At 43.3% G+C, this 121,896-nt stretch overlaps 1 protein-coding gene and 1 non-coding gene across 4 annotated transcripts; both read right to left on the bottom strand.

Moving 5' to 3' along the window:
- Positions 1 to 1,420: 1,420 nt before the first annotated feature.
- TBC1D8B (TBC1 domain family member 8B) lies at positions 1,421 to 105,080 on the bottom strand. 3 transcript variants are annotated; one of them, XM_056539590.1, is made up of 21 exons: positions 104,816 to 105,080; positions 74,324 to 74,434; positions 71,726 to 71,844; positions 68,765 to 68,990; positions 65,672 to 65,912; positions 50,983 to 51,142; positions 38,041 to 38,205; positions 36,460 to 36,600; positions 35,432 to 35,582; positions 34,071 to 34,285; positions 22,608 to 22,725; positions 21,840 to 22,125; positions 20,803 to 20,932; positions 19,505 to 19,603; positions 18,992 to 19,060; positions 17,714 to 17,957; positions 17,569 to 17,634; positions 17,349 to 17,429; positions 15,131 to 15,187; positions 10,775 to 10,872; positions 1,421 to 2,578 (listed from the first exon to the last, which is right to left on the bottom strand). In XM_056539590.1, exons 1-21 carry the CDS (start codon positions 104,940 to 104,942, stop codon positions 2,174 to 2,176), a joined length of 3,309 nt encoding a protein of 1,102 aa, XP_056395565.1. In that variant the 5' UTR covers positions 104,943 to 105,080; the 3' UTR covers positions 1,421 to 2,173. The 3 variants fall into 3 exon arrangements, with proteins under 3 accessions (XP_056395565.1, XP_056395564.1, XP_056395567.1); XM_056539589.1 differs by having other exon boundaries at positions 1,422 to 2,578; positions 50,983 to 51,190; positions 104,816 to 105,079; XM_056539592.1 differs by having other exon boundaries at positions 1,422 to 2,578; positions 50,983 to 51,190; positions 104,892 to 104,953.
- LOC130292240 (U2 spliceosomal RNA) lies at positions 8,346 to 8,534 on the bottom strand. The gene has a single exon (XR_008848145.1). It is a non-coding gene; the product is annotated as a U2 spliceosomal RNA (small nuclear RNA).
- Positions 105,081 to 121,896: the final 16,816 nt, after the last annotated feature.

Here is a 121,896-nt window from a genome sequence, read left to right as displayed (position 1 = left end):
AACATATCTCTAATATACTTTTATTATTTTTTTTTTCATTAAAAAGGTTTAATTTACATTTAAAAACCGGCTACTGAAAAAGGACTGATTTTGGAGTGGCAATCAGTCCTTTTTCAGTTAGGCTGCACTCGCTCCCTGCCTGTCAATCAGACAGGCGGGAGCGAGCGCATTGGCTCCCCGGCCACTGGCTGGGAGGCCACTCCTCCCACACATCGCCGCCTCGTTGCCGCCGCTGTCCCTGCACGACCGCTGCCGGACTCTGCAGTAACTGCAAGTGTAATGAGGGAACGGGATATGCGGGGAGGGGGGGGGGGGGGAGAGGGAATGGGCTAGCAAAAAAAAAAAATTGGATGATGGGAGCTACCCTTTAATTCTTTGTTTACAAAATCAATACAAACACAATTTAGTACATTAAAGCATAGGTGAACCATAACAGCTGAAGAACAATGGCATTATGAACAATCATGGACCAATCCATGTTAGTCTTGGTGACTGCACTTTTCCACCATGATGCCTTTCATTTAAAGAGAGTCTGGAGAGAGCAGTCAGAACATAAAAAAAAACCTTTTAGTTTAGTTTGCCTTTTTAATGTTTTTCTTTAAATTTGAGAATGATATATATGAGATTGATATATATATCTATATAAAAAAGGATCTCCCCGCAGCACACATCAGATTTCAAAAAATGCTAAAGTGTTTATTTGATTCCAAAAAAACAAGTGTTACAAAAGCAGCGACGTTTCAATCAGCTCCCCCAGTCATTATCAAGCAGTGATAATGAACTGCTTGATCGTGACTGGGTTAGCTGGTTGAAACAGCGCTGCTTTTGTAAGGGGGGATTCACACTACGATTTTACTGTACGGGAACAGGATATGGCTGGGGGGAGCGAAAACAGGACGTTCCCTTCTCTAATTCATTTCAATGAGCCGACCGGAGTCAAACGGTGACTCTGGGTGGCTCATTTTTGCCCCGTATCCGGCATACCACGGTTTTAGGTCCAGTCAGAAAATCGTATACGGGGCAAAAATGTGCAGACCAGAGTCATCATTTCACTCTGGTCGTCTCATTGAAATGAATTAGATATGGGCAGGGTCCACCTGCAATACAGGATTGCTTTTTTTTTTTTGCTCGCCCCAGCCGTATCTGGTTCCCGTACAGTAAAATCGTAGTGTGAATGCCCCCTAACACTTGTTTTTTTGGAATCAAATAAACACTTTTGCATTTTTTTTAAATCTGATATGTGCTGCGGGGAGATCCGTTTTGTATTCAAAGTTGGAGTTTGCTGGATCTGCACTCTAGAAGCCACTCTACACCATTTCATTTGGACTTTTTCAAATTGGTTGTGCTGCTTTTCTACATTTACATATTATACACACACACACACACATATATATATATATATATATATATATATATATATATATATAATTTTTTTTTTTTTAACTAAGAGCTAAATTGAAGAGAATGGGCAATAAGGACTGGCAGTGCTTGATGCATGCTTTACGTCTCACTGCGGTAATATTCATTTTTATTTTTTATAATTCTATGTGCAAAAGCTTTCTCCAAAATTTTGTTAATTTGAACATGAACAAGAAATGTTGATATGAATGGGAAAAGTTTCCAGCTATTTGAGAAGATGTCATTCCACTGGGAGGGGAGACTGAGCTGTGAGCATCATTTATTGTGTTATCTATTTATTTCAATGTAATCTTGTCTGCTAAAGGGGACACAGCTGGAAAGTGATCTATACAGGACAGGAAGTCTCAGCTTAGTTTTAGGCCTATTAATATTCACTGTGAACTCTCAATAAATGGCATAAGTGAATAAATTGCAAGGCTTAAAAACAGATTTGTAAAACGAACACAAATCACCTGGCTTAACATGTAAAATATTTAAAAGTAATACTACCAATGTAAGTACATGATCGAAGACCATTTATTTTACACATACAATAAGTCAGCAGTTGTGCTCACAACTGAAATGTGCATGTATACAGTGCAGCTGATGTGTGGGGTTTTCTCCTTTTTGACAAAAAAAAAATGCATTGTAGCCCTAAAACATATAAAAAGTGTAACTGTGTCCCATTACAAGAAAAAAAAAAAAAAAACTTTAAAAGGTAAAGTGGACATTTTATGTAGTGGTCTGTGAAGGGGAGATTAGAAGATGATGTTCCTTATACCCTCTTACTCGCATGCATTTGAGATGTCCGCGCAGCGTCTAGCTTGGCTTTGAAATCAGTAGGTTTTTCAAAAAACCTGACAAGTGAAGGTTCATTGAGTAGAGAGGCAAGAATCTGCTCAAATGCAAAGGACCATTCAGTGTCTTCTTTGGATGGGTGAGAAACCGTGTGTTCTGTGTCTTGTGGCGCACTGCTCCCCTGAGTGTTGTCAGTAAGCTCAGTGCCTCCCTCTGGTGGTAGAGTCTGGGTCTGAGAAGCAGTATTCTGTAGTTTCCTACCCACTTCTTCCATACGGAGGAGGAGACTGGTGACAGCCGCAATGGCACGATACAGTAATTCTTCTTCAGGATCCCCATGAAATAAGTTGTAAAGTGTCTTTGAAAACTGGATGAACTGGGTCTGATGAGATAAAGATTACAATAGGATAAGAGAACCTTTATGTTTTTATTTTATTTTTTTATTGCAGAGAGTTAAAAGGAATAATCCAATTACAATCTAACTGGTGGGGTCTGACCACTGGACTCTTCACCCAATATGAGAACAGAGGAAAATGGTGCCCTCAAAAAGAACAAAAAGGCTAATTTCCATTCTTAGGATCAGTGGGGGTCCATGGGGTCAGACCCCCACAGATTAGATCCTGTGGATAGGGAATAATATTTAATAATACTTTCCATTTATGCTCAACAAACATAATGAAATGTTCTTCACTAGTGCTTGAAAGCAGTCTGTGAGCCACCTGAAAAGTTATTGCAGCTTAAAATGTAGCTCTGCTAAAGGGGACATTTTTTTTTTTTAAACACACTTATCTTTATAAAGCCTTTCTGGCGCCTGTTTGTGCTGTATCTCATTCCAGCTAATTCAATACCAAGAAGTTGTTTTCATTGTCCGCCATGCCACAGTGGAGCTATACAGCCTGGTCACAATCAATGTTTTTATATTACTGAGCTCACATTACTAGTACTCTTGCACCACACCTATGAGGTTTAGATACTTTTTTCCCCATGCCCAACAAAAGATTCATGGCCTTGGGAAAATGGGAATGTGGCTTAAGATGCAACACCATCCTCCAAAAATGTGCCAGAATTTAACCACAGTTTAAATGAAAGTAGGGTCACCCACACTAACCTAAATATCCAGGTAGATAGTGCGGGTTACATTTCTAATGCTTCTTACAGGGTGAAAATCAATTCCCCTGTTATGGAGATCTTCATCAAGTTGCTAATATGGTAATTACTTCTTATGTGCATTGGAGGATGGCTGCTGCTGAATGTATAATGCATTTTCCCACCTGCTCCGTCGATAACCCTCAGCCAATAACCCGCCCCCACCATAAATATTCATCCCCTCTTCCTCAGGATGTCCATGAAGGGATTGGGGGTTGTCAGTGAAAGTGGGTGGGGTTATCAGCCAGATCCAGAAAGTATTTCACACACAGCAGCAACTGCCTCCATTGCACATAAGAAGAAAATACCATATTAGCAACAAGATGAATATCTCCTGAATGGCTGTACAGATTTTCACCCAGTAAGGGTACTTAGAAACAAGGTCACCTGCACATCTACCTGTATATTAATGTTCGTACAGGTGACCCTACTGTCAATTTCCCTTAAAAGTGTCCCTGTTCTAAGAAAAAGGAGATTGTTTTGTACTCCCCATAAAATCTCTCATTCTCATGGCCTTCATTGGGGGACACAGACCGTGGGTATATGCTGCTGTCCACTAGGAGGCTAATACTAGTCAAAAAAAGAAGTCTGCTCCTCCCAGCAGGATATACCCGCACAGAGCTAATAAGTTGTGTCACAAAGCAGTAGGAGAAGCCAAAGCCCAAAAGGAGAAAATGTCCGAAGGACATCAAAAGTAAGATCCGGCAGCAAACAACCTGACCAGGTAACTGTAAATGGGTGGGTGCTGTGTCCCACAATGAAGGCTACAAGAAAGAGATTTTATGGAGAGTTAAAAAAAATCTCCTTTTCTCAGGCGCCTTATTGGGGGACGCAGACCATGGGACGTCCCAAAGCAGACCCTGGGGTGGGAAAACCAACTGCCAGAGAAGGGAAGGTAAGGCCAGAGACTGAGCCATAACCATAACCGTAACCAGTTGCTTCCATAGGCTGGTTGCACAATATTAAAATCCTGTTACTCAGCCCCCCTCGACATGTTTCACTACTGCTGTAGCGTTATCAAGAGGCAGCGGGCATGCCCGCTGCCTCCTGATAACGCTACAGCAGTAATGAAACATGTCGAGGGGGGCTGAGTAACAGGATTTTAATATTGTGCAACCAGCCTATGGAAGCAACTGAGTGTGTACTGCAGACACACTCAGAACTTATACAACTATACTTACAGTAGATGGGAATTATCCCACTCAGTTAGAGATATTCATTGCACATTAGCAATAGGCTATTGCACTGATGTTTTAATTTTAGGAGCTAAGTTATCAATAAAGCTTTTGGGAATATTTTAAGTGTATGGGAAAAATGGGAACTATTGGATGACCCTGCGGGGAAATCTATTGGTAAACTTGACTTAATTAATTAACCCTCCATATACTGGTCTTAAAATTGGAAGAGCATAGCTAAGAGAGCGCAAGATCTTGCGACAAGGGACTACGCCCGTTGAAGACGTGCAAATTGGCCAGACTGGGCAACCAGGAAGACCAGCAGGCCCTCTACCCTACACTCCAAGCCCATCCTACACCGGAGGGAGAAGAAATGCAAACAGGCCGGAGGGGAGAGCAGAGCCATCAGGAACACCAGAGCCCCCGTCCAGAGAAACAGAGAATCCCAGATCCAGGAAGAACTGGAGGTACCCTGTAGTCCTAAACCAGGAGACATGGAGAAGCTCTACTTGGAGGGAACACTCCAGCTGACGAGCACCAAGGCCGAGGCAGGACATGGAGCGGCGAACAAAGACCACCTCTCGCAGGGAAAAGACAGAAGAGCGGGACCAGAACCTTGCCAAGGCCAGAGACAAAAAAACCCAGAAGGGTGGAAGCAAAAGTAAAACCACCCCGGAGAACGAGGCATGGAGAGGCCCCCTGGAAGAAACCCCAAGGCAAGAAGGGCCTGCAAGGCAGAAAACCGAGGGAGAGGGACCTGAACGAACTGGAGCCACAGGGAAAAATGAATTACCCTAGGGGAAAATAGCAGCCAAGATGAAAAGGCACCGCTACCCCTGAGGCCACTCTGCCACCTGGCACTTACAGACACAAGAAACCAGGGGACAGACAAGGCTGATCAAGCAGGGGATCCCAATGGTCAGAACGGACTGAATGACCGAGAGAGTAAAATCCCAGAATGTCCTGTCACAGAGAGGAAGACAGAGGGGACCCAGAGAAATGTCAACCCAGCTGAAACCACAAGGTGAGGTAGCAGAAGACATGACCAGGGCGCTAGAGGGCACCCCCCCAGCCTGGCAGCAAACACGGTTCAAATGTCACACTCCAGAAAAGGAGGAGTGACTTGACACAGCCAAGACTGTCGAGGAACCCCAGGGAGGCAAGGCAGCCCAAACAGAAGGGCAACCAGAGGAAGGCCTAGAGACACTCCAAGCTGAAAGAGCACTGGAGACTAAGAGCAGAAAACAACAGAGCATCTTTACATCCAGAAGGAAGCACAGGAACTGCCAGGATGGCTGCAAAGCAAGATGTACCCCAACAGGGAGAGAGGGCAGTGCAAGGAGCTGGAAAAGCCAGGGTATGGACCTGGCAAGAACCGACAGAACTCCACCCAGAGAAGAGGGGAAAAAACAGGAACTGCTCCAGCAGTACCAACACATGCCCAAGAGGGTCAATGGGAAAAATAGGGTGGTAACAGCCGGATGGTTGCAACTATGCCAATCTAGTAGAACTCTGCCAAAAAGGGGGAAAATGAGGGCAGGAACGAACAAAGAACCCCTCAAAAACCACGAAAGGCCAAAGGACAATGGCTGCAAAAGCAAAAGGCAGGAACTGTACAAGGACCACACAGTAGATATAGAATAGTAGACCCCCACTAAGCTCTCCAAAGCTGGGAGCGGAAGGGGTCAGCGAGAGTGCAGAACCAGCCACAGGGAAAAGTATAGAATACTGACAGCACTTTGCCTAGAAGAGGGGAAATGCAAATCCACCCCAAATCCAGGGGGGGTGGGGGGGGGGCGAGCCAAGATGACATGAGCAATGATAGGAATCCCATAGTAGGCAACAGTAGTGAGTAGCCAGACCACTAATACTCCCTTTTCATAGAAGGAAGAATGAGATGGATAAGATAGCAGGAGCAGAAGACCTACTAAGCACACCAACGCCTCCCCCAAGTAAACCCTGGACGAGACAGAGTCGGAACTAACCAAACCCTGACATGAGTGTACCACAGCAATTGCAAACAACTCCCCACATGAAAGAGGGAAGGAAACCACTGGACTGGCCAGAGTAGGCTCCCCGCCACGACCCCTCGAATAGGGGGGAGGAGGAAGTGCGCTGGGTAAACTACAGTAGGACACATGCAAATCACTGGCACTGGAAGGCCACAGATAACCCCCCATTTGTAGGGAGGAAAAGGGTGGATGCCAGCACCATCAAGCTCCCTAAGAATATGCAGGGTCGCCCACTGGTTCCCTCGCACTAGAAGCCCACACCACTTCAAATCAATGGGACATCACCCATGTAAGCGGATGTACCTGCAGAGACACAACGTCTCCCACCAGTAGAGGGGGTCCGGAATTCAGCTACAGATGTGGCGGAGTGCGCCCCCATGGACGTTGGGGAAAAATGGGTGCATGGACGGACACCCCCCGCAACACCCACATGCCGTGATGCGCCATGGCTGCAGCCGTGGGCGCGGCAGACATCACGTCCTCCATGGGCATCGCAGAGGTCCAAGAACAACAGGCAACTCTGACATAGCAGGGTACCAGAGCCGCAGACACCACAACCTCCATGGATGGAGTAGAGGGTCCATCGTACATAGGTCAACTCTCACCCACAGTGGAGTACCGGAATAGTAGCTGTGGCAGACATACCAACCTCTATGGATGGTGTAGAGGGTCCATTGTACATCGGTCAACTCTCACCCACAGTGGGAGTACCGGAATAGCAGCTGAAACAGACATCCCAACCTCTATGGATGGTGTAGAAGGTCCATTGTACATTAGTCAACTCACCCACAGTGGAGTACCGGAATAGTAGCTGCGGCAGACGGCACGTCCTCCATGGGCGGTGACCACGTCACAGAGAACCACCCACGAGGAGGCTGCAGAGAGTCCATTACCCACACAGGGGCACCCCTTCTGTCACTTCACACAGGAAGTACGGCAACGGGACTGTAGTAGCGGATGCGGCGGACTCTGTAAGGGTAGTAGGTGGTGAAGTGAACAGGCAGACCACTGCCAGGCTGAATGTTACTCCCTGAGGGAGGGCAAGGGCAGTGTGGCGAGCAATGCTCTTTACTAGAAAAGGTCGCACTGAACAAAAAGTGGCAAAATAAATAATAACATGAAAAATCTGTACATAAGTAGACAACGCTGGTTACTGTCCCGAAGACTGAACATAGTAACATAGTTCATAAGGTTGAAAAAAGACCAGAGTCCATCAAGTTCAACCTATAACCCTAATGAGTCCCTACTGAGTTGATCCAGGGGAAGGCAAAAATCCCTCATACTAGAGGCAAAAATTCAGTATAATCTTTGGATCAACATGCTGTCCCTAAATATCTAGTATACATAACCAGCAATGTTATTATTCTCCAAAAATGCATCCAGACCCCCTTTGAACTCTTTTACAGAGTTCACCATGACCACCTCCTCCGGGAGAGAATTCCACAGTCTCACTGCTCTTACAGTAAAGAACCCCCGTATGTGCTGGTGTAGAAACCTTCTTTCCTCTAGACGTAGAGGATGCCCCCTTGTTATAGATACAGTCCTGGGTATAAATAGATCATGGGAGAGATCTCTGTACTGCCCCCTGATATATTTATACATAGTTATTAGGTCGCCCCTTAGTCTTCTTATTTCTAAACTAAATAACCCTGGTTGCCCATCTTTGAACCCTCCCTAGCTCCACTATATCTTTCTTGTACACTGGTGCCCAGCACTGTACACATGACTCGAGGTCTGCAGCATATGTGAGCATAATGGTACAATGCACAAGGTCTTGTGTCACAATACTCTGACCAAAAGCCAAGGATTGCAATATGTGGGATGCACCGAACCAGCAGAACTGCCCTATCAGTCAAACGCCTAGGGCGACTGAAGCAAGCTTCAAAATGGCCCCCCGTTCCGAAAAATCCAATCAATTTATGGTTCTCCAATAGGGGACGTATAGGATAGTAACTGATAGGAACAGATACTACACTTGATCTTAGCCAAGAGGCCGAAAATCGACAAGAATGCCTTAAAGGCATACTAGGAAGGCATGGGACCTGAGGGAAAAAACTCCAAACTGCAAAACAGACAGGAGCAATAGGAAGGGCCAAAGAAAAAACTATAAAGCTGTAATAACTACTTTACGCCACTAGAGGGGAGCCTTACACTCTGATAGAGAACATTTATTTATTTATTTTTTTTTTACACTACTTTCCCCTCAGAGCGCACGGCTCTCCAGAAGAAATAACGCTATATAAAAAACACGCCGCCGATGCCGCCAAACGCCGGCCTAAAGTAAATGATGAAGTCGGGGGTGAAATTCACAGAGCACCCGTGGACCGCCTGGATGAGGAAATGGCCACATGAATGGAGCGCCGGCCGCCTGGAAAAATGGAGGTGCACTAGAAACCGCGTCTCTCTCCAGTAGCTGCTTCAGAAACCAGGCTGGGGACAAATGTATGCTGCAACCAGTCTCGTCCCCACTGCTGCACTGCCCAGCCATGTGGGAGCGAAGACACATTGCTAAAGAGGGTCCAGCCAACAAGGAAAAACATGCGTCCTGCTCACTGGAGCGGCAGGAGCAGGGGGAGGGGGGTGTTGCAGAGTAATTTTAGATAACCCCCCTGGCGTATACAACTATCCAGCCAGGATCGCGGCAGCTACACAGGGAGCGGAGACCCACTGCCCTAGAGATCCCGGGGCAGCAGACAGAGTCTCTGGTCAGAAGATAAGAAACACGCTGCCAGTACACTGAGCCTGGCTGCAAAACAAGTGCAGCAAGGGTTAGATTAACAGACCACCAGACTGTCCCCTTCACATTGCGCCAGAGGCCATGAGGGGACCGGCCCAGTACAGCCACGTGTAATGGCGGATAAGGAGCTGTGCACTCTAAGAAGGGGGACCCTTGGGATGAGCACAAGGGTGAGAAGGGGAGGGAGGGGGGGGGGGTGGTACAGGATGAAGTTCATACTCACCCACGGACTCCATCTTCCAATACTCACCCAGAGGTCTTCAGTCACCTAAGGCCATGCTGCATCATGCCAAGCTGCCATAGCGAGGCGGGAAGAGGCAAGTGGGGGAACCGGATCCAGGTGCTGTCAGGTGGCGAAAAGGGATTGACGGCCCATACTTCTATGCACCGTGCCCCTTTGTCGCATGTGGGTGATCAGGTAGCGCCAAGCTCCTGTCGCCCAACCAGGAAAAATAACAAAGGGAAAAAACTGTAACTAGACAACCCTAGCTAGACAATAACAAACAGAAAAGACCAGGTCTAGAGAGCGCTCCAGACCTGTGTCTGCCTCCTACTGACACTAAGCTAAAACTAATTAGCTCTGTGCATGTGGGTGGGTATATCCTGCTGGGAGGAGCAGACTTATTTTTGCCTAGTGTCAGCCTCCTAGTGGACAGCAGCATATACCCATGGTCTGTGTACCCCAATAAGGCAACTGAGAAAAAATTTGACACGACATAAAGGCACAGTAGATGTTTATTCAGTAGATGTCTCTGATGAGCTGACATCCCGAATCAATTCAGAAAAAGCAAGGAGAAGAATGTGGTTAAAGGGGTACTCCGGCGCTAAGACATCTTATCCCCTATCCAAAGGATAGGGGATAAGATGCCTGATTGCGGGGGTCCCTCCGCTGGGGACCCCCGTGACCTTCCACGCCGCACCCCGTTAGAATCAGTCCCCTGAGTGTGTTCGCTCCGGGTCTGATTACTGGGCGATCACGGGGACGGAGCATAGTGACGTCAGAGCTCCGCCCCGTGTGACATCACGCTCCGCCCCCTCAATGCAAGCCTATGGGAGGGTGTGTGACAGCTGTCACGCCCCTCCAAAAGACTTACATTGAGGGGGCGGAGCGTGACGTCACATGGGGCAGAGCCGTGAAATCACTATGCTCCGTCTTCGTGGTCGAGATGGACTCAGCCTGAGGACCTCCAGCGGTTCCGGAAGCCGCTAAAGGTGGGTGCTGCATGGTAGATCCCGGGGGTCCCTAGTAGCGGGACCCCGGCGATCTGACATCTTATCCCCTATCCTTTGGATAGGGGATAAGATGTCTAGGGGCGGAGTACCCCTTTAAGTGTTTCATCGATTTCTGTCCAGCCTCATATCCCCATTATAATAGGGCCATTTAATGAAGCTAGATGGAGATAACTGTAGGATAGAATTGCTGTGAGATGGATATAAGTTAAATTAATGGTAATGTCTAATTTGTTGTCTAAATTTATATTTTAAATATAATGCAAGCTGAAGTTTACCTGGTTCATCCGTGGTAGGTCTTTAATACTTTCTTCCTTATGCACCAGTTCATCTTGCCACTGTTTCAGATATGCCTGAATATCAATCTTCCCTCTACCTTTAAGATCAAAGCCATACTATTAGAAGTGATCCAAGTCCCCACACAATGATGAAACCTGTACTTGTCATGCAGCTCTAGCAGAAATGTGATATTCTCCGCCCAGGGACGTGCACACATATGGGTAAAAGGGGGCTGGAGCCCCTGCCCTTTTCCTCACCTGCCCCTCTAGTGCCCTCACAAAAGGAGCTACAGACTAAGGGTGATAGGTGCAGTAAAAAGGTCCGTTGCTGGGGAGATTTGTATGTGGTTTAATGGAGGCTGCTGTGCCCTCCCTGCAGCAAGGGGGCGCCACTCACCCTGTCATTATCTGCCATTTCTCTGCTTCTCTCCACATGGAGGAGACAGGAGCAAAGGAGGCAGAGAGAAGCCCTGCCCACAGCATGTCCGGACACAGACTTCAGCCTGTGCAGAGGGGGATGGTGCCTTACTTACTGTAAGTAACTGAAAATATAAGTGAGTGACTGTCAGTGTGTGTGTGTGTGTGTGTATAGATGTGTGTATATATGTGTGTGTGTGTATCTCTATGTATGTGCTTGTGCAGAGAGGGATGGCTGGGGCCTTAGTGTGACTGTATGTCAGTGTGAGGTGTATATATGTGTGTTTGTGTGTCTATCTCTATGTATATTCCTATATATGTGAGCAAGTGAATCTATGTGTGTGTATGTATATATGTGTGTGTGTATATGTGTATGTATGTGTGTATATATGAGCAAGTGAATCTATCTATCTATCTATCTATGTATGTGTGTGTATGTGTGTGTATATATATATATATATATATATATATATATATATATATATATGAGCAAGTGAATCTTTGTATGTGTATATATATATCTGTAAGTGATTGTATGTGTGTACCTGTATATATGATGTGCTTATTGGCTATATCTGTTTGTATATATTCCATGTTATATGTGTGTCTGTGTATTTATGTTTCTTAATGTATATTTGTACCTGTATATATGTGTCAAAGTGTCTCTTTGTATGTGTGTATATTACCTATGTACTGTATGTGTGTATATTACCTATGTACTGTATGTGTGTATATGACCTATGTACTGTATGTGTGTATATGACCTATGTACTGTATGTGTGTATATGACCTATGTACTGTATGTGTGTATATTACCTATGTACTGTATGTGCCTTTATGTTATGTGCTTGTATGTATTGTATGAAGCACATTATTAGGGAATTATTGGAGGAATATAAGCACAGTATATAGGGAATTTATGGAAGCACAGTATATATTACATTATATTGGAACATTATATTTTTATGTATGCTGGCACTGTGTATAGATCCTTAGGGTGCGTTCACAGGTGCCTATTTTTGCTGCAGATTTTGCTTCCCATTGACAATGGGAAGAGAAATCTGCTAAAGCAAATCTGCAGCAGAAAATACGCACGTGTTAACGCACCCTTAGTGGTGGCACAGTATAGTTTAATAATAGTGGCACGGTATATAGTTCATTAATGGTGGCACAGTATATAGTTCATTAATGGTGGCACAGTATATAGGGAATTAATAGATGAATGGTGGCACAGTATATAGTTCATTAATGGTGGCACAGTATATAGGGAATTAATAGATGAATGGTGGCACAGTATATAGTTCATTAATGGTGGCACAGTATATAGTTCATTAATGGTGGCACAGTATATAGTTCATTAATGGTGGCACAGTATATAGTTCATTAATGGTGGCACAGTATATAGTTCATTAATGGTGGCACAGTATATAGGGAATTAATAGATGAATGGTGGCATAGTATATAGTTCATAAAGGGGGGTACGGTATATATTTAAAGGCAAACTGGCAGGCTGTTTACTCGCACTAAACCCAATGCACTAGGTTACAGTGCAGTATACAAAAATTGGTCGTTCCATTTTCTAGGTATTGCCCCACATTGCTAGTATGCGAAGTCACTCTTGTGCGCAATGGAGGCGGAGATTCCCTGCCTCCATCCTGTATGCTGTGCTATGCCTGGCCGGCTTTGTATATTTGTAATTCTTTTTTTTGCCGACTTGTATATTGCAGCATGTAAGCATATATTAGTGTGGTGTCCATCTCTTCAGTGTAAGAACCAGGGCTGTGTGGAGATTCCTGCATAAGGTGGGTGATTGGTGATGGGTGCTGGGTGATTGGGGGATTGGGGATGGGGGCATTGGGGATGGGTGCTGGGTGATTGGGGATGGGTGATTGGGGATGGGTGCTGGGTGATTGGGGATGGGTGAGGCCGGGTACAGTGCACGTTCTCTCATATAGAGGTCAGACCGGGGCATATAGGGGGAGATTTATTAAAACCTTTGCAGAGGAAAATCCTTCTGCAAAACCATCTGATTAGTTGCTATGGGCGACTGCACCGCTCTTTCTCTGCACAGGTTTTGTATAAATCTCCTCTATAATACAGTATATTATAGGGCAGCTGTCACATGTTTTCTGGAAATAAGACTGACAGCACAGCCAAAGTGTATATACACATGGCGGACCTCAGAGAAACTGTTCTTGACTCGATTTTACAAAAACATCAACTTTTATGGGGGATAGGAATGTTGAGGAGGCCCGGCGGGAGTCCACTGTGTCCCTGGGCCGCAGCACATCTGCCCATTAAGTCTAGCAGACGTTTTTTAAATTATGAGAAGTGCCCTCTTTTTTACTTGAGCCCCTGCCCTTCAAAATGTCTGTGCACGTCCCTGTTCCCCCACTAAACTGATGAGACTGTACGGATCCTTACAGCAGAATATCCTGAAATTATGGAACAGTTTACTCATTTCTAGTTTCTAATACATGGCAAAACTTCCCAGCAAGCTACCACTTTAATGTATAAATAGGTACTGAAAACAGGAAATGTAAAATATGTGTAGCTCACTTAGGATAAAAGAAATAATGTGCTTGAGGTTAAAGGTGTTGCCTTCACCCAAAAGGCCTAATGTAATATGTAGAAATTATAAATATAAAATATTTATGTGAACCAGTCCTCAAAAGCACAGGGGAGAGAAAAAAGGAAAAGACTTGTGGAGATGGGATCCAAGAAATGGTCTTTATTAGATAAAAAGGATATATATGACCAATCGCCTAGCAGGGCCCTTGCTAAAGGCGAATGGAATATACTGGGTAAAAAATAGATATAATAAAAAATACAGAATATAGTAGGATTAAAATGAGATAAATATGATGGGTAAGTAGCACCAAAGAAAATTCATTAATTAAATATCTGCTGCATATATCAGGAGAAAACGTTCTCAGTAGGTGTACACTTATAGCTACTGAAGAAAAGGCCCGCGGCCTTGAAACGCGTCTAGCCCATTATCTGCACCTTATCCATAAGTGTATATCACTTCAAATAGACTGTATCTGCCATATTCCAATTGCAACAGCTGGATGCCCACGATTCCGGGACCACTGCTGCACGCGCGCTGTTAGCACCTTATTCATACGTGCAATCCGCACCACCTGTTACCTGCATCCTCTCACTGCCCCGGTCGGCAGAGTTACTCCTGGACATCATCCTCCCCAAGGCCGGACGCCTCCCGTGCCAGCCCAGGACACTCTGACCCCCGGAGATTCAGCCACTCACCCAGCATACCACCCAGGCGGGCATTGATATCCAGGGTGCCGGACTCAGCCGTGCCAGCCCGGACCTGAGGACTCCAAAGGAGGGTAAGTGGTGCTGTGCACCGAGACTTTACATCTTCATCGCTGACAGTGTTTGCCACATTGTCTGCATTACCTGTCCATGAATTTCCTATTGTAGCTATTGTCGCTACACTCACTACCATATACCGTTACTCCAGATACACCCAAACTAATTGTGACTTTTCATTCTGGACATTTCTTGTGGATTTTTCATTGAAATATCCCTATGAATTATATGGATTGAGAACGTTTTCTCCTGATATATGCAGCAGATATTTAATTAATGAATTTTCTTTGGTGCTACTTACCCATCATATTTATTTCATTTTAATCCTACTATATTCTGTATTTTTTATTGTATCTATTTTTTACCCAGTATATTCCATTCGCCTTTAGCAAGGGCCCTGCTAGGCGATTGGTCATATATATCCTTTTTATATAATAAAGACCATTTCTTGGATCCCATCTCCACTAGTCTTTTCCTTTTTCTCTCCCCTGTGCTTTTGAGGACTGGTTCACATAAATATTTTATATTTATAATTTCTACAAGGTACTGAAAACAGTAAGATGTACCAGAGCACAATGTTTTAATACCTAAAATTTTTAAAAATACCTTTTTCAGGACTCTTAGTTTTGTCTTCAGGACTGGAAAGTTCTATGGGAGATGTCACTGATAAAGAAAAAGGAGTTTATCAGCAGGAAGAAAATAAAATTTTAAAATATAGCTTCAGTCATCTTGGGAACCAGGACTGTATTTTTTTTTTTTATCAGTTGAGGCACAGGGGGCATTATTACCATCTGGAGGCCCAGGGAGAATTATTAATACATGGGGACATTATTAATATATGAGGTAACAGGGGGTATTATTACTATATGAGAGCCCAGGTGGCATTAGTACTAAATGAGGGCACACAGGACATTACTACTATATAAGAGCACAGATGGCAATATTACTATATAAGGGGCACTGGGATACATTACTACTATATAAGGGCATGATTACTATATGGGGCACAAGGAACATTATTACTACATGGGGGCACACAGGGCATTATTACTATATAAGAGCACAGATGGCAATATTACTATATAAGGGGCACTGGGATACATTACTACTATATAAGGGCATGATTACTATATGGGGCACAAGGAACATTATTCCTACATGGGGGCACACAGGGCATTATTACTATATAGAGGACAATTACTATAAGGGTTCACAGGGGTATATGATTACTATATCGGGGCACAATAACTATATGGGGACAATTATTATGTGGGGGCATGGAGGACATTAATATTATATAGGGGCAAATAGGGCACAATTACTATGAGGGCAAAGGGGGCATTATTACTATATGGGAGAACATGAAGAGATTTTCACTGCTGTATGGTGGCACAGAGGACATTATTTCTTTAAGGGGGCTCCGGTGGGGATGGTGGTGGGGGTTTCAGGCAAAACATGCATTGGGGCTCATGCCGCAGATTGTTTTAGATGCAAGCGATGCCCCTGTCTGTATAAAATGTGTGGCACCCTGCTAAAATGCACAATTGTGGACAGGAAAAAAAATTATCTGCCCTAATACAGCTTAAAAAACACTTTCACTGATGCCAATTGTGCTGAAAGGTTTTATTTAGATGCAAGGCACAGGATAAATAAAGCCTTCCTCCCAAACTGTGCTTTAAACACATATAGGCATACTGTATAGATGTCATGCTTTGAATCTTGAACAATGCAGTGTTCTTTTTAAAGACACCAGTTGCATTATATTAAATTGTCTTTTAATCTAACACATTATAAAATATCGACAAAGAAACTGTCCTTCCTATATGTAGGCCCTAGTAAAACCAATAATTTAAAAATAATAGGTTAGGGGTTCACAAGAACCAACATTTAAACATAGAACCAATAGGTGTGTGGAACCGACCAGTATGTGAAACCCCAAGGAGTAAAAACTGAATACGGTGTATGGTTAAAATGATTTTATTAATTAATTCATAGGGTATGCATAAAAAAAAATCAATCAATACATATAAATAGATGTTTTATTAAAAAATGTAAATATATAGATTAAAAGAAGGGGGTAGTGGGGTTAATAAGTCCTGTCTAGGAAACCAGATAAGTAAATTAATAGAATATAAGTATATAGTATAAAAACCTGACTCTACTGTATAAAGTGCTGGTGCTGTAGAAGTGCAAACACTGTGCATTTAAAACTAATTAACAAGTGCTAAATCAATCCATAAGTAAATAAAGTAAACTCATGTGATACATCCATATAACAAAAGAAATAGGTGACAGTGCAAATAGCATCAGATACCATCAAAGTAGCAGCAAAATAGCCACAAATATCGTGAGAATAGCAGCAAAAACAAAGAATAAGTAACTGTGCAAATAGCAATAGTGCCAGTGAGAGTAGCAGTCAGTATACAGATAGACAGTTCGTGCAAAGAAGACAGGACTCACCCCAGCCCCACACCACAACTTCTTTTAATCTATATATTTATGTTTTTTTAAATAAAACATCTATTTATACGTATTGATTGATTTTGTATGCATACCCTGTGACTTATTTAATAAAATAATTTTAACCATACAACGTATTCGGTTTTTACGCCTTGGGGTTTCACATACTGATGTGTTCCACACACCTATTGGTTCTACATTATAAAATGTGTTGACAGAAGAAAAAAATATGACAGCATGGGAAAGGCCAGAAGTGCTGCTTTTGTAGTTAGAAAACAAAACATGCATTAACCAAAAAAAAAAAATGGAGCACAACTATAATATGTACATTCTCTCTAGTACCTCAAAATTATTATTAATTTACCATGAAGTTGACTGAAATGCATCAATTCCTCTTTGGAAAGTTTGGCGTCCTCTGATGGGCTCATAGATACCACAGTAAAAGCTAACACAAATAAAATTAAATTAAAAAAATTAAAAACACCTTACTTTGAATACATTTATACAATACATTAAATACATTTTTTTAATGTGTGTATTTTATCAATCCACAGAATAGAGAAAACATGATTAGATCTACATGCCTGGTGGTATATGCATCTTAAAAAGTAGCTTGAGCCGGTCGGTAAAGCTGCCGTTGAACATGATATCTAGAACATGAAAGTTCAGTTAATCCCAATTTTAATTGTCCTCAAATACTCAATATTTGAAAAAAAATATCAATCTCACCAAATGCCAGTGCAAACTCTTTAAAATTGATGAGACCATCAGAATTTTCATCCAACAGACGGAAGGTCCACAATGCTAGTGAGTCTACGCTAGGAGAGTATGCCCAGGGGCTGAGAAGGTGGTACAGGGTCCGGAACTGCTGGCAGTCTATGTGATATTGTTCTAGATACGGCAGGCTTGGATCATGATGACTCAATATGCTGCTGTTATTCACACTCCAGTAACAAGATAAAAAGTGTTCCCTCTAGGGAAAAAAAAGGATATAGTTATTGTATTATAATAACAAATGACTCAAATGTAAGCAAAATAAAAGCAATTCCACGTTGCCTACTACAGTACCTGTACTACAGTACAGTACTACATGTATCTCCCAATAGATATATATAGTCTGTTGGAATCTAAACTGGATTACTACTAGAGATCCAATGTTAAGTGACAAGAAAATGTAGCTATGGTTAAAATAAACCAGAACAGTGTATTGATACTATGACTTAACAGCAGTAGGTCTATAGAGTATGAAAGTGATGTTCAACCTATGGCAATTCTGAATCTTGTATCATAAAGGTAAGTGAGTTTTAGTACAGCTGAAGAGCCACAGGTCGGGGCAAAAAGTTGTCTACATTTTATACATGTTAGAGTTCTAGCCATAAAAGGTTGTAGCATTGTTCACAGACCCTGTATGTAGACATTCCATTTTGTCTTACTGTATTCCCCCTGATGAGATGTGACAAAGATGTGACATATACCGGATGAGATGTGACAAAGTTTGTGCTAATATGTGTTGCATAGATTTCATAACAATATGTGTGCCTAGATATATCAAATTAAAGGCACCGGGTGGAACTCGAACATCTAGGTAGGCAGTGATACAAAAAGTAGCAGTAGCTGAACATTAGAATACTCTAGTACACACTAGATGAAAGCCAGCAGACCTGCCAATTTCGCAGAAAAAAACACACTATCTTATGTGCATGGGGTGTTCCAACACTCCCCAGTTAACAAAAGAGATAAGAAGGATGTGGCAAGTTCTATGCAAACATGCCTGGGCCTTCGTCCTCAAAGATAAGTCACCACCAGGGGTGTTTGGCAGATGCTTATTCCACTCACGGAGAACACGTGCACACTCAACAGAGCTAGGTGTGTGTATCTGGGGGATCTGGGGGAATAGCCGCTGGCAAACAGGACCCAAGGTGTATGACCACTTTTATAGAGTATACTATCGTCTGGAAAATATGTCAATTGAGTGTCAAAAGAGGACGTTCTAAAACTTTCCTTTACCTTAAATATATAATACAGTTCCTCTAGATCAACAGGGCTAAATTTTACTTCCTGTGAAACAACTCGAACCTGCAAAGAGAACATAAGACAAGGGTAATGTTAAGTGTATGCAATCCAGATCATGCAATGTGACAGGGCAGTCAATAAAGACGACGTAGGAATTATTAGATGTAATTTTATGAATTATTAATTACTCCTTGAATAACTTCTAACAACATAATTAGTACTTTCAAATACACAAAGTAAGTGGATGTGGGTAAGAGGAAAGCAGTAACACAGAAACCTTTGCAGCCAGTATTATTTACTATTTCTCTCAAATTAATATCTCATACCTAGCTGCAGGGCGACATATAGGCATGTCTTAGTGATTTTGCAGATACATATAACTTAATATGAGGGGTCCTGGTGATTTGCAACCCTGTTGGGTAACAGCTAGCAAATAATACAATTTAAATTTCATATTTTGCACAAAACATGAAATAGAGAAAACATTGCTGGTAGATTAGTACATACCACATTTTGCTTTGTTGTCATTTCTAAAGTCTGGATAACATACAGACGATTCCTAGTCCGCATGCTTTCCACATCTTCATACCGAATGGCTCCAAATCTCTGCAGGTTAGAAAAATACAGGGATTCTGCTAATCTGTAATATTAATCAGGATGAGGTGCACTTAAAAGGGTTTGTCCAGGCAAGAAGTTATTTTTTTATTTTATTATGTGGCCTTCGCTGCATGGAAAATAACAAAGAAAAGGGGTACTTAACCCATAGCCCATCCTTTCCTTCTCATCAACCTATTTAATTGTCTAAATATAATTAATTAGCTATAAAGAGCAGTTTCCCTCACTCTTTGTCATTGTGAGGGAATGACATAATCCAGCCATCCACTCTGTCTCTGTTCAAATCCCTATCTGAAAGCAGCCCCCACCCTCCTGAGAGACACAGACTATGTGGTTTCTGCCCTTCACTGATGAGCCATGTTTCTCTTTAGTGCTGAGAACTGGGAGTGTGTGCAGCTCTCAGACACTGAGCCTCTCTCTGCTGCTCAGAGCAGGAGGGTGGGGGCTGCTCTCAGAGAGTGAACTGGCTGGCAGAGCAGAGCTGCAGTGATTGCTGGGAAATGTAGGCAAAGGGAGGGAAAGACGGCAAAGAATATCAAGCAGCCAGAGAAGACAACATGAGCCACATGAGACATGTCTTGTTTTTTTCAAACCCTAATAAAATGATTAAATTGGAACAGTGGCCACAGGAGCCATGCATATCAGGCATGATTGTTTACAAGGGAACATATCCAGGTTTTGGAGCTTTTGTGTTAATATATTATTATTTTTGTCCCCTGGAGTACCCCTTTAACAGACTTGATCTCCCTCTCCCCTGCTTCAGTTCTCTTCTTACTTTCTTACTACCTTCAATAATGTGACATGCAGACAGGAATTGCCCACTCAGCACAGTAATTGGGCTGAGCTGGAGGTTGCTGTCTGCATATCACACCACATCACCAGAACTACTAATAAAATAAAGTCTAGGACAGCAGTTGGGATCAGGTCGGGTAAGTATAGTTCTTTGTTAGTTTCATTGCAGCCAAGGCCACACATTAGAAAACCCTTTCTGCCTAGACATGATCATACAATCTATTAAATATACATAATAGGAACACCTCCATAGATAAATAACTGTTCTATAGGCTCAAAATATCATATAAGACTACAGGCATATGTAAATATCAGTACACAATCAAATGTGGCTAAACTCCACAAAATATTTTCACAACTGCATGAATGGCGTAAGAAGGGACACAGTTATTGCATACCTCATTTGACTCCCTGATCAGTTCTGTGATTTCCACATTAGTGCTTTTCCTCTTCCTATCTGCTGCAGCAGAGGCTTGTTGTACACTTGAAGGAAGTGGGCTGTCTTTATTTGTGACATTGTCAAAAAAACTGCAAACAATCAATTACAGAAAAATCATTAAGAACCTTAACAAAACATAAACATAATAAAAAAATGTATCCAAAACTTCTGAAATACACAGCAGCTGCAGCAGCATGGAGGACATTATAGAGCAGTAGAAAAAAGATCAACGACTGGGGTGCAAACATTATAACACCTTCTAGATGCAGCAGCATTTAGGTGTGTTTGTGTCCCCCTCTGCAGCTGCTCCTTCATCCTCCACTCACTATAGATTTCTATGGCCAGCAACTGTAACCTGATTTTTCAGTGAAGGTAGTAAACAGTCTCTACCTCTTGTTTTAAGTAAAAAAAAACTGCACCTCAGCTGAATAAAAAACTCTCAGTTAATATTTAATTTTGTGCTCTTTTTCTGAAGGTTTTCTACCCTCCCAACTTGAATTTTACATTATTTTCTATGAATGACTCATAATCCTAAAAATTGTCAGCAATCGGAGCCCACTGATAATAGATTAAATGGAACATGATTGTACTTTTTAATGTTGAGTTATCTAACAAGTGGGTGTGTTAAAACAAGGTCCCCAAGGACTGACTTCCAGGGCCACACACTATAGAAGTGGAAAAGTCCCACATTACATCTTTGTATCATAGTCCACTATATAGACTATATGTAGTATATGTAAACAGTATTAGTTTTTATCCAAATGCATGTAGCAAGTGTTTCAGAAGCAGGACTGTATGATCCCTTATTTCACAAGACGGTATCACTTAACGGGGAAATCCACTGACTTCTAACTTGTCACATAAGATAAGGTCCTATAATGTGTTGGTCTATGAAACTGGGCTTCAAAATAAAAAATTCTGTAAAGCACCCAAAACCCTGATCAACTAGCCAAAGAGTTACTATAAATCCTTGACACAATTCTCTCGCACTCATACCGGTTGAGGATAGTGACAGCTTCAGCATCATCTTTGCAGCCCAGCAGCTTGTCAATATTAAAGTGCAGTACAGTTAATCCCAGCTGGAGGATGGCTTTGATCCCATCATAGAAAAAGCAGTCTACCACATTGACAGCACTTTCAAAAGGCAAGACGCTGATGAAGAGGGTGAGAAACCACGATAGGGATACCGAGGAAAAAAATGTCATGTCTGTCATGTGATCAGTCAATTGTGGCAAATAATCTTTGATGAGTTCTTCAAATACCGCTTGATCTACCAAGGCACCTGAAACATAAAGGAGATACCTGGTGATTCAATCAAATATTCTCAGATTATTTCAGTACCCACAATGAGAAAGTCTTGCTATATGGGAGCAATTATGCAAATACAGATGTACCTGGCAAGATATATACAAGGGAAGTGCATTGTATTCTTTTACAATAAGAGCACTTGAAACACTCACGTGCCAAGAGTTTTGTGAAAATAATAACACTAAAGAAAATTGATGCAGCTTGGCCCGAATTATTAATCTGTCAGAGACAAAAACTGTAGTGATTTACCTACAGCAACCAATCACAGCTCAGGTTTGATTTCTTAATCAGCTCCAGTAAAATGAATGATAAGCTGCAATTGGTTGCTGTGGGCATATCACTCCAGTTTTTGTCTCAGACAGATTGATGAATGTGGGCCATTTCAATCTATTTATTATCACATATACGATGAATTCTACATGAGAACATATTGAACATCAGTCACTCGCTGTTCACCTATAATTCTCCGGTTGAAGTAATCTGGCAGCATCCTTTCACACACAGCCACAAGCAGCCAAAAAGCCTCCTCTTCTTTGGCATAAAGGAGCAGAACTGAAGTAAGGATATTCATTGCCTGCAGAAATACAAGAAAGGACAAGAGAAATGTTTTAAAGAAGTGGGCTTTATCACTCCGTTCAATTGCCAAATACTGTATAACATTATTGGAATTGCCACTGCCGTCCTTAGCTGAAGGACTGTAAGAGGAATTGGTGACCATATGGGCAAAATTTTTTTGTCTGTCAGCTATTTTTCCAAAAAAAGAACAGGCTGCTGCCTGACATCTCTGGTGACAGCCTAACTCAAATGAAAATAAACAAAAGAGAATGCCGAAAGCCAACAACCAGATGCATCTTTACCCCAAGATGCTGTACGGAATGCTGCTTCCGAGCACAATTTCTGGATATAATTTAACTTGTATATGGTACTTTTTTAGCAGATTACTGCAGACTTCTTCCCTACATAGCAGTTGTCCCAGAGTAATAAGGGGGGAGCACCCTCCTCCCCCCTCATTCACTTGTATTGGCTTGTCTTGCAGACACAGGACAAAGCTGAGCAGATTTTCAGAGTAGAATACAGTCTCACGATGCAATTGATCTATGCAAAGTTTTTTTTTTTTAAAGAGATTTTTTATACTTACTGTAAAATCTCTTTCTCGGAGGATCCATTGGGGGGACACAGGAACTGTGGGTACATCCTGCTGCCACTAGGAGGCTGACACTAGGCATTAACAAAAAGAATCTGGACCCTCCTGGCAGGATATACCCTGTCCACTGACTCTGAGCTAATCAGTTTAGTCCCAAAGCAGTAGGAGGAACTGACAAACAACAACAGAGAGCCCGACAAAAAGGGCCAGACAAAATAAGCAACCGTACCAGCCCACCAACAGGAAATCTGCTCTCAGAGCACCAAAATAAAAATCAAGAGGTGGGTGCTGTGTCGACCAATGGATCCTCCGAGAAAGAGGTTTTACAGTAAGGATCTTTTCTCGATCGGTTCCATTGAGGGACAGAGAAACCTTGGCAACGCAACTGCCACCTGCAAAATTTTTCGCCCAAAACCAGCACCAGCAGAAGTATGCACCTGGTAGAACTTGGTGAACGTGTGTACAGGTGACAAAGTGGCCGCTTTACACACCTGCAGGGCCGAAGCCCTATTGAATACCACCCAAGAGGCCCCAACAGAGCGAGTGGAGTGAGCCGTAACCCGGAAAGGAAGAGCCTTCCCCTTAGCACGATAGGCCTCCGATATGGCAGACCAAATCCAACGGGATATAATCGCCTTAGAAGCTGGAAGCCCCTTGCGCCGGCCTTCTGGTATGACAAACAGCGAATCAGAACACCTGAAAGAAGAAGTGGCCGAAAGGTAAACACGCAGCGCTCTGACCACGTCCAAATTGTGGAGAAAGCGCTCCTTAGGGTGAGACGGAGCCGGACAGAAGGCGGGAATGACGATATCCTTGTTTAGATGAAAAGAGGAGACCACCTTCAGCATAAAAGAAGGTACCAGCCGAAGCACAGCCTTGTCCTGGTGAAGGACCAGAAAGGGGGGATGGCAGGAGAGAGACGCCAATTCAGACACCCACCGGATGGAAGTCACGGCAATGAGAAAGGATACCTTCCAAGAGAGGAAGAGGAGAGAGATCTCCTGAAGGAGTTCAAAAGGGGCTCCTTGCAAAGCACTGAAAACCAAATTCAGTTCCCAGGGCGGAGTGGGAGACCTGTAAGGAGGGGCCTCGTGTGCAGCACCCTGAAGGAAGGTGCGAACATGAGGATCAGAAGCCAGGGGGTGCTGAAAGAGAATGGAAAGCGCTGATACCTGTCCCTTGAGGGAACTAGGGGTCAAATGCGTTTCCAGCCCCAAGCAGGTTCGGCAAGGATAAAACAACGAGAGACAGAACGGGCTTCCCACCACTGAAAATAGGCACGCCAGGTCCTGTGATAAATCCTGGCAGAGGAAGGCTTACGCGCCCGAATCATGGTGCAAATGATCCGGAGAGAGAAACCGCGAGCCCTCAGCACTGCGGTTTCAATCGCCATGCTGTCAAACACAGAGGCAGAGAATTGGGGTGGAGGACTCTGAAAAAGAAGGTCGGGCCAATCGGGGAGCCGCACGAGAACGTCCGCCACAAGACGAACCACGAGCGCCGGGCCAATCTGGCGCTACTAGAATGGCCGAGATGCCTTCCGCCTTGAGCTTTCTCAGCACCCTGGGCAGGAGAGGAAATGGAGGGAAGAGTTAAGGAAAGGTGTACTGTGACCAGGGAACGATCAGCACGTCCACAGTTAGAGCCAGAGAATCGCAGGACTTTGCCACGAAGGCAGGCGTGACGCAAAAACGTCCACGTCCGGGGTCACCCAATGTTCGCAAATTGTTGGGGAGGAGCGACTCAGAAAGTCCGCCTGCCAATTGTCCACCCCCGGAATGAGGATCGCCTACATGGAGGAAACCCGGCGTTCCACCCAGACAAGAATCTTTGTCACCTCTGCCATTGCAGCGAGGCTGCGAGGGCCCCCCTGGCGATTGATATAAGCCACTGCCGTGGCATTGTCTGTTTGGATCCGAACTGGACGGCCCTAGAGAAACAACTCCCAGCGAAAAAGACAAAAGAAAAATGGCCCAAAGCTCCAGGACGTTGATGGGGAGACGAGCTTCCTGGGGAGACCAGTGGACCTGAACCGTCTGGTCATAAACCCCCCTAACCCTTCCCCCCAGATGAGGAGACTTGCATCGGTCGTTAAGACCTGCCAGCGCAGTGGGAGAAAAGAGCGTCCCTCCTGAAGGAGTGGAGAGCGGAGCCACCAAAAGGAGCGACCTGCGAGCCGTGGGGGGCAGACTGATCAAGCGGTGGAGGGACTGAGGAGACTTGTCCCACAGAGACAAGATAGCCCACTGAAGAGGGCAGCACCGGAACTGAGCAAAAAGAATGGCTTCTATGGCCACCACCATCCTGCCCAACACTTCCATACACAAAGGGATGGGCACCGGATCCGGCCTGTGCAATAGGCTGATCCCGGATAGAAGAGAACACCGCTTGTCCGGGTGGAGTAGAACCCGAGCCTTTTTGTTGAATCGAATCTCTAGGGAAACTAGAGACTGGGAAGGAGAAAGGTTGGATTTCTACCGGTCAACCACCCGAAACTGGACAGAGTCTGAAGAGTGATATGGAGACTCTCCGGATTTTGGGCCAAGGACAGAGCCTTGATCAACAGGTTGTCCAGATAAGGGAGTACCGACACCCCCCAAGAATGGAGGATGGCGACTACCACCACCAGGACCTTGGTAAAGACCCTGGGGGCCGCGACCAGACTGAAGGGCAGCGCCACAAACTGAAAGTGACCTGCCGGAATGGCAAACCGCTGAAAGCGTTTGTGTCCTCGGAAAATGTGGAGGTATGCTTCCTGTATGTTCACCAAACACAGGAATTCTCCCCTGGTCCATGGAGGCAACAACAGAACAGAGAGATTCCCTTCAGAAGTGCCGCAGGCTCAAATGTTGATTGAGGAGCTTCAGATCGGGAATCGGATGAACTGCGTCCCCTTTTTTGGGAATGAGGAACAGATTCTGATAGAAGCCCAAAACCGTTCCAGGGGCGGAACAGGCACAATGACCCCTTGTGGAAGGCCAGGGCCAGAGAGCAGGGAGGCCAGGACTGAAAAAAACAATCCCGGAGAAAAGAACCAAACTCGATTCGGTAGCCATCTGAAAAGATGTCCCAAACCCAGGAATCCTGGACCTGCGCCAACCAAACGTCCCAAAAAAGGGACAGGCGACCGCCCACCCGAGGAGAAGGCTCCCCTTCAGGTGGATTAAGGCTTGCGAGTACTTGATTTGGCATAAAAACGGCCAGAACGGCCATCCTACTTCCAGGAGGGGCGTGCTTTGAAGAAAGGAGCTTTCCGAGACTGGGAGGACGCAGGTTTGTCCTGGCGGCCTGAGCAAAAGGACCAAAATGAAGAGGGCTTGCGACGAGAATCGGTGCAACGCACCTTATTCTGAGGGAGAAAAGAGCTCTTACCGCCTGTAGCCTCGGAGATGATGTCATCCAGGCATTTATCAAAAAGACGGCCGCCAGTAAAGGGCATCTCGGTTAGGGATTTTTTGGAGGCCGTGTCGGCATTCCAAGCCTTCAACCACATGGAGCAAGGGAAGTCACCAATTTGCCAGAAGCAAAAGCTGCACAGCGTGCAGATAGCAAGGACGCTGAGCATAGATAATCGCCAGCGTTGGAGATCTGGAGACTTAAGTCAGCCAGATCATCAGCCGGATAGAACGCCTTGGTAAAGTTGAGAGGCCCAGGCCAAAAGGGCTTTGGATACCCAGGTCGTGGCAAACACCGGAAGGATGAGGGAGCCACCTCAATGGCGAACTTCGCCAAATTATCAATTCACTTGTCCACGGGGTCCTTGAAGGAAGCCGCATCAGCCAGGGGAAGAGTGGTTTATTTGGATAAGCAAGAGACTGGAGGGTCCACAGTAGGCGGGGCAGTCCATTTGGAGACCATGTCTTGGGTAAATGGAAACATAGCCTTCCGCTGTTTAGACCCTTGGAGGCGCTTCTCCAGGTGCTTCCAGATAGTCTCCAATAGGTCATCAAACTCCGTATGAGTATTGAAAACCTTGGGAGCACGGCAAGTGCTGCGGAAGGAAACTTCTGGAGCTGGGTCCGAAGTGTCCGGGTCCTGTAGGTGAAAAGTGTCCCTGACAGCTGACACCAAACTGTCCACCATGTCCGACATGGATGACAGTTCTTCAGATTACGAGTGCGGATCCGAGTCAGACTCCACCAGTTCCCCAGGAGACAGGGAATGAGCAGTGGAGGCTCTAGATCCAGGCGACACAGATCTGGCCTGGTGGGCCGGAGATCGGGAACAGCCCCTAGGGGAACGACCACGTGAGCAAGGATGCTGTCTAGAAGATGGAGATAGGGAGCGAGAGTGGTGCGGAGACGTCGCATCAGGAAAGTCAGAGTAAATGTCCCTGGGGCGTTTGTGAGAATGTCAGCAACCTGAGGAGGCTGAACAAGCTTCCCGGGAATGTGGACGCAAGGAGGAATGCTTTAAGGCAGTAGCCACCTCCTTGGAAACTTGCACCAGATCAGAGATAGTCTGGGATAGAGAGGACACCCTACCCGGGGGAGGGTCAGTGCACATGCGCTCGAGGGAGCTATCCTGGGCGGAAGGCACAGGAGGGCCGGGACGTGAAGTGGAGCAGGAAGAACAGGTAGACTCAGCTTGAACCACCTGGCATTTTAGTTTTACTGCCCGTGCAACAATAGTAAGTGACTGAGGCGGTGACCGCCCGTCTGCGAGGGAGTTCGGAGCTGGGGTCAGACATGGACGGAACAGAGAAGTCAGCCAACCCAGAGAAAAAAAAAAGGAACAAGCTCACCCTGGTTCCTGTGTCCTGTAGCAGCTGGAACAGCAGAGCAGGTTGGGGTTTCTTGCAGAGGAGAGGTCTCTCGCAGAGGTGGAGGTCCCCCAGGAACAGCAGCAGTGTAAGGAGCAGCGGTAGTGAGAGGGAACAGCAGCAGCTAGCAGGGAGCAGTGTGTAGGAACAGCAGCTGAAATCACTGTGGAGAGCAGCTGAGGAATAGCAAGAGCAGCGGTTGGGACTGAGGAAAACACATGAATTATCAGCCTTCCTCCTCCCGGGAGTATACATAGCCTCCCATAGGTAGATGATCAAGAGGGAGGAGACCTGCGACCCCCGCATTGGATAAGCGTATAACGCGTGAAAAAAAGTGTGCGGTACTACCCACCGGAGAAGCAGGGCCGAAGCCGCGGGCTAAACTTACAGATGCCTGCCGGCCACGGCCACCGCTCCCTGATACTGCGTGCTGCCGAGGTAATACAGAGACCGGTTGCGGTCTCTGAACTAAAAGTATGCGCAGCGGCAGGGACCAGAGCAGGGTCGCGAGTGCATAGAACTGTCGCACTGGAGAAGGAAGCACTGCATGTCAGGCCCAGGATGCTCTGTCCTGACAGCTGTAATAACAAGGAGGGAGATTGAGCTCCCAATCAGACTCCCTCAGTGAAAATAAAGAAAGAATGAAAAGGAAACTATAATAAATGATAAACCCCATCAAAAAGGAATCCCCAGCAGCACAAAGGTGTGTGTGAGGGGGGGGGGGAGGGAGGTGTGGGAGGGGCGGGGATACTTACTTAAGAAGATGTCCCTATCCTCACCTCTGAAGTCTTCAACCAGCCTGGTGCCACCTGCATCATACCATAACAAAGGAGAGAAAAAAAAGAATATCACTCGATAAGAACTATAAAATAATAAAAAGGAGACCAGGTCTGGAGAGCTCCAGACCTGTGTCTGCCTCCTACTGACACTAAGCTAAAAACTGATTAGCTCAGAGTCAGTGGGCGGGGTATATCCTGCCAGGAGGGGCCGGCTTCTTTTTGTGACTGCCTAGTGTCAGCCTCCTAGTAGCAGCAAGATATACCCACAGTTCCTGTGTCCCCCAATGGAGCCGATAAATTACAATTTTTTAAATTACTTTTGCCTATTTAAAATAATAACAGCATGAGTGAGTATTATTACTAAACCGACACCTGAAAGAAATTTAATTTTTAACTCCAAACAGATATGGCTCAAAATAAGCAGATATCCATCTGCTCAGCTCCTCTAGCTTTATATAATGCTGTTGGCAGATCTGACAGCATTTTAAAACTATCAATGACACAGAGAGAAAAGAAGAAGAAAAGAAAAGATATTACACAGCTGCTGTTGTCACCATTAGAGGAATTTTAAAGTTTACTGTATATTGTCACGGAACGTGTTAAAAAAATACAATGTGCAATAAGCCATTAAAGTAGGTTATTATAGGCAAAACACATGCCTGTGTAAAGCACTACACCACAGCCTTGTATGAGCCATGAGGGATGGTGGCCTTAAATCCCCTATTGGATGCAAGTGCAGGTGCTAGGCAGGAAAGGTTCGATTTATTTAGCCAAAACATAACGCGTTGCGAAGGTTTAGACCCTCTTCATCAGATGTACAGGCAGTGTATGACCATGGTTAAACAGAGCAGGTTTAAATGTGAAAAAAGGGTGCCAAAAAGCTGCTAGGCTCCACCCCCTAGTGGGCGTGGGGATTGTCTCACATACACAGAATCAAGCAAGGTTAAAAAATACATTAAAATAGCATAAAATCATACTACAGTAACGTCAATACTATAAATAATATCTATAGTTTAAAAAGAGAATGGTTATTGGATGATCCAAGAACGTTGGAAGTGTCAGAGTGTGTCTGTCGGCATTCCGCTGTCACTAGCGGAGCCGCCGGCAGTGTGCGAATGCGTGAACTCGGAAAGTTGATAATGATGACGGAAACCTAGTACAATGTAGCGGCACGGCGTGCGTGCCGCTAATAAATTGTGTCAGCTTATAGAGAATAAGTGCGCTGCAGGGCACATTAACAGTGTCCCGCAGTGACCTTACCAAGACGGCGTAAGTGATAAACTGAGGGGATTATAAGAAAAATAATGAGGTTGAAATGAAGGTGAAGACGTGTGTAGATGCCGATGTGAAACTGTGTATATATATATATATATATATATATATATATATATATATATATATAAAACCGCTGTCCGGGCATGCTGGGAATTATAGTTTTGCAACAGCTGGAGGGCCACAGTTTGAAGACCACTGACTTATAGTATTGACGTTACTGTAGTATGATTTTATGCTATTTTAATGTATTTTTTAACCTTGTTTGATTCTGTGTATGTGAGACAATCCCCACGCCCACTAGGGGTCGGAGCCTAGCGGCTTTTTGGCGCCCTTGTTTCACATTTAAACCTGCTCTGTTTAACCATGGTCATACACTGCTTGTACATCTGATGAAGAGGGTCTAAACCTTCGCAACGCGTTATGTTTTGGCTAAATAAATCGAACCTTTTATCACAAGAAGTTGCCTGAGTGGTGGATTGCGCTACAGAACCTGGTACCTTTCCTGCCTAGCACCTGCACTTGCATCTGATACCTCGGACAGGTTAACCTGTTCCACCATCACTTATAACTACACGCTTATTGCTGTTGTGTCTCTATACACAACAGTACAAGGTAAGCAAGATTACATACTTGTTTTACAGCCTCACCATATACATATATACCTTGTTCCAAACGTATTGCCCTATGAGGAGCTCTGCTCTATCTTTTTCTTCATAGAATACATTAAATCCACTATTGACTTTAATGGGAATTTCAGAGCCTAACTGCGCAGAAAAGAAGTGACATATTACTGTGTCCCATTCAAGTCAATATAAGCATTGTTTTTAGCAGTAATGCTGAAGCAGTGAGGGGGGCTCTCTATAATGAATATGTTGATTTAGGATGGGTGCAACTCAGTGCAATACATAATACTACCCAAAGAAACAGCTACCACTGAAAGTAGAATGCACACCACTAGAAAATCTCAATGCAATTACTTTTTTTATATTAGAATATACAAAACAAATGGGTCACGTTACAACTTTAAAACCATTAAACAGCCTCAGAGCAGGGCCATGACCGCCTGCTCTGAGTAAATGACCCCGTCCTACTGCTGATGAATATATACATACAGTGTAAGCTCCGTGTAACTGGTGGTAAGTATAGACAAAAGATAAATAAAAATGGCCAAGTCAGCACCACTAGAGTAGCAATACCTATATCATAATATGACAATGAGACAGTGGTGCCGTAATTCTGCCACACTATTATATGCAATACCACACATATACAGTCCACGGAGACCAGCGACACAGTGGTGAGGCAGAGAACAGGGTCAATAAGCCCCACACGTTCCGTCGTAAGCGACTTCCTCAGGGGTGTTGTAGTCACTGTGTGAAAAGACCTCTTTTATATCCTAGTGGTGGATAACAATTAGTGTAAGTACCTGACAGGTGCAGTCATAATCAAGCGTGTCCAGTATGGTGATGATGAGCTCCATACCAGAACTCCACACCATTAGCTTCCTGTTTGCAACCTGTTCCTGCCCGTATGGTTCCGGGAATCGGCACTGATGCATGACCTGTGTCGCGCCTCAAACCGCACGCACCACGTGAACACGCCAATCTAAGATGCTCGGATACAGCCCAATGTGCCGACCCGTATGTTTCAAAGTGGACCGTACTGATCACATGACCCCTGTCACGTGAAGCGCCTCTTACAACACGTGCCACGTGACCAAGCTATGCTGGAATACTTAGGGGTGAGATCGTATTCTAAGTGCATAAGCGCGCATGCGCCCTTCGGCAATCTCCGGCTCTGCCATTGAGATGTATTGAGGGGGCGTGTCGGCCGCCGCCTCGTGCGGGGGTCGACACCCGCTATCTCGGCGGAGAGCCGGGGCCCCGTACAGAGAGATCGCGGGGGGCCCCAGCGGTCGGACCCCCCGCGATCTCAAACTTATCCCCTATCCTTAGGATAGGGGATAAGTTTTTCACCACTGGACTACCCCTTTAAAGACAAATAGTTTGGTAAATAATCCTTACCATAGCTTATTAGCTAACTTATTATTTATTTTTGTTTATTTCTTATTTATTTTTTATTTATTATGTATTTATTTATATTTATTTTATTATTTATATATAATGTTATTTTTATCTTAAATTTTCATATTTTGTATTTGTTTTAATTTTACATTTATTGTTTATATATTCATTTATAGTTTATTAATTTTTAGTATCACTGTATATATCTATATTATTATTATTAGTTTTGCATTTTGTATTTTTATTATTATTTTATATTTTTTTTAAATATATATTTAAAAAAAATTTTTTCCCCCAAAACACTATTGGAATAGTTTGTTTGTTGTATCCCTAAACAAAAAAAAGTGATAAAAATATACACCATGTGACACTGTGTACTAAAAAAGTGAGAGCTTAGTGGAATCCCAAAAGGGCATAAACATACTCCCGAAAAGATAGGTGTTGGGGCAAAACAGTCATTCAAGTAATAGCACATGTCCCTATAAACGCTTGATATAGACCGCACCTGACAGGCACCCTCCGCGTCCACCACATGCAAACTTGACCACGTTAGACATATATCATGTACCAAATAATTAGTATTTTTATTATTACCAAATATAAATAGCAATAGCATACTCGTGCATGCAAAAGCATACCGCTTGGATCATTTAAACATGCATCTCTTGGGTCATTTGAATATACCTAAGTTCAAATAAATTTATATAACCTGAGATCCCTCTGAGGCAAAAGTCTATGTCTTACAACACATATCTCTCCACAATTGGATGTTAGTGTACATAATTATTCTTGCTCCTCGATGCTCCTCTATCTCATATGGGGTCAAATCTCCATTCTCGATTTTTGGCCCATAATAAACATTCCTCTCAACCCATATGGGATAGATAAAGCCCAGTGTCCGTTGTTTCCTCCCCCTGGCATTTATGTCCAACATACATCTTTACTTCCATTTGGTATCCAACCCATAGTCCGGTAGTACCTCTGGAACCAGATAAAAAATCCAAATCCGACATCCATTTCTTCTCCCAAGAATCATAATGAAATACACTGTTCCCCTTGTATTGGACATTTCACTGGACCCTTCTCCTACGTCTGTGGAATAATGCTGAATCAAACTCTGGATTTAAGATCGTCATGAGTCACGGCACATTGTGGCTCTAAAGAGAGCGCTTTTAAATGGTTTTAAAGTTGTAACTTGACCCATTTGTTTTGTATATTCTAATAAAGTAATTGCATTGAGATTTTCTAGTGTTTAGCAGTAATGCCACATGGTTTTTGATGAAGAAATCTACACAGTTTCAGAAGGTTACCTTTTAATACTGTATTTATTTACATGGTAATTTGAAGCTCTATGTGAAAAAGAAAAAAAAAGATGCAAACATACATTAATAAAAAATTTTTAAAAAAAGATCAGTACAGGATATAGAACCTATTTTGGATTAGAGAACAAAATACTGTTCAAAAGTGGACCTTTATTTTAGTATTTTTTATAGAAAGATATTCTCTAAGAAAAAAATGAAAAGGAAGTATAACATACATACTGTGAACAACATTACAAGGTACAGATCATGTGTCAACTAAAAAATACAATATATCTGATACCTATACATACAAAAATAATTATATAGACTACTCTAATGTCACTTTGTCACATTTAGTATTCTCCTCAGTGCCAAACACAGGAGCACTACAAAGTCATCCTGTCCTATCACTTCTGAATACATAGTATGTTGTTCACCATTGGCAGATCAGACAGAAGACTTGGCAGTCTCTGTATAAAACATCCTGTTTAAGCACAATTAGAATGCAAACAAGAAGCTGTAGGGGACACAGTGACAAATACCCATCATTATATAATAAAAAAATAAAATGTCTTCTGCACCAGGCCTGCAAACATCTACTATTCTTACAGCAAATAAATTGAAATCAGCTAACCTGACAATATCCAATTTTGGGATTTCTGTATGCATATGCAGTTAACACTCTCCTCAATGCAGAGATGCCGGTGTCACTCTGAAAGGCTGGATGCTCTGGCAATGATCTGCGCAAATCTCGTTCAATCTCATCAGTAGCCAATGTGCACGTACCTAGAGACTTTTCCACTATTTCAGTATAGTAGCCTGGGTTAGCCCCCATGTCATTAACGGCACCTAGCAAACATTAATAAAGGAGATAAACCATACAAATGAGAAGGATGTACAGGACCAGATTACTCTCAGATGAAGGAAAGATCTCAATGTGGAGCCATTAAACAGTCACTGGTTAGCTAAACATAACTCACATGCAAAGCTATTCCCTAGTATACTGTATATAACAATATTTTCATAGTAGCAGAAAATAGCAGCCTACATACTGCAGTTAGATTTTCAGGGCAACAGTGTGAAATTTGGATTCCCTGCTTGTAAAGAAAACTGTAATAGTAATATAAGTTAATAGCTGGTATGCTTCTCCCTACTGCATAGTCACATTAAGAATCCAATACTGAGGGTTTCTAGAATTAAAAACTAAATGGTTATGAGTTATTAACATCATGAAAAAAGTACTGAAACGTGCATTCGGGCTTCAGTTCATTACCAATTTGGTTTGCAGCATGGGTAAGTGTATTGTGGGTGTCCTAGAGACTGTAACATCATTATGATGACAGATTTAGGTATTGGGCTTGTTGCCATTTCCACATTGGGAGTGACCTTATTGGCATCCTGTTTTATGCATGTTATGATATAGCCTGAAACATTTGTGATTTGATATGATACTTTTCTTGCCCTTGTTGCAATATTAAAGGAGATATCCAGTGCTGAAAAACGTATCCCCTATCCTAAGGATAGGGGATAAGCTTCAGATCGCGGGTGTTCCGACCGTTGGGGCCCCCCACGATCTCCTGTACGGGGCCCCGGCTCGCTGGCCAGATAGCGGGTGTTGACCTCCGCACAAAGCCCCCTCAATACATCGCTATGGCAGAGCCGGAGATTGCCAAAGGCAGCACTCCAGCTCTGCCATAGAGTTGTATTGAGGGGGCGTGTCAGCCGCAACTTCAAGCAGGGGTCAACAGGCTCCCTTCCCGCGGGCTGCCGGGCCCCCAGTGGTCGGACCCCCCGCCATCTGAAACTTATCCCCTGTCCTTAGGATAGGGGATAAGTTTTCCAGCACTGGATATCTCCTTTAGTGCCTCTGCACTATATATGCATATCACATATGGTCACGTGTTGTCTTTTTCTTGATCTATTTCTGAATATTGGACGTATCCATTCGAGTGGTGGGTGACACAATTTGTGAAGTATACAATGGTTATGAGTTACCTGAGAAAAGGAGCCAGAGCTCTCCCCTTAATGTCTCAGGGATGCCTTTGACTACTAAGTTCCGAGTTCTTCTTGTACGAAACATAGAAACTCCACGGCCACATTCTGAGAAGAGGATATCCCAGTACTGCTCCTTCATTTTTTCTTTCAACTTAAGAAATTTAGATAATATTAGAGCTCAACCTATGCACAGCAACTAATTCATAGAGCTTTCAGAATAATATAGTGGGCATCTTTTCAGAAATTGATATTTAAAGTGACTGTCCTATCAGGATAATCCTTGCCCAAATGAACTTTATTGCATAGGGGGTGAGGTCCCTGCTCTGGCCCCCCTCTGTAATCCCAGTTGAGGGCTCTTGTTCCCACTTTGCATGACTCAGGCCTTCCATATACAAAGACTATAATTAAATATTAAATTTGCCCACAGCAGCCACTGCAATGAAAATGTATAGCTTGCTGCATATTCCACAGGCTTATTCAGTGGCTCACACATTAAAAAGGTTTTCAAGAGATAGAAAAACAGAGCTAATTTATCCTAGAAACAGCACCACCCTTGTCCTCCGGTTGTGTGTGGTATTACAATTTGGCTCCATGCACCTCAATGAAACTGAGCTGCAATACAACACACAACCTGCAGAGGTGGTGCAGTTTATGAAAGAAATCAGCTCTGTGTTTCTATACCTGGATAACCCCTTTAAATGATAGACCCAGTAAAGATATATGATTCTTCATGTATTATGGATGTTTAAGTGGTAACTGGATAAAAAGGACACAATAAAAATGCAAAAACAACAGGCTAAGGTAATGAAAAGGTGAGTTAAAGCAAACTCTTGTTAATACTCCCTTGCAAATGTTTCATGGAAATTTTATGAGATGACAGATGGTTGGCAATTCATTTTGGAGATGTTATATCCTTATGTATAAACAAGTACTGGTAATTCTTATTTTCTCCAATACAGCTGCCATTTACAAGTGTAGCTGCTCAGTAAACATAAGACATTAAATTGGGCTATTTACTTTATCCTTACCATTATTGGATCCAGCTTTTCAGCATCTTGAGGATGGAAAACAGTCATCAGTGCCTCTGTGCTTACAGTTTTACTAGAGCCCTTTGAATCTAACATAGGGTGTTGGTCCTGGACGTCTGCTGCACTGTCGTTGTAGCCAGTCTAAAAGATGGGGAAATAATTTCACAACAAAATGTAGGAAACATACTGTACATATTACTTGAGGTGCATGGTATGCCTAGTGAGTCATGGGTTGCCCTGTGGAGTTTAAGAATCATATAATATAGCACATTATATAGTATAAAGCAATGATTTAAGAAAACTAAATATTCATTTAAAAGGGGAAAACATCAGCTATAAAAAAAATAAAAAAAAACATAATTGATGCAGAGGTCTATAGCACTGCTTACCTGTCAGCCACAGTTTTGAAACCAACATAAATCGATTATTTTGGAAGAATCCTAACTCTGTACTTACAGTTTGTACTTCCTGATTGAGCAGTTGCTTAGCCATACAATTCCCAGAATTCAGTGCCTTCCCTCATCTCATCACAGTCCTCCCACCCAGTCTACTCCCCTCCCACAATGCTCCTGTCAGCTCCCCGTCCAGAGCTGTTGCAGAACATCTTATTTTACAGAAGACTATCGCACAGCGAGGTTGTAGCACATGCTATTTACTCCTGCTCTGCTGTAAACATGATACATCCTTCCCTAAATGGCCCATTAAAAATATATATGTGTGCATGGCTGCGAGATGGTGATGTAAGCTGGAGGGACTGATGATGTCACTCAATGGGCCGGGTTACAGCTCAGACAACAACATGCAGCCACAACTCCTGAAACAGTAGATAATGCATTGTCTTGGGAGATAGAGAAGCTGAGGAGCTGGAGTCAACATCACACTGAAAATTAAAGAGCTACACGATCCTGTAAAGGGTAAGGATATTTGGGTAACAAAGTTTTTTTACCCAAATATCCTTGGTAAAATGAGGGTGCATGTGAGTGCATGTGTATACCCGATACACTGTTTCTGACCCCGCAGAAGCCCCCAGGAAAGGCAGAGGGGCAGTCGCTGCCCGCTTCTCTCCCCTGTCTTTCCTGGGGTCTAGAGCCCTGCTGCCGCCACTTCTCTCCCCTTGGCTATCGGCGCTGCTGCCCCATCCCCACTGTCTGTCAATCAAGCATGGATAAGGATGAGAGTAGGAGCCAGGAGGTGTTCCAGCCTGTGGCACTTCAGAGGCTTGGGAACACCTCTTTGACTCTTTGAACCAGAGAATAAAAGCATTTTTCTATGTTAGAAAATAACAGATACTTGAAAGCTACCATATTTCCCCTTGCTCTAACAGTTATCTAATGTAAATTGCAGCTGACAGATTCCCATTTTTACCAAGTAAACTGTGCAATATACTACAATATTCTGGTAAAATAACTAGATGACGCTTCTTGCTTTTATACAACCAAATTACTTAACATTATATATATATATATATATATATATATATATATATATATATATATATATATATATATATATATATATATATATATATATATATATATATATATAATGGATTCTTTAGTAAAAAGAGTCTGAACAGCTTACCACAGTGTAAGCAACATGCTGGGGACTCGTCACGGTACATTTGGACTTTAGTCTAGCCACTAGGGAGTCAAAGTCTCGAACATCAGTGAAACGGAAAATATTCTTCCCCTTGGTGCTGATTGTCACAGCCCTTGTTAATGCATCAGACTTCTCTACACCAACAATCTGTAGATGAAAACATACAACTTCGTATAGTGAGATATGTACATACAAATTTTTAGATGATTGTATTTGACTAGAGATGAGCGAACTTACAGTAAATTTGATTCTTCACGAACTTCTCGGCTCGGCAGTTGATGACTTATCCTGCATAAATTAGTTCCGTTTTCCGGTGCTCCGGTGGGCTGGAAAAGGTGGATACAGTCCTAGGAGACTCTTTCCTAGGAATGTATCCACCTTTTCCAGCCCATCAGAGCACCTGAAGGCTGAACTAATTTACGCAGGAAAAGTCATCAACTGCCGAGCCGAGAAGTTTGTGACGAATCGAATTTACTGTAAGTTCGCTCCTATCTATATTTGACCTTAACCACTTAAGGACGCAGGGTTTTTCCGTTTTTGCATTAAAATTTTTTCCTCATCACCTTCTAAAAATCATAACTCTTTCAATTTTGCACCTAAAATTCCATATTATGGCTTATTTTTTTGCGTCACCAATTCTACTTTGCAGTGACATTAGTCATTTTACCAAAATATCTACGGCAAAGCGGAAAGAAGATTAATTGTGCAACAAAATTGAAGAAAAATGCAATTTTGTAACTTTTGGGGGCTTCCATTTCTACACAGTGCATTTTTATCTTTATTCTGTAGGTCCAATCAGTTAAAATGATACCCTACTTATATAGGTTTGATTTTGTATTACTTCTAAAAAAAAAAAAAATCATAACTACATCCAGGAAAATTTATATGTTTAAAATTGTCATCTTCTGACCCCTATAACTTTTTTACTTTTCCACATACGGGCCGATATGAGGGCTAATTTTTTTGCGCCGTGATCTGAAGTTTTTATCGGTACAATTTTTATATTGATCAGACTTTTTGATTGCTTATTATTCATTTTTTCATGACTTTTTTGGCGAATACGCCATTGACCATGCGGTTTAATTAATTATATATTCTTATAATTCGGACATTTTCGCATGCGCCGATACCACGTTTCTTTTTATTTACACAGATTTTATTTTTTTTTTATGGAAAAAGGGGGGGGGGGGGGGGGTGATTCTTACTTTTATTAGAGATGGGGTTAAATGATCTTTATTAACTTTTTTTTCACACAATTTCTTTGCAGTGTTATAGCCTCCCCTAGCGGCAATTACACTGAACATACCGATCTCATACACAGATCATTGCCGTGCATTGACACGGCAAAGATCAGTGTTATCGGCGGTCGATTGCTCAAGCCTGGATTTCAGGCTTGGAGCAATGAATCGCCGATCGGACCCGGCATAACGATCAGTGCCACACGCTATTAGCCCAGGGTCATTAGCCGCCGGGACCGACCCGGTATGACGTGGGGTCACGGCGTGACCCTGCATTATATACCGGGACTGGGCGCAGGGCGTACAGGTACGCCCTGCGTCCTTAAGAGGTTAAGGGTTTAGAGGTTAACAGTTATGGTGGTAAATGTTGGCACCCCTGGAATTTTTCAAAAAAAATTAAGTATTTCTCACAGAAAAGGATTGCAGTAACACATGTTTTTTTCCCTTTGTGTGTATTGGATCTAAAAACCAAAAAAGGGAGGAAAAAAAAGCAAATTGGACTTAATGTCACACTAAACTCCAAAAATGGGCTAGACAAAAATTACTGGCACCCTTAACTTAATATTTGGCTGCACACCCTTTGGAAAAATAACTGAAAGCCTATTAGGGATTGACCGATATCGTTTTTTTTAGGGCAGATACCGATAATCGGTGGAGGTTAGGGCCGATAGCCGATAACTTATACCGATATTCCGGTATAAGTTATCGGCTATTTATCACCCCTCGACACCGCTGCAAAGCATTGATTAAAAGCGGGCGCTTTAAATCAATGCACTGCAGTGGCTTTTGCGGGGCCATAGGCCGCCGCCATCACCACCCGCTTCTCTCCCCCTACCTGCCAGGGTGGCTCGGGCCATCCATCCTTCCTTCCTGTAGTGTCCGGCGGCATTTCGGGTGGAGGGTACACCGGTCCGGGCTGTCCTTCTCCGGGGGTCATCTTCTCCACTCCGGGCAGGCTCTGGCCTAGTACGATGCATAGACGCCGCTGCACAGTGATGCCTGTGCGCAGCGACGCACCTGACGTCGCGGCGTCTATGCAGCGTACTAGGCCGGAGCCTGCCCGGAGTGGAGAAGATGACCCCCGGAGAAGGACAGCCCGGACCGGTTCATCTTCCACCCGGAATGCCGCTGGACACTACAGGAAGGAAGGATGGCCCGGACCACCCCCATTACGGGTAAGTAAAAATTTTTTTTATTGACTAGGACGGTGGGGGAGGAGCCCGACCGGTATAGCGGTATGGGCAAAAATCCATACAGGTATACCGCCCAGCACTACGGGGGTGGGGGGGTTGGGATGGGGGCAGTCGCGGTGCGGTGGGTCGGGGGGGGCGATCGCGGTGGGGCAGTGTATTATCGGCTTATCGGCAAGGTAATTGCCGATAGCGATAATGCCCAAAATCGTGATTATCGGCCGATAATATCGGCCATACCGATAATCGGTCGATCCCTACTTCCTATAACCATCAATAAGCTTCTTACACTGGACCACTCTTTCTTTGCAAACTGCTCCAGGTCTTTCTTATTGGAAGGGTGCCTTTTTCCAACAGCAATTTTAAGATATCTTCACAGGTGTTCAATGGCATTTTTATCTGGACTCATTGCTGCCCACTTTAGAACTCTCCAGCGATTTGTTGCTATCCATTTCAAGGTGCTTTTTGACATATGTTTGGGGTAATTGTCCTGCTGGAAGACCCAAGATCTCGGACACAAACCCAGCTTTCTGACACTGAGCTGTACAGTGCGACCCAAAATCCGTTTAACCCCTTAAGGACTCAGGGTTTTTCCGTTTTTGCACTTTCGTTTTTTCCTCCTTACCTTTTAAAAATCCTAACCCTTTCAATTTTCCACCTAAAAATCCATATTATGGCTTATTTTTTGCGTCGCCAATTCTACTTTTCAGTGACAGTCATTTTACCCAAAAATGCACGGCGAAACGGAAAAAAAAATCATTGTGCGACAAAATCGAAAAAAAAACGCCATTTTGTAACTTTTGGGGGCTTTCGTTTCTACGCAGTGCATATTTCGGTAAAAATTACACCTTATTATTCTGTAGGTCCATACGGTTAAAATGATACCCTACTTATATAGGTTTGATTTTGTCGCACTTCTGGAAAAAATCATAACTACATGCAGGAAAATTTATACGTTTAAAAATGTCATCTTCTGACCCCTATAACTTTTTTATTTTTCCACGTATGGGGTGGTATGAGGACTCATTTTTTGCGCCGTGATCTGAAGTTTTTATCGGTATGATTTTTGTTTTGATCTGACTTTTTGATCACTTTTTATTCATTTTTTAATGATATAAAAAGTGACCAAAATACGCTTTTTTGGACTTTGGAATTTTTTTGCGCGTACGCCATTGACCGTACGGCTTAATTAATGATATATTTTTATAGTTCGGACATTTACGCACGCGGCGATACCACATATGTTTATTTTTTATTTTTTTTACACTGTTATTTTTTTTATGGGAAAACTTTTATTAGGGAAGGGGTTAAATGACCTTTATTAACACTTTTTTTTACATTTTTTTTGCAGTGTTATAGGTCCCATAGGGACCTATAACACTGCACACACTGATCTCTAATGCTGATCACTGGCGTGCATTAACACGCCTGTGATCAGCATTATCGGCGCTTGACTGCTCCTGCCTGGATCTCAGGCACGGAGCAGTCATCCGTCGATCGGACACCGGGGAGGCAGGTAAGAGCCCTCCCAGTGTCCGATCAGCTGTTCGGGATGCCGCGATTTCACCGCGGCGGTCCCGAACAGCCCGACTGAGCAGCCGGGTCACTTTCACTTTCACTTTAGAAGCGGCGGTCAGCTTTGACCGCCGCTTCTAAAGGGTTAATACCGCACATCGCCGCGATCGGCGATGTGTGGTATTAGCCGCGGGTCCCGGCCGTTGATTAGCGCCGGGACCGACGCGATATGATGCGGGATCGCGGCGCGATCCCGCTTCATATCGCGGGAGCCGGCGCAGGACGTAAATATACGTCCTGCGTCGTTAAGGGGTTAAAATCCTCATATTTCATGATGCCTTGCACACATTCAAGGCACCCAGTGCCAGAGACAGCAAAACAACCCCAAAACATCATTGAACCTCCACCATATTTCACTGTAGGTACTGTGTTCTTTTCTTTGTAGGCCAGGTAAACAGTAGAATGATGTGCTTTACCAAAAAGCTTTATCTTGGTCTCTTCTGTCCACAAGACATTTTCCCAGAAGGATTTTGGCTTACTCCTTTGTCGACGGATGGTTCGCGCTAACACTGATGCTCCCTGAGCCTCCAGGACAGCTTGAATATCTTTGGAACTTGTTTGCGGCTGCTTATCCACCATCCGGACTATCCTGCGTTGACACCTTTCATCAATTTTTCTCTTCTGTCTACGCCCATGGAGATTAGCTACAGTGCCATGGGTTGCAAACTTCTTAAAAATGTTGCGCAATGTGGACAAAGGCAAATCTAGATCTCTGGAGATGGGCTTGTAACCTTGAGATTGTTGATATTTTTCCACAATTTTGGTTATCAAGTTCTCAGACAGTTCTCTTCTCCTATTTCTGTTGTCTATGCTTAGTGTGGCACACAGACACCCAATGCAAAGACTAAGTGGACGTCTCTCCTTTTTATCTGCTTTCAGGTGTGATTTTTATATTGCCCACACCTGTTACTTGCCCCAGGTCAGTTTAAAGGAGCATCACAAGCTTGAAACAATCTTATTTTTCCACAATTATGAAAGGGTGCCAAAAATTTTGTCCAGACCATTTTTGGAGTTTGGTTTGACAGTATGTCCAATTTGCTTTTTTTTCTCCTTTTTAGGTTTAGTTCCAACACATACAAAGGGAATAAACATTTGTATAGCAAAACATGTGTTACTGCAATCCTTTTCTGTGAGAAATACTTCATTTTAAGGGGTTTAAATAAAATAAATTAAAAAAAAGCATTAAAAAAATTAACAAACATATTTGGTATTGCCATGTGCATAAATGTTTGAACTATCAAAATATAATGTAAATGATTCCGTTCGGTGAATGGCATAAACATAAAAAAATAATTTTAATCTTTTTGACCCACAGAATAAAGGAAACTTAATTTTTACCAAAAAGTGTACAGCGTAAACGAAATCCTCCAAAATGTGCAAAGTCAATTTTTTATGCTTACTGTAAAATCTTTCTCTGAGGATCCATTAGGGGACACAGAGACCGTGGTTATATGCTGCTGCCACTAGGCATACAAAAGAAAGTCGACCCCTCCTGGCAGGATATACCCCGCCTACTGGCCCTGAGCTAATCAGTTTAGTCCAAAAGCAGTAGGAGAGTACAGACAGAGAGAGAAACCAACAGGTGTCCGAGGGAACCAGACAAAAAAAAGGAACCGAAAACAACCCCTCGGACAGAAAACCGAACCATAGCAACAAACACAATGAGTGGGTGCTGTGTCCCCCAATGGATCCTCCGGAAAAGAGATTTTATGGTAAGCATAAAAAAATAAAAATAAAAATAAAAAAATCTACTTTTCTAGATCAGCTCCATTGGGAAAAATACCCAACTCAGAATCAGACAGAAGATTGAGCCACTGCCGCCTGCAACACTGACATAAACGTATGCACCTGGAAGAATTTAACGAAAGTGTGCAAAGAGGACCAGGTGGCCGCCTTACAGACTTGCAAAGCCGAAGCCCTATTGCCGAGTGCCCAAGAAGCCCCAACGGAACACGTGGAATGCGCAGTCACCCGAAAAGGTGATAGCTTTTCTTTACAATGGTACGATTCCGAGATGGCAGAATGGATCCACTGCGAAATGGTCGCCTTGGAAGCCGGAAGACCCTTGCGTCCACCCTCCAGAATGACAAAGAAGGAGTTACCCTGTCGAAAGGTGGAGGCTATGGAACGATAGTCTAGGCATTGCTCGAGCTGTCCGGATCTATGTAAGGAACACTCCTTAGCATTGGATGGAGCCGAACAAAATGAAGGAAGAACCATCTCCTCGTTCCTGTTAAAGGGGAAACCAGCTTGGGCAAGAAGGAGGGAGGCAGCCCAAAAAACAACTTATCCTGATGAAGGACCAAGAAGGGAGAGCGACAGGAGAGCCGCCAGCTCGGAGATCCTCCTAATGGAGGTAATTGCTATGAAAAAAGGTGACGTTCCACGAAAAAATGCGAAGAGAAGCGTCCCAGAGAGGTTCAAACTGAGCCTCCCTCAAAGCGCTAAGCACCAGGTTGAGATCCCAAGGAGGAGTGGGAGACCTGAAAGGCCACGGAAGGTGCAAACGTGGAAGCCAACGGTCGCTGAAACAGAATAGAAAGAGCCGACACTTGACCTTTAAGAGAGCTGAGTGTCAAGCTCTGATCCAGACCGGATTGCAAAAAAGCAAGGCGTGGAAAGGAAAAAATGACCGGGGAGGCGGACACCACCAAAAATAAGCCCGCCAAATGAGGTGGTAAATCTTAGCGGAGGAAGGCTTCCGAGCCTGAAGCATGGTGTGAATCACCCTGGAAGAAAACCACAAGCTTTCAAAACCACCATGCCTTCAAATGCAGGGATAGTAAACTGTGGTGCAGAGAGGACCCTGGGAGAGCAGATCGGGGCAAACTAGAAGACACAGTGGTACGTCGGCGACCAGCCGAATTACGTTGGTGACCAGCCAAATTAAGTAGGCCACAAGCCTAATTATGTCAGTGACCAGCCGAATTACGACAGCGTACCATGCGCGCCTGGGCCAGTCTAGAGCCACCAGAATGGAGGGAACATCCTCCGCCTTGAGTTTCCTCAGAACCCTGGGCAGGAGAGGGAGAGGCGGAAAGAGGTAAGGGAGACGGCAGGACGATCACGGGATAAGTGCGTCCACTGCCAGAGCCAGAGGGTCTTGCAACTTCACAACAAAGAAAGGAACTTGTTTGTTGTGGCGAGACGCAAAGGAGTCCACGTCCGGGGTCCCCCAAAGATCACTGATCTGCGCAAACGCCTCTGGATGGAGAGACCACACCCCCGGATCTGCGATGGCGCGGTTCAGAAAACCCGCTTCCCGATTCTCCACACCCGGAATGTGGATTGCGGAGTTGTCCGATAGGACACGAACCGGATGACCCTGTAGGAGGATCTCCCAGTGGAGGAGGCAAAGAAAGATGGCACGGAGCTCCAGAAGATTGATGGGAAGGTGAGCCTCCTGAGGGGGATCAGCGACCTTGGACCATCAGGTCTTGAAACACATCTCCCAAACCCTGGAGACTCGCATCGGTCGTGACAACCTACTAGTGGAGGGAAAGAAATGACCGCCTCTGGAGAAGGAGGGGAGAGTGGAGCCCCCACAGAAGAGACAGACGAATGGGGGGGGGGGGGGGGGGGGGGGAGGGCAGAAGAATCTGCCTTTCCAGAATAGACAGCGACTTGTCCCACCGGGCCATGATGGCCAGCTGGATAGGATGATAGCGCAACTGGTTGAAGGGGACCGTCTCCATGGCCACCACCATCCGGCCCATTACCTCCATGCAAAAGCGAATCGGAACAAGAGAAGGGCACTGTAGACGATGGACACCCTCCGCCAGGGAGCGCCTTTTGTCCAACGGAAGACAAACACGTGTGGCTGCCGTGTCAAAAAGGAGACCCAGAAAGACAAGAGATAGCAGGGACAGCGAAGCGAAGGAAACGCTGATGGGCGGGGAAAATGGGGATGTGCAGATAGGCATCCTGGATAGCCATTGAAGAAAGGAACTCCCCTTGATCAATGGACACCACCACGGAGTGGAGGGATTCAATGCGAAAATGACGTAGCCGCAAACGGCGGTTGAGTAGCTTGAGGTCCAAAATGGAGCAGGCAGAGCTCTCTTGTTCTTTCTTGGGGCAACAAAGAGATTCGAGTAGAACCCCAAAAAACGCTCCCCTGGAGGAACTGGAACAATCACTCCCTGAGTGAGAAGGGTTCTTAAAGCAACCTGAAAGGCCGCCGCCAAAGAAGGGGGGAATGAGGAGGTGGCGATCAGAAGAAACGATCCCGGGGAAGGGAAGCAAAATCTATCCGGTAACCATCGGATAGGACGTCCTGGACCCAGGAGTCCTGAACCTGCGCTAGCCAAACGTCCCGGTAAAGAGACAGACACCCTCCCACCCAAGAAGATGACAAGGGTGGGAGTGTCCCTTCAGGAGGAGGGAGGCTTACGGTTACCGGACTTGGTCGAGAAACCACCAGAACGGTTGTAAGAAAGGGCTTTCCGAGATAGGTAGTGCGCCTGACTGGGAGGGCAACCCGATGCAAAGGACCGAAAGGAAGCCGCCTTACGACGGGGATCGGATAGGCGAGGTGTGTTCTGCGGCAGCAGAAAACTTTTACCCCGAGTAGCGTCTGAAATAATTTCATCTAGGCGTTTCCCAAAGAGCCGAGAACCAGAGAAAGGTACCTTAGAGATTTATTTGAAGCAGCATCTGCATCCCACTCCTTCAGCCACATGGAGCGACAAATCGCAACCAAATTACCCGAGGCAAAGGCCGTGCATCCGGCCGACTCCAAGGCCTGAACAGAGGAAGTCTCCGGCCTGAGAAAGTTGGCGAGCGAGATCTGCCAAGTCCTCCCGAGGTGCGCCTGACAGGATGCCCAGCCGTAGCTGAGAAGCCCAAGCCGAAACTGCCTTGGCCACCCAAGCTGATGTGAAGGTGGGTTGCAAGGACAAACCGGCCGCTTCAAAGGCAAATTTCGCCAAGTTACAAATCCGGGGGAGTGGTCTCTCCATCCAGAGGCGTTTGCGCAGATCAGTGATCTTTGGGAGACCCCGGACGTGGACTCCTTTGCGTCTCGCCACAACAGACAGACTAGAAACTGGAGGATCAACTGCAGGTGGCGCCGTCCACTTGGAAACCAGATCGGGCAGAAAGGGAAACTGAGCTTGAATCTTCTTGGTTCCCTGGAATCGTTTGCCCGGATGCTTCCAAGCTGCATCCAACAAGGCGTCAAATTCAGCATGAGAACTGAAAGCCTTGGGGGAATGCCGGGAGTGGCGAAAAGAAACTTCCGGATCAGGATCCAAAGTTATTGGGTCCTCCAGATGAAATGTGTCCCTGATGGCTGACACCAAGCTGTCCACCATTTCAGACACGGCAGAGTGGTCCTCATGATCCGAGGTGGATTCCAACCAGTCATCCGCTACTTCCCCTGGAGAGTGGGAGTGTGCGTTGGTAGGTAGCCTTAGACTGAGGTGTGTTCGACCTAGAACAGGGAGTTGGGGACCTGGGATGGTCACTGGGGGAGCAGCCCCTAGAATGGGGGGCACTGCCAGCAAGCTGGGGAAAAGGAGCGAGATCTGCGGGAAGAATTTCTATCACGATTATGCAACTCTGGAGAAGAACCGGACAAAATCACTTTAGGAAGCTTGTGAGAGCGCTGGAAGCGGGGGTCAGGAGGAACATGGGACTCCCTGGGGGTCGTGCGCAGGGAAGACCACTCCAAAGCAGAGGCCACTTATTTGGAGACCTTAGCCCGATCGGAGATCGACTGAGAAAGGGAAGAAACCCACTCTGGGGGAGGGGCAGACACTGCGCGTTCCAGGGGAACATCCTGGGAGACAGACACAGGAGGGATGGAGCGCGGGGTGGAGCAGCCGGAACAGGTGGATTCAGTGGAATCACCGGCATTTTGGTCTTGCAGCCCACACAAGAGTAGTAGGTGACTAAGGCTGTGGCCGCCTGTCTTGGGGGAAGTCCGGGGTCGGACATAAGCGCTAGTAAGGAAGCAGTCAGCAAATAAATTAGAGCAATCTCACCCAGGTCCTGTGTCCCACAGCTGGAGCTGAGAAGCAGGCTGTAGCTGTCCTGTGTGAAGAGGCAGGCAGCCGCTGAGGTGAAAAGGCCCGCAGAGCAGGAAGGAGAGAAGCAGGCTGCACCGACCGGGGGGGTGGACTCCGCACCCAGATGGACCCCATTGGAGGAGGTGAGGGAGGAGAAAAGAAGCTGACCCCCCCAAAGCGCGCACACCAAGCTGATAGGAGAATCAGTGACCCCTGGTGCACATTCCGATAGACTATTGGCCGGCATCGACTTGCCTGAGTAGAGGGTGAAAATGAAAGTAAACTGAAGAGCCCAAAAAAGAACAGAGCCCAGCTGACAGGCAAGCTGGAGCAGAAAGAAAGCAAGCAGTGTCCCGACACTGCAATATAAAGACCGGAGCCCCTATCCCTGTCCCCATAATAATAAAGTTGAATAAAAAATTTATGAAAAATCCCCCTGGGGTCCCAGGTATAAGCAAGGAAGGAAGGGGGAGAGGGAGGGGCTGGGGGGTAGATGCTCACCCAGTGACCAGCCATAATGACCTAAGATGTCTTCAGCCAGATATTTGTCACCTGCGTCATGTCAGCAGGACGAGCAGGGAAGGTAGGGGGACCCAGACCCAAGGTGCAACCCCAGGCACTGGTGGGAAGGGGTTAACGGTGCATACTCTATGCCCCGAGCCCCTTAGCCGCATATGGGGGAACAGGTAGCGCCACGCTCCTGAACCCCACCTAAAAAACAAGAAATAAAAAGGAGAAAATAATCTACAACACTAACTGCCTCCTACTGACAATAACCTTTAAGAGGTTAAAGATCTACCAGTAGAATCAATAAATAATTGACCACAAATGTGGAGGAAAAAACAAAAAAGACATGGCACCACATTACATATTGATGTATGGCTTGTAAGCACAACTTACAAAAATGAATGGGGATCTTTGTACACATTTTGATCAAACTGTGTAGGCCCACATACCACACTTCACAGCAACCTCTTTCAACTGGTTCTGTGTGTTGATCACTGCTGCTGCATTACCAATGCCCACAGGGGAAGTAACCCAGCAATCCTGCAAAATCATTACTACCAGACTATGCACCCCGGGTCTGGGCCATGGCAGTAGGGTTGCTGTTGAGCTCCTGGGTTTCTCCTCTGCGGGTGCTTCTGTTGCAGTGGTGGTGGTCACTATGCAGTACTACATCAATTCGGTAGGACCCTCTTAAAGGAAGTTGCAGTGAAGTGGCACAAGGCCTTATGTAGTTTAATCCAAATGTGTTCTAAGAATCCTATGTTCAATTTTGTAGATTGTGCTGAGAAGTAATAGATCAATGTAGATCGCGTGAATGCGTAACATACGTCTATTGCTCTCAAAGGAGAGTAGGAAGAAAGCTGCTGCCAGTCTCCTTTAGTTGCAGCTTATCTAATTAGGAACAAAAATATTAAGAATACAAATCCAATATGCTTGATCTTTCTTTTTCCCAACATCTGCTATCAGAGGGAGACTGTGGGACCTCCATATATACTAGATAGCCACTGAGTTTGGCTGAAACATATCTAGTATGTGTGGCCTGCATTAGACAATTTGAGACCAGATGTGGGATAAAAAGTGCATTTTTAGGGTAGGGTCACAAGTTGTGAATCTGCAGCTTATTTTATGCTGTGGATGCGCCGATGGCAGTCACAAGAGCGAGCTCCTTGTTGTGGCAGGGTAGCTCTGTGGGTCTGCTCGTAGCAGCTGATTTCCCCCTGAAGACACAGTGCCAGCTCGTAGAAGATGCGCAGAGGGAAGGGAAATCTGCCGATATGAGTGGACACACAGGGCTACACAGCTGCAACAGGAAGTTCACTCTTGTGACTGCAGTCAGTGCATCCGCAGCTATGAAATACGCTGCGGATGTGCAACGTATGACTCTGCCCTGATCGTCCAAAATCAGGCAACTAAAGATATCTATGAAATAAGTGTTAGGCTGGTTTCACATCACGCTTTCTCCCATACGGGATCGCATACGGCAGGGGGGAGCTGAAACCTCGCGCTCCCGTATGCCTTTCTATGCGCTCCTGTATGTAATTCTTTTCAATAAGCCGGCCGGAGTGAAACATTCGGTCGGCTCATTTTTGCGCTGTATGCGCTTTTCCCCCGGACCTAAAACTGTGGTCAACCACGGTTTTAGGTCCGGTTGTCAAAGCGCATACTGCGCAAAAATTAGCCGATCGGATCGAATGTTTCACTCCGGCCTGCTCATTGAAAAGAATTACATACAGGAGCGCATAGAAAGACATACGGGAGTGCAAGGTTTCAGCTCCCCCCCTGCCGTATGCGCTCCCGTATGGGAGAAAACGTCATGTGAACCCAGCCTAACAACAAACAGCATTTACAAAGTGACCCAACATCAATACACAAATTATAAAATAATAAGGTTAATGGTGTCCCCCTAGGAAAAAAATCAACCAGTGCTAGAAAATTAAACAGATTTGTAAATCACTTCTATTTAAAATCTTAACCCTTCCAGTACTTAACCCTTCCAGTATCAGCTGCTGTATGCTCCAGAGGAAGTTGTGTAGTTCTTGTTAGTCTGACCATAGTGCTCTCTGCTGCCACCTCTGTCCATGTCAAGAGCTGTCCAGAGCAGGAGAGGTTTGCTATGGGTATTTGCTCCTGCTCTGGACAGTTCCTGACACAGACAGAGGTGGCAGCAGAGAGCACTGGTCAGACTGAAAAGAACTGCACAACTTTCTCTGGAGCATACAGCAGCTGATCAGTACTAGAAGGGTTTAGATTTCTAAATGCAAGTACATTAAAAATCTGTTTAACTTTTTGCCACCAGTTGACTTGAAAACATTTGCTTTCCACCAGAGTACTCCTTTAACCTAAACTCATAGAAGATTTTTAATTCAGCAAAGCAAACGCGTTTTACATTTTAATAAGCACTACCTCTCTTAATGGAATGACTGTGCTGTATAAACTACTATCATGGCTTGCAAAGCAAATGTAGTTCTCAGAAATGCACATCTTGCCCGGTGCATTGACATGGGTGAAGGGTATCCACAGGAAACATTCATGCACCTCTTTCAAAATTTCTTCTTTGGGCAATCTAAAGTAAGTAGTGAAATGTTCACTGTAAGCTCGACTCTCTAGACCCCTAAAAAGCAATTAAACAAAAATCAAAGTTTAATGAATGATCTCCACAATTGTTTACATAAACTTAAAGCATAACCGTATATTCAAAACATTTTAAAAAGGCAGCATGGTTTTGTTAACCCCTTAAGGACCAAAGTTTTTTTTTTAATTTTTGAACTTATGATTTTTAGAAGGTGAGGAGGAAAAAACTAAACGCTTTTAATTTTTCACTTACAGACCCATATGAGGGCTTGTTCCTTGAGACACTAATTTTACTTTATAATGACATTAATATTTCACCACAAAATCTACAGAAAAACCTGAAAAAATATATATTTGTGGGGCAAAATTGAACTTTTGGGGACTTTCGATTCTGTGCAGAACACTTTTTGGTAAAAATGACACCTTATCTTTGTTCTATAGGTCCATACGATTAAAATGATACCCAACTTATACAGGTTTGATTTTGTTTTACTTCTGTTAAAAATTATAACTTTATGCACGGAAATTAGTAGGTTTAAAAATGTTCTCTTCTGACCCCATATAACTTTTTTATTTTTCTGTATACGGGGAGGTTTAAGGGCAAATTATTTGCGCCATGATCTGTAGTTTTTATTGGTGCCATTTTGTTTTCATGGGATTTTTTGATCATTTTTTTTATACATTTTTTTGGATATACAAAGTGACCAAAAATTTTGGACCTTTTACGTACCGTATTTTTCGCCGTATAAGACGCACTTTTTCTTCCCCAAAACTGGGGGGAAAAAGTCGGTGCGTCTTATACGGCGAATACACACCTATCGCGGCGGTCCGTGCGGCCATCAACGGCCGGGACCCGCGGCTAATACAGGACATCACCGATCGCGGTGATGCCCTGTATTAACCCTTCAGACACGGCGATCAAAGCTGACCGCCGCGTCTGAAGGGAAAGTGACACTAACCCGGCTGTTCAGTCGGGCTGTTCGGGACCGCCGCAATTTCACCGCGGCGGTCCCGAACAGCCCGACTGAATAGCCGGGTTAGTGCTTACAGGACACCGGGAGGGACCTTACCTGCCTCCTTGGTGTCTGCTCCGTGCCGGGATCCCCTGTATGCCGGCGCTCTCCTTCCTCGTCATCACGTCGTCGCGTACGTACGTCGGCGTGCGTAACGACGTGATGGCGGCGACGGAGAGCGAGGATACCCGGCCGGCAGCAGAGACGTTCCGGAACGACGGGAACACGGTGACAGCGATGGAGCGACATTCAGGGCAGCGGTGACGGGTCCGGAGCGGCGGGGACACGTGAGTATTACCTCCTCCTGCAGTGGTCTTCAATCTGCGGACCTGCAGATGTTGTAAAACTACAACTCCCAGCATGCCCGGACAGCCAACGGCTGTCCGGGCATGCTGGGAGTTGAAGTTTTGCAACATCTGGAGGACCGCAGGTTGAAGACCACTATTGGGTTCAAAATCTTTATTTTTTAAGATTTTGCCCCTAAAAATTGGGTGCGTCTTATACGCCGGTGCGTCCTATAGGACGAAAAATACGGTATACACCATTGACCATGCGGTTTAATGAACATTATATTTTTATAGTTCGGACATTTAAACACGAAGGGATACCACATATGTTTATTGTTATGTTAATATATATTTTTATATGGAATTTGGGAAAAGGGGAGTGATTTAAACTTTTAATAAGGAAGGGGTTAACGTGTTTTTTTTTTTTGTTTTTTTTTTACACTTTATTAGTCCCCTTAGGGGACTTTTAGGAGGAATCATTAGATTCCTCATACAGATCATTATTATTCCTCATACAGATATTAAGAATCATTAGATTCCTCATACCGATAAATGTAGTTCTATAGAACTACATTGATCTGTGTCCTTTTCACTTGATTTATCAATGCAAGAGCCGGGACCAGAACAGTAGGAGAGGTAAGCCTTCCGGCTACCTCAGAAGTACATCAATTAAATCCCCCCCCCCACACACACACACATCACGCTGGGGGGGGGCGATCCACCCCACTGGACCACCAGTGACTGTTTAAATGTCCAAAGCTGGCAGCAGCGATCTAAAGGGTTTATAGCCAGCCACGGCGATTGCTGCGTGTCGGCTATTAACACCGGCCCTCAGCTACAAGAATCAACTGGGGTGCATACAGAGTTAACGGCACACGTTGTTCATGTACACGTCCTTGGTCGTTAACCAGTTAAGCTAACCCTTTAGAGTGGTGAAAAGGTGCTCTCACCTTTGTTATTAACCCCTTAAAGGGGTACTCTGCGGCCCCAGCATTCGAGAGCTAGGGCTCTGTGTAGCTAGTGCTCGTGTCATTGACCTCAGTGAGATTGACAGACACGCCCCCTCCATTCAGCTCTATAGGAAAGGTAAGGATGCACGAACGCTTCATCTCCACCTCTCACATAAAGATACATAGCCACGGCCTACACACCTCCAGCAAGGGGAGAGCCGCGGCATAGCCGGAGCCCCGTACAGTAGATCCAACACTTATAATATGCAACTGCAGATCCCCTTTTACCCTTTTAGATGCTGCGATAAAAGTTAATTGCAGTGTCTAAATGCGGGTCTAATGTTGCCGGTAGCTCAGCTGAGCTGATCGGGACATCCTCGGCAAAATTGCGGGTCCCAATCACTGTCCAACCGGTGCTCTGATGTCCCTGCCAGCCATGGCAGGCTATAGCAGTAGGGTACCGATAACACAAATCATTGCTGAGCCAAAGCTCAGCATTGAACAGTGTATGAAATCGCAAGATTTCAAGAGTTAATAAAAGTGAATTAACACCATCCCTAATAAAAGTTTGAATCACCCCCTTTTCCTAATTCCTAAATAAAATAATGCAATCAAAAATAAACAAACATATGTGGTACCGCCGCGTGCGTAAATGTCCGAACTATTAAAATATAATGTTATTTAAATTGCACATCGATCACGTATATGTAAAAAAAAATGACAAAGTCATGAATTGCGCATTTTTGGTCACTTCATATACCATCAAAAAAATTATAAAAAGCGATCAAAAAGCTCTGTATGTGGAAAAATTAAAAATCCCTATAAAGTTATAGGGACAATTTTCAGAATACTTATTTTGGTGCATGTAAAGTAAATTTTTCAAAGAAGTAAAATAAAAATAAAAACCTATATAAATTGGGTATCCCTGTAATCGCATGGACCTACAGAATAAATATAAGGTCTCATTTGTAGGTGTCATTTGCACTGTTTTTTACTTTTATTTTTCATTTCACCCCACAAATAATTTTTTTTGTTTTGTCGTAGATTTTGTCATAAAATAAAGAATATCATTACAAAGTACAATTAATGAAACAAAAAACAAGTCCTTATATGGGTCTATAGGTGCAAAATTTAAAGAGTTATGGTTTATAGAATGGGAGGAGAAAAAAACAAAAATTGGCCTGGTCTGGTTGTCCGGCAGAGGTGATATAGTGGTCTCCAAAGGAGACAAGGGGGAGGATCAATTGTGATCTGGTGGAAAAAAAGATTATGAAACTGAAGCCATGAATCAACTTGGTAACATTATGATTTATAATAAATAAAAAACTGATCCCACCATTAAAATCTATGAGTAAATTAAGGTCCAATCTCCACAAATATGTTGAAAACTTAGCCCTAACAGAAAGAACAGCAGAAAAACTCTTGCCATTAAACCCTAAAAAAAAAAAAAACGCATTGCTATCTTTTACTGAAAGTTAAAAAGGGAATTGTCCCACCACCCTGCCGTCAGATAGTATCGGGCATTGTTGCCCCAACACAATTTTTATCCAGTTATATTGACTGGCTGATAGCTCCCTTATAAAAGCTTACACCCACCTATCTCCGTGATACAGGAGATTTAATAACTTCACTCCGAGATCTTTATTGGCAGCAATTGGCCTCCATAGACGTTGAGAGCCTGTACACCCGCATCCCTCATGATGCGGGTGTACAGGCTTTCAGAGAGTTCTTGGAGTGCTCTAATAAATCAATTCACTTCATAAACTTCATACCGGACTCAGTCAGATTAGTATTAACAAACAATTGTTTCCAGTATGAGGGGAAATGGTATGCCCAAGCGCAAGGAACAGTGATGGGAACGCCAATTTCATGCACTTATGCAAATATCTTTCTAGCCATTCTGGAAAGAGTTTTGATTTTTACTAAGAAAATTCCCTTAATTTCCAAGATAAAATTGCTCTTACAATCTGTCGACGACATATTTATTGTTTGGGATGGTTCCCAGGAAAACTTCTCCCTTTTTGTCGACTACCTTAATAACAATAATGGCCCTCATTTACTATTCTAAACCCGACCTCTTTTGTCGGGTTTTTTTGTCGCATCTTTGTCTGCACCATGTCGCAGACATCGTGCGCCAGTCTGCGACACGATGCAACATTTTTTCCCGACGGACCCGATGTGGATTCTCCCAAACCCGAAAAAGGGGCGTAACCCGACATTTCTGAGCTTTCCCACGTATTTATAAAGGTTTCCAACCCGAATTTGTTGTATTGTTGTGGATTTTTTCCCGACAGCTCAGAGGAGTTGGAAACCAAAACCAACAAAACCCAGTGCGACAAACAGGATGCGACATAATAATAAATACCAGGGGAAAAAAGCAGTCGGGTAAGAAAGCAAGATAGACTTACAACCCGATTTTCTTAGTAAATGAGGGCCAATGGAGTCAATATGTGGTTCACTTTTCATTTTGGGGGGGTGGGGGGTATCCATTGGATTCCTTGATACCAAAAACAAAATTAAAAATAACACAATTCATACATCAGGATGGCAGTGAAGAAGCATTAAAAAGCTATAGAGAAAAAGTTTAAATATGTAAAATACAGATAAAAGCCACAAAAAGAGAGTAAAACTAACCCCAAAGTGTTCTTTAACTATATAAATAGCAAAAAGGTCAAAAATGAAAGTGTAGACCCTTTAAAAAATGATGAGGAAGAAATTATATACTGGATCAGGAAAATGCAAATATACTAGACAAATTCTTCTCCACTGTATTCACCAAGGAACATGAAAAGCCAGGTGAAATACGGTGTGATAAGGTAAACTCCCCAGTAAAGGTCACCTGTCTAACCCAAGAAGAAGTACAGTGCCTCCTACAAAAAAATCTAAATAGACAAAATCACCAGGTCCAGATGGCCTTCACCCCTGGGTTCTAAAGGAATTAAGTACTGTAATAGACAGACCCCTATTTTTAATATTCTATAGTAACAGGGACTGTTCCCCAGGACTGGCACAGGGCCAATGTGGTGCCAATATTTAAAAAGGGATCAAAAGGTGACTCTGGGAATTACAGACCTGTTTAACCTCCGTTGTATGTAAATTGTTTGAGGGTTTCCTAATAGATGGTATTTTGGAGTATATTGATAAAAATAAATGTATGACTCCATATCAGCATGGCTTTATGAGGGATCGGTCCTGTCAAACTAACCTGAACAGCTTTTATGAGGAGGTGAGCTCCAGACTGGACCAGGGTCAATCGTTGGATGTTGTATATCTGGATTTTTCCAAAGCATTTGATACAGTGCCACATAAAAGATTGGTGCATTAAATGAGAATGCTTGGGCTGGGGGAGAATGTGTACAAGTGGGTAAATAACTGGCTCAGTGATAGGAAACAGAGGGTAGTTATTAATGGTACTTATTCTGATTGGGTGACTGTTACTAGTGTGGTACCACAGGTGTCAGTCTTGGGTCCTGTTCTATTTAATATATTTATTAATGACCTTGAAGAGGGGTTGAATAGTAAAGTAGCAATCTTTGCAGATGATACTAAACTCTTTAAAGCGGTAAACACTATAGAGGACAGTGAACTGTTACAAAAGGATCTGGATAGGTTGGAGGTTTGGGCTGAAAAGTGTCAGATGAGGTTCAACACTGATAAATGTAAGGTAATGCACATGGGGAGGAAAAATCCGGGCTGGGATTATGTATTAAATGGGAGCACACTTCAGATGACTGATGTGGAAAAGTACTTGGTAGTCCTAGTTAACAGTAAATTTAGCTGTAGTGACCAGTGTCGGGCAGCTGCTGCCAAGACAAATAAAATCATGGGGTGCATCAAAAGGGGCATAGATGCCCACGACAAATCACTAGTCAGACCGCACATAGAATATTGTGTACAGTACTGGGCACCAGTGTACAAGAAATATATAGCTGGAGAGGGTTCAAAGACGGGCAACCAGAGTAATACGGGGAATGGGAGGGCTACAGTACCCAGAATTAGGGTTATTTAGTTTAGAAAAAAGAAGGCTTAGGGGAGACCTAATAACTTTGTATAAATATATAAGGGGGCAGTACAGAGATCTCTCCCATGATCTATTTATACCCAGGACTGTATAACAAGGGGGCATCCTCTACGTTTGGAGGAAAGAAGGTTTCTACTAGGGATCGACCGATATTGATTTTTTTAGGGCTGATACCGATAATCTGTGGCCTTTTTAGGCCGATAGCCGATAATTTATACCGATATTCTGGTATAAATTATTGGCTATTTCTCCACCGGCCCCGAAGAAGCCGCTGCAGATCATTGATTTAAAGCGGGCGCTTTAAATCAATGAATTGCAGCGGCTTTTGCTGGGCCAGAGACCGCCGCCGCCACCCGCTTCTCTCACCCTGCCTGTCCGGGGGTTCTCCCAACCACCACCCCACCGCACAGACCTCGGGAACAGGTCATTATAAAACCGGGGTTGGGGGAGGCAATGGGGAAGCGGCGGTGGGGGCGGCGTGCGATGCGGTGGAGGGGCGGTGCGGTGAATATCAAAATCATGAATATCGGCCGATAATATGGGCCAAACCGATAACCGGTGGATCCCTAGTTTCTACACCACCACAGATGGTGGTTATTTACTGTAAGAGCAGTGAGACTGTGGAATTCTCTCCCAGAGGAAGTGGTCATGGTGAACTCTGTAAGAGAGTTCAAAAGGGGTCTGGATGAATTTTTGGACAATAATAACATTGATGGTTATGTATACTAGATATTTGAGGACAGAATGTTGATCCAGAGATTTATTCTGTCATAATTGTAGTCAGGAAGGAATTTTTACCTCTAGTATGAGGGTTTTTTCCTTGGATCCACTCAGTAGGGACTCTTTAGGGTTATAGGTTGAACTAGATGGACTCTGGTCTTTTTTCAACCTTATGAACTATGTTACTAGGTTACAGAAAACCAATCTCTAAAAACTCCATTCTTCACTACAATTCATCCCATACCATAAATGTAAAAAACAGAATCCCAGTAAGCCAATTAATCAGATTAAAACAAATAAATACAGATCCTGAAGTTTACCACCAACAAGCACAAGAAATAGGAGACCAGTTAATTAATAGAAGCTACCCACCTGAAATCATATCCAAAGAAAACATTTCTAGGGAAACTTTGTTTAGACAAAAGAGAAAGGAACAAAACGATAGGACAGTAGTCACAATTTAAAACTGACCCATAAATAATATTGTTAAAAAAAGCTGTCTTTAAAAATTGGCCTATGTTACAACGTGATCCTGATATACAAAATATTTATTTTATGTTACTAAAACACTGATACTCTCTGTCCCTATATTTCTACTGAGCAAAATGCCTGAGGCATTGAAACGAGTCTAGATTTTAACTTGCATATATCTAATCCATCTCACTATAGCGCTATTGAATAATTTTCTTGCAACTGCTGTAAGTCCCTAGTTTCGGGACCACGCTATACTACGCGCGCACAGCGCTCAGTTCACACGAGGCACGCCGCACTTACCCTCACCGCTTCCACCGCATCGCCACCGCTGCTGCTCCACTTCTATTTTCTGCCACCACCGCTGTCTCCCCGGACCAACTCACGATCCACGGCACACCTGAAAGGCCGGTGCCATCCGTGCCAGCCGAGGACCAAAGGAGAAGGAGATCCGCACAGACATCGGGCATCGCCGGAGGTTGACAACTCCACATCAGCCCGTCCAGCCAGCTACCATAGACGGCGTCAGGAGCGGTGAGTGGTGCTGTGCACCAGACCTCGTATCCACTCAGTATACTAAGTGTTCTGAAGTGACAACTTGCTACATTGTATCACCAATGACTATTACTGAGATTGATACATCGGAACATTGTTGAACTGTGTTACTATCTAACTATTGGAAGCACAAAGACTATTGAACTTTCCAGTTATTGAACAGTACAGCACTTTGCTATTTTTAGCGCATTATTGAATATTCCATACATCACCTATTTTGTTGCAAGTTTTATCATTTTATTAATGTAATTTTTTATTTCTATTTTCACTGACTTCTGTGTCCCATGCTAGGACCCAGCATGGACAGAGAGTATCAGTGTTTTAGTAACATAAAATAAATATTTTGTATATCAGGATCACTCTTTTTTTTTTTCTTTCTTTTTTTCCTTTTCTGTCTATCTAATATACCCTGAGGACTGGTGTCTATCTAATATACCCTGAGGACTGGTTTCTAGTTGTTTTTCAACTTCATAATTTAATATTTGTTAGACCTTTGGGTGAAGGTAACGCCAGTTCACCTCGGGTATATTTATTACATGCTAAGTGAGTTACACAGTTTTTTAACCCTATGTTACAACGTGATGAGGAGTTAAAAACTATAACAGAAAAAAAACTGATTGTAAATTATAGAAAAAAAACACCTGGTGGTCTGAAGAAACACCTTACAGGCGTGAAATGGCTATAACCTCCTGCAGGTTTACGGGCTTTTAACCTGCACGTTGTGACACCTTGCTCCGAATAAAGGATAATCGTTTCACCGCCACTTAATCTCTCTAGTACCTAGATTAAATGTACAGAATGAACAGTACCTAGAACAGCACAGAATGAACAGTGCTTACATACAAAGTTGCCCTTTGGTGCACTGATCTCCACTGAGTGCAGCTGGTGTCTACTAGACGAGTGGGCATTGATATCAGCAGCAGTGCCGGACTCTTCTGTTTCTATATTTCATTTGGACTTTGCATTGCTTTGCTATTGGAGCCCAGAGCACGCATTATGTCTACCAACAGAACCGCACTCGGAATGGATTCAGACATGGAAACCAGCAGCATACCTGTGGATTATATCGTACAAGCAGGTAGGTCAGAGCCAGGAGCTTTCTTTACCTCATGTAACAACCAAGATGAATTGGCTGTCCTGACCACCAAATCACTGGAGCAGCGTATTACCACTCTGGCTGACAAAAGTCAGATTATTCTGGACAATTAATTCGTTAAAGTCCTATGTGGAAAGTGTCCGCGTGCCACTCGAGTTACGTGTGTACAAAGTGCTATCGCAATACACAGAGAACTTTAAGGAAGCCTGGGAGCGGGCACATTTAATACATGCTTCCAACTTACTTAACCCCTTCCCGCAAGATCAGGTACATGTATGTGGTGATTTCGGATGACTTCCCGCAAAACCACATACATGTACCTGAGTGCTCTGTTAGGCAGGGTCAGTCTGTAGAAAGTTTTTCAAAGTTCTTGTTATAAAAAATAAAATTAGTTAAAGGTGAAATTGGTGTTGCCGTTGTCACATTTCAGTGACACTTGTCAGTTTTTACATTTCACTTGCCTCACAGATCTTTTTCTAGTGTGCGATCAGTTAGGAGTTGAGACAACTAGTGGCATCGCCATCACCACCCTGTACCTTATCACTGTCCACCTGTGTTTGTTTTTCTCGGCTGACCTGATAAACCTCATGGTGGCCGAAACAAGTTCGTATGCGGAACAATTCATTGCATGCAATCCCAGCAAATATTATGCTAAGCCCCACAAATGGACCCCTACTGATGCCACAGAAATGTGCAAGTTTTGGGGACTTGTACTAAATATGGGCATTGCCAGAAAAAAAACACTATAAAGGTCCTACTGGGATACAGACATCCTATACCATACCCCTCTTTACCCCCTTGTTATGTCTAGGACTTGATTTGAAATTTTATTGAGATTCCTGCATTAAAATAATAATGATGAATGCCTACCCCCAAAGTGACCCTGCCTTTGATAGGCTATTTAAAATTTGGCCTATAATTACCCATAACTGTTCTAAATTTAGTCAAGTTTATACCCCAAAAAACGCATTTCAGTGGATAAATCTCTGGTCCATTTCAAGAGCAGGCTACGTTTCAGGTAGTACTTTCCCAATAAAAGGACTAGGTACAGAATAAAGTTCTACAAACTTTGCGAAAGTGAAACAGGCAATACTTTTAAGTTTAGGGTTTAAGAAGGAAAAGATATATCCATTCAGCTCCCAGAGTGTCCCCCTGTCCTTAAAACAAGTAGGAGGATAGTATGTGATTTAATCCATCCCTTACTGGACCACGGTTACCATGTGTATATTGACAATTTTTACAGTAGTGTCCCCCTTCTGAAGTTCCTTGCTGCCAGAAGTACATCTGCGTGTGGCACATCACAAAAAAAATCAAAAAGACCTACCTAAAACTTTTATTGCTACACCAGTGCCCAGAGGACAAAGTAGGGCTGTTTGTTCAGACACACTGATGTTGCTGAAATACAAGGACAAACGAGATGACCTAATGATGAGAACACTCCATGGTGACCAGTCAACCCCAGTCCCAATTCGAGGAACCACAGAGCATAACATCAAGCCTGTGTATATCCAGGATTATAATAAATTTATGGGAGCGGTGGACCTTTCTGATCAGGTCCAGCAGCCCTACAGCGCCTTAAAGGGGTACGCCGGTGCTAAGACATCTTATCCCCTATCCAAAGGATAGGGGATAAGATGCCTGATCGCGGGGGTCCCGCTGCTGGGGACCCCTGTGATGTTGCACACAGCACCCCGGTACAGTCAGTCCCCTGAGCAGGTTCGCTCTGGGTCTGATTACTGGCGATCACAGGGCCGGAGCATTGTGACGTCACGGCCCTGCCCCCCTTGTGATATCACGCTCCGCCCCTCAATGCAAGCCTATGGGAAGGAGCGTGACAGCTGTGACAATGCTCCGGCCCCGTGATCGCCAGTAATGAGACCCGAAGTGAACATGCTCCAAGGAATGATTGTACCGGGGTGCTGCGTGCAAGATCATGGGGGTCCCCAGCGGCGGGACCCCCGCGATCAGCCATCTTATCCCCTTTCCTTTGGATAGGGGATAAGATGTCATAGCGCCAGAGTACCCCTATAAGAAAATCTAAGGCAGGGTATAAAAAGGTGTCCGTGTACTTTACCCAAGTTGGTTTATATAATTCCTTTGTCCTTTATAGAAATGCTGGTCATGTAGGGACCACCTTAGAATTCCAGGAAACCGTGATTAAATCACTCATATTTGGGGACCAGGAAGAAGAGGCCACCAGTTCTTCCCAAATGGTGGTCTCAAGAATTGTTTGTGGACAGCATTTCCCTGGCATATTACCTCCCACAGAAAAGAAAATTAGACCCCAAAAACTTGCGTCTGCAATGCAAGAGGGATTCGAAAGGACACAACCTATATTGAAACGTGCCCCTCTAAACCAGGCCTCTTTATCGGCGAATGCTTTCGAGCTTACCATACAGCAACTGATTTGAAACATTTTAAAAATTAATTTCTCATGCTCCCTGTTTTTTTTTACATCTGCTTTTTCCCCATTTTACCATCTGACATTCCCTTCAAAGCCAAAAATAAAAATTCCCATTATATCCCTAGATGAATACTTTAATGGGTGAAATTTTTTTCAAGGAGGCACTCATGTTTTTGGATCTTTTCCTAAAAATAAAATAAAATAAATAAATAAATAAATAAACATTTAGCTCATATATCCCTTCATATATTATCTCAAAAAGTGTACAATAGAAAAATTGAGTAAATTACTTTAAAATGACACATGGGTGAAAAAAATATGAATTTTTCCTTTTTCCACCTTTTTGCATAAGTTTGCTCCAAAATCTGTGAGGTCAAAATACTCATGACACCCCTGGATGAATTCCTTAGGGGGTCTAGTTTTCAAAATGGGGTACATTATGGTGAATTTAGTTGTTCTGGCTAGTGTGCAATGGGGCCTGAGACATTCCCAAGCAAAATGGATGCTCTGAAATCCTCTGTGGGCTCCTATTGTTTTGGACCCTGCCATGTGTCCAGACTTCGAGTAAGGACCACAACGGGGATATTTCTGATCACAGAAGAAATGGGGTTATAAGTTTTGCAGTGCATTTTTTTATTTTCATGTGCACAGTACAAAATAAATTACTTTAAAGTGACACATTGGTGAAAAAAAAAATATGAATTTTTCCTTTTCTCCACCGGCTCTGCACCTTGAAAAAGGTACAATGGTAAATTAATATGTACATAAGAACTGCAACTTTATTGGGAAACTAACAATTTTCACCAGGCTCTGTTTTCACCATGCAAATTATATCTGACCTAAAGGATCACTATTGCAGAGTTCTGAGAAAAAAAAGCATTTAAAATGTGACTCAGATGTTTCACAAACCATAAAGCAGATGGCATACTGTAAAAAGACAATGCAGAAGTTCTGAGATGTTAAGGTGACATACCGTATAAGCCGGCAGTGTAAGGAAATATCTACAGAGCATTAATAAACTAGGGACTGGCACACAAGCAAAACAAATAACCAAATCCTTTCCAGTTGCTATAACAGAAGGGAAAACCCACTCTTACTCATATTAAGTAAACCAGCAAATACTGTAATACACATCTGCTAGTTGCACCAGGATATTGACTTTAGCAGATATATCTCTTGAAGCAGCACATTTTATTTGCATCAAAATCACACTAAAGTAAAGTGTGCACTGACTATTTACATGTAACTACAGAAACCTTATTTTTTTTTACCCTTAAATTGGTACTACTGTGAACTGAATTTATCCCCTAACCATAGTCCAACCGCTGGGATCCCCTGCAAACTTCTGTCATGACTATTTACCTGCCCCCGGCACACTGTGTGCAAGAGACAGCCCACTCAGCCTATCACTGACTGAGGCAGGACACAGCTGCAGTCAGCAATTGGCTGAGCAGGTTGTCACTTGCACTTGTGCTGGAAGGTGGGGGCCAGAGCACGCCAAGGACAGGTAAGTTAATGGGCCCTGTACAGAAGATTGAGGGGGTCCCAGCGGTCGGGCCCTCACCTCCGGCAAACGGGCCCTCTCCTCCGGATATGAGATAAGGGGTATTAAAAAGATATTCCAAGATTTTTGTCTTGTTTATCTTGTAAACTTCAATAAAATCTTTAATACAAAAAAAAAAAAAAAAAAAATTGCCCTACAGCACTGCCGGGTGTGGGTCCCGTGCATGAAAATAGAACAAAGCATTGCACGGAGGTAATAGAAGCATATTACACAGGATTATTACGGAGGCCCAGAGCAGGAACATCTTCGCTACCTAAACTCTATTAAGGTGGCTGCTCCAAGGTTCCCATTTCTGAATAATATTTAAAGGGGTTCTCCAGTTTAGGAATATCCGTTGGATACCGAGGAATGCTTCATTTGGAGTTGTGGTAAGTGGAATCGTCAGAAAGACTACCATCATCATCATCATCATCATCATCATCATCATCATCATCATCATCATCATCATCATCACTACCTATACATATCTACTACACTCCAGGGTTACATACTGACCAGCCAGCCAAGTATCCTTAGCACACTATTCCATACTATACTCAATCCTCCGCCTACCACAATATAACTTGGAATCATGGACTCAAGGGCTTAAGAAAAAAAATCCTGGAACATTCCTTTAACTACTATATAGTTTTCTTTTTCCAAATTAGGTTCACATTCCTGTACTGGGTCATTTAAATCTTTATTTTCTGATACAAAGCTAAAAATCACCTGGATACTTGTAGTGGCGCTCCTCGTATTCTTTTTTTTTTATTCCCTCTCTATCTTAAGTGTTTAGTGCTGAAGAGAAGAGGCTGATTCTAGTGATCTGAGTCTTATTAGCTGAGCTGCACAAAAACAGGAATCACCCTGCTGCATGTGTATCAGATGAAGGGGTTGAGCTACTGAGCATGTGTGAACACTGGAACTGAACACACGTGGTTGGGTATTTAAAAAACAAAAAAAAAAACACACCAGGGAGTGCCATAACAAGTATGAATTGCTAATATCTAACACAGAAGGTTTGATTTTTTCTAATAATTCCAATTGACAAATTGTAATGTTTCACAAAACGTGTTTAACGTAGACCTAATGTAGCATTGACTCTTGGGGCATCCCCTTTAAGAATGAATAGCTTAAAAAAAAAAAAATCAACTTGTCAATAATGCATTTTTGGAAGGTAAGCAGGCCAATGATAGGCTGCTGCAGTCACGTGTCATGTATGGCACTTCATTGATGAAGTCTAGAAGTATGACGCGAGTCCGCGGAACCATGAGTAAGTCAGCAATAAGGTGATTTATCTTTAACTAGCCTTATATAAGAAAACTTGCACATATAAAATGCACAAGGAAGAGTGAAACTGGTCTACACTAAAGTAAGATCAAGATGGAGATTGGAAGATTTACATAGTTGGTGAAAATATAAAAGTACAACAAATGAAGGGAACATAAGTCCAATGTTTACCTCTTTGTGATCTGCTGAGGATCATTTAATATTTGGTCATTTTCAAAGGTTTCTTTGTCGAAAAGTCTCCTAATAGCATAACTGGCAAGCTGCTCCATCAAAAGAAAAGTCTCATTTATGTGCAAGAGCATCGAAAAGTAGTGGTCTTCTCCTCGAGATAAGACCTGTATGCTCTCTGTTAGGAGAACCGTAGAAGTCTTTTCCAGCCTCGAGATCTCATCCCACGAGATGATGAGCTTAACTAGCATAAAAAAGGAAAAATATAGATAAACAAACATCCTACGTGGCATATACTAGTATCTATTTCAAAAGTTTTATTCAGAATGTGTTAATCTATCTACTTTCTGCTTAAGTGAAATAGATTATAAAGATTATTTTCAAATGATACATAAATCCTATCAGCTCCAAAATGAAATGGAAAGAAAAAAAATATTCACACTGAGCGTCACTTGAGAGGATAATCACCTGAGCTAAACAGTGGATTAGAACTACCGTATATACTTGAGTATAAGCAGAGTTTTTCTGCACTATTGTTCGTGGTGAAAACGCCCCCCTCGGCTTATATTCGAGTGAACTCTCCACCTGTCAATCTCTTCATCAGTGGTCTTCAACCTGCGGACCTCCAGATGTTGCAAAACTACAACTCCATAGAGTACCGTATATACCCGAGTATGTGATGATGAGGGGGGGGGGGAATGATGACAGGGGTCTGGATGATGACTAAGGCTGCAGTGGCCTTCAACCTGCGGACCTCCAGAGGTTTCAAAACTACATAACTCATAATCACTGCAATTTCACAATGTCTAAGTGTTTGTAATTCTCTTTTCCGAATAAACAAACTAATAAACCAATGACCCTGTTCAGTTCATGCTCTACACTTATAAAACTGCTGTATGAGAAAAATAATAATTCATTCAGATTATAGAATGGACATCTATACATTTTTTTTTTAATTAAGTTAAAAGTAGGCACATAATGCCTTATTAATATTAAAATCTTTCCAGCCGTAAATGCTATGGACACCTTCAAATGCATTTTTATTCTTACTTTGAACTTATTATAGTGCAAAAACACTTTATTCATAGGTCTTGATAAAAAAGGATGTTTAGTTCTCTTCTACAGCTTTTGCAGTGCCATGTTTACAGTCAAATGAGTCAGAAGAAGCCCGAAAGGCTCCATTTCCAGTACTTATAGCTTCTCTCTGAAGAAAAGTCTAAGCTGATTTTTGACCAGATCGAAGTTGACCAAAGTTAAACTTGGATCTAGTCAAATTAAGGTGATCTGCTGTGATCACCTGATGCAAGAACTGTCATTATGTAATGGCTCAAGGTATATCTGGGTGTAGTTTGAGCAGTTATTCTCACAGACTATATTTTCAGTGTTTTTAAATGTTTGTTAAAAAAAAAAAAAAAAAAAAAAAAAAAAAAACAGCATTCATTTTTTTTTTTTCATTTTTATGTCCCAAAGAGAAGCCTATGGGAAAAATGAAATAAAACAAAAAAGCCCTCAAAGCAGTGCACTTTAAATTGTCCTAAACTTTTGACCTGTTGAACAGACATGTTAAAAGTTTAGATTGCACTGGAACTCAGTTTTGGGAATCACTGCGATAGTTAGTTATACCCGGGTGAAGTGCACAGTAGCGCAATTCACTTCCTGGCCGGCTGTCCAATCCAACTGATGCAGTCCATTATAGTCTATGAAGCGCTACCATGCAATTTAACCAGTTATAACCAATGATTGTAGTGGGTCTCAGGGCTGAAACCTAGTGCAATGTAAACCATGTGGTTCCCGTGTGTTCCATTAATATGAAAGGTAGATCGTTTTAAAAGGCAAACAACATGTTGCAAAAAAAAATCCACTTTGTTTTTGCAGTGAACAGGCCTTTAAGTGGATCTGTCAGGAGACAAAGCTGTAAGGGCAGCATAGTATAGGGACATGTCTGCTCTGCTATTAGCCTAAACAGCACATGAAATAAGGAAAAATAAACCAAGCCCAGTTTATGTCCAATAAATAAAATAGAAAGAGGCTGCACACACCATTTCTTCTTTAAAGTGCTTTATTCCGTGCAACTTGGAGTACATTCAGTGGGTTCACATGAGGAGCAAAAACATATGTATCGCTCTACCTGCACATGATCTAGCTGCCAGATAATGCGCAGTTAGCACAAAACATATGTTGTTGCTCCTCATGTGCACCCGCTGAATGTACTCCAAGTTGCACGGAATAAAGCACTTTAAAGAAGAAATGGTGTGTGCAGCCTCTTTCTATTTTATCTATTGGAATTGTGCAATGTGTGGACTGTGTTAAGGCTAGAACACCTCCATTAAAAGTGCATATAAAAGGGTGGCTGACACCCTGCTCACACAACGCTTATGGCCTGGGGAACTAATAGTTAACACAGAAGTACCAGTTGCATTTTTCTCTTAAGGATTGTGCTTCAAGACCAGGGTAGCACTCCCCCCACCATCCTAAAATTGACAGTTTGCTGTGTATGTAAAAACACAGCATCCTGATGACATTCTGTATATAGAGGTTACCATAAAACACTAAAAGCTCAACATAATGCACATTGTCATCATGTTTAAACATTTGCTGGAAGACTAGGTCGCACATATAAATAAAGGTATACTTAAAGAGGTACGCCGGTGGAATTTTTTTTTTTTTATTAACTGATGTCAGAAAGTTAAACAGATTTCTAAATTACTTCTATTAAAAAATCTTTACCCTTCCACTACTTTTTACTTTTTGAATTTCTTTTTTGTCTTGTCCACAGTGCTTTCTGCTGACATATCTGTCCGTGTCAAGAACTATCCAGAGCAGCATAGGTTTGCTATGGGGATTTTCTCCTGCTCTGGACAGTTCTAGATACAGGCATCAGGTGTCAGCAGAGAGCACTGTGGCCAAGACAAAAAAGAAATTCAAAAAGAAAAGAATTTCCTCTGTAGCATAAAGCTGCTAAAAAAGTACTGGAAGGGTAAAGATTTTTTAATAGAAGTAATTTACAAATCTGTTTACCTTTCTGCCACCAGTTGATTAAAAAACAAAAACCTTTAAGTCTTTTTTTTTTAGCCACCTATCATCTTAGAAACTTACACTCAGAGCCTAGAAGGAACGAATAGAAACTTAAAAAGTTGGTGCTGAGATATAGCCAACCCTGGCAGGGAACTCTTCCTCTCCAGTAACTGCATGAGTAATAGGTCACCAGCTTCTCCTTGTCTGGCAGTCCAAAGCATTTCTCAAATTTTAAGAGACCTTCACGAAATTTTTCAGGATCCTCTTCTTTTACAAATGAGCTTCTTCCTTCTTCAGCAATGAGCCCCTTCAAGAGAAAATATTAAACAAGTTCAAATGACAAGAATCTACCGCAACCACTAAACAGGCCACCAAAACTGCAATTTGGCACTGCAGCCTCAGCACTCTTCAGGTATTGATGAATATATTTTTTATATATATATATACACATATACATACATATATATATATATATATATATATATATATATATATATATATATATATATATATATATATATATATATATATATATATATATAAAAGTGAAGTTGCAGCTTATTTTGAATTGATATAACTCCATGAACAAACTCTTGGGTGTGCTGGGAAGCCTAGTAGAAAGAAACCCCTAGCACTACTTTCACATAGGGGAGATCCATGTTTTCGTGACAGGTGAGGATCCCAGCCGTAAGACCCCCAATGATTAGATACTTACAACCTATCCTGTGAATAGGAAATAAATTGTAATCTTGGGATAATCCCTTTAGTATGTTAACCCGAGACACAATGCCACTGGGCCAATTTAGACAGGCTGATTGGAGACAGACAACGAGTGCCAATTTACTGATAGGCACTTGTTTACAGATCTTTCACAAGGCTTAATCAAACGTGCCGCACTGACTATTGTTCGTGCAGTTCATAAAATTCATCATTGTCGTTCACACATCACCTGTTTACGCATGGCAGTGTGCGGCTTACAACAAAATAAATAGTCACCCAAAAGATTCAATCAGCCAACGAGAAAGCATTTGATCTCTGGCCCTTTTACACAAGTGTATGATTGGGAATAAAATGTCAGAATAAATTACTGTTCTGATATTGTAAAAGTTAAAGAGTAGTGGTCCATGAAAACTAAAATGAAGCCGCAAAAATCAGGGTGCAGGAACTATGGGGGTAATATTAGTATATGTGGGCTCATATTTCACAAACACATTGTAGGAAGGTGACGTGAAATTGGTAACTAATGTAAAGGATTTGAGATTACAGTCCATCATTTTCTATGCAAATTATGAAATAAAAATATAAACTAAATGAGAATTCCAGCAAAATGCACAATCCGACATGTAATATTGGCGGCCTTGGATCCCATCAACCTGAAAGGTCTGATGTCATAAAAGTCCTCTGGTAAAAAACTCCTTCACTTAAAAGTGTATTTCATTAGTAAGAATGCCCATGTCAGAAAACAAAGAGTTAAATGGTAGCTAACCTTGCAACAATCTTTTCAGGAAAAGCTGGCATTTATGTACAAGAGGAGTAGAACTATTTCTGGCCATTACATAACATCTACGTCATTTTACACCAGTTTTCCTCTCTGCTGCATCTTTCATTTTCACTTGTTTCTAGCCAGTAGGTTGAGCATATACTATACAATGTCTCCCGTACACCGCACATACATAGAAAAGAACATTCCGCTCCCTTTCTATGGGCAGTGAACTGATAGTCCAACTGAATGGACCGTTTTTCAGATTTTATGGTTTTTGGTGGTGCGGATGAAGAAAAGGAGCCCAATAGGCTATAAAAAGAGGTATTTTTCTCGAATAAGATATATTACCAAATGTCTTATATTTGCTTACACTATTGACTTGCAGTTTGTTTAATGCTATTGACTATTAAAGGTTTTCTTTGCTTATCTTTAATTTACAGCAGTAAATACATTTTCACTGATTTTAACCCCTTAAGGACTCATTTTGGCCTTGAGGACACAGGAAATTAAAATTTTTCCATTTCCGCTTTTTCTTCCTCGCATTATAAGAGCCATAACTTTTTCATTTTCCCTCCTAAAGACCTACATGAGGGCTTGTTTTTTGCATGAGCAATTGTACTTTGTGATTACACCTTTTGTTGTACCATAAAATGTACGGTGAAACCAGAAAAAGCATTATTTGTGGGGGGGGGGGATTTTTAAAAAAACCGCAATTTTGCAACTTTTGGGGGGTTTTGTTTTTCCACAGTACACTTTATGGTAAAAATGAAACATTCTCTTTATTCTGTAGCTCAGTGCAATTTAAACGATACCCAATTCATGCAGTTTTTCTATAAATTGTACTTCTTTAATTAACTTTATTATATTATTTTAAGTTGTCCACTTCTGGCCCCTATAACTTTTTATTTTTATTTTTCCACATACGGGGATGTATGTTGGCTCACTTGTTTGCACCATGATGTCGTTTTTATTGGTACCATTCTTGTTTGGATGGGTTTGTTTTTTTATCGCTTTTTTATAAAAAGTTTTCTAATATATGATGTGATAAAAAAAAAAAATCTGCTCTCTTAGCTGATCTGATCCCCACGGCCTTGATAGCAGCTGGGAACCATGGTCTATGATGTGAGCACAGCTACTGCACTCGCTGAGCCACGGTGAGACCCAGGGTATATAGGAACGTCCTGTATGCCCTGCGTCCTCTAGAGGTTAGGATTTTTTTCAGGACTTAAAATTTGTTTGTCTGGTTAGGGTATGACTGCCAGGAACCTCAAATCATCAATAATAAGGATCTCATGCTCCAGGCTCAAAAGGGCTGAGCTACAGTGTTTGACAAGGCCACATGCATGGATGATCCAGTGTGCCCATATGTAATGTTTTGACTGGTATTTAGTCTTTATTTTAAAGATAGGCCATCCATATTTTCCTCCCTCCCTGGAAAATCACTTACATATCCAGCTTCTGAATAATAAATCATTCTGTTTACCTTTGTTATGGGAGAAAAGTCTTTTTGTACTTTTTGCCCTTTGTCATGCAAATTCACTCGTAGACAAAGTACTCACCCTTATTTTGCCTTGAACAAAACTAGTTATGTCATCACTTGAGTCGAACACTGACAAAGTCTTCATAACGTTCTGCTCCAGCCATCGCCAGTGTTTTAATATCTCCTCTCTGTTGGCTCCTAAGCAAATAAACAAGGGCATTGTAACTAAAGAACAAAATGATCACTGCAGTCAGGCAGATTTAGTGCATTCACAGCAGAGCTTTGTGTTACAATTCTCTGTGTGATGCAAAAAGCTTTACATGTTACATACTGTAAACTAATATGCTGTGAGGGAAACAGAAATGAACAGCATGAGATAATGGAAAGTAATACAGAGCAGATTAACACAAGCATCCCCGTGGTTATACAAGATGTGGTCCCAGTAGAGTCCTCCCACACACACACATACACGAACTGCAGCTTATATTTCTCCAATATACACAAACATGACCAGCTTTATAGTGTAGGCGGACGCTGAGGACAGAAGAACAAACTATGAACTAAGATTACAAAAAGGATCGCCTTGTCATCATGGCTTTTGAAGATAGGCAATGATGCTGGAGATATATCTATTCCAGGTAAATCAGTGACAGGTAATCTGACACCTCTGGGGCACAAAAGTCCTTAAAGGGGTATTCTGGGCAAAAACATCTTATCCCCTATGCAAAGGATAGGGGATAAGATGTCGATCTCCCTGCAGCACCCGCATTCTATGCGGGGCTGTGTCTCCAATTTCGGAAACCACCACCCCCTCCATTCATGTCTATGGGAAGGGGCGTGATGACCGTCACGCCCCCTCCCATAGACATGAATGGAGGGGGCATGGCGTGATGTCATGTCCCCAGTCCCAGAAACCCGGAGGTTTCCGAAACTGGGGACGAGCCCCCTCCCTCTATCAAAGCATTGCAGGTATATGCTGCCTGCTAGTTTTACACTAGCAGGCAGCATATGAGGACGTGCCTCTGGCACGTCCTCACAGGCAATAACCGGGGCAGACCTGGGGGTCCTTGTAAAGACCCCGGCTGCCCAGGTAAGCAGCAGCACCCCGCGATCGTTGTGGGGTGCTACAGGAGAGAGACACAGAGGGAGTCCACTCCCTCTGTCAAAACTCCTTACAGCTTGCGGTCGCTTCCGACCGCGGCTGTAAGGGTTAAACTGCCGGGACCGAAGTTGTCTTCGGTCCCGGCAGTGCGGCAGGTCCCCGCCTGCCGGGGATCACACACAGCACCCTGTGATCGTGCTGCAGGGGTGACAGAGGGAGCTCCCTCCCTCTGTCATAGCACTTACAGCCCACGGTCACTTCCGACCGCGGCTGTAAGGGTTAAACTGCCGGGACCGAAGTTTACTTCAGTCTCGGCAGTGCAGCATGGTCCCGGCTGTGTGTTACAGCAGAGTCCCCACCGCGATCTTGTGGGTGCACTGGGCAGCACCCACAAGAACCATGGACTAGTATACACGTCCTGGTGCGGGAACTTGCATCCGCTCTGGACGTGTATACACGTCCATGGTCGTTAAGGTGTTAAATCACCCCTTTTCCCATTTTTTAAATAAAATAATGTAGTAAAAAATAAACAAACATATGTGGTATCGCCGCGTGCGTAAATGTCCAAAATATAAGGTTAGTTAAACCTAATGGCCAATGGCGTACACGTAAAAAAACACCAAGTCCAAAACTGCACATTTTTGGTCACTTTATATACCATAAAAAAATAAAAAGCGATCAAAAAGCCCCATGAAGACAAAAATGGTACGTATAAAAACTACAGACCATTTTTTAGTAAAATAAAATCTACATAAATCTGGTATCTTTGTAACTGTACGGAGCTACAGAATAAAGATAAGCTGTCATTTTTACCAAAAAGTACACTGCATAGAACGGAAGCCCCCAAAAGTTGCAAACTGGCATGTTTATTTTTTTATTTTGTTGCAGATTTTGTTATAAAATAAGTGAAGTCATTAAAAAGTACAATGGGTGAAGCAAAAAACAAGCCCCCATATGGGTCTGTAGGTGCAATTTAAAGTGTTATGATTTTTAGAAGGTGAGGAGAAAAAAACGAAAATGCTAAATCACCTGGTCCTTGAGGTGAAATGGGCTTCATCCTTAAGGGGTTAAAAAGGTTAAATGAAACCTGTCACTATAAAAATGCTATATAATCTATTGGAATCACGTTACAGAGCAGAGGGAGCTGATTTGATCATATGATTTTATATAATATATATATATATATACATATATACACACACACACACACACACACACACATATATATATATAAATAAGCCTCGGCCAGTCAGTCAGCTTATGCTGACCACATCTCTCTACCCTCCCCCTTGGACATGTTTTAAAGAAATCACCTAATAAAGAAGACGTTTTAACTTCACCGGGTGAGTGCGATCTTCTTTTTTCTACTTAGTATCGCATTCCCTACAGCTCATAATTGATCTGCACCCCCGGTTTGTCACTTTTCTATGCATCCCTGCACTACTGACTGTTCTTTCAGTATCTCCACCTTATTAACCCCTAACTGTTCAGCAATAGTGCCTGCCCAGATTTTCTCAGCCTAGTTCAACACACATAATAACCTGTTACTTGTTGATAAATCTCTGCTATACTCACCACAAGCAATGGACCAGTACACTTGAGAGTCAGGAGTTTGGTGGAGAATCCTGAATGGTGCGACTTTAGCAGTTGAATCTAAAACAGCATCAAGAGTTCCCACAAGAAGACCTGAAGGGGAGATATACACAAAACAGTTAATAAAATAAGCAAAACAAAAATAAATTCTAGTACTGACAATGTTTAGAATCACTTATTTTACATCAGAGTAAAGCCTATATCCATATGCCATCAAACCATCTCACATGACAGCTGTCACAATTTACAACCCTTCTTGTTTGAACACATTTACCTTACTTTAAAGGGGTACTCCGCCACAATACAAGTTATGCCCCTATCCAAATTGCAGGGGGTCCTGCCTCTGGTACTCCCCATGAACTCTGGGCCGACGCTGCGGCGTTACGAACACAGAAGCCTGAGGCTTCTGTGATCGTAATGTCACGCCACGCCCCCTCCATTCATGTCTATGGGAGGGGGAGTGACTGCTGTGAAGCCTGGGGCTTCCGTGTCCGTAAGGCCGCAGCGCCGGCCCGGAGTTTGCGGGGTGTCCCAGCGGCCGGACCCACCCTAATCAGCTATGTTATCCTTTGGATAGAGGGATAACATGTCTAGGGGTGGAGTACCTCTTTAAAGGGGTTGTCTGGTGAAAACTATTTTATCCCTTACCCACAGGATAGGGGAGAACACACACACAGGATGCAACCACTGAGTCTAGCACACATTACACTTGGCACTGATTCCCAACAAGGGTGCCGGGACTCTCCAGTGGGAAAGAAGACACAAAAATGTTGTTGAATTTTCCCTCCCGCCCTGCGCCCCTGTGACTCACTGCACGGCAGGGCCTGCAGTGCTGTTAGTGAGACACAGGCACGCAGGCCGGGTGCAAGAAACATCTGTGTGCACTGCCGGGACGGGATGCTGCAGCTCTGATCCCCGTGTATCCTCCTCCTGTGAAGCAGCTGGGGGCTCTGGATTCTCACTGGCCCCTTAGCAGAATGACGTGGATGGAAGGAAGGAGCAGGGGCGGCGCTGACAGAGGCCTACTCAACTTCAGGTAGTGCACCCCCACCATTCTTTCACTCCTCTACACCTCTGTCACCTCTCGTAACCTATTTAACCCCTGTAAACCAAACTGTTACCCCATACTCCCCTGTCACCCCTCTACACCCCGGTATGCCCGTTTCCCATGTACACCCCTCTGTCACTGTGTGGGGTGAGGCAGGAGTGAGGCTGGAGGCATTGTGTATGGGGAAGGCTGGAGGAATATGGGTAAGGCAGGAGGCATTGTGTGTGCTTGTGAGGGGGGACTGGAGGCATTTGAGTGATGCTGGAAACATTGTGCATTGTGGGAAGCCTGGTGGCATTGTGTTTGGAGGAGGTTGGAGGCATTTGTGGGGAAAAGGGGAGGATAATGCTGGAAAAGTACAGAGCCTAATATGTTTGTGTTGCAGGTTGCACCCTAAAGAGTTTTGGTTGGAAGAGATCATCATGATGTCCTGGGCCAGGTGCAGAAGACAAGAAAAAAAGAGATTGACTCTGATCAGTGAATATGTAATTTGTTAGTCGCTGCATATAGCAGTACTGTAATCTACATAAGAAACATTAAAAAAAAAAAAAATTCGGTAGGGGTGGCCCACGAAAATAAAAAATTCTGAGTGTGCCCTTAGCCCAAATGGGGGAGGGGGCACATTCTTCTGTTCTTGCCTTGGGTGCAAAAGGATCTAACTAAAGCTCTATACAGCATGTGCTACATTCAATTGCATCTCTGGCACTCCCATACAGTAAACACTCCTCACTCAGTGCTGGGGTCCCACTCCATAGATTGCAGGGGGGCCAGCGGCTAGAACCCCACTATGAATAGAAGATAAGATCATTTTCACTGGACAACTCATTTAATGCCATCAGCCAGCATGATTACCCGTGTAATTTGAGGCATCCTATTGCTAGAAATAGGGGGGACATAAAGGGTAAGATTTATCAAAACCTGTTCAGAGGAAGAGTTGCTGAGCTGCCCAAAGCAACCAATCGGATTGCTTCTTTCATTCTTTACAAGGCATCTAAAAAATAAAGGAAGCAATCTAATTGGTTTCTATGGGCAACTAAGCAGCTTTTCCACTGAACAGATTTTGATTAAGTCTCCCTCAAAAGTGATTTTCCACTCAATATTGGAACGATATGGAAAATTGGACCAATTTTGAAAAACGAACAACTCTGGTAAAAATCGACATCAAATGACTATAGCTATACAATAAATGAATTTTTAAATTGCACCACTAAAGGGGTAGTCTATTTAATTCAGTGTCCTTGCCTAAAACAATATATAGGCCGGACATCGCGGGCTTTGAAAACGCGTATTCTGGAGCACCGCTATAACATAAAAAAACAGAATGATAAGCACCCTTTATCGGCCCATTTTAAACACTGTCACCAGAGCAATCCTAATAATCTTAAATATATAGCATTACAGCAGATTAAACAAGACTGGAGAGGAGGAAATTACATAGCGAGGATGTCAAGAGCTGAATCGCAGAAAATATTTGAGTTCGGATCTTTGGCTCCAAGGGGTTTAAATAACGATTTGGAGCTGTTCGGTTTCCAGGATTAGATAGAAGATACATAAGGGAGAGGGCCCCTCTAACGACCCTTCGACGTTTGGCTGTTGTTTTCCAGCATGCCGATCGTTCCTAGGAGAGTCCCACTCCCCAATCCTTCATTTATTTAGAACACCGTGATTTCTGCATAATTTAGTATACTCATAGTTTTCAGCACATTCTGATATACATTTCCTCATTTTTAATTAATCATTATATTTTATATTTTTTTTATTAGTGTTAATATGTGTACTGACCCTATCTATAAAGAGTAACCTATTACAGTACAAACAAGTGAATTTTCTGTACCCCTATCAACCCTCACATCTAACAGAATTATTCCACAAATAATTAAAACACTAATATTTTAAAAATATTATATGTAGATGTGTGACAACCACATAGATTATTCAGATTCCCATTTTTGTAGGATTTTATAAATTGTATGAGACTTTGTGAATTTTTAATGAATTTTTATGGAATCTTATGGATCTTCATGCAATCCATGGGATTTTATGAATTTTTGTGAACTGTATACATTTTTTAAAGTAGGAAAATATTTTCAATATTTTTAGTATTTTTAATATGGTATCCCTATGATAGTATAATTTTATTTTAGTATACCTTTTTATTTATTATTATTTATATATCATATTCATAGTTTTAAGATAAGGTGCTCGAGAAAATCATGTAATAATAGCTATATGGTAAAAGTTTCCTTATTTAGAGTATTGCCATTCAAAAAACGACATTTACTATAATGTTGACAAATGATTGTGACGTCATTATTGATAGGGGCGGAGTTCAATCGTATATAAAGAGCGCCCTCGGACCCCCAGGACATATAAAATTAGCTGCTGAAGAAAGGACCTAGTGGGTCCTGAAATGCATCCAGCGACCCCCCTGAGATAACCAAGAGACCACCTGTAATACTCTCAGTATGTACAGTAAATAGGAATCACACTCCATCACATTGCAACGACCTGTCAATCATCCTGTGAGTGCGCAGCTTGAGAACTCGAGCGCGTTCCCTAACCACGAGGACGCCACTGTGACTACGTGCCTGTAGAAGCACTGAAGCCCCCGAGAACGCTGCCCACCATTCAGAAGCCCCACTGTAATAGGAGTCGGTCGAGACTCCAGCGGTGCGCTCTCTTGCCAGAGAGCGGGGACGGGACAGCCGTGGAACATCGCTTCCAGCATCACAAGAAGTGGTAACTATAATATCTCCACCTGACATCCAGACTGGTGAGCGATCCTGTTACATTATACTATGCACATAGTTTAAAGATTTGCCGGCAATACTTGTTGAACTCAGCGGCACTGCACTGATAAGTGAAAGTGTCCACAGGAGATCGCTACTGCCTATTGAGTTTTTGATATATGGATACATAACTATCTCCTGAACTGTCACATTGTTGCATTGCTCCATCAGTGATTCTATTGGCATAGGATATGGATATATAATTACCCCCTGAACTGTTACATTGTTGCATTGCCAAAGACCGTGAATTTATTGACATACAGATATACAGATATTTCCTTTGACTGTCACAGGGCTTCAACGGATATATATTGGCAGAATTACAGTGATCAGCTGCCTAGATAGAACTATTAATCAACGTTGAGCAAAAGCTGTTTATTTCATCTATTTACGTATTCATCTATTTATCTACAGTGGTCTGGTTTTATTGCTATTTATATTTTAACTACTGTAGTTAATATCTTTTTCATATTATTTTATCATTATAATCACTCTGAACCTGCAGATTCACAAGGGCCCTGTGATCCCAGGACTATCAGTGTGACACGTATTATTCATCAATTATCATTTAATAAATAAGTGTGTAAAATATCTACAGACCTTGAGCCTCAATATTTTTTATCTTTTAGTAGATTTGTAAATTACTTCTATTAAAAAAAATCTTAATCCTTCCAGTACATAATAGCTGCTGAATACTACAGAGGAAATTAATTTATTTTTGGAACACAGAGCTCTCTTTTGACATCACGAGCACAGTGCTCTCTGCTGATATCTCTGTCCATTTTAAGAACTGTCCAGAGTAGGAGAAAATCCCCATAGCAAATCTCTCCTGCTCTGGACAGTTCCTAAAATGGACAGAGATGTCAGCAGAGGGCACTGTGCTCGTGATGTCAGCAGAGAGCACTGTGTTCCAAAAAGAAAATAATTTTCTCTGTAGTATTCAGAAGCTAATAAGTACTGGAAGGGTTAAGATTTTTTAATAGAAGTAATTTACATATCTGTTTAAACTTTCTGGCACCAGTTGATTGAAAAAAAAAATAAAAAAAAAAAGCTTTCCACCGGAGTACCCCTTTAACGTGGGCTGAAATATAGTAACACAGCATGGCCACTGCATAACATACAGAGCCGCCTGCTTCCAGCCCCTTTCATTGTGTCTATCTGCCAAAGCCACAGATCAGGCGAACAGCTGATCAAACAGAAAGAACTGTGAACAATAGAATAAGTAGGACGAGAAGAATACATGACTCACTAAATTCCTAGGTAGTCTAGTTCAGGATTATTTCAGAAGTTGGAGGAACTTGTACAGGTTATTATGATTGTAATAATGCAGCAGTCAAATCATCCCCGATTAAAAAGGTAAACTCCGGTTCTTATACCTTATACACAGGATAGGGGACCCCTTGCAAACTTCAGCTTGGTGCCCCATAGAGATGGGCAAAATTTTTAAAAAATTCGATTCGGCCTATTCACCGAAAAAATTTGGTTCGATTAGAATTTATTTGGGGTGAATTTCTATTAAAAATAGCTATTTCCGGGCTACAGAGCCTCAATAGGGGTGTATAACACTTTGCCTTGCCATACCACGCATAGGAAGTGTGCTGGGGTAGTGAGATAATGTTATTCAGTATGACATGCAGATTACAGATGTCACAGAGCGGCACAATGGATATGGCAGCAGAATGACGAGCCCATACAGTGGCACAATGGCAGAGCCTGGAGGTGGCAGCAGTATGAGGAGACCATATGGCAGCTCAATGACAGAGCCTGGAGGTGGAGGAAGCCTATGTAGGCCACAGAGCGGCACAATGACAGAGCCTGGAGGTGGCAGCAGCATGCCCAGAACATAGGGTGGCACAATGACAGAGCCTGGAGGTGGCAAGAGCATGAGGAGAGTTGCAAGGGTCCAACAAGGTGGAGAGCCAGAAGTCATCCCGCTGTCGAATGGTGACAATTCAGCGGTCACTACGTTAGCAAGTGAGCATGCATCTTGCCATTTGTGCAAGTCATTTAGAGGGACTCCCTGCCTCCATCTTCACTGCATACTAGGTCCTCTGTCTCATGTTCCCCATGCTCCACTGGCTGCTCTTGTTCCTCCTCTCCTGTCATCTGAGTATAAAAACAACCCATTTTTCTACACATTGCCTGTGCTTCACTGTCCCCCTCCTCCTCTTCCAGTTCAGCCCCCACAGGGCTCATGTGGCTGTGAGATGTAGGCACCACGTCTCCAGTGCCCTGACCAGCCATTGTTTCCACCATCTGTTGTAGGAAATTAAGCAGTGTAATGACGTTGTTCATCCCGTAATCCTGGCGACTGACTAATAATGTGGCTTCCTCAAAGGGCCTGAGCAAATGGCAGGTGTCACTTACAAGCTGCCACTGGTTGACATCGAAGTTACACAGGGGAGTACTCCTATCCACTTGGATCATCAAGTAATCGTTGATGGATTTTCTCTGTTCGTATACTCGGTCCAACATATGGAGGGTGGAATTCCAACGGGTGGAAAAGTTGTATATCAGACTTTGGCCCAGATTTATCAAACTGTGTGAGAGAAAAAAATAGAGTGATTTTCCCACAGCAACCAATCACAGCTCAGCTAACGAGCTCTGGTAAAGTGAAAGCTGAGCTGTGATTGGTTGCTGTAGGAAAATCACTCCACTTTTTCCCTCACACAGTAGGAGGAGGAGCAGGAGCATCTGGACCAACAGAAGATGGGAATGATACACAGCTCCCTTCGGCAGAGGTGGTGGAGCCTTGGCTGGCTGAAACAGGGAGCAGTGTGCCACTGGGTGATGCAGCGGTTGCTGCAGTAGGCTGGACTACCACATCGGAGCCACGGTTCTCCCAGGCTGCATTATGGTGAAATTGCATATGTTGACACAGGGCCGTGGTACCAACATTGTGACTCTGCAAACGCTTCACCTTCTGCCGACATTTCTTACATGTGGCCATGTTAATCTCCTCCGGACGCTTGACAAAACACTGCCACACCACCGAGTAGCTGATTTTCCCCCCAACAGTCTGCACTGACTGACTGCTACTGCCCCGCACTCTGGGAACCCCTGCTCTACTACCTCTAGGGCAGGTAGGCGGCCGCGAAGCAGGTGGTCTGCCCCAGGCACGTTTGGCTCCAGACTTCCCATTGCTGCAATACGCCCCTATATGGCTGCAAAAGAAACTTGCGGAACACTCAATGGGGGACATTTGTCAATGTTGGTGTAAGGTAGTAAAGATTTTACCCATTTGCTTGGTGTATTGTTTGCACAGTTGCTCAAAATTTACTAAAAAGGTGCAAAAGACTTGATAAATTTTGCTCAACTATAGAAACCAGTGGGCTGCAGAGCGAGGTTTAAGCTTTGCGATCTAACACCTGACACTTTTGTACGTGTCCTATTAGATCTGCGGAAAAAAGTAGGCTTTGCGCAAAAAAAAAAAAATTCTAAATTTAATTTGCGCAAATAATAAATACAGCTCCACTGAATAAAATGGGGTATGGTGCACCAAACAGTAGACAACTTTGAAAGATGTTCTACAGAAGATTGCGCAAATAAAATTGCACAAAATTTGCAGGGGCATTTAGAACATTGAAGTGGTGTAAAGCCAATGAAAAGTGTCCTCCAATGTGTGTATATAGATCCCTGCTTTTACACTAACAGGCCACTATAAGCTTGAAACAGAAAAACACGTACAACAGCGGAGTGTGTATATATTTCACTTTAAAGAGTCCTGTGAAAAATGAAAGACACAATCTGATTGGTTGCAATGGGCAAAGGCACCACTCTTCCTCTACACAGGCTTTGATAAATCTCCCCCACAGTCTCTGCTCTCTCAGCAAAACGGGAAATACCAGTCTTCAGCAATGGCTGCCGAAAATATAGGCCTGTGACATCACAGGGCTGTCTGTCTGCTGATAGGCTGCATGCCGCCATGTGATTCAGGGTGATCCCGCCAACCCAGACTTCCTTGCCCCATGTGCTTACTTGTTCAGCCGCCATTTTAGCCCCCCGGCCCGCACAAAATGGTGAATGAAGCGATTAGTTACCACGAAGTACGAGGAAATTCGGATTTGTTCCGAATCAAATTTTTCATGAAATTCGGTACAAATTCGACTTCGTCAGCTTCAATTCGCCCATCTCTAGTGCCCCGAGTGTCCATATGCACAGAGCTGTGTTTACCACTGCATTGCAGCGATGTTCCGCCTAGGCGATAGGATGAGCAGCAGTGTGCCGGATCGACACCCGCAACCAGGAAAAATATCAAGGTCGGAGTGGGATACCAGAGGCACCTGGGGAACATCAGCAGGTTAAGTCCTGTTTGTTTTTTTAATTGCCAGCAGACTGGGGAAGCTTGAAAAAAAGGTTTGTATTGCAGAGTTCTCCTTTAAAGAAGAATGCTCCCAGAAAGCAGATTTTCAAGTCATTTTTAAAAGTCACTTATATCCCCTATTATGAGTCAATGGGGAAGAACACTCCAGAAACTACAGGGACATATTTTACTAGCATAGTAATCCCTCCTTTCTAAGACTTTCTAAATAAAAGCATAAAAGCCTGCATGTGTGAACAGAATTTTAAATAAAAATACTAATAATGTAATTTTTTACTTCCCCCAGCAAAAACCTATAGCACATACATTAATGAAGTCATCCTGCCTGCAGTAACCACTGTAAGCTCAGGTTACTGTAATGTGCTGAATTATTCAAAAACTTGTTATCCTTCTACTCATCTTTCTGTGCCCGCCAGGATACAAAGCAAGGACAGATCTGCCTTTTATATATGTATAATATGTATGGCCATTACTGGTGAAAAATGAGCATATAAAACTAAATTCTCCAAGCAAATGTCATCATAAGGGATACAGGAGGTCTGAGAATGTTAGTATTTCATTGGTGACATTGGCAGAGATTAATATACTAAGATGCATCATCCTCTGACATGCAGTGGATTACCAGAGAGCTCTTCATCCAATGACAAATATAAATGGTGATCTATGAGATTGATCGAGTCCTAATACATAACTACTTGCTAATATAAAGTCAAGCACAACTGTTATGTAGACGTAAAATAGTATGTATAAGGGAGAAGTTACACCTTAACATGTTCCTAGTCTAATAGGATTCCTGTCTTTTTACAAAGTGATTTTACCCGTCCATTACGGGGGTTATGCAGCCTTAAAAGGTTGTCCTAAGGATAGGCCATCAATGAAAAATAACCAGGGGTCCGAACTGTTAAACTCTGGTTTAAGGTGCCAAAGCATTAAAGGAGTTATCCGCCATAATGTGATTTTAGTACTTACCTGCCAGACAGGAATGGACATGGTAAGGAAGGATCTGCGCTTGTCTTGGTGCAAAACGGCTATGTTCTGAGTCAACCATAACACTGTGGCTATCTTTTTGTGAACTGGCTATTTCCTGTTGGAGTTCCCTCCCTCGAACTACATGTCCCATAATTCCTTGTTTGTAATTGTGTGGTCACTTTTCTTCCTCCCATACATCAGCTACCCCACCCATTGAAACACACCTGCACTCCCTTCAATGCAATAGACCAGGATATTCTGACCAGGGTGCCTCAAGTTGTTGTAGACCTACAATTCACTGCAGAATGATCAACCTTCCACTCAGCAGTCGCTCCACCCATTATAGCAGACCCAGAGCTTCCCTCTGAACACCTGACTAGTGATGTAATGTCTCGGCCGCACTGCAACCTGGGAAAGCATGAGAAGACACTCATTTTGTATACTGGTGAAAATAAAAATTGGGAAGAAGTAAAATCACAGAAGAATTGTGAAATCCCTGTCAAGCACAGATAAAGACACTATATTATGAACTACACTAACTTCACAGCCCCTGTAGCATAGTCAAATAGAAAAAAATAATCCTGGAATACCCCTTTAACATGTTTATATCAAGTAGGATGTACATTGTGTCAAAAATAAAATAAACTATCCCCAGCCGCCAATTAACATTTTTTCTTCCAAGGACATTTTTGCGTTTGTACTAAAAATGTTCTTTGCCTAGTCATTATCACCCATGTCAGCGCCTAAAACTAAGGGAGGTAATACATCTGAAGCTAAAATAGGGTCTTTAGTATTGGTGCTATAGCGAAGCAATAAGTTGAACAATGTACACATATTTGGTATTTTTATGGATGGAAGACCTAATAGATTAATTTTGGGGGGTAAATATTATTAAATTAACATAACAGCATTAAATGCCCTCACTCCTTTAATGTATGAAGGCATCAGGGCATTCATAGCATCACCCAAAATCTAACTAAATCTAATATTGTCTATCTGTGCTTTTTACATGAAGTTTATTGGCTACTTTTAAAACCTTCATGAAAAGTTTCGACCAAGTGGTCCCATAGGCAGTCGTTGTACTTGTTATTTTAAGTTTAGTTTATTATTATATTTTTTAATTATAATTTAAACTTGTTTATAATATCTACACCATGCCTACTATGCTTTAGTACAACCTGGGGCTGTGTCTCCCTGTATAGGGAAGCCTACTCAGACATGAACATTGTGTAAGAGGAACTACGACTCTCTATGATGTGAGGCCCCACTTTAATAATGTCCCTCTTGACAAACTTCTATTTTGTATGCATGGATCATTTCCTTGTTTCTACAGTTTAGACTTTTCATAATAGAAAACAATAAGATATGTTGAAAAAAAAAAAAAAAAAAAAGAAGCATCCGAGGGGGGGTCACATACAGCACATTTGCGCTGCTGGTGTGATGTGTATTTGTGTGTCTTATGCAGCTCTGTATTTGCTCCTCCCCTCAGCTCTCCGAAGATTGCTGAAGATACAGCGGAGGGCAGGGCAGGTCAGGAGGGACATGAAGGCACAGTGGTGTCTATGTCAGCAGTCATTGTACAGCATGCGTTCCTCCTGACATGAACATCCTCGGAGCTGCTGTATAGGATGAACGCTGACATGAACACCCATGGATCGAAGCTACTCGGAGCTGAGGCAGGTACGTACGTTACACTGCCCTGCTCTGCCCTGCTCTGCCCTCTGCTGTATCTTCGGCAATCTTCGGAGAGCTGAGGGGAGGAGCGAACGCAGAGCTGTATAAAATGCAAAAATACACCTCACACTGGCAGTCACAGCTCTGTGTGTCTACTCGTAGCTGCATATTTCCTGCCAGCAGTCACAAGCTCAAACAAAGAGCTACCTGGACACAGTAGGGAGCCTACTTGAAATCAATGGGTAGGAAAATATGAAGAAGCAAATATGCAGCAAAATACGCCAGGTGGGAACGTACCCTTACTCTGGACATTTCCTTATATGTGAAGAAAATTACTTATCCAATACTTATTAGGAATAAGAGTGGGGAGAGTATTAAAACTTAGCCTTTATTTGACTCAGATAAAAAAAATCTAAATCAAAAACCAAGTGTAAAAACTGTGTAACCAAGTGCAAAAACTGTGTATCCAACAAGGGATTTTCCCAAATATTGCCGAATATGTTCCAGGAATGGTTAGGTCAACCTCCTTGGGATATATATCCACAATTATATTGTTACCAGGGGTCAAATAGACACATCACCCCAAAGGCAACCATCCAACAAACATAATAAATGCACCAATATATATCAAACAAGGATATCACAAAGTCACAGTACCCTACGAGTTTCTATCACAACAATGTGACGTCTTCAGGAGTCACTCACAAATTACCAGGTTGTATAGGGTGCTCTGATATAAAAGCACTAACAACATAAAATACACTTTGCTTAGAGCAGAAAATCATTTAGTGCATAATCACAATAATTAAACAATATCCTTGAGGGATGGCACCCCATAATATCGAATATGCCCTTTTAATAGATTAATGAACCCATCTGAAGGATATATTTTGTGGCCGTGAGACTCCAAGAATCTGAAAAGAAATACAATGGAAAAACACAAGAAAATACTGTGTCAGCCATTTGTTCCTGAACGAAGAAATCCCCCCATGTATATGCGATCCTACTCGCAACCATCCATAGGTATATCAGGAAAACCTTAAAAGAAAGTTGCAAAGAAATCTCCAGTCATTGAAAAAGCAACCTGCAAAGTAAACAGGGGTATGGGGGAAACTGCTCTGCGGTATACTCACGGTCTCTATGTTCGGCACAAGAGTGAGATGCAGCGCACACCTGCATTAGCAGGGAGCCGAGACGCTCTGCTTCACTGCGCTGTCTGCTAGTGCTGGGCTGTATACCGGTTCATACCGAATACCGAAATTTTTGTGCTGCACGATATTATTTTTCCCATTCCACAATACCGGTTAGGCCCCCCTTGGGAATGAATTAATGAATTGTCAACCCAGCGCTGTGCTGTCCGCACATCGGGGAACTAATCATACCCGTGAGCGCTGTTCTCCCCCCCAATTAATCATCAGCGATGCGGAACTACTCACGTCACCCGCAAGCGCTGCCCTCCATTTCTTCCTGTTTGTTGCGAGCCGCCGGCGCTGACACTCTATACTGTACGCTGTATCCCTATGCCCGGGCTGTAAAAGATAAACAAAATTAACTTTAACTTACCTTCCGAGTCGGTCCGGACCTGCTTCCTGGGGACAGGAACGTCGGAGAGCCGTCAGCCTATCACCGGCCGCAGCGATGTTCCACCTCGGCCGGTGATAGGTTGAGCCCACTATCATGTAAGAAACCGGCCGGCTTCTTACATGACAGTGGGCTCAGCCTTTCCCATCCCCAGGAAGAGTGTGAGACCGACATAGAAAGGTGCGTTACAGTTTATTTTGTTTATCTTTAGCTGCCCGGGCATAGGGATACAGCGTACAGTATAGAGTGTCAGCACCGGAAGCCCGCAACAAACAGGAGGAGGAGGAGGGCAGCGCTTGCGGGTGACGTGAGAAGTACCCCGATGGGGACAGCGCAGCTTGGGCTGATAATTAATTTGGGGAGGAGGGTGAGGAGCAGAACAGCGCTGACGGGTCACATGATTTGGGGGGGGGGGGGGGGGGGGGGAGTTATATACCGTCGAACCGCCTTAAGTTACAAAAATACCGTGATGCACACATTTGGTCATTCCGCCCAGCTCTGTCTGCACATGTTAGTGGCGTCTGACGTTATATCCGGTTCCCTTGCCGTTCCGTGTCAGAGGAGTCACACCCCGTCTGACTGCAGTATTGGGCGTGACTAATTACTCCGGCGCCTCACTACTTGTCAGCATAGGGAGCGCATACAAGCAACGAGCGATTGAAGTCACCTAATATTAAAGTTACGCCAAGGAACACTTATAGAATGTATACAGTCTATTTGTGGGTCATCTTTAGATGTAAATAGATAATAGACATGCCGCACTTATCCTGCCTAAATAATGCCTTTAGCATTATACAATAATACACTAACGTATATGGTGAGTAATGTGTCAATTATTAACCAATTATTAGCGCGCACCCCGTATGCCAACCACAGGCGGGCACACCACACGGAAAATACAGGCATGCACGCCGTTTAAATCAATGATCTGCAGCGGTGTCGCGGGGGGGATAAATAGCCAATAACTTATACCGGAATATCGGTATAAGTTATCGGCTATCGGCCCTAACCTCCACCGATTATCGGTATCGTATCGGCCCTAAAAAAACGATATCGGTCGATCCCTAGTGTATACTGCACTGGAAACACAAGCATGTATGCTGTACTGGAAATACAAGCGTGTATACTGTACTGGAAATACAAGTGTGTATACTGTGCGAAAAAGCAAGCGTGTATACCTTACGAAACACGTAAAGATGAGTGTGCATACCGTAAGAAAACCCAAGCATGTAAACTATATAGAAAATACAATCGTATATACTATATGAAAACATAAGCATGTATATATGGAAAAAACAAGCGTGAATGCTATACGGAAAATACAAGCGTATACTATATGAAAATACAAGCGCGTATAGTGTATGGAAATACAATTGCGTGTACTGAATGCAGATACAATCGCATGCACTTCATGCCAATACCAGCATGTACACTACCTGAAAAATATAAGCGCCTATCCTGCAGAAAACACAAGCGTTTACTGTCTGAACATCCAAGTGTGTGTCCTGAATGAAAAAATACGAGCGTATATGAAAAAGCAAGTGTGTATTCTAAATGAATATACTGAATGAATATACAAGTGTATACTAAATGAATGTACTCAACGAAAAGCAAGTGAGTACCGAATGAAAATACAGCCGTGTATGCTGTATAACATACACCCATGTCTACTGTATGAAAAGCGTGTATACTGTTCGCAACACGGGCGTACGTACTGCCTGAAAAATACCAGCGTGTGTACCGCATGACACCCAAGCGTGTACACTGTATTATACACAAGCGTGTATCCCGTATGAACCACAAGCGTGTATGCCGTCTGAACCACAAGCGTGTATGCCGTCTGAACCACAAGCGTGTATACCGTCTGAACCACAAGCGTGTATACCGTCTGAACCACAAGCGTGTATACCGTCTGAACTACAAGCGTGTATACCGTCTGAACTACAAGCGTGTATACCGTCTGAACTACAAGCGTGTATACCGTCTGAACTACAAGCGTGTATACCGTCTGAACTACAAGCGTGTATACCGTCTGAACTACAAGCGTGTATACCGTCTGAACTACAAGCGTGTATACCGTCTGAACTACAAGCGTGTATACCGTCTGAACTACAAGCGTGTATACCGTCTGCACTACAAGCGTGTATACCGTCTGCACTACAAGCGTGTATACCGTCTGAACTACAAGCGTGTATACCGTCTGAACTACAAGCGTGTATACCGTCTGCACTACAAGCGTGTATACCGTCTGAACTACAAGCGTGTATACCGTCTGAACTACAAGCGTGTATACCGTCTGAACTACAAGCGTGTATACCGTCTGAACTACAAGCGTGTATACCGTCTGAACTACAAGCGTGTATACCGTCTGAACTACAAGCGTGTATACCGTCTGAACTACAAGCGTGTATACCGTCTGAACTACAAGCGTGTATACCGTATAAACTACAAGCGTGTATACCGTCTGAACTACAAGCGTGTATACCGTCTGAACTACAAGCGTGTATACCGTATGAACTACAAGCATGTATACTGTATTAACTACAAGCGTGTATACCGTATAAACTACAAGCGTGTATACCGTATGAACTACAAGCATGTATACCGTATAAACTACAAGCGTGTATACCGTATGAACTACAAGCGAGTATACTGTATAAACAAGCGAGTATACCGTCTGAACTACAAGCGTGTATACCGTATGAACTACAAGCGTGTATACCGTATGAACTACAAGCGTGTATACCGTATGAACTACAAGCGTGTATACCGTATGAACTACAAGCGTGTATACCGTATGAACTACATGCCTGTATACCGTATGAACTACAAGCGTGTATACTGTATGAACTACAAGCGTGTATACCGTATAAACTACAAGCGTGTATACCGTATGAACTACAAGCATGTATACCGTATAAACTACAAGCGTGTATACCGTATGAACTACAAGCGAGTATACTGTATAAACAACAAGCGAGCATACCGTATGAACTACAAGCATGTATACGTATGAATTACAAGCGTGTATACCGTATGACCTACAAGCGTGTATACCGTATGAACTACAAGCGTGTATACTGTATGAACTACAAGCGTGTATACCTTATGAACTACAAGCGTGTATACCGTATGAAAATACCAGCGTAATTACTATATGAAAATACCAGTGTGCATACCGTATGGAAATGCAAGCGTATACACTGTACGAAAATGCAAGCGTGTATGAAAATACAGACGTGCCTACTGTATGATAATACAAACGTGTATATTATATAAAACAAGCGTGTCTACTGTATGAAAATACAAGCATATATACTGAATGAAAATACAAGCGTGTATACTGTATGAGAATACTAGGGTGTATACTGTATGAAAATACAATCGTGTATGCTGTATAAAATACCATCATGTACATTGTATGAAAATACTAGCGTGTATTATGTATGGGAAATACTAGCGTGTATACTGTATGGGAAATACTAGCGTGTATACTGTATGGGAAATACTAGTGTGTATACTGTATAAACTACAATCGTGTATGCTGCATGGAAAATACTAGAGCATGTCCTGTGTGACTATACGAGCATACCTATTGTAAAAAATAAAAAAAATAAAAAATTGTGTATCCTATATAAAATATACCAGCTTTTATATTGTATAAAAGCATGCACACTGTAAGGAAAAATATTAACGTGTTACACAACATGAGTGTGTGTCATTAAGTGACAATATGAAGAATAAACCGTACAGAAACATAGTCATATCACTTTTAGAGTATTATGCCATATTAGGAACCCAAGTGTGTTATATTATAAACATTAACTATGACCCCCAAAAAAGAAACCGCATGGAACAACCGAATGAGCAAATGCTAGTATAGCATATGCTAACCTGAAGCCTATCCCTCGTAATACCCAAGGGGGGGTGAGAGCAGCTCAATCACCGTGTTGCTGCTGGGCTCAGGAGCGCTATGTGTACCGGAGCATTGTACCCAAGGGGCGGGGAAACCATCATGCGTCTCCCCGACAATGCCATCCACCAGCTCCCGGCTCCTGTGTTCTGCTGAAGAGAGCAGAACTGGCGGCGCGCAGTGCGGGCACAGTGCCCGCGCCCCGCTGATGCGCGTAGCCAGCAGAAATTCATGCGAAAAGCCCAATCCATTACAGTTACGTGGCCCCCACGGTACCGTGCAACAAGAACTCCCGCCCAACTGCAGCTATGCCGTCACGAGACAGCCGGCCACGCAGGTCCCCAGGTGAGTGAAGACTGCACTGCAGGTGGGCGGAGCATAGACCGCACCGCAGGCCTGAGTACTCGCTCCGGGATCGGGCTCCCCGCCTGCCTCTGATACCCCTTACCGGACTTCTGGAGCACAGTCCTGCCCCCCCCCCCCACAGGAAGCCGGTACAGGTAACACACACGGTCTGCTTGCGGGCGGCAGACCCAACGCCCCCTTCCCCCAAACCTGTTCCCCGATGGGACCTGGACGCCAGACTGTCTCGCTGGTAACCCGATACTCCCGCCACCTGTCGTGATGACGTCAGCTACAGCGTGACGTCCAACCTGAGCCTGCACGTGCTGGTATTTATACCACCCAGGCCCCTCCCATAAACCCAGGTTGTCATTCAACCTTTAACATATCTGTTCTAAAGCCCAATATTTCCTACAAAAAAAGGAAACTAAAAAATGTGGGGTAGAAAGACAAAACAAAAAAAAGAAAAACTAGAATGCAGCATTTCAAAAAGTAAAATTTTGTTCTGGTCACAAAGGCCCCAAACACTTTTGGTCATAAGGGGGTTAAAGAGAACTGATCATCTGGAAAAGGGTATTAATTTTACCTTGAAGATCATTAGCCACCATAAAAAAAAAAATGGAAAAAAAAATTGTGATCATGGTTTATATGAGGTGTTTGAATGCCACAACTGCGACAGGAGCAGGTCACAACTTCCTAGTAAGCAGTTCCCGCCCCCTGGCACCTTCCCATAATGCCTAGAAACAAAGTGCCCATATAAACCATTCCCATAGAAACAGTTACTATTTTCAGATTTTTTTCAAGCCCTATATATTCACAGTTATGTATTTTTACTCTGGATAGGAATTTTTCAAGTAAAACCAATCATCTTATCCAGGCGATAGTCTTCCTTTTATGTGGTTCCAAACCAGGGCTACATTGTTACAGAACACTGAAAGCCAGTTTGGAGTCAGTTCTATCATTTGCTCAGAGCATGAAAAGGTATGTACAGTAGGTGACTCATGTTAGAAATCTATAAAAAAATGCCAGTGAGAAAGCTGGCATGCCTGTGCTTATGTCTGCCAAATCCTGTTACTTCCCCACTGTGTCGGCAGCTTTACAGACACAACATTGCCAGCCTGTGTCTCCAATATGAGCCACCCCCGAACCCATCAATACAAACAAAAGCCCCAGTTCTGCCAAGTGAGAAAGAAAAATAATAATAATATCTCAGAAGTAGACACAACCAGCCATAACATTAAATCCAGATGCCCAATATTGTGTAGGTATACGTTGTGCCACTAATACAGCTCCGACCAGGGGTTAAGTCCTTGGGAAAGAAAGTGTGGGAACTCACCCATGACTTCAACTCAAGGACTGGTCTTGCTAATGGAAACAGTGCTCCTGCTGTGGAAAAAGTGCAGGAACTCCGTTCCCACTCGTTCCTGCAGGACTTGAGCCCTGGCTCTGACCCATTGAGGCATAAACTTCATAAGACCAATGAAGGTGCTTTGTGTCTTAGCAACTTTGAGAGTACTCTTAGACAGGGCAGTTTTGAAGTAAAAACAAGGTGTAGATCATAATAAGATAATACTCTTTTTTTTTATTTTTTTTATCCACTACTAGGGTGGAATGGATTAAAAAAAAGGAGTAGAAGTAGCATCTGTTCTTTATATTATGTCATTTATTATGATCAAGGTTTTGTGATGCTCAGTGTTCCTAGCATGCAGTGGTCAGTACCCACCAAACCTGCTCAGAGAAAGGACTAATGCTGAAACGCCACCAGGACCAAGAGAGCACAATAATGCTGGCTGTCACAGAAAGGTGCCAGGACACACAGCGCATCAGAGGTTGTGTATAAAGGCGGCAGAGCAATCCAAGTTCCCATTCTAATGCCAAAAGTGCCTAGAACTGGCACATAAGCAATTAAAGAAAATGCCCTTGAGTTGGCACCACAATACACTATGGGATAAAAGTAAGCGGTGTGATGTTCTGGGCAATATTCTACTTAGAAATTTATGTGGATGTTACCTTGACAAGTACCACCTACCTACATATGTAGGTGACTGATTACACCCTTTATGACAACAGTACTCCCTATTCGCAGTAGTCTTTTTTAGCAGGATAATGTGCCCTGCCACACTTCAGAAATGGAGTAGAAATCAAGGTGTTGTCTTGACCCCTACATTTTTCATATCTCTATTAAACTGAGCATCTGTGGGATGTGCTGAAAAAACAAGTTTGATCCATAGAAGCCTCAACCCCCCAACATACAGGATCTAACATATTAACATATCTGCTGTTCACATCTCTGTGCCAAATACCACAGGACAACTACAGTGATTTTGTGTAGTCCATGCCTCCAAGAGTCAGAGCTGTTTTGGCAGCATACGTTTAGACAGGTAGTTTTAATGTTCTGACTGGTTGAAGTACATATTATGTATTTATATGCCCCTTCCAATGTGTGTATACGCAGTCATGGCCGTAAATGTTGGCACCCCTGAAATTTTTCTAGGAAATGAAGTATTTCTCACAGAAAAGGATTGCAGTAATACATGCTTTACTATACACATGTTTATTCCCTCTGGGGGACATGTATCATTATTTGTGTATGGTAGAAGCAGTTTACCCCTTTTCCCGAATTCTAAACTATGCGCAGAAGCGCTAAATTTATCAATCAAGCGCAATGAGCTTCATAAATTGCGGGTAAATATAGTAATCTATTTGGAAAATAGAATCGATGATTGAGAGCATCTTGCGACGTTAAGTCCAAGATGGCTTATATTTGCACAAAAAAAACAGCTCTTGCGGCAAAATTTTTGGTGTAAAGGAAAAGTACGCAGTTAATAAATCCATGTGTACTATAGATGTCACTCCAAGGTACCCCGATTCGACCACATCTGGAGGACATGCTCTACCAAAACGTGTGCAAAAAAATGCGCAAAAAAAGGGGCTTGAACAAAATTTTGCGCAAAAAAATACACACAGAACAGGGGTAAAATCTTTGATACATGTCCCCCTTTGTGTGTGTTGGAACTAAACCAAAAAAGGGAGGGGAAAAAAAAGCAAATTGGACATAAAGTCACACCAAACTCCAAAAATGGGCTGGACAAAATTATTGGATATAATTATAACTTAATATTTGGTTGCACACCCTTTGGAAAAAATAACGGAAATCTGTCGCTTCCTATAACCATCAATAGACTTACACCTCTCAGCCGCAATGTTGGACCACTCTTCCTTTGCAAACTGCTCCAGGTCTCTCTTATTTGAAGGGCGCCTTTTCCCAACAGAAATTTTAAGATCTCTCCACAGGTGTTCAATGAGATTTAGATCTGTACCCATTGCTGGCCACTTCAGAACACTCCAGCGCTTTGTTGCCATCCATTTCTGGGTGCTTTTTGACGTATGTTTGAGGTCAATGTCCTGCTGAAAGACCCAAGATCTCTGACACAAACCCAGCTTTCTGACACTGGGCTGTACAGTGTGACCCAAAATCCATTGGTAATCCTCAGATTTCATGATGCCTTGTACACATTCAAGGCACCCAGTGCGAGTGGCAGCAAAGCAGCCCCAAAATATCATTGAACCTCCACCATATTTCACTGTAGGTACTGTGTTCTTTTCTTTGTAGGCCTCATTCCATTTTCAGTAAACAGTAGAATGATGTACTTTACCAAAAAGCTCTTTCTTTCTTTCATTTTGGCAACAGGTAGTCCTGCTTTTTTTATGTCTGTGTCAGCAGTGGGGTCCTCCTCGGTATCCTGCCATAGCATTTCATTTAATTTAAATGTCGACAGTTCGTGATGACACTAATGCTCCCTGATCCAGCAGCTTTAATATCTTTGGAACTTGTTTGGGGCTGCTTATCCACCATCCAGACTATCCTGCATTGACACCTTTCATAAATTGTTCTCTTCCGTTCATGCCCAGGGAGATTAGCTACAGTGCCATGGGTTGCAAATTTCTTGATAATGTTGCACACTGTGGACAAAGGCAAATCTAGATCTCTGGAGATGGACTTGTAACCTTGAGATTGTTGATATTTTTCTACAATTTTGGTTATCAAGTCCTCAGACAGTTCTCTTCTTCTCTTTCTGTTGTCCATGCTTAGTGTGGCACACACAGACACACAATGCAAAGACTAAGTGAACTTCTCTCCTTTTTGTCCGCTTTCAGGTGTGATTTTTATATTGCCCACACCTGTTACTTGACCCAGGTGAGTTTAAAGGAGCATCACATGTTTGAAGCAACCTTATTTTTCCACAATTATGAAAGGGTGCCAATAATTTTGTCCTGCCCATTTTTGAAGTTTGGTGTGACATTATGTCCAATTTGCTTTTTATTCCTCCCTTTTTTGGTTTAATTCCAATACACACAAAGGGAATAAACAAGTATAGTAAAGCATGTATTACTGCAATCCTTTTCTGTGAGAAATACTTCATTTTCTTGAAAAATTTCAGGGGTGCCAACATTTACGGCCATGACTGTATATACACACATTGGAAGGGACATATAAATACATAATATGTACTTCAACCAGTCAGAACATTAAAACTACCTGTCTAAACGTATGCTGCCAAAACAGCTCTGACTCTTGGAGGCATGGACTATACAAAATCACTGTAGTTGTCCTGTGGTACAGTTACGGCCATGACTGTACATATGTCTTTACAGGTACACAAGTACAGTATGCATATAATGGTTAAGATTGCTCATTTGTGTATTGTATGTTTTGGCAAGTGGTCTATAAAGGCATGTTCACACACTAGACTTTTCAGTAAGAAAGCTCTGTCGAGGAATCTACAGCAGAAATCTGGCTCAGATTGACAGCCTCCTGTACTCTTCTTAAAGGGGTATTCCGCCCCTAGACATCTTATCCCCTATCCAAAGGAAAGGGGATAAGAAGTCCCAACGTCAAGACCCCTGCGATCTCCCTGTTCGTTTAGAGCGTCGGGTGCAGCGCCAGAGGCTTGTGATGTCACAAGCCTCCGCCCCACATCGCCAGTCATCCGGCACGGAGCGACGTTCGCTCTGTGCACCTGATGTCTGGGGGGCCGCACCCGAGATCGCTGTCGATTGGCACGATACTCAACAAAAAATGGTTCCAGAAATATAATATGGTAGATGGTATATGGTATGAAATATAATATGGTATAAGATATCAGAATGAGAAAAAGCATCATTGTGCCTCCATGTAAAATGTAGGCACACAGAGATACAGTATAAGTGCATGTTACCTAAGGCAGAATATCCACTCATATAAAGTCATAGCTAAAATGCACAGCCACATTCTATGTATAAGGGAGAAGTTACTCCTCCGCATGGGTCAATGGTCTATTAAGAATTCCTGTTGTATTAAAAAGTTATTTTACAGGCCCCTTCATACTGTTGATACATGGACAAATACATGACAGGTCGGCTGCATACTCCAGTTCAAATCATTAACCTTTCAGAGTATGCTCACACGTGCAGATTTAGCTACACATTGACTGCAATCTGCAGCAAAATATTAATGTGTGAATGTACTCTCAAACTTTTCAGGATATGCTGTCATGTACGTTCAGGCGGAGTAGCACTATTTCATTAAATAACTTATATTATGCTGCATTCACACCTCGTTTTCACTGTACGGGTGCCGGATCCAGCTGGGAGAGAGGAAAACCGGGCACTACCGTACACCAGCCGGACCAGCGCTAAAATCCATTTACTTTAATGAGCCGACCGGAGTCAAACGGTAACTCCGGTCGGCTCATTTTTGACCCGTATCCGGTTTTGTGACCGGACCTAAAACCGTAGTATACTACGGTTTTAGGTCCGGTCAAGAAACCGGACACGGGTCAAAAATGAGCTGACCAGAGTCACCGTTTGAGCCTTGTTGTGAATCAGCAGAGCATTTTACGTCCACATATGGGGGGTATTTCCATACTCAGGAGAAATTGTGTTACAAATTTTGGGGGTCTTTTTTTCCTTTTACCTCTTGAAAATGAAAAGTATGGGGCAACACCAGCATGTTAAAGTAAAATGTTTTATTTTTTTACATTAAGATGCTGGTGTAGACCCCAAATTTACCTTTTCATAAGGGGTAAAAGGAGAAAAAGCCCCCCAAAATTTGTAACACAATTACTCCCAAGTACGGAAATAACCCATATGTGGCCCTAAACTGTTTCCTTGAAATACGACACGGCTCCGAAGTGAGAGAGTGCCATGCGCATTTGAGGCATAAATTAGGGATTTGCAGAAGGGGGTGGGCTCGGACGCAAGCATTACAATTGCCTCCGCTACCAAAAAATATTCACTGCCCGGCACCCCAGCTCTTCCAGGGGTGTGGAAATCCTATCGCACGACGCCCGGGACATGCAGTTCCGGGCACGGTGCAGATGAATTTTTCATACATTTAGCCGTAACTGACTTTTCCCATTTGATTTTTTTACGCCAGTGATCAGTGTGTATGGAGCGGGCCCACTCCATCCCCGGTGACCCCCCCGTAGCTGGGGTCCATTGATAATAGCCGACATGCAGCGTTAGGCAGGGCAACTCACTGTAGAGGTAGTCTGAGGGTTTACCTCTCATATCATGGCTGCCCCATGGATCTGTATTCGATTGAGCCTGCCTGGGGCAGGCTTAACCAAATGAGCACAGATTACACAGATCAATGGTGTTCAATAGAACTGCATTGATCTGTAAGAGGAATAAAATTATTCCTTTTTAAAGTCCCCTAAGAGACTAGTAAAGTGTAAAGAAAAAAAAATGAAGTTTATTAAAAGTTTTAAAAAAAACATTAACCCCTTCTATATTAAAGTTCACATCACCTCCCCCCCCTTTTCAATTTTTTCCATGTTATAGGGGTTCAGAAAAGGTTTTTAAAAAATTTAAAAGTTTAGAATTTTTTTCATAAAGTATCAAAATAACATGTAAGTTTGACCACAAGGTGAATGGCGTAAACAAGTAAAAAACTCCACATTTGCAAAATTGCACTTTTTTTTGTTTTCAATTATACCTCAAAACTATATATATTTTTTTTGTTTAAAAAAAAAAAAAAAAAAAAAAAAAAAAAAACAATCCTTCATATGGGTTTGTAGATGAAAAAATAAGAATTATGGCTATTATAGGGAAAGGAGGAAAAAACGAAAGCAAAATCTATATAAACTAATAAAGACCTAATTTACATACTATTTTGGTTGAAATCATTTTGTGTACCAGGACAAGTGGATTTTCATAAGGGACAAGTAGATTGTGTTCCATTTTAGTCCCTTGGACATGAATGAAGCGTGTCAACCATGGCACGAAGCAGTGGTGGACACGCCATCTCCATGCATCTGTATAAGAGAGAATGCAGATAGGGGATACATTTTATTTAGACTGGTAAGACTCCTTTTACAGACCTTTTAGCTGGCTCTCTGCATCTTTCTCTCTCTCTGTTTCATTCTGCTGCTAATTTCTTCTCCTCTCATTCTATCCCTATAGACATCTATGAACAGCATGTAACTGATCCCTCAGTAAGCTGTCAGTCACAAGGTGTACTTAAGGGTTGGGTTCACACTGTGGAGGAAGGGGGGGGGGGGGATCTAAATAAAAATTGTGTGTGTTTTTATTGCAAATTGCCACAATTGAGCAATTTGTTTTTTGACACTTTTTTTTACAGTAAAAAATGCTTTTTTTTTTAACATTCCTTATCTTTGAAAACATTCTAATAAATACATGAAAAACCACAAATGCTGAAGAACAATGTGAACCAAGGAGCCGCAAAATATAGCTTATAATAAAAACTGTTTTTGTGATTTTTAAAAGTGAAATTTGCATTATTGGACAAAAATACAATATAAAACACAAAGCATTCAATACTAGTGACATCTGCAGAGCCGAGAGCTGCAGTCCATTAACTATTTACAATTCCTTTTAGCCCCTCACTCATAGCCATTACTCAACTGTATCCTATCGCTATTCCCGTCTATTACATGAAGCTCAGCTCAAACTAAGAGTCAAAGGATAAATGATGTTAATAACCTGCAGCAAGGTGTAAAAAAATAAATAAATAATAATTATAATACTAATTACAGTAATATGCCTATAGTCTACTGATCACAAGAGCAGGGTTCCTTTGTCCACAATGTTAGTGGAGTTGTAGTCGATCATACCTTCATAGTCTATCTTTGGTTACGTTCACACGTGCAGATTTACAGAGCATTTTATGCTGCAAATCCGCTGGTGAAGGCCCACTCTATGCTGGCTTTACATGTGCCTGCTCGTATTGGCAATTTGCCGCTACCAGCAGACAAACTGCGATGTGCGAGTCGCAGTATACTCGCACATCGCGGGAGCTCTCTGCCTAGCTCAGAGCAGGGATAGCGGCCACGATACGCCGTGCACATTGCTGCACTGTGTCTGCTGGTAGCGACGTATTGCCGCTACCAGCAGGCACATGTAAAGCCAGCATACAGCGGGGCCTTCACCAGCGGATCCGCAGCTAAATACGCTGCGAAAATCCGCTCGTGAGAACGTACTCTTAGGCGGATCCGAAGCGAATGAATGGAGGAGCAACAATCTCACAGCCAATCTGCAATGAAATGTCTGCCCATCTAACTATACAATGAAAAGTACAGATAGACAATCAAATAGTAAAACCAAGAATCGAGAGCACAGCAAGAGATGGCAGCAGAGAGCACTGTGGTCAGACTGAAAAGAACTACACAACTTCCTCTGTAGTATACAGCAGCTGATAAGTACTGGAAGGATTAAGATTTTTAAATAAAATTTACAAACCTGTATAAGTTTCGATTGATTTGAAAAATGTTTTTCGTCCAGAGTACCCCTTTAAGTGAAAAGTCCCCCATTTTGCCCATTTACTTTTACAAATGTTTTTGTGAAATTTTTGGCAAAGTTCACACTGAGAATCTCCGGCCTGGAAAAGTTTGATGCTCTGGTAATATTTTTAGATTTGAATTTTCTGATGGAAATTAGGCCCAGAAAATTCTGTAGTGTGAATGGGTTAATGGATAACCCATTCAACTGCATTTTACCTTCAGGCAGAGGAATTTCTGACCGAAATTCAGAAGCGCCTTTAAGATCTTATTTTTGGCTGACTTGCAAATTGCATAATAGCAATAGTTGTAGTTTTAGTTCAAACTGTTGCTAAACTACAACTCCCATCTTGCATGACAAATATTATACTTCAGTCAGATCAGTTCTCTAATAGGTGGCTTTAGGCATTTCCATAACCCAAGGCAACATTTCTTTTAGTGATTCAGTCAGTCAACACAAAAACTCCAAAAATACAATCACAATGCTGCAAGCCTTCGGCTATCTGGGCATGATAAGGGTTGTAGTCTTGCAATAGCTGGAGATCTGTCATATAGTGTAGGATAACATTTCAAATAGGGAGGTTCACACATATCTAGAGCTATTCTTCTCTGTTAGGGCAACCCATAGAACGGATACCCTATGAGGCTGCAGAATTGTGATCACAGCTCTGGAGTATAAGATACCTGAAATTCAGCAAAATTATTATTATTATTTTTTTATGTTGATTCATTTAATATAGAAACATGGCCATGAACTACAAAAATATGCAACCGTATAGACTACAGAAACTATATAATACCATACATGCATGTTATTATATTGATATAATAGATTTTATAAATGCATTTCATTTTACATGCATGTTATTACATTGCCATAATAGATATTCTACATCAGGGGTCTCAAACTCGCAGCCCGCGGAATGAAATGTTTGGGCCCACTGCACAGGGTCGGATGGACCTCCAGCTCCAAGCCCCTATGTTAAAATATGCCCCCTGTGTCACGTCACGCTCCGCCCCTCAATGCAAGCCTATGGGAGGGGGCGTGACACGCCCCTTCATGAAATCACACACAAATTATCTATGGAAATCAAATTTATCAACCCATGGAGGTCTGGATATGGAGTCACACTCAAAATCAAAGTGGAAAACCACACTACAGGCTGATCCAACTTTGACGTAATGTCCTTAACGACGAAGGACGTAAATGTACGTCCTGGTGATGCGGTACTTCCGCGATCCCGTGGATGTCCGCCATTAAACCCTCAGATGCCGTGATCAATACAGATCACGGCATCTGCAGCATCGCGGTCACTTAATTGGATGATCAGGTCACCCGCAGCGCTGCGGCGGCGATCCAATCATCCAGCACGGCAGCCGGAGGTCCCCTCACCTGCCTCCGCTGTCGCAGACCAGAGCAGAAGACGACTGATAGCACTGAACAGGATTAGCAATCGAATGATTGCTTTAAATAGTCCCCTATGGGGACTATTAAAGTGTAAAAGTAAAAAAAGTATAAAAAAAAAAAAAGTGAAAAACCCCCTCCCCCAATAAAAACGTAAATTGCCCCATTTTCCCTATTTTCCCCCCAAAAAAGTGTTAAAAATGTTTTTATACACATATTTGGTATCGCCGCATGCGTAAATATGTGAACTATTAAAATAAAATGTTAATGATACCGTACGGTGAACGCAAAAAAAAAAAAGGCCAAAAAGTTTTACATAAGCAAATAAGTTATCAATAAAAAGTACAGATCACGGCGCAAAAAATGAGCCCTCATACTGCCGCTTATACAGAAAAATGAAAAAGTTATAGGTCTTCAAAATAGGGGGATCTTAAACGTACTAATTTGGTTAAAAAGTTTGTGATTTTTTTTAAGCGCAACAGTAATAGAAAAGTATTTTATCACGGGTATCATTTTAATCGTATTGACCCAAAGAATAAAGAACACATGTCACTTTTACCATAAATTGTACTGCGTGAAAACGAAACCTTCCAAAATTATCAAAATTGCGGTTTTCTTATTAATTTCCCCACACAAATAGTATTTTTTTGGTTGCGCCATAAATTTTATGGTAAAGTGAGTGATGGCATTACAACGGACAACTGGTCGCGCAAAAAACAAGCCCTCATACCAGTCTGTGGATGAAAATATAAAAGAGTTATGATTTTTTGAAGGCGAGGAGGAAAAAATGAAAACGTAAAAATAAAATTTTCTGCGTCCTTAAGGCCCAAATTTGCTGCGTCCTTAAGGGGTTAAAGGGGTTCTCCACTGGCCAGAATGGAACTAAATGTTCCGAACACTGTTTTTGCAATGCAAGGGTTGGCCACACCCCTTCATGATGTCACGGCCACGACCCCTGAATGCAAGTCTATGGGAGGGGGCGTGGTGGCTGTCACGACCCCTCCCATAGACTTGCATTCAGGGGGTGGGGCAGTGAAGTCACAAAGGGGGCGTGGCTGACCCCCGCAGAGTGAAAACAGCATTGGGAACAATTATTTCCACGCTAGCCAGTGGAGTACCCCTTTAAAACAAGTCAAAATGAGGCTCAGTAGTGTGTGTGTGGCCTCCATGTGCCCGTATGACCTCCCAGCAATGCCTGGGCATGTTCCTGATGAGATGATGGATGGTCTCCTGAGGGATTTCCTCCCAGACCTAGACTCAAGCATCCGCCAACTCCTGGACAGTCTGTGGTGCAACGTTGGTGGATGGAGCGAGACATCATGTCCCCAATGTGCTCAATCGGATTCAGATCTGAGGAACGGGCGAGCCAGTCCATAGCATCAATGCCTTCCTCTTGCAGGAACTGCTGACACACTCCAGCCACATGAGGTCTAGCATTGTCTTGCATTAGGAGGAACCAAGGGCCAACCGCCAGCATATGGTCTCACAAGGGGTCTGAGGATCTCCTCTCGGTACCTAATGGCAGTCAGGCTACATCTGGCAAGCACATGGAGGGCTGGGCAGCCCCCCCCAAAGAAATGCCACCCCACACCATTACTGACCCACTGCCAAACTGGTCATGCCGGAGGATGTTGCAGGCAGGAGAACGTTCTCCACGGCATCTCCACTCTGTCAAGTCCGTCACTTGTGCTCAGTGTGAACCTGCTTTCATCTGTGAAGAGCACAGGGTGCCAGTGGCAAATTTGGCAATCTTGGTGTTCTCTAGCAAATGCCAAATGTCCTGCACGGTGGTGGTCTGTAAGCACAACCCCCATCTGTGGACGTCGGGCCTGCTGGAGGTCATTTTACAGGGCTCTGGCAGTGCTCCTCCTGCTCCTCCTTGCACAAAGGCGGAGGTAGCAGTCCTGCTGCTGGGTTGTTGCCCTCCTAAGGCCTCCTACACATCTCCTGATGTACTGGCCTGTCCCTGGTAGCGCCTCTATGCTCTGGACACTACATTGACAGACACAGCAAACCTTCTTGCCCCAGCTTGCATTGATGTGCCATCCTGGATGAGCTGCACTGTCTGAGCCACTTGTGTAGATTGTAGACTCGGTCTCATGATACCACTAGAGTGAAAGCACTGCCAGCATTCAAAAGTGACCAAAACATGTGATTGACTTGGAGTTACATTGTGTTGTTTAAGTGTTCCCTGCATTTTTTTGAGCAGTGGATATTCTTATACATAAACAATATAAAAAATGCACACTCTTAAATATATTAGACATGCATGCTCTAATTCATACATTATATTATGCATATATAATAGTATACATACATACTCTAATACATACACAATATAACACGTGCACGTTCTCACACACTATTATACATGAATGCTCTCATACATACATACTATAACACAAGGCACGCTCTCACATCCATAACACAAGGCACGCTCTCATACATACATAATATAACACATGCGTGCTCTAACATTCCTAATATAACACATGCACGCTCTCACATACATAACACATGGCACACTCTCACATACATAACACATGCACGCTCTCACATACATAACACATGGCACGCTCTCACATACATAACACATGGCACGCTCTCACATACATAACACATGGCACGCTCTCACATACATAACACAAGGCACGCTCTCACATACATAACACAAGGCACGCTCACATACATAACATAACACGCTCACATACATAACATAACACATGCACGCTCTCACATCCATAATCTAACACATGCACGCTCTCACATCCATAATAAAACACATGCACGCTCTCACATCCATAATCTAACACATGCACGCTCTCACATCCATAATCTAACACATGCACGCTCTCACATCCATAATCTAACACATGCACGCTCTCACATCCATAATCTAACACATGCACGCTCTCACATCCATAATCTAACACATGCACGCTCTCACATCCATAATCTAACACATGCACGCTCTCACATCCATAACACATGCACGCTCTCACATACATAACACAAGGCACGCTCTCACATCCATAATCTAACACATGCACGCTCTCACATCCATAATCTAACACATGCACGCTCTCACATCCATAATCTAACACATGCACGCTCTCACATCCATAATCTAACACATGCACGCTCTCACATCCATAATCTAACACATGCACGCTCTCACATCCATAATCTAACACATGCACGCTCTCACATCCATAATCTAACACATGCACGCTCTCACATCCATAATCTAACACATGCACGCTCTCACATCCATAATCTAACACATGCACGCTCTCACATCCATAATCTAACACATGCACGCTCTCACATACATAATATAACACATGCACACTCTCTCATACATAATATAACACATGCACGCTCTCACATTACATTACACTGCACATGCACGCTCTGCAGACAGCTATGTATCACTATGTCACTACTGGAGGAATGATATGTAGGTGACATCACTTCTAAGATTTAGTGCAGTGATTTGCAACCAGTGGTGTCCCAGCTGTGGTGCAACAAACTCCCAGCAGGCAGCCTGCTGGGAGTTGTAGTGCAGCAGCCCAGGAAGGTAATAAGCAGCGCTGTAGCCTGTGTATAAAGTGCATATAATGGGGCTGCCATAGTGTGCCGCTGACTGTACCTGTCAGTCCCCCTCCTTCCTCCCCACAGCCCCTTCTCCTCTGCAGCACGAAGTACGGGTTGGAGGTCTCGGTCACCCATAGCTTCAAGGCGTTCTTCAGGAGCACTTCCTCCGGTCTGAGCCACATCTTATCGGTACCGGTGTCTCATATCTTCCTCACCATCCAGCTCTCCGCAGACACGTAAGCAGCAAACCTGCCAAAGACACTGGAGCCTCCAGCCGCCGACGGGAGTTGTAGTTCTCAGAACGACTGTGCAATACGGAAGCAAGGCGTGACCGAGACTACAAGTCCCACGATGCACCGCGCCTGGCAGTAGCTGAGGGGTCGGCTGGGCTTGGAGGACAGAAGGGGCATGAATGTGTTGAAATTAAGATGGTTATGGTGTCTGCTATGGGGTCTGGGTAGTATGTACTGGATTTGTTCCAAAGTGCAGAATATATTATGAAAGCCATATTGAGAAGGAAGTAGGGTAAGGGAGGGAGGGGGAACTTTGGGGGACAGATTAGTGGGGCATGAATGAGGAGACATGTACACACCAAGTTGCCTTTAGAAAATAAATTCTGAAGTAAATGCAAACTTCTACCCCTGAAGGCAGTGTTTTCCAACCAGGGTACCATCAGCTGTTGCCAAACTACAACTCCCAGCAGGCCCGGACAGCCAACGGCTGTCCGGGCCTTCTGGGAGTTGTAGTTTTGCAACAGCTGCAGGCATCCTGGTTGAGAAACACTGCCTTAAAGGGGTACTCCAGTGGAAAACCTTTTATTTTTTTTTATTTTTATTTTTTTCAAATCAGCTGGTCCTAGAAAGTTAAACCGAATTGTAAATGACTTCTATTAAAAAATCTTAAAGGGGTTCTCCACCATAAGGTTATTTTAGTACGTACCTGGCAGACAGTAATGGACATGCTTAGGAGGGATCTGCGCTTGTCTTGGGACTAAATGGCTATGTTGTGAGATTACCATAACACTGTGGCTAGCTTTTTGTGAACTGGTATTTCCTGTTTGAATTTTCTTTTTTTAACTACAAATCCCACAATTCCATTTTCCTCCCTCCCATACATCAGCCACCCCACCCATTGAACAAATATGCTGCATCCATTCAAAAGACCTGTGGTTTTCAATCAGGGTGCCTACAGCTGTTGCATTAGTTGCAGATTGATCCCTCCACCCATTGAAGCAGACAGGCTCCCTGTCATCAGCTGACTAGTGAGTCAGGTCTCGGCCGCATTGCAAACTGGGAAAAATCTGAGACAACAGTCATTTTGTTTGGTGGTAAAAATAAATATTGGAGTGAAAATCACAAGAATTGTGAGAAAACCATCAAGCACAGGTACAGACACTATATTATGAACTACACTAACTTTACAGCCCCTGTAGCATAATCAAAAAAAAAAAAATCCTGGAATACCCCTTTAAAGGGGTTCTCCGGTGCTTAGACATCTTATCCCCTATCCAAAGGATACTGGATAAGATGCCTGATCGCGGGAGTCCCGCTGCTGGGGACCCCCGGGATCTTGCACGCGGCACCCCGTTTGTAATCAGGCCCCGGAGCGTGTTCGCTCCGGGTCTGATTACCGGCGACCACAGGGCTGACGGCGTGTGACGTCACTCTCCGCCCCTCAATGCAAGCCTACGGGAGGGGGCATGATAGCTGTCACGCCCCCTCCCATAGACTTGCATTGAGGGATGGAGCGGGAGGTCACACGGGGGCGGAGGCGTGCTATCACACGCCGCCGGCCCCGTGATCGACAGTAATCAGACCCGGAGCTAACACGCTCCGGGGACTGATTACAAACGGGGTGCCGCGTGCAAGATCACAAGGATAGGGGATAAGATGTCTAAGCACCGGAGAACCCCTTCAAGTACAGCCACACAGGAGCAGTCTGTTCTCTCACTGCATATGTCATAGGTCATAAACCAGGTATCAATATGGACATAGGTCATGAACCAGGTATCATTATGGGTGTAGACACGGTCCCATAACACCCTGTACTAGATAGAGATCACATTGGCCAGGATAGTCAGGGCCTGGAGTGAACCTCCTAGCACCATGACTACTACGAGTAGGGACAGCAATTTAAAATTTGCCTTTTATTTTTTTTAAAGCAGTACAATAATAAAAAAAAAAAAAAAAACGTCACCATGCTTTTCTATTATTGTACTGATTACATGTCAGTTTTAGGGTACGATCACATTGAGTAATTCAAGAGGAATTTACTCGAGTATTTCCTCTTGAATTCTCTGCTGCATATTAATGCACATCTCCTCTGCCCATTGACTTTAATGTTATTTCTGCCGTCCTGTTCACACTGCGGAAATTCTGCTAGCAGAATTCCGACCCAGAATTCCGTTCCGCTTGAAGAAAGAACATGTTCATTCTTCAAGCGGAATCCGCGAGCAGAATCCAATAGAAGTCAAAAAAATATTCTGCCCGACATCGTTTTCAAGCGGAATTGGAGCGGAATTCAGAAAAGTAGATTAAATAGCCTCCTCCTTCATTCCTCTTCATTTCCGCTAGATGGAGAAGGCAACAATTTCCTGACCGAAATTATTCCTCCTGAATTCCTCAGTGTGAACGCACCCTTAAATGTACAGCGTAAAAGCAAAAACCCCCAAAAGTTGCAAACATTTCCTGGAAGAAATGATATTTTCTTGGTTGTGCCATACATTTTATAGTAAAATGAATGAAGTCTGTAAAAAATACAAATGGTCACGCAAAAAACAAGCCCTCAAGAATTAGGTCTCTTAACCCCTTAAGGACGGAGCCCATTTTCACCTCTAGGACGAAGCCCTTTTTTGCAAATCTGACCACTGTCACTATTCTGATTCCGAGATAGTTTTTTCGTGACATATTCTACTTTAACATGGTGGTACATTTTTGTGGTATCTTGCATCCTTTCTTGGTGAAAAATCCCCAAATTTGATGAAAAAATTACAAATTTTGCATTTTTCTAACTTTGAAGCTCTCTGCTTGTAAGGAAAATGGATATTCCAAAGAATTTTTTATTTTTTTTGGATTCACATATACAATATGTCTACTTTATGACATATTGCATCATAAAATTGACGAGTTTTTACTTTTGGAAGACACCAGAGGGCTTCAAAGTTCAGCAGCAATTTAAAAAATGTTCACAAAATTTTCAAACTCACTATTTTTCAGGGACCAGTTCAGGTTTGAAGTGGATTTGAAGGGTCTTCATATTAGAAATACCCCATAAATACCCCATTATAAAAACTGCACCCCCCAAAGTATTCAAAATGACATTCAGTAAGTCTTTTAACCCTTTAGGTGTTTCACAGGAAAAGCAGCAAAGTGAAGGAGAATATTCAAAATCTTCATTTTTTACACTCACATGTTCTTGTAGACCCAATATTTGAATTTTTACAAGGGGTAAAAGGAGACAATTTATACTTATATTTGTAGCCCAATTTCTCTCGAGTAAGCACATACCTCATATGTCTATGTAAAGTGTTCGGCGGGCGCAGTAGAGGGCTCAGAAGGGAAGGAGCGACAAGGGGATTTTGGAGAGTACGTTTTTCTGAAATGGTTTTTGGGGGGCATGTCGCATTTAGGAAGTCCCTATGGTGCCAGAACAGCAAAAAAAAAAAAAACACATGGCATACCATTTTGGAAACTAGACCCCTTGAGGAACATAACAAGGAATAAAGTGAGCCTTAATACGCCACAGGTGTTTCACGACTTTAGCATATGTAAAAAATAAATAGAACATTTTCACTAAAATGTTGGTTTTCCCCCAAATTTCACAGTTTTTAAAGGGTTAATAGCAGAAAAGACCCCCCCAAAATTTATAATCCTATCTCTTCTGAGTATGCAGGTACCCCATAAGTGGACCTGAAGTGCACTGCTGATAAACTACAATGCTCAGCAGAGAAGGATTCATATTTGGCTTTTTGAGAGCAAATTTTGCTCGGGTGGCATGTTACATTTAGGAAGCCCTTATGGTGCCAGGACAGGGACAGCAAAAAAAAAACACATGGCCTACCATTTTGGAAACTAGACCCCTTGAGGAACGTAACAAGGGATAAAGTGAGCCTTAATACCCCACAGGTGTTTCACGACTTTTGCATATATAAAAAATATATTTTTTTTCACTAAAATGTGGGTTTCCCCCCAAATTTCTAATTTTTTAAAGGGTTAATAGCAGAAAAGACCCCCCCAAAATTAGTAACCCCATCTCTTCTGAGTATGGGAGTACCCCATAAGTGGACCTGAAGTGCATTGCGGACGAACTACAATGCTCAGAAGAGAAGGCATCATATTTGTCTTTTTGAGAGGAAATTTTGCTCGGGGGGCATGTCGCACTTAGGAAGCCCCTATGGTGCCAGGACAGCAAAAAATGTTAGTGTAGTGTAGTGTTTTTAGGTTACATTCATACTGGTGGCAGATTACACTGAGTCTCCCGCTAGGAGTTTGAGCTGCGGCGGAAAATTTGCCGCAGCTCAAATTTGAAGCGGGGAACTCAATGTAATCTGCCGCCAGTGTAAATGTAGCCTGTACATTCACATGGGAGGGGGGGTCAAAACTACAACTCCCAGCATGCACTGACAGACCATGCATGCTTTGGAGTTGTAGTTTTGCAACAGCTGTAGGCACACTGGTTGGAAAACCTTGAGTTAGGTTCTATGACCTAACTCAGTATTTTCCAACCAGTGTGCCTCCAGTTGTTGCAAAACTACAACTCCCAGCATGTACTGATTGCGGAAGGGCATGCTGGGAGATGTAGTTATGCAACGGCTGGAGGAACGCAAGTACAGCTCCCAGCATGCCAAGACAGCCTAATGCTGTTCCTGAATGCTGGGAGTTGTAGTTTTGCAAGATTTAGAGGGGTTCAGGTTGTAAATCACTGTCCAGTGGTCTCAAAACTGTGGCCCTCCAGATGTTGCAAAACTACAACTCGCAGCATGCCCAGACAGCAAACTGCTGTCTGGGCATGCTGGGAGTTGTAGTTTTGCAACATCTGGAGGGCCACGGTTTTGAGACCACTGTAAACTGTGGCCCTCCGGATGTTGGCAGGCAACAACTCAACCAGCAGGACCCGGATATATTGCATCAAACTGGCATCAAACTGATCAGCGTCTCAGCCAGTACCACTGGTTAGTGCGGGGGGAGCAAGCTGACAGTTTTCCTTTAAAAGGTGAAGAGACAAAAATGGGATGTGTCCTTGTTGGGTTAAAGCAATGTTAACCCAGAAATTTACTTCATCATGCTCACTTTATGAAAGTAATGACATCATAGTATATTTATCAAACTTAAAGGGGTACTCCGATAAAAACCTTTTTTCTTTTAAATCAACTGGTGGCAGAAAGTTAAACATATTTGTAAATTACTTCTATTAAAATTTTTTAATCCTTCCTGTACTTATTAGCTGCTGAATCCTATACAGGAAATTCTTTTCTTTTTGGAATGCTCTCTGATGACATCACAACCACAGTTCTCTCTGCTGACGTTCTTATAATAATAATAACTCTTTATTTATTGTTGTCCATAGTGGGATTTGAACCCAAGTCCCCAGCACTGCAAGGCAGCAGAGCTAACCACTGAGCCGCCATGCTGCCCTTAGCATACATCTGCTATGCATGGTTGCTAAAATGGACAGAGATGTCAGCAGAGAGCACTGTGCTCGTGATGTCATCAGTGTTCCAAAAAGAAAGGAATTGCCTCTGTAGCATTCAGCAGCTAATAAGTACTGGAAGGATTAAGATTTTTTTAATGGAAGTAATTTACAAATATGTTTAACTTTCTGCCACCAGTTGATTTAAAAGAAAAAAGGTTTTCACCGGAGTACCCCTTTAAAGAGGGTGTACCACCCTGCAACTTCCTCTGGCCACAGGTGGTTTGAAAAGCCTAAAGTGGCCGAAGCAGGGAAATTATGCAATTTGCAGAACTCCCATTGACTTTAATTGGAGTTACGCAAGCTGAGTAGCCCTGTGAGCTTTGCTGTTTACATAACTCCCACTGCAAACAGGCCGAGGAGCCTGAAAACCCGGAAGTACGAACCTTGAAAGTGCAATATACAATAGTTAAAAGTAAGTAAGGGTGACTGGGACTCTTACAAATGCAAAAAGTGAAGCACTGTATATAAAACAGTGCAAAGATGTTGGAAATATAAAAGAAAAACAAGACAGACTAGTCCATTATGACCTTTAGATGCATTAAAAGAGCAGAAAAGAAGCGGTGTAATTTACAATGTATACAATACCATGGAGTCAACTGTCTCCATAACAATCCCCATTCTCCTTGCACCCTTACTATTTTGCACATCACCCCAACCCCAATGCGAAAGAGGAGGGTCAGCATTAGGGGGTTGGGTAGTTTGTAGGATGGTACGCAGTGCAGGAAGAGTCTGCGCTAGGTAGTGGTGCAGTGTGCAGGATGGGATCCACACTAGGGGGTAGGGCATGTACAAGATGGGAAAGGCACAGGGAGGATCCGTGTTAGGGGCTGGGGTGGTATGGGAAGGGCATTAGGAGGATATGCGCTAAAGAATGGGGCAGTGTGCAAGATTGGAAGGGTGCAGGCATGGTCTGTGTTAGAAGATGGGACAGTGTGCATGATTGTAAGGGCGCTAGGAGGGGATTGGGGTGAGGCACCTGTTGGGAAAGGTAATAGAATTTAATGTTTTGGGCAGGTAAAAATAATGAAGGTTTGCAAGGGTGAGGTGTGTATTAGGGATGGGAATTGTATGGTTGGGGTCGGTGAAGAAGTTTTTATGGAAGGTAAAGGATAGCATGGTTGTATTAGGTAAGAGAAGGGTTAGGAAAGTTTGGATGGATGGTGGGGGAAGAGGGTGTCTCTCTTTTGGTGCTTTTACCTTGACATGTGAGGGAGAATGCATGCCTTGATGATCCTATGAACTTAACTGTCTGAAGCTAATGCTCCTGGTGGGGTCACCCATGCCACACCACAGACAGAGCATCACAGTAACAATGACCGCCACAGAGCACCACACCAGTGTGAACACCTACCAAGTGCTTTCTGCCAGAGGGCTGGAAGAATGCTAGGAGGAAACCCTTATGCAGTCTCCTGCTAATTAAAAACACCTAGGCCGAATGGGTGGAGCAGAGTGCTGGCTATGAAAGAGGGGACAGACTACAATTGTAAAACAAAAATAGAGAAAAAAAAACACAGCCGCACATCCACAATTTGTATTTTGATCTACTTGCTTCTCAGCATAGCGAGAGGGTTTGTACTTTTTGATTAAAATGTATATTAACCCCTTAACCCCTTAAGGACTCAGCCCATTTTGGCCTTAAGGACTCAGACAATTTAATTTTTACGTTTTCATTTTTTCCTCCTCATCTTCTAAAAATCATAACTCTTTTATATTTTCATCCACAGACTAGTATGAGGGCTTGTTTTTTGCGCGACTAGTTGTCCTTTGTAATGACATCACTCATTATATCATAAAATGTATGGCGCAACCAAAAAACACTATTTTTGTGGGGAAATTAAAACGAAAAACGCAATTTTGCTAATTTTGGAAGGTTTTGTTTTCACGCCGTACAATTTCTGGTAAAAATGACGTGTGTTCTTTATTCTGAGGGTCAATACGATTAAAATGATACCCATTATTATATACTTTTATATTATTGTTGCGCTTAAAAAAAATCACAAACTTTTTAACCAAATTAGTACGTTTATAATCCCTTTATTTGATGACCTATAACTTTTTTATTTTTCCGTATAAGCGGCGGTATGGGGGCTCATTTTTTGCGCCATGATCTGTACTTTTTTTTGATACTACATTTGCATAAAAAAAACTTTTAATACATTTTTTATAATTTTTTTTAATAAAATGTATTAAAAAAGTAGGAATTTTGGACTTTTTAAATTTTTTTTCGTTCACGCCGTTCACCGTACGGGATCATTAACATTTTATTTTAATAGTTCGGACATTTACGCATGCGGCGATACCAAATATGTCTATAAAAAATGTTTTTTACGCTTTTTGGGGGTAAAATAGGAAAAAACGGACGTTTTACTTTTTTATTGGGGGAGGGGATTTTTCACTTTTTTTTTACTTTTACTTTGACATTTTTTTACATTTTTTTTTAAACTTGAATAGTCCCCATAGGGGACTATTCATAGCAATACCATGATTGCTAATACTGATCTGTTCTATGTATAGGACATAGAACAGATCAGTATTATCGGTCATCTTCTGCTCTGGTCTGCTCGATCACAGACCAGAGCAGGAGACGCCGGGAGCCGCACGGAGGAAGGAGAGGGGACCTCCGTGCGGCGTTATGAATGATCGTTCATTTTAATCGCGAACTGCCGCAGATGCCGGGATCTGTATTGAGGGGTTAATGGCGGACGCCCGCGAGATCGCGGGCGTCGGCCATTGCCGGCGGGTCCCTGGCTGCGATTAGCAGCCGGGATCAGCCGCGCATGACACGGGCATCGCTCCGATGCCCGCGGTTATGCTTAGGACGTAAATGTACGTCCTGGTGCGTTAAGTACCACCTCACCAGGACGTACATTTACGTCCTGCGTCCTTAAGGGGTTAAGGACCAGGGGTTTTTCCGTTTTTGCATTTTCGTTTTTTCCTCTTTGCCTTTAAAAAATCATAACTCTTAAAAATCCATATGTGGCTTATTTTTTGCGCCACCAATTCTACTTTGTAATGACATCAGTCATTTTGCCAAAAATCGACGGCGAAACGGAAAACAAAATCATTGTGAGACAAAATTGAAAAAAAAACGCCATTTTGTAACTTTTGGGGGCTTCCGTTTCTACGTAGTACATTTTTCGGTAAAAATGACACCTTATCTTTATTCTGTAGGTTCATACGATTAAAATGATACCCTACTTATATAGGTTTGATTTTGTCGCACTTCTGGAAAAAATAATAACTACATGCAGGAAAATTAATAAGTTTCAAATTGTCATCTTCTGACCCCTATAACTTTTTTATTTTTCCACGTATGGGGCGGTATGAGGACTAATTTTTTGCGCCGTGATCTGAAGTTTTTAGTGGTTGATAGGACTTATTAATCACTTTTTATTCATTTTTCCATTATATAAAAAGTGACCAAAAATGCACTATTTTTTAGCGCACGCCATTGACCGTGTGGTTTAATTAATTATATATTTTTATAATTCGGACATTTCCGCACGTGGCGATACCATATATGTTTATTTTTATTTTTATTTACACTGTGTTTTTTTTTATGGGAAAAGGGGGGTGATTCAAACTTTTAATAGGGAAGGGGTAAAATTACCTTTATTCACTTTTTTTTCCACTTTTTTTTTGCAGTGTTATAGCTCCCATAGGGACCTATAACACTGCACACACTGATCTTTATCATTGATCACTGGTTTCTCATAGGAAACCAGTGATCGATGATTCTGCCGCTTGACTGCTCATGCCTGGATCTCAGGCACTGAGCAGTCATTCGGCGATCGGACAGCGAGGAGGCAGGTAGGGACCCTCCTGCTGTCCTGTAAGCTGTTCGGGATGCCGCCATTTCGCCGCAGCTATCCCGAACAGCTCCCTGAGCTAACCGGCATGCTTTCACATTCACTTTAGGGTGAAAAAGGTTAATAGCGCGCGGCACCGCGATCAATGCCGCGCGCTATTAGCCACGGGTCCCGGCCGTTATAAATCGGGAGCGGACTCATGACGTAAGCTTACGTCATTGGTCCTGAACAGGTTAACAACCTGTTAGTGTTTGAATTTATGCTGAGAAACAACTAGATTAAAATTCAAATAGTGGGTGTGCGGCTGTGTTTCATGGCCATTTAAAGGGGTACTCCGCTGGAATTTTTTTTTTTAAATCAACTGATGCCAGAAAGTGAAACAGATTTGTAAATTACTTCTATTCAATCTATACTATCTTATTCCTTCCAGTAGTAATCAGCTGCTGTATGCTCCACAGGAAGTTATTTTCTTTTTGAATTTCCATTTTAGGAACTGTCCAGAGTAGGACCAAATCCCCAAAGCAAACCTATCCTGCTCTGGACAGTTCCTGACATGGACAAAGATGTCAGTCGAGAGCACTGTGGTCAGACAGAAAGGAAATTCAAAAAGAAAAAAGTGCTTCCTGTAGAGCATACAGCAGCTGATAAGTACTAAAAGGATTAAGATTTTTAAATAGAAGTCATATACAAACCTGTTCAAATTTCTGGCACCAGTTGATTAAGAAAAAAAAAGAAGTTTTCCAGCAGCGTACCCCTTTAATGGCATCCTTTTGCATCAGTTTGCATCTATATGTTAGTATGGTCCATTTAGCTGCATTGACGAGAGAGTTGCGGGATGGGAGACAATGGCTGGGGTTAGGTTTTTTTTTGTTTTCTTTGGTGGGGGGGGGGGGGGGGGGGGTTCTATTGTTTTCTACATTTTTAAAATAACAACTTTAACAAATCATACACCACCATTTACTGATGGAACTGTAAGCTGTGTGAGGGCTGTTTTTATTATTTATTTTAGTTTTTAATATAGGTGTCGCCTGAAGATATATTTTTCTCATACAATTACATCTGTTTTCTCTTCTGTAAAAATTATTCTTACAGAGACTAGTAGATGATGTAATATGGCATTGCAAGCACAGATTCCTGTTTACCGCCAGACTCCTGCTTCTGTACAATATTCAGTGTTAAAGCGTACATTGTACACATCGTCACTAGAGATGTTGCGAATTGTTCGCCGGCGAACAGTTCCCGGCAAATTTAGCATGTTCGCGTTCGCATCGCCGGGCAAACATATGTGAAGTTCGATCCGCCCCCTATACTTTAACATTGCAGTAAACTTTGACCCTGTGAGTCAGAGTCAGCAGACACATTACAGCCAATCAGCAGCAGTCCCTCCCTTCCAGACCCTCCTACCTCTTGCACGGATGCCATTTTAGCCTCATTCGGCATGTTGCAGGCTTAGGAAGTGGAGGGTCAGAGAAGATGCTCCTGCTGTATAGGGAAAGCGATAGCTAGGTTACTGCTAGGTGGTGTATTCAGGGTCCAGTTTACTTCTAAAGCACTAGTGTAACATCTGCTTTAAGGACAGCACCCAAAAAAGCCCTTTATAGGGCTGAAAGATATCAGTCCATGTGTCTTGCAACAGCTGGAGGCACCCTGGTTGGGAGGGAACCGCTGATTAAAAGGGGTACTCCAGAATCAAACTTAAGTTCCTTCAAGCAACTAATTACTACAGTATTCAAAGGGCTAAAAGATATCAGTCCGTGTGTTTTGCAACAGCTGGAGGCACCCTGTTTGGGGACCACTGCTTAAAAGGGGAACTCCGCTGGCAAGCTTTTTTTTCTTTAAAGCAACTAACTACTACAGTATTCAGAGGGCTGAAATATATCAGTCCGTGTGTTTTGCAACAGCTGGTGGCACCCTGGTTGGGGACCACTGCTTAAAAGGGAAACTCCGCTGGCAAGCTTTTTTGCTCATTGTCACACCAGTGCAAATCACATTAGGTGTGACAGTTGTGCAAATAAAAAAAAAAAAACCTTTTTTGGCTGTTAAATAAAATCAGTCGTCACTGTCAGTTCACGTCACAGTTGCCAGTTTTTTTGCCTGCAGAGCAAATTGTGTCACCCTAGTGCAAATCACATTAGGTGTGACAGTTGTGCAAATAAAAAAAATAAAAAACATTTTTTGGCTGTTAAATAACATCAGTCGTCACTGTCAGTTCACGTCACAGTTGCCAGTTTTTTTTGCCTGCAGGGCAAATTGTGTCACCCTAGTGCAAATCACATTAGATGTGACAGTTGTGCAAATAATTAAAAAAAATACCTCTTTTGGCTGTTAAATAAAATCAGTCGTCACTGTCAGTTCACGTCACAGTTGTCAGTTTTTTTTTGCCTGCAGGGCAAATTGTGTCACCCTAGTGCAAATCACATTTGGTGTGACACTTGTGCAAGTCTAACCAAAAAAATGACAGGCAGAGGAAGGCCACCCCGCAGGGGCCGTCGTGGTGCTGGGATTCCCTTTGGCCCTAGAATGGCCAGTGTTCAGAGGCCATGTACCCTGAACCCCCAAAGTTCTGAGGACTTAGTTGACTGGCTATCACAAGACACCCAATCTACTACAGCTTCCGCTCAGAACCTTCACGCACCGTCCTCCTCCTCTAGCTCAGCTTCGGGCACCTCTCATGCTACCACTTGCCCGCCTGCCGCCACCACCAACACTAGCACCACAGCAGCTTTATCTTATCCATCAGAGGAGTTATTTACACATCAGTTTGAAGACATGAGTGATGCGCAACCATTATTGCCAGAGGATGTAGTTAACAGGGACATGTCTCAGTCAGGCAGCATTACACACATGGACTTACGGTGTGATGATGATGTTGTACCCACTGCTGCTTCCTTTCTTGAGGTGTCAGATAGCGGTGAAGGTGTTGATGAGGACGATGTGTCCGTGGATGCCACGTGGGTGCCCGCTAGAAGAGAAGAAGAGGGGGAAAGTTCAGATGAGGAGACAGAGAGGAGGAGGAGACGAGTTGGAAGCAGGGGAGGTCGTCGCAAGGAGCTAGTGGCACAGTCAGACAGCATGCATCGGCACCCGGGGTCAGCCAGACGGGATGCCAATCAACGCATGCTGTTGCCACCACCAGAATGCCGTCATCGCAGAGCTCAGCAGTGGGGCATTTTTTTTGTGTGTCTGCCTCTGACAACAGCGAGGCCATTTGCAACCTGTGCCAGAAGAAACTGAGTCGTGGGAAGTCCAACACCCACCTAGGCACAACTGCTTTGCGAAGGCACATGATGTCACATCACAAACGCCTATGGGATCAACATGTCAGTACAAGCAGCACACAAAGTCAAAGCCGCCATCCTCCTCCTGGTCCAGCATCTTCAGCTAGGTCAACCACTGCTGCCCTCCTTGCCCCCTCTCAACCATCCGCCTCTTCGTCTCTCGCCTTGAGCAGTTCCTGCTCATCTGCGCACAGTCAGGTGTCTGTCAAGGAGATGTTTGAGCGCAAGAAGACAACGTCTCAAAGTCACCCCCTAGCCCGGCGTCTGACAGCTGGCTTGTCGGAACTGCTAGCCCGCCAGCTTTTATCATACAAGCTGGCGGAGTCTGAGTCCTTTAAAAAATTTGTAGCCATTGGGACACCGCAGTGAAAGGTACCCGGCCGAAAGGTACAAAAGGCAATCCCCAACCTTTACTCCATTGTGCAAAAGGAAATTATGGCATGTCTGGCACACAGTGTAGGGGCAAGGGTCCATCTGACCACTGATACCTGGTCTGCAAATCATGGTCAGGGCAGGTATATCACCTACACTGCGCATTGGGTAAACCTGGTGACGGCTGCCAAGCCTGGAATGCGTGGCTCTGCAGAGGAGTTGGTGACACCGCCAAGACTTGCAGGCAGGCCTGCTGCCACCTCCTCTACTCCTCCTACTCCATCCTCTTCCATAACATCCTCGGCCGAGTCCTCTTCCACTGCTGCGTCTTGCTCCACATCACCGGCACCCCCCAGCTCCCCAGGTGCTATTCCACATCCCGGATACGGCAGTGTCACGCCATCTTGGGGTTGACTTGCCTCAAAGCGGAGAGTCACACCGCACCAGCGATCCTGTCGGCCCTGAACGCACAGGTGGACCAGTGGCTGTCTCCGCATCAACTGGAGATCGGCAAGGTGGTTTGTGACAAAGGAACAAATTTGTTGGCGCCATTGAGGTTGGGCAAGTTGACACATGTGCCGTGCATGGCACGTGTGTGTAATCTGATTGTACTTCAATTGGTGCTCAAGTACCAAGGCTTACAGGATGACCTGCCGCATGCCGGACCGGAAGTTGCATATCACGCACTTCCGGTTACTCCCCCCAGTGCTCATATATAAGACAGGACGCCGCGATCCACACAGCCACGCCACTACAGCACATCATAGGCTTCAGGACGCCATAATGTAAGTACAACTCACGTTCTCCCTCCCCCCCCTCTGTATTTATGAGCCCCCTCTGTATTTATGCTATGTCTGTCCCCCCATACTCCCCCCCCCCCCCCTCCCAACCTAGGACCTATCCCACTCTGGATATCTTCTGGGTACACACGTTTGGACAAACCTCCCCCCCCCCCCCCCCGGTGCCAATAACTTTTACAGCAATAGGACTTGGTACTCCTACATAGGACCCTGTTTTTCCGTTATACCTATGGGATTTTGTTTTTCTGGCATATCTATGGGACTTTGTTTTCCTGCTCATTTAATTTCACACATATCTCAACCTGGGATATTTGATGCCTTTGGATACTGTTGGACTTATTTTTGGACTATTTGTTCCTATGATATCTATAACAATTGAACTCTGTTTTCCAGCATGTTTATTTCCATGTGCATACACCTGCATATTGTGTACTGACTGCACACTAGGCTCATAGGCCCCCTAGACATACATATATACTCCCACATATATATATATATATATATATATATATATATATATATATATGCTTTTATTAGATATGTTCACATTTTTTTCCTCTCTGCTGTGAGTGCCTGTTATTCTTCCACTCCCCTTGCAGCACACATTTTTATCCATTTTTATCTTCCACATATATACTTCTGTGGTTCCCCCTACCCTGTATATTCTTTTACATATATATATACGTATATACACAAATTTACGAAAAATTCTTAATGCCCTCACTTTCATGTGTAATGACTTTTATCCTTGTACCCATTGTGCTATCCTCTTAGCATTTGTTTTATGGACCTGAAGAAGGCACATGCTGGTACCGAAACACGTTGTCCGATTGTTCTAAACCACAATAAACTGTCCTGTGCTTTATTGGCGTTCCGAATCCTTTTATTCCAGCAGTAGCGCTCGTCTAGAACCCCATGCTTTTTCTACTCTCCTTTTGCTGGTTTCATCTGCGGAGCTGGGAATTTTTTTTGCCACGTTACTGGAGGCTCATGAGTCCTTTTGAGGAGGTGACAAACCTGGTCAGTCGCACCAAAGGTACCACCAGCGACATCATACCGTTTGTTTTCTTCCTGGAGCGTGCCCTGCGAAGAGTGCTGGATCAGGCAGTAGATGAGCGTGAAGAGGAAGAGTTGTGGACACCATCACCACCAGAAACAGCCTTATCAGCATCGCTTGCTGGACCTGCGGCAATGCTGGAAGAGGATTGTGAGGAAGAGGAGTCAGAGGAGGAATGTGGCTTTGAAGAGGAGGAGGAAGACCAACCACAGCAGGCATCCCAGGGTGCTCCTTGTCTCCTATCTGGTTCCCGTGGTGTTGTACGTGGCTGGGGGGAAGAATATGATACCTTCCCTGGCATCACTGAGGACGAGGAACGGGACATGAGTAGCTCGGCATCCGTCCTTGTGCAAATGGGGTCTTTCATGCTGTCGTGCCTGTTGAGGGACCCTCGTATAAAAAGGATGAAGGAGAACGACCTGTACTGGGTGTCCACGCTACTAGACCCCCGGTATAAACATAAAGTGCCTGAAATGTTACCGCATTACAGCAAGGCGGAAAAGATTCAGCAGGTCCAAAATAAATTAAGAAGTATGCTGTACACAGCGTATAAGGGTCATGTCACAGCACAACAGGGATCTAACAGGGGAAGAGGTAAAAGTAATCCTCCTCCCACGAACACACCGGCAAGGACAGGATGCTGTACATACATGCTGTTGATGGATATGCACGTCCTCCTTCGAGGGGCCACCATCAGAGAACGACTTGACCGACAGGTAGCAGACTACCTTGCCTTAACCACAGATGTCGACACTCTGAGGAGCGATGAACCCCTTGACTACTGGCTGTGCCGGCTTGACCTGTGGCCTGAGCTATCCCAATTTGCGCTCAAACTTCTGGCCTGTCCCGCTTCAAGTGTCCTGTCAGAAAGGACCTTCAGTGCAGCAGGAGGTATTGTCACTGAAAAGAGGACTCGCCTTGGTCAAAAAAGTCTGGATTACCTCACCTTTCTTAAAATGAATGAGGGATGGATCCTGAAGGGACTGACACTGGGTGATACACTTGACTGAACAAGGCCTGATCAGATGAGTTGCCTTGGCCTAAAAATGGTCCACACGCTGCTGTATTTGAACTCTGAACGCCGGAAGACTTGCGTGACTTATCCGCCACCAACTAGGGTTCAAGCCGCAATGTTTTAGAGCACTTTCTGCCTGGCGAAACAAACAGAAATGTTTCTGGCCGCTGCTACAGCAGCCGCTGCGACAATACCAAATTTTCCAGCCAGGTGTACATGCTTAATTTTTCTGGCCTCTGCTACTGCACTTTTTCTGGTGCTGCAATTTTTCTGGCTGCTGCTACAGATGCGGCTGCGACAATACCAAATTTTTCATCCATGTGTACATGCCTAATTTTTCTGGCCTCTTCTGCTGCACTTGTTATGGTGCTGCAATTTTTATGGCCGCTGCTACAGCTGCGACAATACCAAATTTTCCAGCCAGATGTACATGCCTAATTTTTCTGGCCTCTGCTACTGCACTTTTTCTGGTGCTGCAATTTTTCTGGCTGCTGCTACAGATGCGGCTGCGACAATACCACATTTTTCATCCATGTGTACATGCCTAATTTTTCTGGCCTCTTCTGCTGCACTTGTTATGGTGCTGCAATTTTTATGGCCGCTGCTACAGAAGCGGCTGCAATAATACCAAATTTTTCAGGCATGTGTACATGCCTAATCTTTCTGGTACTCTCTGCTGACATCTCTGTCCATTTTAGCAACCATGGATATTAGATGTATGCTAAGGGTAGCATGGTGGCTCAGAGGTTAGCGCTGGGGCCTTGGGTTCAAATCCCACTATGTGCTGCCTCAAGGGGGCTCTAACTATGTGCTGCCTAATATGGGGGAATCTTATGTGCTGCCTAAAGGGGAGCTCTAACTATGTGCTGACTAACATGAGGGAATCTAACTGTGCTGCCTAATATGGGGGAATCTATGTGCTGTCTAAAGGGGGAATCTAACTATGTGATGCCTAAAGGGGGGCTCTATGTGCTGCCTAAAAGGGGCTAAAGCACGTTTTTCCAAACCATTTAGGAATAATAGGTGATTTATGCCCTTTATGGATTAAAACCAGACTCCTCATCAACTATGTAATTTTCCATGGGAGTTTTGCCATGGATCCCACTCCGTAATA

This window comes from Hyla sarda, chromosome 9 (genome assembly GCF_029499605.1).
Source record: "Hyla sarda isolate aHylSar1 chromosome 9, aHylSar1.hap1, whole genome shotgun sequence".
Classification (NCBI taxonomy): Eukaryota; Metazoa; Chordata; class Amphibia; order Anura; family Hylidae; genus Hyla; species Hyla sarda.
This window is presented reverse-complemented; position numbering and strand designations above follow the sequence as displayed.

Excerpts from the sequence above, each read along its gene's own strand:
- TBC1D8B (XM_056539589.1), bottom strand. The coding sequence starts at position 104,942 with ATGTGGCTCAGACCGGAGGAAGTGCTCCTGAAGAACGCCTTGAAGCTA. Across the intron at positions 36,601-38,040 it reads AGCATGTTGCTTACACTGTG|ACTGGCTACAACGACAGTGC; the intron begins GTAAGCTGTTCA and ends CCCATCTTTTAG. Across the intron at positions 34,286-35,431 it reads GCTCTGGCTCCTTTTCTCAG|GTGCCGTTAATGACATGGGG; the intron begins GTAACTCATAAC and ends AATGTTTGCTAG.